Genomic DNA, 144,179 nt, shown 5'->3' on the forward strand with positions numbered 1-144,179 from the left:
ACGTCCATCAACAGGGGGTATAACTCCGATAGAAAATTTGAACCGAAATATTGTGACGTCATATGTTTGCCTAACTATATCCACCAATGAAAAACTCTGAAAATCTATGGAATAAACCTTAAAAGTTTTCATTGGTGTATAATAAGTAGGCTCCGAATGAGAATTTTACTGTCTATATATTGGCATATCTATGGTTTCTTAGGACAAATTTGTTTCATACAAAAAGCCTGAAGTTATCTATCTATAGAAGTTGATTTACGTCCATGATCTTGAGAAAAAATGACATGCCGAAAAATCGTAGACAATTTATTCCAAAGCCGTCAGAGAAGCTGGATACATCAAATAAAAAGCATTTTATAAAACGATTCTGAACTTATTGTTCATACAGTTTATTTGTAATAATAATAATACTTGGATGACTTGTATAGCGCCGTTTTTGTGCAAAAACACCTCAAGGGCGCTGTACATAAGGGTAAAAATAGATTTTTTAAATTTCATCGATATTTTAATGCGGTACACCGGTGTCCCACCTACAGTTGACAGGTTAAAGAGAATTTTGTTTTTGTAGTAGTGTACTTAGTGGATAAAAAAAAAAATGTTTTTGTAAGGAAGTTGAAGAATGAAACAAAAAAATATTGTAGAATAAAATGGTGAGTCTAAATTTAAACGGAATTGATAAACGTATCAGTATCTTTGTGAATTTGCGGGGTAAGAGGGGACAGCAGGTGGGTGTTCCAAATTCAAAAGTGTATTCTTAAAAATGATTCGCCTGCACTATTACAATGAATTATTTGAACATCGTATTTCTTGTGTTTCTCTTCGTAACATAGCTGAGTGATGCTAGTAACAGAGGGACTATAGCCTCAATGATTGGGATATGTTGTGAGGCTGAAGGGAGCGGAGAGATAAAGGAGAAAAGAGAAGGAGAGAGTGAAAAAGAGATTGAGAAATGTCGGAATATTTAGGTCTGGTATCAGGTCATCAAACACAGCTAAAGTCAAAGGCAACGCCAACGTTTTGATTCTGTCTTTCACCATGGCTATGCCGAGATTCGAAAAAGTGCCACATTACGTAATATTGATTGTATGTGATAGGTATCTATAAGACATTTCGAACCCGTGACCTCGGAGGTCTTCAAATGCTTTTTGAAATAGGTTTAAAAAAGAGTATTAAATTAATTTAATGAATTTATTAACTATACGGTATATTCTGTATGCTTTGGATATAAAAATGTGATAAAACGTATACTTTTCCGCATACAGGATACCTTTCCACAATGCCAGTTAAAATGCGAGTTAAATAGATTAAAAAATTATACAAATTGATTGTGAAGTATTCAAAGTGTGTATGAATGTAAACATGTAGTTTTTCTTCGTTTCTAAGAAAGTCGTCTATAGCAAAATGTATATATAAAGTCGTCTAAGGACATAAGAAATGAGGAGTACACCGAACCAACCTATGTTGCTAATGTAGATTCTAATTCTTAACATACAAGACACTACCTACGGCCAGTTTAAAGCTTTTATAATTATCTAACGAATGTGTGGTGAAATGTCGAGGTGTCAGACACTTTGGGGTGGTCTCCGGGTTGAATTTTTCCCAGAGAAACGGGCAAAAGAATGCCCGGGATCATTTTGGATCCATTCCACCTCAAGTGCTTGATTTGCAATAGGTGCAGTTGGGTAAACATCGAGGTGACATGATTGCTGTGAGCTGCTGACAAGGACACAAGGTCTCGGAAATCTGGTATGCCAGAGTTGTTGAAATCTAGCATTGTAGAGACCTGGTCTTTGCGATATTGCAAGATCTTGTCATTTTGACCTGATTTGGTGCAGAGATCACGGTGACCTAACAAAACGACCCTAAGATCTGTCAACACGTTGACAAGATCAATACGATCCGTCATCATGGCAAGTTCGTTAAGATCTCTCAACAGAGCGACTAGGTCAATACGATCAGTCAACATGGCGACCAGGTCTTTGCGACCTGTCAACATGGCAAGTTCGTTAAGATCTCGCAGCATGGTGACTAGGTCGTTGTGACCTGTCAACATGGCGAGGTCAATGAGACCCTTCAACATGGCGACCAGGTCTTTGCGACCTGTTAACACGGCGATAAAGTGAGCGTGAGAATGACAACCAACAACGGGAAGAAAAACATCTTTTAGAAAAATATGCGAACGAGTGAAATATTTCTGAACACCAAAAAACCCTTTATAAAACAGTAAGAAATCATCAGTCTTCGATCGAGCGCTAGTGGTAAAAGCTACATCTGCAGAATTGACTATAAGAGAACCTCTATTCATCATACTCCCATGATCATCTACTCTATCATCCCTACGGACACACATAACACTTAATATTATAACCTTATCATCTAAATCATGTTTCACAGCTAAATTGATATGTATGTTGTTGGACTTAGAGTAATTGCTTAGGACTATGGTGCAAGGGACAATACTCCCTATTAAAGTGAATCGAAAGCACATATTTTCAAAAGACAGTCTTGCTACAGGCATGACTTCATTGAGCTTTATAGCGTCTCCAGACAGCGTAATCATCAATCCAATAATCTCTTTTAAATCATCTGCCTGCGTAAACATGGCTTCACCAAGCTTCTTCGTGTTCACCCTATCAACCGTGACTTCTGTTTGCGCTGTCATGACTTCCCCAAGCTTTTTCATTTCTCCTGACTGCGTAGTAATGATTCTGCCAAGCTTTTTCGTGACTTTTGATTGCGTGTTCATGACTCCTTCAAGTTTTTTTGTGTCCGCTGACTGCGCAATTATCACTTCGGTAAGCTTTTCCGTGTCTTCTGATTGCGTAAACACTATTCCACCATTCTTCTCCGTAGTTTCTGATTGGGTAATCATAACAACCCTAAAAATCCCCTTGTTTTGAGACTTGGCAATCACGAGATTTTTCGAGTCGCTCGACTGCGTAGTCATAACTCTTTCAAGTTTTTCCTTGTCTTCTGACTGCGTGAAGCGGGAAACCATCGCCTTCACATTAAACCTAACAATACATAAACAGTGAGCAACATTGTCTAACATTAATTTGTAAGTGCGTCTCTTAAAAATATCTATAAATAGTCCGGCGGTGGCGCAGACAATTGTGCAGGTACTGGCTAGAATGAGCAGTGCTAGGTGCGCCACGGGGGCATATATAGCGACCCACAAGATGGCCGCCACGTACAAGAAGATGGCGGCCGGCCCGCGGGAAGCGGTGGAGGAGGGGGGCGGGTAGACCACGTCGACCTCGGCTATCTTAAAAATAGAGAGCAACAGATGCGAGGAAATGTCATAGTCCTGGGAGTTAATCTTGGACTTGATGGTCTCCAGCAAACCGATGCATTCAATCTGGAAAAAATAAAAAATACAATCATGTGGGTATAGCGCCATTAAGTTGCAAAGTAAAAGACTTATAGGGCCTTCAGACATATTGAATTTGCCCACCGTTTGAATACATGTGGGAGGAGATAAAAAGTGGCTTCAGCTAGCAGGAAAGTCTGTAGTCTGCTTTACAACAGATAATCGTTGGAATTATAGTATCATCAAATGGCATCCTTAATTGGGAAAGGGAATAAGTTTGTCACATTCAATATTCACATCCATTCCATTTTTTGTAGGATCACGAGTACCCCAAGGCTCCAAATTAGGCACAATCCACTTTTACATATTTATTTCTTTCTTTCTTTGGAACTCCAAAAGAACTTTTGTGTTTATTTCTTTGAATGTATGTGTGAAATATTTTCCTTTTAATTTTGTTAAGCTTGTCTAGTCTGTTTTAAAATATATGCACACTGTTCATTCAACTGCCTTTTATCTTTTAAAAAATAAGTTTATTTTATTTTATTAGTGTTGTCTTTCCCGAAATGAGTTTTTTTTAAACTCACTGGGAATAATATATTATTTTTTAAACTTCCGATTTAGTTGTCCAGGTTAAGTCTTCCCCAAAGGAAAAACTTAACCCTTCCACTCACTTTTCCACAAATGATCAGCTAGTCAATCAACACTATGTAAGTGCATTATATAAGTAAAATAAATACAAAACAATACAAGAACAACAACACGTCAAATCACCAGATATCAAATGGGAAAAAAAAATTCACCGTCTCCAGATATTTTCATATCAGAGGGTTCGGCTCGGTAGAACTTCTAACAGGGCCTATAAATCCTACTGATCCCTCAACATAAATATTTAAAAAATCTTTTGTTATCCTACATGTATTCAAAATGACCGACTTTTGCATCTTTATATATAATTTTTTTGATAGATCTAATACGCCTAAATTTTTAATTAGAGAGCTGGGTATAATGCCAGTAGCCGAAATAACGAATGGTAATATTTTTATAGTCTGAGAATGCCAAATTCTTTTTATTTCATTTCCTAAATCTGTGTATTTTCTTATTTTTTCACTAACAGATTTTTGAATATTACTTATTATTAATGTTATTATTTTGTAATGTAACGTATTGAAACGTATTATTTTGTAATTTAAAAAAATAATGCAAAGAAACTGAATTGAATTTAAGATAACAACACTGCGTGGATGGACATGATGAGTGCAGTCAAAGACCGGCGAGGATTTCTAAGAAGTGACAAGTGGGTTCTCCAAGGGTGTTGGGCGTGGTTTTATTTACCTTGTCATTATCAAGAAGCAGCAATGGAGTGGTGGCCCTCTCCTTCTGCGTGGAAGGAACGGCAGCTGTTATGATCATGTTCTCGTTGGTCACGTTGAAGAGGGTCAGCGTGCAGTTTGTCTGGAATCATCATCAAAATAACATTTATTTGTCACCTTAAACATCGTCTTTATCTGCAAGAAAGCGAGGTCCGTAGTCTACATAGAATTATCTCGGTAGCAAAGATGCATTATATGTATACAATCAACACTTCCAAAAATTTTTGAATCCCTTGTTCTCGATATAATTTATACATCAATACTCAAAGTAATTGATAAAAACCAACATTGATTCTTTACTGGAAGTTCAACTGCTACTAACCTGCTACTCTACCACAACTATATTACGGAATCTTTTTCCAACAAAAAACAAGTCGACAGTATCTATACAGACTTTTCAAAAGCTTTCGACAAAGTATCCCATAAATGATTGCTTAGTAAACTGTATGCATTGGGAGTGAGAAGCAAGTTGTTGGATTGGTTCTCGAGTTACTTGTCTAAAAGAATTTTATTTCTCAAAATTAAATATTCCAAACGTAAGTTATTTCATGCAACTAGTGGCCTACCGCAAGGGAGTCACCTTGGTCCAATTCTCTTTCTTATATTTATAAATTATATCATTAATTATTTTGACGATGTAGAAGTTCTGCTTTTTGCCGATGACATCAAATTATATAAAAGAATATCTAATATAAGCGATTGCCTAATCTTACAGTCAAACATCGGGAAATTACATAATTGGTGTATAGCTAACAACTTATTCCTCAATATTGATAAAAGAAAGACATTAACATTTTGTCGAACAAAGACCCCACTATTATTCACATACACAATAGCAAGCGAAATGTTAGAAAAAGTGAACGAAATTCGGGACCTTGGAGTTATGTTTGACACTCAATTAAATTTTGTAAATCACATACAACAAATATCTAACAAAGGTATGAAGACACTGGGATTTATAACCAGAACCATCAAAGACTTCGACTCGTTGGAGGTTATAAAAATCGTGTATCTGTCGCTAGTACGCAGCTTGTTAGAATACAATTCAATAGTGTGGTCCCCATACTACCAGATTAATATAAAAAAAATTCGAACGTTTGCAGCACAAATTTTTATGATTTATTAAATTTATTAATTGTGTACCTACTCGAGCAACTAGGAAACATATTATTCTGCAACAATAACTTTAGTACCAACTATCACATACATGCACCTATTTCTCGCTTTCACACACTTGGAAACAATTCACCTTAAATATCGACCGTTCCATGATAACTCAACACAGTGACGATTCAACACACTTTTAAAAAGTGATATAAAGTCATTAGAAACGTTGCAATTTTTTTTGACCTAACCTAACCTAACCTATTTAACCCAGTTAATAAAGTTTTTGTTTCATCACTTTCCATGACTTTATATAACTTTTTAAAGATGTGACGAATTATCATTGTGATGATTTATCCGGTTACCATCCTGATGGTATGAATGCGGTATTAACTGGAAAAGGAAGGATAAAAATAGACAAGCATTTATTTGATACCGTGGACATTGGACTGAAACAAGATGGTCATCATGAGGTGTGTAGCGAACTTAACAAAGAATTAAAATATAAAAATCAACAGAAAAACGTATGTTTATAAGTTGGGATGGCTGTAATTTCGATGTGTTGGTGATTTTTAGTCCGAATGTATATGGGTAAAGCAAAAATTAGTGATGTTAGGTTATACTTGCTAAGTTAGGTTATAATTTAGACAAGAAGAAAAAAACTGAGTAAGCCAAAGTCCCTACCCCTTCATCAGCCAGGGTAAGCATGTATTCCTGCAGGATCCTGACTGCATCCTCAAGACCCAGGCGCGTATGAGGCCTCAACAGGGCCTCGTCCTGGCTACTGAAGCCTAGCAGAAGATAGACACCTGGAGGGAGGCTGTATTCACCTGGTAACATAAAGAATGTCCTGTTAATGACTTATTTGATATATTTAATTTCAATGCTGAGAGCGCGTGCCAATTCAGTAAATATTCTCAGAGACATTATCATAGGTAAGTAAGTTCTGGATATAGTAAGAGATGGCTTACCAGGGTTGGGCCGCATGCAGATGAAGGACCCGCTGTAGCAGTAACAGCGGCCTCTGTAGGCTTGGTAGGCCGGCGCGGCGTGACTGTAGAATGCCAGCGCCGTGCGACACGGGGCGTGACGCACGCACACGGCGTGGCACGAGACGGACAGGTGGCCGTCACAATGACACAGCTCGGAGCAATCCAGCTCGGCATCACGATAGAGCTACGGCAGATGAAAACAGTTTGATCACACTTGTTCCAAAAGAAGACAATAGCTTTTCAATTGATCAGAACATCTGTATTTGAAGAGATAAACTGATAGAAGTGACTAATAGAGGTCTGGGGGTCAAAATGTCTAAAGTAACTGGCGATATCAGTGTTCTTTCAAATCAAATTCGTTTATATTTTGAGGGTAAATAAATGTTTAGTCTAGCTAACTAACTGTTGTCGTTTCTCCGTAGGGGTATGCAGAGAGAACGGTCTGCTAAAAACATCGGTCTTGCCTCATTTAAGTTTATACATCATCTCATACGATCCCTTATGTTATGTTTACACTTAACATGGCTCGAATCAAGTATTTGGTTCAATTGATCGTGTCCTGTCTTCCTCGGACATCCCGGACTTCTCCTAACATTATCCTAACGCTAGCGTTATCTATTATCTATTATCCAGATACTCAAACCATCTAAGCGTCCGTTTCTCAATGTAACTCATTACGCGTCTTGCATTCTTTGCTAATCCCCACTTTTTTCATACGATCGTACTCGGTATTACCACCAGCGTGACTTTTAAGTGTGATAGGGTGCTAAGTTTTACAAATTCGACATTATTGATGCTGTTTAGTCCAAAATGATTTTTTATTCTTTTTGGAAAATTGGATTTTTTATATGAAGATATTCAGGAAATATCAGCTTGGCCGTTTTAGTAATATTATTAGTACACCCAAAAGTCACGAGTCGCCTCTGATTACTACACAGTTATTTATTTATTTAAATGAAATGGACGATTCAACTACTTTTTCGATAATTAAAAAACCAATGTGCTAAAAATAAATGTTTAAATTATTTAATATTAAACAATTCAATGATAATTATTACCCTTCTAGTATGCCCTTTCTGCACAAATTGATCATCGAGTTCTGGTCTCTGCACCACGCAATATTTCACCGGCTCTGGCGTTGTTGACGTTGTTGTTGTCCTGGTCGTCGTCTCCCTCTCCGTTGTAGTTGTCACAACAACAGTCGTGGTCTCTTCCTCAGTTGTCGTTGTCAGAGTTGTGGTCTCCGCAATGATGACTTCCACTTCTTTAGTTCCCTGGTTGTTGACAATCTCCACTTCGATGTTTCGGCCATTCTTGATTTCCTGCTCCATCTTGGAGTGGGTGGATTTAGGGGTTAGGATGATTATAGGGGGTGGTATTGTCGGGTGGGTGACCATGATCGCAGTGGTGTGTCGAGGGGTTTCTATTTCGGGGATGGTTTCGTGGATGGTGCGAATGCCGTTGTCAATGATGGTGGTGGAAGTCGATCCGTAGGTCTTGATGTGGAAGTCGCTCTGAGATTCAACTGTAACAACAAAAATAACACGAAAAATCAATGTCATTGATTTCCTTCTGGATTTGCCAACATAATCAGTATCGGTGACAACAATGTGTGCATTGATTTTCCAAAAATACCTAAGCACTGACTACTGACATATATATATTTGTTCTGTTCTTTGAAAAGGATCTTATCGCCGCAAAAGCATGGGACCAAGTACTCCAACTTCTGACATTGCCTATACATTTTAATGGCAGTATGCTACATCGGAGGGGTCCCACACCTTCCCAACGACGGTATAAGGAAACTGATAGTTTACCTATTGTGTCGTACACGTCAAGACTCTAATATTTTTTATTAAAACATTGGTAGCATGGTACACTAGCGCCTCCTAGCGTTATGAGGCTTGGTTTACTTTCATATGTTTTAATAGATTTTGTGCATGATTATGCCATGCTACACTAGCGCCTCTAGTGGCTAGAGTTAAATATGATACTCCAGGGTGTTTAATGGAACCAATGCACTTAATTTTAATGTTTTTCGGCCCCATGAGGTATTTTAGAGGACTGTTAAAGTCTCCCATTGAATTCCTGTGACGAGATAAGAATAAACACATATATTCAAATAATTACCACTATTAAATAAATGTACAATTTTTCTTAATAAAAAAATAGAGAAGGGCTTTGAACAAGCAGGCATTCATCATCCTATAGGATTTAGGCCAAGTAATACTTTTTTATTGACTATCTTCCTTATGCTCCTACAAAGCTCATAACGGACTAAACTGAGATCAAGGCATCGATGGGTGTCGGTGTCCTATTGAATTTACAGTATTTGTGCGGACTCCGCTTATCATATATAATATATTTATTTTATTTTATTTTATTTATTTAAACGCCCATTGGGCTTTTACATACATTGTTATTAGTGTTATTACATTAACTATGTGACATTTAAAAGTTTACGTACATATATAAATAAAATAGTTATTATATCTGTAGTACATAAATGTTTTACAAATAATACAGAATACCATTATGGAGAACAGTTTTTTTTTTTTTTTTTTATATATTTGCATATATAATCTTTCATATTTTTACTACAATATTTAACCGTCTTCAATTATTGCGCGAGTGAAACACATCTTGGTCTTTAGTTATATGAGTATTTCTCAAAAAAAGTGTACATTTTGGAAAAATAAAGTGTGCCTACAAACAGTTCAAAAATTTCACATGTTTTTAATTAATCATACAAAAAAAATATGCACCATTTTGTAGAATAAATATTAGGCTTTAAAATATCGAAAAATAAACATTACAATCGTATTAATTCGCAAATATTTGAATTTTTTTTTAAATATCGATTTTTACCTTCCATACAAAATAAAATTGCCACCCTACCCACCTCATTTGTTTATACTTCATAAAATGCGATAATAACGTTATAATATGTGATTTTTTGTAAGTTTTAGGGTCTTAATTAAATGTAGTTTCTGTAAAAAGGTAATTTTCTATGGGGTTTCATAATAAATTAATAATTTATGCACAAAAAACTAAGTGAGACATCACCATTTACTTTTTAGTAACTACTCTTTAGTTACGTTTTATTAGTACTTCCACCGTAATTTTTTAACCCATTTGTAAAATTTAACATGGGCAACACTAGCCTCTTTCTGATTAATTGTTGGTCTGACTTCTCCGCCATAACATTAATTGTTAAAATCAGTAATAACGTGTTTCTTTAGTGGGACCACTATTTCGTAACAGAAAATATTTTAGCCTTTTTTCACAAAACGGTAAGTCTTTTTCTACTCATCTTTTTGTAACATGTGCGGTACGAACATTGCTAAGCTTACATATTAACACTTTTAAATTTTATCAAACCATTGACTTTTTATAACATAAATTCTTATTACAATTTCGTAACGTTTGTTATGAATTTCGTAACGTAACGAAAAAGTTCAATGTAAAGCTGAGTGTACACAGTTACAACGTGATTAAGAAAAGTAAGTGTGTCTAGCATTTTTATGAAAGTCTTATGTAAGTTTAGTAATAATGTAATATATTATGCACAATGCACAAATATACATATGTATTTAGATATAATAGGAAAAAAATAAAATTTATTATACCATAGAGCAGATCTGTTGATGGCGCTGGAAAGTAGGTAGGTTGTAATACATAGGATGCGCTGGAAATTCCTGATGGTCAATGGCAGAGCAGGTTTCGTCGGACTTGTATGTTTTATCATCGCGATTATATGGCATTATACATAATGACAAGTACTTGAAGATCAAGCTGAGCCGTCCAATACTGGTTTTATTTTAAATAAGCTTGAGGCACTCATACACACTATCCGTTCTACAGGCGCTCTATACAATATTTATAAGTGCCTTAAGTTTTTTATAAAAGCTTATTTAAATATAAATTTATTTTTATTTACTCTAATAAAACCATAACTACAGCATAATTTTTTTTAGGAATGCCCCCAAAAACCAATGCCAAAAGGCAAAACGCTTACAGAGAAAGACTGAAAAAGGAAAATACAAATAAATATGAGGAAATCCGAATTAAGCATTTAACAAAAGTTATAGAAAATATCAAAAATAAAAAAATAAATTCTTACAGAAGAAGAAAAAGAAGAGCTACGGGCAAAGTGGAGACAAGCCAATGATAAAAGAGCTAAAAGAAAGAAAAAGGCTAATCCTACGACACAAGACAATAACTAAGACTAATAATGATGCTATTCCCATCGAAACTGGATTATATAATAAATCGGAGATGTTATAATAGGAAATAATAATGCCATAGAAAATAACACTGATATTGAAAATATGAATAGTGAAAATGAAGATTCTAACAAAATCAAAGATAAACCATGTGGAGTGACTATCTTAAAAACGAAAAACTGGAAAATATACATAAAAAAAAGAAAGTGGTTTGTAAGGGCCTTATCTCTAAATCTCTATCACTAAATGACTATATTCATGCGCCAAAGCGGAGTGATAAACCAAAGACTGAAAAACTGACCAAATGTGTCTCGGAAAGATTTCAATTATTATAAAGATGAGGAAGAAATTTATAAAACGCTAATGGATGTGATTCAAACTAAATAATTGTATGTTATTAAATTTTTTATAGTTTAAACAGTGCCTGTTCTTTAATTTCTTAAGATTTGTTGAATATTGTGTTAGGTACTTCAATTTGGGAGCTGATAATTTGATTAAAAAACATTTATTTATACTCCCTTGTTTTTTTTTAAACCCCTTTGGTATAACAAAATACAAATATTTGGGTCGTGAGTTTATGTATGTTTGTAGTATGTACAATAAATAAAAAAGTAAAGGATAATTACTTACATTTAAAAAAGACGACAACTAATTAAATTGAATAAATAATAAAAAAAGTAAAATAAAATTTGCCATTGTGTAAACAAGCCTTATGTTTACTATTTAGTTACGTCTTATGACTATTTCGTAACACTATTTCGTAACTACATTTTCGTTACGTACATTTATTTTGAGAAATACTCATATAGCGCATTAAAAAAAGTCTTTTAATAAGATTTTTTTTACATTAGCTTCATACAGAGGCCCTAAGGAAAATAATTTCCATCAGGGCCTACGTCATCTTTGGGGATGCTGTATGGATTGTATTTTTGAGGAGTGGAAGGATTAAGTACGGGTCTTAAAGCGACATTATGTTGTAGTAGGGAGGAAACACAGAGGTCAGAAAATCGTTTCACAGCCGAGCAGTTGAACTCAAGAATGAGTCGTAGAACAGTCCCTGTTCATGGTACGAATATCAAACGTGTACAAAAGTTAGGCACGCTTTTGGCGTGCTTCTCGATTATGCACTGGTGACAAAGGGATCGATGGTGCTAGTTCCTTGGAGTATCTTCTATTGAAATACCGGTAGAACAATGACAGCTTTCCCACCTGATGCCTGTAATCTTAAGATTGCAATCCGTTTGTGATAGTGGATACATCAAACGGATTTCCTCCTTAACTTGACTATGTGCTCATTTCTGCACATAGCCATGTTTGAATCGTAAAAATTCCCAGATATCAACCTTCTTCCAGTAACAATCTTATTTATATTAATATGATGCACAAATTAAATATCAGAAGATATCGTAGTTACCTGTGCTGAACCAAGTTACTTCCGATGCCATCGACTAACTTCAGCATTACATTTTGAGCTCCATCATTTCTCCTCCACCATACGAAGGAGAAATCGAACTTACAAATTGAAGTGAATTATGATCTCTAGAATTTAATTGAACATACCAAATCGCAAAGGCCACGTGGAAAGAATATCAGATGACAGGATACAGAGGAATACTGACCAACGCAAGGGTTCAGCCAGAGCAGCCGTTGCCAACCTAGACAGTCGTACAGCTGCGTGAAGTCAGTCCCCTTGCATGCGCAGGCTGTGCGAAGGTCAGTCCCCAGCATGGATAGTACAGCTGACCGACATGCTTCGGGGGCGCCAGCACAGCGCTTCGTCACCGAGTCCACAGCGCAGGATTGCTCGTACAGTTCCAGGCGGCCCCTGGAATAAAACATGGTTTTTTTAATTACCATTCGCGGTAAAAATCACTAAACGGCTCTCGTACTCGGCTGGCATAATTGTGTTCCGAGTATATACAAAAAAATACAATAATGACAGCGGGAAGGCTCCAGGTAGTATGCAATAATCCAAATTCGTTCCAAGGCTTCCTTTCAGATACTCCCTCATGGATGTTAACTTTTAATAACTCTATGAGTAATAGAAGTAATAGTAACGATAATTATGCATATCTTCCAATCCAAGAATGCTATTTTGGTACAGCTTCCCGTCATCTTATATTCATCATCAAATGATCTTTCACTATCAGTTGAAGTTTATTAATCCCGCCAGAAGAGTCTTAAAAGTTTCGTTCGGTGTTCTAAGCTGTGAATATTCCTTAAACGGGTTAAAGTTATAAAAAACTACGACAATGAGCGAGTTTCGACAAATAAGCTTCTTTTACCGATCAAACGATGCCATATATGTCTGAATCAAGGAAACAACCCATCGATTTGCGTGATCGAAGAGGTTTGTCATAATAGATCAATTATCTTCCAATTAAATGATCGAAGCAAAGATATTATCAATAAATCTCAATGAAACGTGAAATAGGAAAACACAAATAAAATTAATAATAGTCGCAAATGGGAATTGAACCAAGATCCCTCTGTCTTACAAAACTCTCGCAAATTGAGCTATCGAGACCTTGTTATATTCGGTCATTTTTAAAGATTTAAAATTAAAATTGAAAAAAAAATCACTAGCAATATTTACAATTGACTTAGGAGAGTGTTTTTTGGTGAAAGAGAGGATCTGGATTCAATTCCCTGTAGTGACCGTTTTTCTGTGTCTTTTTCTGTTTTATATTCCGTTGAATAATAATAATAAAATCTTCCCTTTTCATTACAAGTGGAGATAATGGAATCTCTTTTCTCCCGTGCATTAAAATTGAGTTATTATGAAGTAATTATAAATATATTAGATGGTGTTTTTTAGTGCAACTGTGTTGTTTTCTGTTTCAGCCTGTATTTGGTATCGATATCTTTTCTATTTTTGATCTTCCTTTGTTTTGTATCCAGCTTTTTATTTAAGTTTTAAATGTTGTGAATTATGAATGAGGGTGGGATTTTGTCGTAGAGTTTAGCAACATAGTAAAAGAAGTTTTTATGACCAAATGTTGTATTTGTACTTGCTTGTTGGATATGTTTTTGATGTAGTGTGTCTAAGTATTTGTTGTTATTTTTTATGTTTTGTATTTATGAATGTAAAGGAGTATCGTTTTAGAATAGAGTTGTTTCATTGAAATGATGTGATTATTCTAATTAATAACTCGTAAAGAGAGTGACCTGCATTCAGGCTGTTCCCTGCAGGACTGGGCCAGGACATGGCAGGCGGGTAGCGGTGCTCCGGGCTCCCTCTGCGCGCACACCGGGTGAAGTTTCTCCTGCGCGTTCATGCAAGGGTCTTCCTTGTTTTCTGTCTTCCTGGAAGGCACAAAGCGAACATAGGATCACAAACTGTTAGTGGCAACCTCTAAAATGATCCCTTAATTGACAGGTGAATATAAAAAATTACACTATTATTTTTGTATTGCACTTACTTGCAAAGACAGAACGCAATCTCCAAGTTCCACTGCACGTTCGGGGTCCGGTAAAAGTTCCGCAGGGATCCCATGCAACCTTCTCTGTCACACCTGAAAGAAAATGTCAATCTAGTTATCTTCAAAACAAAAAAAAAATTGTACGACAAATAACCTAAGTACCAAATTCATCCAAATACAAGATTTCTTATTTTGAGATGTTTAAGGTTATGATTTAAGATTTTCACGGCCAAAAGTATTTTTCTTATTTGTTTTTGGGGTGTTATGCCGTGTTGCGCTACCTCCTTCTTTAGCCAACGTTTCGGACAGCATTGCAGTGTCCATCATCAGGGCAGATGTGTTATTTTACACGTTTCGGACAGCATTGCAGTGTCCATCATCAGTCACTTCTGCCCTGATGATGGACACTGCAATGCTGTCCGAAACGTTGGCTAAAGAAGGAGTTAGCGCAACATGGCATAACACCCCAAAAACAAATAACAAAAAAAAATGTTTAGGGTTACTTAAACAATAATCAAATGTATTCATTGCTTCAGAAATTTAATTCAATAGCACCATTCTTCTGGACATGCTTTTCTGTGCTAGAACATCTGTTCTGCCGTGTGGTATGTTAAGGAAGTCGTGAAGTTTTCAGGGATGTATAATTCATTCCTAGAGGAATGGAATATGAATCAGTTCCATGCATCCGCATATAGATATACCAGAGGATTTATTCTTGGATTTGTTCATGCATATACGTATTTATATATAAATAAATAAATAACTAACCATCATGTAGTTTCCCAGATAAGTCAGGCCGCCAAACACTTTGGTTTTGGCATACACTCCCTGCCTCTTTCACACTCATACACTTGAACCAATCGCTGTGGAATTCGGGGAAAAGAAATGACCATTCATACCGTCTTTATCAGTATTATCGATCAACTCTGTTTGAGACATCCTTGATAGTTGAGAAGTGAAGTATATAAGTATACGAGGCGGGTTTGGGTATCGCCGCCCCGGAAACCATTTATTAGATAACCAACATCTCTACCATGGATCACACCAGCTGGTTCGCCACGTTTGATGATTTGTCATGGGTGCCTGGGTTCATCAGGAGGGGTGTGTTCAGATAACACGCCTGTCCACCTGCTGCGTACCACGCCGGATCTAGAGAGGCTGGTTTCGGGAGACCCTTTGACTTCGTAAACTGGTCTCTCCTGACACATCTCCTTGCGCCGAAGCGGGAGGGATATATTCATTCGTCCGTCATTTCTATACATACTGAACACTAGATTCCTACTAACCCCTCATATCTATTTACTTTATAGAACTTCCTCTTCTTTCCCTTCCTTAAAAAGACCCGCCACACAACATCCCCAAAGATGACGGAGGGAGGACTGAACTTGAGATCTGCTTTAATCCAACATGACGTCTTTGGATTTGCCTACCAACACCGAGGCACCCAAATCCCAAAGTCACCAACAAATGGATAGCTGCCCAAATAATGAAACGGAGATGTCGAATCATTATTGTTTTTGTTGTTGTATCGTTATTATTAGTTTTACGATGTCGTTGTATTATTCTTATTTGTATTATGTTATAATCATAAGATAGACCTTTGCCTAGTTCGGGGTATTTTTATTAATAAAATAAACTACAATATCTCATTTGTTATTCTAATTCTTGACATGGCCTGACTCAGTTTCATTTGATCGGGCCATGTCTTCATGGGGCGTCTCCGACTTCTTCTATCATTCACATAGATTATCCTTAGACTCCTTTCTTTTTTCATTCGCTCTACATGCCACCTAAGCGTCTCTTACTCATAACGCTTACATCAGCCTCGCATTCTTCGCGAATCTCCACATTTCTCATCCGATCTGAGATATATGCTGTTCCTACACATCTTATTTCTACACCAATCAGTCTGTTACTGTCTCTAACTAACTAACTAATTAACTAACCATCACGCCGTTTCCCCGCAGGTGTAGGCAGAGAGGACGGACCGCCAAACAACTCGGTCACACCACACACTTCTTGCCTCATTCACATTCATACATCGTCACATACATACTCTTCTATTATTCTGACTCTTGACATGACTCGAGTATCTGATTCACTGGGTCGTGCCATGTCTTCATCGGGCGTCCCCGACTTCTGCTACCATTCGCATTTGCATCAGATATCCTCCTTACACTCCTTTCTTTGCTCATTCGCTCTACATGCCCAAACCATCTAAACGTCCCTTTCTTAATCTTACTGACTATGCTTACATCAGCCTTGCACAGTTTGCGGATCTCCACATTCCTCACACGATCAAACATGGTTTTACCACACATACGCCTCAGGGATCTCATTTCAACAGCATTCAATCTACTTTCATCCTTTCTTTGCCAGTTCCATGCCTCACTTCCATACATCAAGGTAGGTACCAGCACTCCGTTGTGGACTGCTAACTTCGCTTCTTTGGACAATTTTTTGTTAGCGCCAACGGCGTTCATTCCTCCATTAACGGAATTACCTGCATTTACCCTTCTTTCAATATCTCTATCAGCCTTCCCATCTCTCGTAAACATACTGTCTCAAGTTCTTTAATAACTATCTGATCAGCCTACCTGGAAGCATCGCAAGTCTGCAGAACCGGGGTGAGAGCCGTGGTGCAGGACTTGTCTCTGATGCAGCGGTCCAGCGCGAGATGACAGGTGCTGTGCAGCGAGACCCGAGGACTGCCACCCTCTGCACCGTCTGTTTCCCCGGCCCCGATGCGCTCTGACAAGACGACGGCGAACAATGCAAGTGGTATTAGTATTGCAGAATGCGTTGGTGCTGGTTCAATGAATTACAAGGTGAACAATAAATAATAATATTTTTTTTCGATTTATTAAAATTCTGTGTTTTACGCTCATACCGCGAAAAAAGTTTTTATCTTTACTCATTGTACTAACAGTACTTTTGCAATGTATTAGATAAAATAATTGTAATGTTGTAATTATTATATTCAAAAATAAAATAAAAATTATACACTTTAAAACCCCTAAATCACGATTCGGACACTAACATATTCACTTAGGGGGGTGGGTATTGGTTCCGCCGCCCCGGGGACCATTTATTGCAAGCCAACACCTCTGCTATAGGTCACATCGAGTGGTTCGTCACATTTGGTGATTTAGCAGGGGTGCGCGAGTCCGTGGGGTGAGGTTTTTCCAGATCTTGACGGCGGATTCATCTGCCCACCAGCTGCGTGGTGGGCTGGATTGGGAGAGATCAGTTGAAGGAGACCCTTTGACCTCTATCTGGTCTATCTCAACCCATCTATCTCGACATACTGACCTCTTGATTATACCCACCTCTCATACCTTTTCTCTTTCCTCAGGGCCTCCTGGGTGAGGTTAATGTAAAAAAAAACTTGGTGAACTTTTGTTCACGTTCAATATAAGAGAAAAATTAAGTGTCTATGTCTGATTTCGAAATATATTGATTAATCTCCTTGTGATGCCCAGCTTACCCCCGGAAGTTATTATTAAATAAAGCAATTTTTTTGTATCGCATCTTTTTATTTTGGCGTTTATGAAGAAATCCTTTTAAAAGTTTGAGAAGTTTCGCGGTATGAGCTTGAAACACGGCATAAATGAACATCGGGAAACATTTAAAAAAACAGAATTAAGAAATTGAACTTTTTTTAATCATTTAATTTAATCAAAGGTTCATTAGACAAAAAAGTGCATCAAACACAAATCCGTTTACACGTGGTTGTGCTCAAGTATGAAGAATACATCTTTGCACATTAACAGGAGCCGAACCCATTTGATCAAAATGTTTAAATTACTGATTACTTATTGTAAAATTAGATATCAGCATCAGAATACTGCCTTGTCAATAGATAATAATGCAAATGTAAAACTTTTTCATTAAACAATGCGGTAGTGCAAGAGTTCAAAAATTCAATCAAAAGAACTGAAAAGCAGTTAGAAGTGAATAAATAAAATATTGCAGGGTTAAAAAAATATTTCGATTTGGAAAAATTGATGTCCAAACTCCAGCCATAGAACCCTCTGGAACAGGAAGTATTAGATAAATATATTTACAAATTTTTTTCTGGATTAAACTGGGGTCCATATGAAATTAAACATATTCCTAAAAGAAAATCAAGACAAAATGATGAAGATAATACCATTCAAATCTATGGCTGTCACCCTAGAGAATAATGATTATTTGTATCTTCGAAATTATATATTTTGAGCTTTGAATCTCGATTATCTCAGACTGTCAAGGAGATGATCATGTTTGGACAATGAAGATGATGATGCTGATGAAATGATTATGAAGACGGGGCAATGGATTGATGCGGGGATCGCTTTCTAAATGCCGCTGGTTTAGAAGATGAGCTAAAGGCAAAATCCGGTGCTGTGCTTGCTACCCTGTGCTGTTCAAGGTCAAAACAGGCTTCTTTAGAAGTCAATCTGACCTCTTCGGCAACTCACCAGATGTCTCAGCGACCTTCCATGATGGATCTAGTTGACTGACATTTGTAGGCCCATGCTTTGGTTTTGGTCTCGTATCAAAGACTTACCTTTCTCTTGAACTGTTGAAAAGACAGCATTGTGACAACTCTTTTAAAGATTTCTTGGCTTTGAAAGACGTTTTTGCAATTTGGTCAAATGCCAGTAAAAAGAGAAAAGTAAGGCGACGTTGATCTGCAGTAAAAGTTGGATTTATTGCGCTCATAAAGTCCTTTTAAAAGCAACTAGCAAAAAATGTAACAGAACTGAAAAAAAAAAACTATAATATCAGCAAGTTGCTCTTACGAAGTCTCCCAAAAAAAAACAGTTCTAAAATAACTGTTATATTATTTGTAAGTTGTACTTGCAGAACCTTTTCAAGAGTAAGTTACAAAAGGAAACAGTTTTGTTTTAGTAGGTTCTGTTGGATTTGCAAGTTGCTCTCAAAGAGTTGTTGAAAGCAACCAGTTGATATAACATTGTTCCGTTTGAATTTTTCTCTCAAAAATGAGATTCTTTGACAGCAACTTGCAAATTAATGTAACAACCTTCTGTTAGTTATGTTACATTTCCAAGTTACCTACTTTAAAACTTACAAATGAAGCAGTTTCTTTGTTTCTGTTACATTTGCAAGATGCTTTATGAGACTCTTTGTTAGCAATTTGCGCAACTTTTGCGTTATTGTAGATCCAATAATTGCCTCACACCAAATACCAAAACCTCAAGATGGACCGAACAGAATCTGTGTTACTAATGCTATAATAATAGGGTAAAATGGCGTCAACTGTGGGAATGGGGTAACATGGTAGCACTGCCAAAAGCTGTTCCGGGTGATCCAGCATGCCAATAATTTTATAATTCAATTTTAAAATGTCGGAGAAAAACATGACAAGGGTAAAACGGACGGTACATCACTAGGGGAACTACAACGACCAGCTAAAAAAGCAATATATTGGCAACTTGTAAAGCGTTTAAAAATGGCGTCAAGTTATCAAACGTGCCATGGACTAAACCATTAGATTTTGGTGTCACTATTCTGGTTCGTTCTAAATACTACATTATATACAAAAGTTAAATATCATTATTGTAAGCTAATAATTTTTAACAATTATCATTACACAGTTTTAATTAATACAAACGTCCAGTAGTTTTAATTCCTTATTTACAAATTTTCAATTTTATAACAGTTTTATTTTAAATATCATACCAATACCATGGGCCATTGCCTTTTTAGCTGGTTGTTTTTATGATTTTTTTTATTTAACCAACAATCGGGAGATATAATAATATTTCAAAAATTTAAAAATTTAAAAGGGTAAATCTTACGATAACTACGGTTCACAAAGGCGGAATTTCAAAATCTTACCCCCCACAAATAACAAAATATAATATCATTATATAATCAGCATTCAAACAGTATGCACCAGTAGCAATAGTTCAAATATAAATAAAATTATTTCAAATTTGTTTCAAAATGCAAAAGCATGCAAAAATTTTAGTATCAAATTTTTAGTCAGTAATTTATTTGTAGTAATTTTTAACGAAATACATATAATTTTTCAAAAATATTTTTTGTTTGTTTTTTTTTTTTAGTTGTTCGTTTCAAATAGATGACAAATGTGTGTTCGAAGTTGCGTACATATTTGAAAAAAAATCAATGAAAGTAAAATACAGCGTTTATCAAATGTGTCAGAAGAAGGGAAAATGAAAATATACGATTATATTTATATAATTTAAGATTTTCACTTAATTATGATTGTTTTACTTTGGGATGTTGATAAAAATTACGCCTCTTTCTCATTCTTGTGTAATTTTTTTGGACAGTTTTACGGTGTCCATCATTAAAGACAGACGTGCAGAGTGCAAAAATGTTATTTTAAAATTTTCAAGTCACTCTTCATATTTGTCCTGACGATGGATACTGCAAGACTGTAAGAAATATGGCACAAACGAGGAGGAAGCTAAATTCGATACAAAATCCCAAAAGTTACCAACATACCTAAAAAAATTCCGCTGATAGCTTTGTTTTAGCCCATTACGTATGTATCAGAAATAATGGTCACAGTAAAGCTCTCAGCGGAATGACGATAAGTTTTTACGTTGGAGAAATGGAAAAGGCTAAATGAAATTAAAAGCGCAAGATAAATAAATATTATGAGGGTAAAAATTGTAAAAAAACAAATCATTTTTGCTGTAGAAGAAGTGAACAGAGCTCCACGAGATGTAATAACAGTAGATTTAGTAGTAGAGGAGGAACACACAACAACAAATTGTCCAAAAAGTTGGCACATACTCGTTCCATCATGGTTCTTGTGGTGCGTTCCTCCCTTTCGTCTTCCCGGTCTTCCAAACAGTCTCCTATGGCCCTCTTCCATCACGTGAGGACTGATGTGGTGCTCGTCAATTTCAAAGCCGTCTTCTGGACCAAGATCGGCTCCGGAAACCCATTCCGTTGAAGATGAAGAGGAGGTGGTTTTGTTGGAGGGAAGAGTCTTTCCGTCCGGGTTGGGGGAGTTCACTGTAAGGGATACACAGCTCAGTTGCTGTCCTTGTCCAACGGGTCTTCCTGCGGCCTTACACGAGAAGCCAACACATTCTCCGGTCAGACATCAACTCAAACAGACGACACATTCTTTACAAGCTATCTAACTAATCAGCATAACTTCAAACAAGTGACTTTGGATTGAAATTTTAACGATCAATGTTATTTGTGTAGAGACTTTCGGAGTATTACGCAAAATTATTGCTCGCCCTCCTCCCCTTTGAGCCAACTTTTAGTTGGTCTTCGAGTGTACATTATCAGGTAATTTGTCAGATTTCATAAGATGTTGTCAGAATTCATCAGATGTCATTATCAGATTTAATCTGGTGTCATCGTCAGATTTCCTTAGACTTCATTAGATTTTACCAGATTTGATTAGATTTCATCAGATTTTTTGATTTCCCCAAATTTCATAAGATTTTATCTTATTTCATCATATTCCATCATATTTCATTAGATCTCCACAGATTTCTTCAGAAGGCATTAGATGTACTTAGATTGCATAACCCCCTGTGGAAATTGTCCGAAACATTGGCTCGATAAAGAGGGAGAGCAACACGTCAATACCGCTTAAGTCAAACAAAATAACTTCTATATTTTTCCTGACTCCTTCGATTCTCTTATCTGAATTTGAACTCACATTAATTGATGAAAATCGAGTAAAACATTAACACGTGTAAACTCTAATCTTTATTATCATTAATAAATTAAGATATTAATTTATTCAATGAATTACACTTTATTTTTTAAAGTAGTAACTTATGATGTTAAAATCATAAAATGAAAAACAGAAGCTTTGCACACATCAATGAATTAATAAGAAAACACTAACAAGTTTCGACACAACCGTCTCTTTGTCAAGGCATGTCTGAAGATAAAGTAGTTTAATAATATCTGCTGTTACGAAGGCACAGTTGTGATGAAATCAGTATGATTTTCCTAGTTAATAAAATGATATGGTCAAAGATATTTCACGAAAAGTCCAAATTTTGCTAACCTGTTTTTAGAAATTCTAATTTTCAGTACATACACATTCTTTTAATCAATAATAAATACCAAATACTTGGACGAACTTATGAAATAAATTCTTCTTAATATTATTAAAATCGGTGTGAAAAACATTTATGTTAGTTGTTTCGATTCGAAAAATTTACCTTTGAAAAGAGGTGTAAATAAAAACATAAGCATCTCACGCCACAAGTAAAACAACTTTGTTTAAGACTAAATACCTTTCTTTGTTACTTTCTACAACTTGTTAAAGACTTATTCCTATAAATTATATTTTATTTCATAGTTAAGTAGCCGAGTTTTCTGCTTGTAAACGCGAATGATGAAAGAATTTGATCAATCGAAATCATAACTGTACCCATCAAAAGTGTAATTCAAAAATTACAAGGATTGCAGTCTTTTAAATACCGACGTCTGTTAACAGAATAATCTGTTAGTTTTGAAGGAATTTCAATGGAATGTTATTTATCCATTAGGCACAAATTTTTGCCATAAATTGCAATAAAATCGAAATTTAGCACTACTAGCCTAAAATGAATATGCTTCTACAACAATTCCTATGTTTCAAATAATAATTTGTATTCCCTAAGTCTCTTAAAATGAACATCTAAACATTTCCTGGCAAACTCGGTGGGCCGATTGAATTACGATGTTTTCTTATGGTAAATAGAGAACATTTGATATTGAAACGTGGCAATTTATAGGAGAATTTACACATTTTTGTAAGGGTAGTTTTATTTTCGATTTATAGCTTACGTCCTCCATTCAATCGTAGATTTTGTAATAAAAAAATTTAATTTAAAATCTTTAAAAAATAAAAAAGGTTTTTTTAATAGTAGGTCTGAATCCTTTACATTCAGTACTTTAATACTTTGTGAAGCTCAGCGTAATTTTCCCACTTCCTGTTGTAGGCAAGTTCAAAGAAAAGCCTTTGCAACAAATGTTTCTTGGGAAACTTTCTAGAGTTATTATTATACTTTGGCAGGAAGCTGAGGATACAGAAAACTTATGAAAATACTGATATATGATTTTTAAATTATCCCTGAAAACTAATTTTAATAGATTCTCTGCATCAAAGCCTATTTCAATTTCACTTATATTGAGCGAACGATTCACTATTCACAGCTTCGCTGTGTTTATTATCAGTTCAGAAGTCATCAGATATCATAAGATTTCATCAAAATTCATCAGATTTCATCAGATTTATTCAATTTTCATCAGATATCACCAGATTTAATCAAATTTCATCAGAAATCATCAGATATCACCAGATTTAATCAAATTTCATCAGAAATCATCAGATTTCTTCATGTTTCATCTGATTTTATCAGATGTTATAAGATTTCATCCGATTTCTTCTAATTTCATTACTTTTATTACATTTCATCAGACATGCACCCGGATCCATTACGGATTGCATGTGATTGTCAGAAACTTTGCTTCAAGAAAGAGGATGATATTTATTTATTGATTATTTTATCAAGATTCAACTCTCCGACAATCAATCAACATAAAACTTACTAACACTTTAATAAAAAAACACCTTCTGGGAAAATAGAATATTGACCACATCGGCACTGAAAAAATGACTCAATATGAATAATCGAAACGAAAACAATATCATTTAAATATAATATATTCAAAAAACTAACACTGTCGCCCAACGTGGGGCATATTTTAAACATTTTGTATTGAGTTTCCCTATTGACCAGTGTATTGTGTTTTTAACAGTTATTTCGTAAATTCTCTTAGAAATTCGCTAAGAGATACTTAGAGGAGGTAATAGACGCTGTCTAATGCCTTTTCGTCCTAAGGGGTTTTGGAGTGTCAATGTTACTTGACAAGTTTTATAAACTTTTGCTAACAATGAGAAGAACCGGAGAATATTTCGTGTTAAAATTATCATTACGTTAATCAAATATTTCACACTGAATTATCTGAACTCGTATTATTGTTGGATTGTCGGGAGTGGCACATTTGCAAGTAGTAAACTATTAGTATTAGTAAACTATTATAGTACATCTATTCAAACCTGATCCATAAACATAGTTAAGTTACATAGATCGTAAATTTATAAGAGAGTTTCTTTCAATCTCGCAAGAATCTCACTTAGCTAATAAATGTTTAATAAATTTAATTTTTAATTTTATTGTTCCTTCGCCGGATTTCGAACCTGCGATTTCTAAGTACTAGGCCGAAGTCTTCTTACCTATTTACATTTGTGAAATTCAAAACAAAGAACAAGATTATTATTTAGGGACAAACTTATTAAAAGATTTATAAAACTTAACGTAGGTAAAAATTTAATACAAGATTTTTAAAACTTCATGCAAGTAAACATTTTATACAAGATTTTTACAACTTTTCGCAGGTAAAAACTTAATATAAGATTTTTAAAAGTATCTGAAGTTGAATACAAGGTTTTTTCAATTTAATGCAGGTAAAAACTTAATACAAGATTTTAAAACATTATGTAGGTAGTAAATTAATACAAGAGTTTAAAACTTAATACAGGTAAAAACTTAATACAAGATTTTAAAATACTGTGCAGGTAATAAATTAATACAAGATTTTAAAGCATAATGTAGGTAAAAAATTACACAAGTTTTTAAAAACTTAATGCAAGTATGCTGAAAACTTAATTCACGAATAAAATACTTTATTTAATATCGTAGTAAAAATTGATAAGTATGTGTATGTACTGAAAATTTTCCTAGATCAATCTTACATCATCTATCAAACACACAACATCTTCTACATAATGCATAATTTTATTTATTTATTATTTAATATTAAAATATATTATATACTTATTTCTCACCAGAAGTTTCAAATTTAACATTTAGATAAAAGTTACAACAATTTCTTAATCATCCAACTATTGTTATAATATATATTTTAACGGTTATAAGATGAAAAATTAACACCAAAAGCACAATTAAAGCAATAAGCCAAACCATATTGTGCAGACACCAAAGAAAATAACAAAAAAATTTTAAATTCAACCAAAAAGTTAAATAAAAAAATAATCGATGCGAATTTTTAAACTGAAAAAAAAAGGTTTACGAAAAGCTTGTTTTGCAAAAATTTTAAAAGACTTTAGTTACAATCAAATGCAGCTAGAAAAGTTTTGATAGAATGCATGTGACAATGTATATTGACAATGGGTAATGATTTTTGATTCGGTACGTACATGAATTCGTGTTTAAAATTAAATATTCCCTAAAAAACATGTCGTCGGGAAAACTAACCTAAATTTAAAGGGTTTAATTAAAATACTTTCTAAAAATAATAATATTAAAACATTAGTACTGGTATTTCAATGAACCCTGCTCGCAGGAACAAAATATATACTAAATGTTGTAGATCATTAATTGTAACTTCTCGCTGTTTCTCATGAACGAAGCACGTAACATAAAGAGAAGTTACAAGAACAGGAATGTAGTATTGCTGGAAAAGAGTGGGTCTGTTAACAATTGTTGTCAGCGGCACGAGAACGGGACGTTTCTCCGACTAGTTCTCACGTTGAACCAGCTGACAGCACTCGCCTTGCTTATTTTATTTAATCTAAGTCATTACAAGATCTTTATTAAAACATCAATTCCTATAGCTTCTTCCTTAACCCACGTCTCGAAGACAAAAAATATTCCAAAATCTAAAATTTCAACAAAGCATGGAAAATTTATGAAGCTAATCAAAATATAATTTTATTAAATAAAAAATCTCAAGTTATTCCTAAGACATAAATTCAAGTGAATAATGGTTCTAAAACGAAAGCCTTTTATTGTTTTTTTTTATTCTGGTCAAGAGAAAAAATTCAAAATTGTTTATTAAATAATCATGTGTGTGTGTTTTAATAATTGATAAATGATACAATGTGTGTATAACACTATTTTATTTTATTTTTTTATTGTACATTTAAATATTTAATAAATCGTGTGCATCGTATGATAGTGTGGAATGAAAGAGATAAAATATTGTAAGAAAGAGAGAAGAATAAAAACAGACACCAATTATCCATAGAGATCGTAAGATTTAGAAAAAGGTAGAGATATTCATAATGCAAACAACAAGAAATATGGAGAACATGCAAAAACATGCAACATTTATATATAAGAACATACAATACATTTATAATTCGCTTTCAATTCGTAAACCAAGACAATAATGTTTACAACACAGTTTCAAAATCTAAAAAACACTTTTGAAAAATTCTAAATAATGTGCTAAACAAATTATAAATAGAACAAAAACTAAAATGTGTATATCACTTTTTCGAGATCAAAAAGAGATGTAGGTACACAAATTTATTGTATTCAGAAAATATTTCTACCCATTCTTCATAAAACTCTGGTTGAAATAACTTTTTTCAACTTATTTATTTTTCTAGATGGCAGTGGTAGGTTAAACTGGTTTGTGCAAAAATTAAACAGGTCGAACAAAGTAGTGAATTGGAAAATCATAATAATGTAGTTGCATTTAATTATTTTTATTTTTTATTCGTCCAATTTTATAAGATTTGTCTCGAATTATAAATCAAAAGCGAAAAACGTATACTGCATGCTTTGCAATGATATAAACAAAGTGCATTGGTCTTTTCGTACAAGATTTTACTAAAAATACAATTCTTTATTGATAGCTGTCTTAGTTTCACGGCAAATTCATTGTGATGCATTTTTGATACCAAAAGACAGCTTTAAAATTTATATCATTGCTTTTTAATATAAAATCGACACTTAACGTCATAACTTTATCAAGTCAAATATTGGCGTTTCATTTTATCGAAGTCATCATAATTTTTTGGATATTCTTAATTTAATTTATTTTTTCACGTTTTTCAATTATTTATCATATTAGGTATACCTCATAATTATTTCCAATCATCGGCAAATAGTTGCATTTTGTACTTATAAATACGTTTAACAATGTCTTTAATATAGTATAAACAATAGAGTTCTGAGTACTGATCCCTGCGGTACTCCTAAATTATTACACATTGGTTTTCAAAATTGCTTATTTACTTTCGTTACCGTTTGTTTTTGGTTATTCAAATATTATTAAAATTATTTAACTTTTTAAAAATAAAGACTAAACACTCCCTGGTTAAGAATAATATGAAAATCGTTGAAAAACTCATACTAATATTATTATTAATGGAAAATGTTGCTTGTGGAATGATGGGGGATTAGCTAGAAGAGGAATTGGACCTATGGCTGTCACGAGGCGAACACTGGAATGGAACGCAACGAATTTCTTCACTTAGCTTATAACCGGTCATTAAATGTATTAAAAACCGGTGTTTTAAATAATTAGAAGCGTAATTTTGAAAAATTCCTTGAAATCTGATACTTGACTGGAGAAAATAGATTACTTACCTAGTGCCAAGAATCACTAAGTAATAGTAATTAATGTTACAAAAAACTTTTAGAAAATAAAATTATTTATTAAATTTGAATTACTCTTTTATTGAAGCAGTATTAATTGCAGCATTTTTTGTTTTATATAATAATATGAATTAAATAATATGGCAAAGTTTTGCAATGGTTCACCTCAAGTGAAAGAAAGATTTCTATTAAAATGGTTCAGTGCCTGAAGGCTGACACCTTGAAGTAATTCATAACTTAAAGGTTTCTCAATGGAAATGCTATATTTTACTAAATTGAATTGACATTCCTTTCTGTTGGCAGCACTTAAAATTTCATATCTGTCGTCTGCCATTGTTGCTATAAGTATTCGTAGAACGTAGAATGTTACGTGGAGGAAGGACGAGTCATTGTTGTGAAAACTCTTTACAAATATTGAAACTCAAAGATGTACGAGACAATGGGAAAAGTTCTTGTTCACAGGATGCATCCAATAAATCCAGTTTGAAGAGTTTTTGAGAATTTCGTGAATACCAGTTCGATTATTTATCGGTTGGTGTCGGTCTTTCTATTGTATTTGAAAACTTTAAGAGTCAATAGATTCAGATTAAAGGTTAATTTAAGTCGTTAAACATCTCTAGCAAAAATATTGCCTACTTTTAAATGAGCGGAAACATATTTGATCTTAATGGTGGGTTGAAAAACCGAATCAAATTAAGAAATATATTACTTTTCTTTTCATTTTTTATGGTTGTTCAACGAACGATTGGTTACTTAAATAGGTATACAATAAGGATCATACATTTGTTTCATGGTATTTACAACTATTTATTCGGGTATTCCAGTTTAAAATATACGGAGAAAGCCATGCAATCAAAAACAAATGACATTTTGATAGAATCGCCAACAAACTTGATGACAAAATTATGACGCTGAGAAATGTCAAAACACAATTCAGAATAAACAATTGCCCTCACGTCTGTCGTGAGGACAATTGGAGACAAATAATAACACAGAAAGCAGCCTCGGAGGACCTGAAAGGCTGTTTGGAGGAGAAGATCAGAGGTTCAGGAGGTCTAGAGGAAACGGTAGATGAGAGGAAGAGGAAACATAAGGTCGGTGAGAAGAAAAAGCTGCAGTGTGACAGAGTAAGAAGTTCTAACATTTAGTGACAAAGAGTGTAGTGAACATTCAGACGCTATTCCTAGAGTTCTAAGGAAGTGTTGGCGGTAGACATAGTCAATCTTCAAGTTGTGTGAAAGTTGAAATTGTAGAAAGGGTTAAACATAAAGTTGGACTATAGAGAGTTAAGTCAGAGTAGATAGAATTGAACACGACTTTGTTTGGGGTTGTGGTTTTCCAAACACGAACTTGTTTGGACGTAAAAATAGTCAACTCAATGTAAATATAAGTTAACATGTAGTTCTTTAGGGTTTTGCTTTGTTTTGGGTCTGAAATATAACTAGTAAACGAAGTATTTTTAATAGAAAAATAATCATACTGGATAGTCAAACAAGAAGTTGTAGGCACGTAGATTTCAATAACGAGAGAATCGAAAATGATACTGAATTTAGGTTGTCAATTGTAAATAACTAAACATGAAGTCGTTTGGTCATAAAAAATGTTGATATTGTAAAATCAAAAAGTCCTTGGATGTTCAGTTGTACCTTACAGTTATAGCACAAATTTATTATGGTTGAAATTTGAAAACAATTTATTCTGAATTCATAAATTTAAAAAAAAAACAGTTGATAAAATTAATACGTAAAATTGAACGTTACTAGAATGAAAATCTACAATTACTATGGAAAAAAATAGGAAAGGTCACATGAATTTAGAGAACCCAGATTTAAGTTTTGTGTAGTTTGCACGCAGAGTCGAACATGTAGATAGCTAGTTAAGCTATCAATTGTCAATTTAAAATTAAATTAACTGGAATGGTCTTTGTGTTTAACGTTCGCGAATGTCAAAAGTGAATGGCATTCATTAATTTTCCACGTCGGATACTGAAATCAATAGCACTCGTTTCGATATATAGAGTTCGAACAGTAAAATTAGCTTCAATACATCAATAATAATTTGTAATAGACAAAAACAGAAACCACAATGGTCGAGGAATCAAAGCATAATTGATTAAGCAAAAACAGATTTGAATCCGTGTATTTTTACGAGGTTTATAAAATTATTGTGTCAATATCTGGTAACGAAGTAGGTTCGTAGTTGTTGTTGATAACATGTCGTCATATTTTGAACCAAATAAAAAAGATGGTCAGTTTTATGAATGAAAGTGTGTGTTCTGGAATCTGTTCACAGATGCAGCAATTTCACTCACCGGTTTCGCCTTGTTTTCCTCGTCCAGTTTGCTGTCATCCTTTAAATTACCGATTCACACCACCAAATCAGCATAAAATGTTCCAACAATCAGATCAATTGTTCTAAAAAAAATGGTTGCACCAGCGATCTTGCAGTGTTTGGAAAGATTGTCCTAAAAGAATGATTGGAGTGATTTGGTTGTTGTAAAAATCTTTGCAATGGTTGGATAGATTATCCTAAAGTAATTGGTTTTTCCTCTAGTCCTAGACCTTTGATGTTGAGACTTAACCACCAGGCAGACTTACAATATTGTTAAAAAACACCAAAGCACCAACAACATTCGAATGAATTAACGACACACGACGAGCTTTGAGATCCACCCACCCAGAGGAGGATTCAAGCGTAGTCACAGAAGGTTACAGATCTTGCAAGAGAGGAAAAAAAGGAATACATTGTTATTTAAAAGCGCATCTGGCGAGGCCTCACCCGACTGAACTCGGTTTCGCGAGACGTTGGGGTGGCGTCTGCTTGCAGAGGCTGCAGTCTGGGATCTAGACCTATGGCCCATAGCCTTTATGATCGCTCTGATCAAGTCCCCACCTCCTGCATCGGTTATGACCTGAGTCCCGTTATCGGTGACGAGGAGTATCGTCCCGTCCGGAGCGACGTATCTGGTCACGTTGGACTTGTACTCCAGCGAGATGGTTTTGTGATGCTGTTTTTGATGGGTGGAGGGGGCCTTGGAGTCTGGTAGCTTGCTCGGGTGGAGGTTGAAGCGGTCTGGGTGGCGATCTGTGGGTGTGGCTGGGGTGGGCTTCCGGGGCGAATGACGCAGGCGAAGTAACCTAAGCAGGAACAGATCTGGTCCTCCGCGTTCTCTCCTGCCCTCTATTCACCAATTCAAATGTTCCAATAACTCCTGTTAACTTATCCTCTCCTGGTATCATCTTTTTGTATATTTTGGCTTTCTTGTGTATAATTTTGGTCTTCTTGTGTAAAATTTTGGTCTTCTTGTGTAATATCGTATTTATCTAGTATATTTTGGCTTTCTTGTGTAAACTTTTGGTCTTCTTGTGTATTATATCATTTATCTAGTATGTTTGGGCTTTCTTTTCATTTAAAGGTAATATTTGGGATTTTTAAAGTGTGTTGATGTGACTTTTGATATTTTTACTTTATTAGTTATACTGATACTCATTGTTTGTTTGATTTGATTGGTTTGTCGTGTTAGGTTTCGTAGTCTGAGGGTTTATATAGAATTGTATTGTTTTATTTACTTGCAATGCGTCAACGTATACTAAAACTCACACACTATTTTGCGTACATCTAAATAAAGATTCAAAAACAAACAAAACTATTTTTAACAATTTTTAAATCATTCACAATCACTACAAAACTCTCATAAACACAAGTATGTACAACTTTATCACTTTTATTCATCAAATACGAGCAAACTTTTATAAGGAATGTTGGAAGGCTTAAATTGATGTGGCTGGACAATGTGGATATATATTGATTTGCAAAAGGAATTTGAAGGAGATAGCAGAAGATTTAGGTGCAAAGTTGATTCATAAAAACGATCCATTTCTCTAAAGGCTACAGCATCAATGATGAAGATTTTATCAGAGAGCCCAATTAGTAAAAATTCGCGATAAAACTTGCGAAAAACTAGCACTGGAATATTTATTATGTTTATAAGCTGGCGGATTCTCAAAAGACTCTGGATATGTATGGTATATTTAGAAGTTCTTCGTTGAATGATCAAAAATAGCAAAATTGTAAAAAGAAATCTTTAAAATCTTGGTCAACATGTTGAACGACAATTATAAGATTATACAATTAATATTCTAGGGTCAGAAGTAGTTAAGTAAGACCCCGAACGATATTCCAAGGACGATTGGTGAAAGACCAAATACGTCTTTATGGCTTATAAACTTAAGTGGCAGGTACATGTGTACAGTGTTGCTGATTTGTCTATTATTTGCAGAAAGCGGGGTAAATATTGACTTGATAAAAGACAACCTCCGATACGTGCAATGTTTGAATTTGAATTGAAAAATCTGCGGGCAACTAATAATTCAGAGGAGCATTGATAGAAGACGCAGAAAGGACAGACGCCGCACCTCGCGACTTGAAACTAAAGTTACTGGTACGAGAGCAGCTCTGTAGGAGTCAAACTGTGTTGAGACGTAGAGAAATAAAAACTGCTGAATAAAATCAACCGTTTGAAAAAATTACGCCTTGTTTAGAACAAATCCTACTATCGGTGACTTGTACTTCGTTAAACTCTAATATTGTATCATAGAATCTAGTCCAAGCTCCATCGCCCTCCGTTGAACTCTAATAATGTATCATATAATCTAGTACAAACTCCATTGCCCTTCGTTGAACTCTAATATTGTATCATAGAATCTAGTCCAAGCTCCATCGCCCTCCGTTGAACTCTAATAATGTATCATATAATCTAGTACAAACTCCTTTGCCCTTCGTTGAACTCTAATATTGTATCATAGAATCTAGTACAAACTCCATCGCCCTCCGTTGAACTCTAATAATGTATCATATAATCTAGTACAAACTCCATTGCCCGTCGTTGAACTCTAATATTGTATCATAGAATCTAGTCCAAACTCCATTGCCCTTCGTTGAACTCTAATATTGTATCATAGAATCTAGTACAAACTCCATCGCCCTCCGTTGAACTCTAATAATGTATCATATAATCTAGTACAAACTCCATCGCCCTCCGTTGAACTCTAATAATGTATCATATAATCTAGTACAAACTCCATTGCCCTTCGTTGAACTCTAATATTGTATCATAGAATCTAGTCCAAGCTCCATCGCCCTCCGTTGAACTCTAATAATGTATCATATAATCTAGTACAAACTCCTTTGCCCTTCGTTGAACTCTAATATTGTATCATAGAATCTAGTACAAACTCCATTGCCCTTCGTTGAACTCTAATATTGTATCATAGAATCTAGTACAAACTCCATCGCCCTCCGTTGAACTCTAATAATGTATCATATAATCTAGTACAAACTCCATTGCCCTTCGTTGAACTCTAATATTGTATCATAGAATCTAGTCCAAGCTCCATCGCCCTCCGTTGAACTCTAATAATGTATCATATAATCTAGTACAAACTCCTTTGCCCTTCGTTGAACTCTAATAATTTATCATAGAATCTAGTACAAACTCCATCGCCCTCCGTTGAACTCTAATAATGTATCATATAATCTAGTACAAACTCCATCGCCCTCTGTTGAACTCTAATATTGTTTCATATAATCTAATCCAACCTCCATCGCCCTCTGTTGAACTCATCATTTCGTCAGCGATTTTGAGAAATTCCTCCATCCAGTAGGCAGCTATAGATCGTCGCCCAGCGAATTCTATAAATCCGCGTAACGATTGACATTGCCTTCTATGTTAGACGAATTCGGTGTGTTCGTGAAGATTGCCCCGATGATAATCAATCTCTGATAAGAGGGGGCACCACAAGAAGAAGGGATAACATATTACAATACGATGAGTCTCACAGTACGTAAAATAATTACCTCCATTTATGAAAGTAATTGCCGTAACACCGCAATGCTCACCAATTTAGCACGAGTGTCGCAAATTTCAATATAAAATTGTTCAAAGTGAAACGTTTGATTGCGTTAGAAGAAAAAAATAACGAACCAAAATAGAACGTCAAACAGCTTTCTGATAATGATTTCAAAATATTTACTGAAGGCATGTTTTAAATTGTAAATATATTATCCCTGAATATATTTACCGAGGAATCATCGTCAAATAAATTTTTCGAGGTGGAAAACCGTTTTTAAATATTAAATAATATTCGAGTATTTCTGTTTGACAGGTGGAAGGACGGGGTTGAAATTGAATGTTATTTGAATAAATTTATTACAAAAAATTAAGTGAGTGGAATCGAATCGCAAATCAAATAAATAATACAAGGCGTTCGGAAGTAATGTGAAGTAACTTTTGGAGGCGATTTTCTACATGACAAAAGAAAGATAACTTTGTTAGAAATTCCAACGTTTTAAGGTACTTTACAGGTAAAAATGATAATAATAAATTTTTCAAAGATTAAAACTCTTGTTGTTTAATACAGTTTTTGTGTGTTTTTGTTCGACCTTTCACAACAGATTTTTTGTATGTAAAAGTTATTTATTGTTTTTACTTGTACCTTCTGAAGTAACTGGATTTCTCACGGCCACCTTGTATTTGTGATTATTAAACGTATGGAATACAGTAAGAGTTTTTGAGACAAAAAAAGTAAAATGTGAACAATGTAAAAATGACTTTTAAAAATATAATACTGTCTTTGAGAAAAGCACCGAGACGATGTTACCAGTACATAAATCAGTGTACCACTCCATTTAGATAACGAACGAGAGAATACGTTCCAGGGTACAAATTGCTGGAATTAAATTTTTGAGAGGGGTAGCTGGAGTCAGACAATGGGGTCCATTGCGAAGCCAGATTTTATAAAATGTGCTTTGCATCAATCCTTTCTCCTCTTCATCGATTAGTTGCAAATGAGGTGGCTCGGACATGCACTGACAATGCCAGAAGACAGACTTCTGCCTAAAATACTAGAAGCTTTTCCAAAGAGAAGACGTCATGTTGGACGTTCTAAAGCTGGCAAAAGCAACTCCGGAGTCTGTGCGAAGAGAGACTGGGTCAGTAATGGACTGAATTAGTTTCGGAAAGGAACGCCTGGAAGTGATGAGTCTCAAACTCCGATGCTTTTTGGGTTCTTTGTGTTTCGTCAACAGGTGGAGTTTTTTTAGGCTACTTGTATATTGAATACAAACACTTTTGTTGGCATCAGATCGTATGGTTTTATTCACTTTGTTCATAAATACCATATTCCTGATGGCTCTTGATTTTTGTTATACTGATACGAACTAAGTATTGTTCGAATTAAAATCTACCTCTTGTTCATGGTCAATAATGCAGTGCGTTGATTAACAGCTATGGTATAAATCTACATCTCAATTAAACTGTTATTCGTTTGAGACTTTGCCAATTATAGATCGTCAGCTAAGACGCTGTACCTAATATGATAATAACATAAATTTTAACCAGACTTCAAAGGGAAAAACGGAAGTTGTGAAGCTTTTAGGTTGTTGGTACAAATATGAGCAAGCCTTTCAACGCTTATTAAACTTTTTTACGAGTTTACACAGAGAAAGCGATGTCTGCAATTTGTAAACAAGATTTAGTTTGTTAGCGCATCGCTGAATGGGGCCAGCATGCCACAGCCCCAATTATATGGGTGCTAGCTAATATTTGCACTGTTCTATACCAGGAACCAACGGGATGAGAGTTAGACAGATTATGAATCTACCGCTTTTTGAGGAGAAGTTATCTTGAAGTTGAAATTATGAGAGATACGAGTACTTCGTACGCCATCGCGTGCGTTTTGTTTGTTGCAGTTTGAGTAGTTCAAAAATTATTTCTAGGTTTATGCGACTATTCTCAGCTTACAAAAGATGTAACTGCACGATTTATGGCGTTTTGAATTTTACTGTAAAAGACAACATTCCAAATTGCTTGTTCCACATTTCTGATAATGGCTTTGAATCTATGGCATAGCTGGGTAGACATACTGGTACATTATATAACTTCCATTCCAGTCCATTTTAAGCAACCAGCTTGAAATTTTTTTATACTTACAAAATATTAAATCCATTCAACGTTTAGTCCATTTTACGCACACTATACTTTCTAAACACATATTCATCAAATTGTATTCATAAGTTAAAAATGTTATAGATTCATAAAACGTTGACGCGTTGACTTGTAAAAATAAATTTTGATTAATTGTTTAAATTTGTCACGTATTTTATTCAAGGTGTGTCCAGTTTCCAGTGTATGAGGGAGACAAACAATATTTGAGTACACAATAGAAGTAGTTATTACATTCACTGCTTTACCTTTCGGGGAGAGCTCTTAGGAGTAGATTTGTCAATCATAAAAGCACTACACTGTTTAAACAGTGATTATCAAGAACATGAGCCACGAAATACTTCAAATTTTAAAGTGTGTTCTTTTTTTTAAATTTGACATTTAACCCATTCACTGCACAATAGTGTCATTGAAAAGGTTGAAAAATTTTAGAACTTTTTTGATTTGATAGAATGTGAATTTTCAAAGCATTTTGTGACCATATAATATTTCTACGTGTGATTTTGTGCTTTTGTGTGACTAGGTGGTCGAGTTTCTCTCAAAGAGACATACCATTTCAAAGTGCTGCACACAAAGTTATTTCTGCTAATTTGATTCTAAAAAAAGTGTTTTGCAATCTGATTGAAATGCTCCATCGAGTGAGATTTCTCAAAAATTATTAATTATTTTTTGTTCAAAATTTTCAAAAAAATCGTAATTTTTTCAAAAAATGTTTTTTTTTTCAAATTACAGCAATGACTTCATATACAGTTCATGTGAGCGCAATAAGCTGGTTGTGTTTGGGTGGAGAGTGTGCAGATGACTATTTGTGAATTCTTCGAATATCTGAACATGTAATCAACCAGTGACCAAAAATGGCCACAAACTTTACGTTTTCATGTTGATGAACTTTATTAAAGGTTTCAACATATTTGAAGAGATTTTTTATGGTAAGATTTTCGAAGATTTTTCATTAATAACGATCATGTTTTATAACTACTAGTGGCGTTTCGAAAAGCGCCGCTCAGAAGACAACAGGTTTTTTGAGTTTTTTCTTAAAAAATATGTTTTAAATGTTTTTGCAAAACAACAATGTTTTGTTTTTAATCAGTATCTCGAATACTTTTTACTTATATAAGAATTTATGTTTTTTAACACTTCTTACACAGTGAAAAAGTGCAGGGAACAACCTAGCATCGAAACCTGACGCGTTTGAAGAGCAAAGATTGAATGTGAGTACATATTTGCAAGATTACTTAAATCGTCTTTAGCGCCCCATTCCTTCATCAGGGCAGATTATAAGTACTATAAATATCAGAAAACGAACCGGTTCCTCAAAAAATTTCGAAATATTTTTACGCGTTTTAACTATTTTTAAAAATATTCCAAAAATAACCGGTTTCTCAAAGAAGGAGCCGGTTCCAAGTTACCAAGTCAAGAATATCGACTATATATAGTTGTTAGTGTAGACAAGAAGCCGGTTAATAAATTGAACCGATTTTACTCCAACTTTAAAACACAGGTAATAAATCGAAAAAAGTTTATCAAAGTTTTTATTTTTATTTTGATAAATTTGAAAGGTTTTAACTGTTAGCTACATTAAATTTGAAGCACTCAATAGAAAAAACATATTATTGAAGTGCCTCACGTCATTATCACTTGTTCTTTCCAAGGCTGTACTTTGAATGGCCTATTTCAAAACACGCGCACTCATTTAGAATATTATGGGTGTCTTTTGTCAAACTGAACACAGGCGTTAGTTGAAGTGGTGCTTGAAAAGAAAAGACGAAAACCCCAAACATATTAAAATCTACTTCGAAATGGTTCTATCCAGTTGTTAAAAGCTTTGAAACGATAGAAATTATTGAATAGACAACCAATGTGAAGTACCTACGTAATCAAATCGATTTTATTTTTCAATTGTTAAATTCATTTTGAGAACTTGATATGAATCAAAACTTTTGTTTCATGCCAAGTTACCAAGGAACGTGACTTTTGAGTGTGATAGAGTGCTAAGTTTGAAAAATGCGACATTATTGATGATTAGTCCAAATTAATTTTTTTTTCGGAAATTCGATTTTTTGTATTAAGACTCTCAGGAACGATTTCCTGAAAATCTTTATACAAAAAAACGAATTTTTGAATACTCAAATTCACGAGCCGCCACTGACCAAAAGTACATATTTTCAAACCAATATTTTGTGAAAACTTGCCACAATTTTTACCAAACCATTTAAGAGTTTGAAAAACTGTTTTGAGATAATTTTTTTAGATCTGTGTGTTTTAAATATATTTTTAAAACTGGTTTTACGAATGATACAAATGATAAAAATGTTATTTTTAATTGTCAAGTCTCTGACAGCCCTGAATTGTTGAAGCTACTTTGCCATACCCGCCGGCCATAGTGGCCAAGTGGAGATAAATTTGATTGTAACAATAAACTCACTACTATTTGCGCTATTATAATATTTTGCTAGATTATATCTGTTGGCAAGTCACCATTTCTGTATATTTTATCCTGTTTAAATGAAGTGCTTTCTATTATTGTAGCATTCTATGCCTTAAGAAAATTTCAGCTGTATCACATTCAATGTCGTTTTGCATACAATTTGTTGTGTTCTTAAATGTAATACTAATATTCGCCTATGTATCACTGTGTACTTATAATCTCATGTATCACATTATTGTAAAAGCCTTGTATGGCGTTTAATAAATAAATAAATAAATACCTTTATCCCCTTCTGAAGGTTTTAAATTTGTAGATACCAATAGGCAAAATGTATCATGAGAAAGTACAATTTTTTGAAACCTTCAAAAAATAATTATAAACCTTTTTTGTCTTCTGAGCGAAACCATCGACGTCTCGTTCTTACGCTATGGTGTCGGCGAAATTGCGACAGTGGCAGAGAGGGACAGAGATAGATAGAGACAATCGAGTGTTTGGACATGAGGGAAAGATAGAGAGAGATAGAGAGTGAGAGAGACAGGTAGTGCCTTTTTTATGTAGACGGAGCTGATCCAAGAATAACGGAAAATGCGTAAAAAAATGTATCGCGAAAATAATTTTCTTCTGTTAATATCGCACTAGAGTCCCAATTGCTTTCAACCGTCCCCAATTAAGGTATGTTGCGAGGCTGAAGGTAGCGTAGAGGGGAAGGAGATGGGGGAGAGAAAGGTGGGGGAGTACCTGTCTATTAAGATCTAGTCACCAAACACGTTTAAGTCATTTGGTGGTCTTCACCAGAGCGACACTGATAGTATCTTCCACTATGTATCATAAAAGTCAAATTACTGATGATAATTAACCTTCGATAAGAGTGAGGAGACATCATAATAAGAAGAAGATGAAATCACATAATTTATCAGAGAAAGATCTTTGAGATAATTAAAACAACCCCCGTTTATTAATTTGAAATCTCTGAAAAGCATTAACATAGAGTTGTTATTCAAAGCTTTTCATTAATTTGGGTTGAACGAGGTAAAGCAAACCAGGTACGAATATTACGAACAAGGTATGAACGAGGTGGAATGAGGTCACCCAGGCATACGATGGTATAAAACATGTATGGGACACCAAGACATCTGAAATTGAATGGAATACTATGAGAAACATGTAACTTCAGGTTTGCAGAGAAGAGTTCTTACAAAATAAAAGAAATAATGAATCTTCTAAAGCTAGAAAATGGGTCGCGTTAGAGATTTAAAAGGAATTAATGAGAGCATTTATTATTTGAGAGATGCGTTTACAAAATTGACGCTAGTTAGATGGATAATGAAAGTACACGTAGAAAAATCTTGTTAAACGAGTGATTGACCAATTTCCTGACAAAATATTTGTCATTGGGAATATATCGAGAACACGTGTTATTTTCCCAATAAATATCATGAGGAACTGCGATATTATCAGTGTGACAATTGATAATTTGTTAGAAACTCTGTCAATTTAATGAAGTCTCGTTTTTAACTGAAAAACGAACAATTTGACTTTGACAGTAAGTTTTCTTCGTGTGCTTAGAGCCAGTAGTGGCATTATTGTTTAGGTAGTGTGTTGTGAGGCTAGAGGATGTTGTATGGGGAGGGAGACGGTAAGAGGAGGGTTGGGATGTATCTGTCTATTCAGATCTGGTCCCTAAACATGGCGGTTTCAGGGAAAGTTTTGATACTGAATAGGGATATGTCACCAGGGTGATACTGACAGTATCTACCAGGTTGCTAAATAATTTCGGGTGATTTACGCTAGGTTTTACGTCAGCGAGGCCGACAAGTCAAACGAGTGCCGAACATTTTGTAAGAGTTGGACGTTATCCCGCATGAGAACGGGTCGTTTTTACTCGTGATCAACTGCTCAGCAATTTGTCGGTTATTGTGTTTACGCCAACCTACAGCACTTGTAGGAGATATATATAGTTTGAAGCCGTGACAACTATCTCTGATCGTACGTAGTCTGTGCCTTGATTGCCGACGAAGTCATTCCACTCGAACAGACTTTTGGCGTATGTAAGCATGCACCGTCGACGAGACTCAAGAATAAGAAAGTCGACCAATATGTGTACTTTCGAAAGTGATTGCGAGCGACCTTGGTTGGAGAATCGATACCCTAGGCTGCTATTGCAAAGTAGGTCTAATTAAACTTTATCTTGTCGCGAGTTGAATTATATTGTACGATGCTGTGAAAACGGTTTTCTGGTCGAGCGCAGTCCGTTAAAGGCTAGATGGGTGGTTATTCTCGGATCAGTCCCATCAGTGTGGGGTGTTCGGTTGGTTGGTGGGCGGGTGGGGGGAGGGTGGAGACGCGGCTTACCGACGCAGGGGTTGTGGTTGACGAGCGCGAAGATGCGGTCGCATCGTTTCTTCATGTGGTTGTTGGGGCAGATGCAGCCGAAGAGGGGCGACATGCGCAGTCCTGCCCAAGCCTCGCGGCACTGGTCCCTGGGAACAAATAACAACATTAATTAATTATACATATAGTCCAGTAACATTGTCGCTTTAAAGGGATATTGCGTCGGAGTTTTTTTATGATGTTGGCTCAATGAATAATCAAAGTTTCCGACCTCGAGCCTCGAACCCAACATTGTCAAAAATAAAAAAAACACAAAATTTTTCTTCAAAAACATCAAAATCTTCCTTCAATTTTTGGCGATTTTAAACCTGAAGGACTAGTTTTCGACCATAACCAACTAAGAAATTTTCAAATTAGACTAAATTTTCAACAATTTAAGCTGAGAAACATCTCTGTAGACTCAATAATTTCTAAAATATTGCTTTTCAAAATTTACCATTTTTTCTAAACTCATTCGGATTTTTGTTTTTGTTTAGAAATTTCGACCCTATAGGCCTATTTTCTTCGGGAAATGCACTTTGCCATATTCCAACGGACGCTGAAGTGGTTTGAGGGGACTTACAGATGAATAACTCTATCACCTAAATTTTTCATAATTCTCATTTGGTTGAGGTGGTGCTTGGGAACGGAAATATAGAAGATGAAGTACCTGTCTATTAAGATCTGGTCACCAAGCACGACTTAAGCCATTTCAAGCAAAGTTTCAATTCTGAGTGGTTGTATTACACCAAGGTGATACTGAGAGTATCTTCCACTATGGAATGTACCACAAATATACCTTACATTATTTTTATGATAAAATTGTGAAATAACACAAATTAATCAAAATAGCGACCTCCGGATTGCTAGTCGAAAGTCTTACCCCTCGACCCTTAATTCGTCTCTGTATCTCATTCCAGTGCCGAAATAATATTGCGCAATGATGAAATAGCTTTATTATTTATTTTTTTTATTTATTACACGCCCTAGTGGGCTTTTCTTTTTTTAAAAAAAAATACAAGCATTTTGTATCAGAGTAAACACTTAAAAATTAATACAATAAAGAAAAATGTAAACATAATGGCAAAAATGAATCCTCACGCATATAATTGAATTTTATTTTATTTTTTATTATTTATTGAGTTAGTTTATACATTTGAATATAAACTAATATAAACAAGATCATATTTCATTTTGTAATTTTACATATTTTTACAATAAATATAACATTTCTTTTTAAATACATTCTTCAGACTTTCAGGCATTTCATCATACATTTTTAGTCCTTTGTACATTAGGCAGTTCTGTGATTTTGTTTTTTTCATATGTGGCAATCTAATTCTATTTACATTTCTGGTTTCGTAATTATGAACATCTCTATTAAAAACAATTTCATCCTTAAAATATTTTGGCATTTGGTTGTTCATGATTTTATGTACAAAAATTAACACATTAAATAATAGTCTCTTTTTTATAGAAATCCAATTTAACTGTTCTCTCATTTGATCTATGCTTGCGTATTTTCCTTTTCCTAGTATACATCTCATAGCTCTATTCTGTATAACATCTAGCTTGTTCAAGTTTCTTTCATTGGCCAAATACAACATAGTAGAGCAATAATCTAAATGAGGAGCAACTATAGTTTTATAAATCAGCTCTGTAGTGTTTCCATTTAGTTTATTTCTTAATCTTCTAAGAAAATTGACTTTTTTAGATATCTTCTTTAGCACATATTCAAAATTTGCTGCGAAAGTTAGTTTTGAATTTAGTATCACACCCAGGTACTTAATTTCATTTACTTTTTAAATTTTTTCGTCATTAATTGTCAATTTTAACTCTGTGTTATGCGTTTTGTTGCCTATTTCCATATATCTTGTTTTGTTGACATTCAGTTTTAATTTGTTTAATTTCAGCCATTTCGCTATATTTTGTAGGTCTTCATTTAATTTATTGATTGCATCTATGTACTCTTCACATGAAATATAGATTAATGTAACGTCTGCAAATAATCTAATTTTGCAATGTTTTATGGTTTTAATTATATCATTAATGTAAATAATTAATAGAATTGGACCTAATACCGACCCTTGTGGAACACCGAGGTTGTTTTCTATCGGTTCTGATTCTGAGCTTTCCACTTTTGTTACCTGTTTTCTTTCATGGAGATATTCTTTGAAAAGATTTAGAGCTACTTCAGAAAGACCTATATCTTCTAATTTTTCCAAAAGTTTTTTCCTTTCTATCGTTTCAAATGCTCTTTTAAAATCTAAAAATGTTGCAATGGTGATTTTTTTATTATCTGTTTCTTTCTTCCATGTATCAATCACAATGTTTATTGCAGCTTCACAAGAGTTATTATTACGGAATCCTGATTGTTCGTCACATAATATATGATGTTTTTCCAAATAATCAACGAGTTGTTTCTTTATTACAATTTCTAGTACCTGTTCGTATTTTGGTAACAATGCCAGTGAGGTCTTATCACTGGCATTGCATCCCTTAAAACTGTAAAACTTATTCCATCTGGACTCATTTTTGATTTGGTGCTGTTTAGAATCTGTAAAAGATATGTTTCATCAATCTCTTTAAACACAAGTTTTTCTCGGTTTAGGGGAACATTTCTCACGCGGTTGTCTTCCTTCAGTATTGGTATACTCTGATGTAATTCCGTTATGCTGTTTACAAAATATTTGTTGAAGCAGTTCTGTATGCTACCCTGTATATGATGTGGAAATTCAATGTTATGTTTCATCCCTTTATCTTCAGTTTGCATTAATCCTTTTATGGTTTTCCACATATTTTTAGTGTCTCCTTTTTCACAGATAATTTTATTTTTGAAGTAATCGTTCTTACAAACTTTCAGTTGTTTTGAGTATTTATTTCTTGCATTTTTGAATGCTTTCCAGTCTTGTGAGTTTCTTGAGATTTTTGCAATTTTGTACAGTCTATCTCTTTCATACTGTATTGATTGTAGTTCTATGTTATAGCATTTATTTTTAATTAATTAATTAAATTAAAAGATTCAACAAAACAAAATAGTAGAAGCGGAGAAGTTTTATGGGTACATAGGTCTATTTGTGTCTAGAAGAATAAAAGTGATAGAATATACAACATTTATACTGATTAGTTTTCGAATAAAATATATATAACAGTATTAACCGGTCAGCAACGTAAGCAGATATACACGATAAAATAACGATAGCAGTCAAGTACAATAAGCGTGTTTACACGTCAACGCGTGTGCTTCCACAAAAATCGTCATAACTCCGTTATTCTTCTAGTGACATCCCTAAAACAAAAAGTAGAATATTCGTATTGAATGAAGCTTCACATCTCTATTCAAAGTTATCCATAGAAACCCGTGAAAAGACCTACTCAGTGGAAGCAAATTTTACCCGCCAAATCGTAAAACGACGCCAAGAAAGCCGTTTGACGTGCCGACCCGCCTCGCAAGTTTAATTATTTTTTTAAAAATATATTTTGTATGAAATGGTCAAAAAGTGAAGTGACAGAATTGTTTATTGTACATTTGTACGATGAAATAAGTGTTTTTTTTTTACATTATCCGTGATTTTAGTATCGTTTTTACATAAAACATTACAGGTGAGTCATTTTTACAATTTTTTCATGTTTCCATTCTAAATTTAAATATTTACAAATGTTAATATTTATTTATGATACAACAATTTGAAAGCCTATTTTGTAACCTTTCTAAAACAGTTTTTACTATTCGGCTCCGTTCAGTAATGTTTCATTTATAGAGCTTTGATTGTGAGGCGGTAATAACACAACGTTTTCGTGAAATTGACATTTAAATAAAGACATTTTAGCTTCAAGTTCGCGAAAAGTCGGAGGGGTTAAATCTGTGCTTATTCTTCTTTCTGAATTTTTCAATAGAGACATTTTTTTTTATTTTAGACATCGAGAATTATAATATATAAGATGATATCTGTGATTTGCCAGGTCAATTAGCAAATTCCTGACCCGCGGAGTGGGGGAGTGTACGCCTTAAGATAAATACTCCTGCAGATATGTAAACACACTGTAAACATAATCCCCAGTACGAGTAGTACAACGGATCAGTTTCACCAGAAGTAAGGAACATTTAGAAATACACCGGTGCCGAAAATATCAATATTTTGCAATTCTAAGAGCTATAGAAACACTAGTTCTTTGTAGCACCTTTCATTGAAATATCGGTAGAAAAAAGACAGCATTCTCACCTGACCAAGATAACAACCAGTTTGTTAACCCAGCAGGCTAATTCGTTCGCTTTTGTGAACAACTCATATGGTTTTACAGAAATTGTTTTGCTGTGGTGAGAAATTTGATCTCAACAGTGTTAGAAAGAGAAAACACCACGCTTTATATTTATATTTAGAAGTTAACCACATTAGAATTAAAAAAGTGCACCTTTATGAAATCAAAGGTACAGACTAAATTTGAAAAAAAAATCAAGGAGATTTCGTGAATTTTTATTAATTACTAGATGTACCCCGTCACGCGTTGCCGTGGTTCAGTCTGTCTGTGCATACAGATAAACAATTACGCGTGTTAATTTTACGTCCGGCAGATGATGCTGTTTTTCAAAAAAAGCATGCTTGTCCAACAGTTGGCACTGTTTAATAATAAAACATGTTTGTCGAACAGATGACATTGTTTCACAAAAAAGTATGTTTGTTCAAAAGATTGTTCTGTTTAAAAACAAGGATGTTTTTACCTGTCACATGAGACATTTATATATATACATATAATACTGTTATACAAAAACACACGCGTATTTTAATGCGACGTTGTGTCAAAATTTCAAACAATTGCTGAAGAACTTTCGGAGATTTAAGTTTTAGAACAAACATAGACTAAATTAGACTAGACACGGCATATTCATTTAAAAATAACCCCAATACAATTTTGGTTTGGTTCACATGCACATTTATGAAAAGGCCCACGCATTATGTCGCAATGCGAAATGAGCACTGTGCATTGCGTTTTACCTTTTGTTGGTCTATTTTGCTTTTCAGCTATGCTGGGCAAGTTCATTTTTTCAATCACAAAAATAACCGAGTTCCAAATATTTAAATTTGAATTATGACCATATTACAACACCTCTGACAACAAATTCTCTGTGGTTTCGCTTACGAGTTTGAACGCTTGTACAAGGAGTTTAAACAGAGTTGGGTTGTTAAGTTCATCTCCATATTTGTGACGTATGCTACGTGGCATTATTTTTAAAATGAATTTAACTAGACAGGGCTAATCTAGTAAAATACATCAATGAGAACAAACGAACATTTACATTTTTATTTATACAGATTTTTATATAAAACCACAAAAACTGAGGTAAAGATAACGTTTGTAATACGTCTAATAAAATATGTAAGTTTTTATATATTTTATCGTTGTCAGTAATTTTACTTACAAAAAACGTAAAGTGAGCCATTTAAATATACTTTTTATGTTTGCATTCAAAATTTAAATTTCATCACCTTTCTCAAACACTTTTTAGTTTTTGGATACGTTCAAAAATATTCCATTTATTTGGATTTTATTGCAAAGCGGAAATACTCAGACAGAAACGTCTGAGGAGTACGATAAAGGAAATTTATCAAACTGACCAAACTTTTCGGTGATTATATAATGCTATGTTTGTTTTGATGCGAGTTATAGAATTTAGATCACACTTCTAATTTAGATCACACTTCTAGAAGCTCTCTGTTCTGTGGCTAGAGAATTGCGCAGCGGTGTGTTGGTATAAATAGGTATAGTATAGGGTTTTCCAATAAGAGGTGTTATTTTGAATAGCCTGCTATTTCGTTAGATGTTACTTTTGAAGCTGTCATTTTTTGACATTTGACAAGTAAAAACTACGCCATTAATACAAATGGAACGATACACGCTTTAACGACGCATTGAAATTATTAAAATTCACTTGAGTGAATCAAATGCAAATCATCTTGAGTGATGAGGCCCATTTCCACCTCGGTGGCTTCGTCAACAAGCAAAATTGTCGCATCTGGGGCTCGGAAAACCCAAGAGTTATTATTGAAAAGCCTCTTTTTCCTCAACGTGTGACTGTTTGATGCGGTTTATGGTCCGGCGGAGTCATTGGACCTTACTTTTTCGAAAATGAGGCTGGAGCAACAGTTACGGTGAATGAATTAAGCTATCGAGAGATGATTAATGATTTTTTATGGTTTAAATCAGATGGTATTGATCCTGGACAACGTTTAATTTCAACAAGACGGCGCTACGTGCCACACAAGCAACGAAACCATTTATCTTTTACGATTGAATATAAAAATAACACCTCTTATTGGAAAACCCTGTAGTATTATATACAGGGTGTATTACAGGCAGAATTCTGTAGGACAGATGGCTTAGGCCATAACTAGGTCACACCGAATTTCTAATGTTTTGAACAATCTTTTCACCAACGATATTTTGCAGTTACCATACTTTAAAGGAAATGATTTGATTTATCGAAAGCTCTACGGCTTTGGGAGATATTTCTGTTGGCAATGAAGTGCCAGAACTCACGGAATTCATGTTATCTCATGTTGTATTACGGTAAGATAGATTTAACTAGTGTTAGAAACATAGACTAAATAAATACAAAGATAGGTCATACTAATCGAACAAAAATATGGCACTATAACAATAATAGCCAAAATGAAACAAAAATTCATTGAATATGTGTGTGCGGATGAAATAGCAATACAACGGCGCGCGCATGTCTCGGTGTTAGTATCAAGGGAGAAACGAAACGTATAAGAACAGGATAGCAAATTCAAAGCATCAGTGCGTTAGAATGAAATAGCTGTGTTATCAACAGCCCGCCCCCCGCAAGCCACAGCGAGCAGCGCAGTAGGACACGACTTTCTGTCAATAAGGTTGTCCTTCTTACACTTATGTATTTCTGCTTTTCCTATCTCGCTTTATTTTATTTGCAACACCGATTTCATGTAGGTATATTTATTTGAATTATAAGTGATATCGAGAGATTGCAACAATAACATTTGGCTGTCATCAGTTGTTTTGTTTTGCTCTATCTAAAATTAATTTTTTACAATTCTTTTTTGTTTTCTGGCAAAAAAAAGTGTAGTGTGTTGTGCCTTGAGGTTTCTTCTCCCTCCTGATCTTCCAGGAGTCACTTTTCGCTGCTGATTTCCAGATATTTATAAACTTTTTTACTTCTGTCATTTTTCATACTATTATTGTAGTTGTTTACTGTTGTGAATAATGGAGGAAGATTTCCCTCCTGGACCCCCTGCAAAGCCCCCAGATCCCTCTCCAGACCCCCCAGACGGGGAAAATGTAGAAATTTCTGACAGTGATTCTGTCATATTGACTTCTACCAAAAAAAGGAAATTTACTCCTTCTTCCCCAATAAAACTTGACTCGCCTTCGACTTCACTGTCCCCACCAGCACTTTCTCAACTTCCTCTAACAAACTTTTATTCTCCTCATTCCCGTGGCCCATTCATAGCATACGCCCAAAAAACTGAGCAAGGAAAAACCATCCACCCTCTTGAATTTGGCAAATTCCTCTCAAATAGCAAGAATCTTTCAATCAAACCTGGAGGTGTAAAAGCCGAGGGTCGCTTCCGAATCTCCGTCGAATTCCTCTCAGGGCCAGCTGCCAACAGTTTCATCAAAAATATCTTCATTTCATCTAATTCAAAGTTCAAGGCATATATCCCTACTTTCAATGTCACTCGCATGGGCCTGGTCAGAGGTATCTCGACCGATCTGTCCATCGAAGAAATTCTGTCTTCACTTTCAACCCCCCAACACATTGGCAATCCCATAAAAGCCAGGAGGCTAAATTACAAGGACTCCTCTGAGGGTATAATTACCTGGAAGCCCTCCCAATCTGTTGTTATCACCTTTGAAGGTCAATCTCTTCCCTCCCATATATATTTATTCTTCAACTCATTACCAGTTGAAATGTATACATATCCCACCACTCAATGTTTCAATTGCTGCCGTTTTGGTCATACCAAAGCTGCATGCAGATCTCAACCCAGATGTTTTAAATGTGGAGAAAACCACGCAGCTGACCAATGTCCTTCTTCCTCCTCACCTAAATGTTTTAACTGCTCAGGCTCACATACAGCTATCAACACATCTTGCCCAGAACAATCTCGCCAAAAAAATATTAAAATTTCAATGGCCTCTCAGAACTTGTCTTTTCTGCAGGCTTCTAAATTATTCCCGCCTGTCAAAAAATCATTTGCTGAGGCTTTATCCAGCAACTCCTCATCCAACCCTCTTCCCTCCACTACAACAACTTCTTCTCGTTCAACTAAATTCACATACAAAAACGCTATCTCTAAACCGGCTCCTGGATACGATCAGCAACAACACAACTCACTGCTCTTAAATCCCAATGGTTCACCTCTTTCAAATGCCACAAATGGGTGTGCAAATAATTATAATCCGTCCTCAATGAACTCTCTTAAACTTTCTGAAAAACTCTCCCAAGACAATTCTTCATTTATCCAAACTCTTATTATGCTTCTAATTGACCTTATTTCTTCTCAAACTAATCTACCGTCCAACGCTGCTACTATTATTTCCACATTAAAATCATTTATTCAAAATGGCTCTTCAGGATGTCAGAATACTTCAGTGGAATAGCCGAAGTGCTATTTCTAACAAATCTGATCTCCTTAAATTCCAACTTTATTTCTTTGGCTGCTATCTCGGAGACTTGGTTTACTCCATCCACCCACTTTAATGTGGGAGGGTATTCCTGTCTCCGCGACGATCGCCCGGAAGGTTCGGGCGGCGGTGCTGCCCTTTTTATTAAAAAATCCATATCATTTTCCCCAATAAATAATATCAAACCCCCCAATGCTGACTTCCAAATGGTTGCAGCTAAAATAAAGGACACATCCTTTATTTCAGTCTATCTTCCCCCAACAGCCCACTTCAATAAACAAACTTGGTTGCAAATTGTAAGTCAACTAAGCCCTCCTTTCTTTATATTAGGCGATTTTAATGCCCATTCCCCCGTCTGGGGTTCTGCTTTCTCCGACCGAGATGGTCGAAGTGTGATGGATTTCCTAGATCAATCCAACCTTTTCCTTTTGAATGACGGATCTCCTACTAGGATCTCACGCCCCAGCACAAACCCCAGTGCAGTGGATCTCTCGATATGTTCTACTAGTCTGGCTTCTCTCTCCTCGTGGGTGGTGTCCCCCGACCCTTGCTCCAGTGATCATTTCCCGATCATCATTACTTATCAAACTTCTTTCCAATCGGACAAGTCTCATATTTCGACAAAGATTAAAACGAAACACACCAAATGGGATGAATTTAACTCTCATATGGACAAGTTCCTACTAAATTCACCCGCCACCGATATATTTTCCGTCAAAGATGATTATAATAACTTCAAATCAATGCTCATAACTGCAATAAATAAATCAAATCCTCCCCCTAAAACTAAATCTCTCAAAAAACTCCCTCCAACTCCCTGGTGGGATGAGGAATGTTCCAAAGTAGTAAGAATTCGGAAAGCTAAATCTCTTTCCTATCGTTACAATATGACTATGGAGAACTATCTTATATACAAAAACGCCGAATCCAATGCCAAAAGGGTATTGAGGTCAAAAAAAAGATCCGGATGGTACAACTTTTGCAGTTCAGTATCTCCGAACACTCCAATTTCGGAAGTTTGGTCTATGATCCGAAGATTTCGATCCTCCTTCAGTTCACCATCTCCTCGAGCGTCCCATTCTAAATGGATAGATGAATTCTTGGACAAAATTGCCCCCCCTTCTGTTCCTAACTTAGATGAAATAACGCCCATCTATAATACTCCCATGTCTAATCATTGGCTAGACTCTCCATTCACCTTAATTGAGCTAAAAAATTGTTTATCAACAGTCAAGGACTCATCTCCAGGCAGAGATGGTATACCTTACAGCATAATCAAAAATAGTAATGATAATGTTCTAAACCACTTCTTAAGCATCTTAAATAAAATCTTCCAGACTGGTATAATGCCTGATGACTGGAGTTCTCAAATAATCATCCCTATTTTAAAAACAAACAAATCTCCAAATTTTGGATCCAACTACAGGCCAATCGCTCTTTCATCCACCCTCAGTAAACTTTATGAAAAATTAATTAAAAACCGATTAGAATTTTTTGTCGAGAGTAAACAGCTTCTCTCTCCATCTCAATTTGGATTTAGGAAAAAAAAATCCACTCAGGATAACCTTGCCATCATCAGCACTGATATTAATTTATCAATTTCTAAACAGGAAGTTTGTCTTGCCGTCTTTATAGATATAGAAGGCGCCTTTGACAATGTTTCCATCCCAATCCTGAAAAAAAAACTTCTAGGCCTTGGCCTTCCCCCCATGTTTGTCCAATCAATTATTAATCTATTTCTAGATAGAAAAATTTTCATTGAACTTCCAGATATTTCTCCTCAAAGTAGGTCTATTTGGAAGGGTTTACCACAAGGCGATGTATTGTCCCCCTTACTGTATAATATATACACATATGATATACATGTCACTATTCCCCCACAAATAAAAATTATCGAGTTCGCAGATGACATAGCTTTCTTCTTATCATCCAAAATCATCCCTCTTGCCGTCAAATATCTTAACGAAGCCATGAATGCCCTTTGCACATGGCTCACGTTACATGGTCTTGAACTTTCAATCCAAAAGAATCAGTGTGTCACCTTCTCAAACCGCCATAAAAACCCCCCCGTTCAAATTTTATTTAAAAATTCTCCAATCTCCGACGCTTCTGAAGTAAAATTTTTGGGAGTAACATTTGATAGGAAACTTAAATGGTCTTCCCATATTAATAATTTAGTTACTAAATGCGAAAAAAAATTAAATATCATCAGATCATTATCTGGCGTTTGGTGGGGAGCTCACCCTACTTGCATTAAGTTGCTTTACAATGCACTTATTCGAAGCCATCTCGACTATGCCTGCCCACTTTTTAGTACTGCCTCAAAAAATGTACTTAATAAATTAGACAAAATTCAATCTAAATCTTTGCGAATAATAACTGGAGCGATGCAATCGTCACCCATCAATTCCCTTCAAGTAGAATGTTCTGATCCTCCTCTTTATTTAAGGCGTCAACTATTTGCTGACAAATTTGTTCTTAAATGTTTAAATTCTAAATGTCATCAGGTTATCCCCAGCGTCTCGTTGTTCATTGACTCAAACCATTCATCTACAATCAGAGCTTCAACTAAACCTATTCCTGACATCTGTAAAAATTTTAAGTCTCTCTCAGAGCTCCACATCATCCAAAATGATCTACTTCCCTTATACAAACTAAAATATAGTCACGTCACCCTATCCCCAACAATATTAGAAGGGATCGGAATCTTTAAAAGTCATTCCAATCTCCCGGCCCGAACTGTCAATAATATGTTCAATGACATTATTTTATCTAAATGGCCCAACTTTTCTCTTTTATTTACTGATGGATCCAAATCTCCCGACTCTCCTAACTGTGGTATAGGTATTAACGTTTACCACAATAATTCTAATGATAGAATATTTCATTCAATTTCAAATCAATTTTCAATACTTTCAGCTGAGTGCATTGCAATAATAGAATCTCTCAAATATATAATCAAAAATAATTTTGAACATTCCCTCGTTCTCTCTGACTCTCTCAGTTCCCTCCAAAAACTTAAATCCAGTCCTCTTCTTCATCCTGATGATCATTTTGTATGCCTTATTCGAGAGATGATAGCATCCATTCAAAGCTCTGGTAAATCTGTAACTCTGATTTGGATTCCTGGACATGTTGGTATCATGGGTAATGATATTGCGGATGCCTTGGCAAAACAAGGAGCGTCCAACCCTGTTGTTACCCTCGTAAACCACATTCCCTTATCTGACATTTTTTCCATCATCAAAGAAAGATCCCGCAATGTTTGGTCAGAGTATTGGCACATTGTTAGTCAATCCAAGGGAGCCTGCTATGCCTCAATACAAAGGACTATACCATCAAAACCGTAGTTTCAGCAATTCCCTCATTTTTCCAAAAAAGAAATTTCTTCACTCATTCGAATGAGGATCGGTCATTGTTCCGTTCCTTCCCATCTTTTTAAAATTCACGTCCTTGACTCCCCAGATTGTACATTCTGTGGTCTAGAAGTGGCAACTTTAGATCACATATTTTTTGGTTGTCCCTCTCTAAACAAATATCCTCTCTTCTATCAAGCCTTAAATAAAATTGCCTCCCCTCCATTCAACATTTCATCTCTTTTAAGTCTGAACTCAACTCCAATTTTCATTATAATTTTGAAATTTGCCTATTTAAATAAAATTAATATTTAAATTCACCTTTCAATACACCTTTCTCAATAATTTTAAATGATGGCCAAGAACACCCTTGAAGGGTGAAAGCCAGAAATAATGGAAAAAAAAAAGTAATATCGAGCATTCCTCTGTTTTGGTTTTTGATCTAAAATGATTTTTGCACCTCGAAAAGCACAGGAAGGCATTTTTTTTCAACAAAAAAGAGCCCAGAGCGACGTGTTTGACTTGGTTAATCTCAAGTATGTCCATTGGACCTAGTTCGGTGCAACAAAACGCATTGTCTCAGTAACCTAATAATAAGAAGTGGAAAAGTATGAATTCCCGACAAATCAGTTCTAATTTTAAAAATGGCAATAAAATGTATTTCTTTTCAAAATATTATGGGTACTATGGGCAGTAACTTAGTATTTTCCCAACAAATAATTCCAATTTTGAAAAAAATTACATATTTCAATGAAAAAGTTATAGAGTTCATTAAACATGTATACGGTTGACATTTGTCAGAACAGGTGGCTTCTACGACTGTGGTAAGTTTCGCCGGCCTCTGTGTTTCCTCCCTCCTACAACATGAGTGTCTTCAAGATCCACGTTCACTTCTTCGTCTCCTCAAAATAGGCCCTGAGGTAAATTATTTTTCTGTGGAGTGTAATGTAAATAAAAAGCGGAGTTACACAGAGAGTTATATATCATCATATATTATAGTCACACAGTAGGTGGCCATGCAGCTAGGTGGCCACACAGCGGCAGGGCCGGCCCAGCAGTGGATCAAGCGGGATTTATGGCCCATCTGAATGCCAAATAAGGCCCGGCCAAGGAACGGGCCTGAACGACGACGGACAGAGCATATTATTATAACATCAAGCTGTGGGACGCGATATTTAAATTAAATATTTAAAAAAAATTGAAATTAAATATCAATTAATTGCGAACTCACAACTTTACTCTCTACTATATAATACACTATTCAGAGACATGGGTTCATAATTCAGACAAATCTCTCCACTACATTACATAATTCAGAGACACAGGTTCATAATTCAGACAAATATCTCCACTACATTACATAATTCATAGACACAGGTTCATAATTCAGACAAATCTCTCCACTACATTACATAATTCAGAGACACAGGTTCATAATTCAGACAAATATCTCCACTACATTACATAATTCATAGACACAGGTTCATAATTCAGACAAATCTCTCCACTACATTACATAATTCAGAGACACAGGTTCATAATTCAGACAAATATCTCAACTACATTACATAATTCATAGACACAGGTTCATAATTCAGACACATCTCTCCACTATATTACACAATTCAGAGACATGGGTCATAATTCAGACACATCTCTATACTACATTAAACAATTCAGAGATATGGGTTCATAATTCAGACACGTCTCTCAACTACATTACACAATTCAGAGACATGGGCCAAAATTCAGACACGTCTCTCTACTACATTACATAATTCAGAGAAATGGGCTCATAATTCAGACACGTCTCTCCACTACATTACATAATTCAGAGACACAGGTTCATAATTCAGATACATCTCTCCACTATATTACACAATTCAGAGACATGGGTCATAATTCAGACACGTCTCTCCACTACATTACACAATTCAGATACATGGGCTCATAATTTAGAGACATATCTCCATTACATTACACAACTCAGAGACATAGGTTCATAATTCAGACACATCTCTCCACTACATTATATATGTTTCCTACAATATGGATCTCTTCAAGACTTTTTTCTTTCTCTTCTCAATAAGACCCTCCACTTAGTATCCCCAAAGATGATATAGGCCCTGAGTGGAATTATTTTCCACAAAGTCTCCTGTGTGGAGAATAAAATAATTTCCACCTAGGACTCTTTTACAGAACTAGAAGGGAGATTTTTTTAAATGTGTCGGAGACAAGAAAATTCGCTGCAGTCATGGCTATCAAAAGAGACAATGTTGTAAATAAACAATTGTGGCTAAAAATTATAATATGAAGTAAAAGTTTGAAGAGCGCGGTTATATGTTGAAGTATGATAATGCGGCTATAAAGAAAGCTCTGGGGACATGTCAGAACATATTTTCCGCAGCAAACCGCCCCCACCCCCCAGTTACCCACCCAACCACCCACTCAGCAACCTCTGATGCAAGGATATCATATTAAAAAGGTGTAACTGGATTTATATTATACCCACTCGAGCGATTTTTGGCACATATTTTTGCAAAAACGTTTTGAGCAATCGCTTGGCATAGTGTGCCAAATTTTTAGATCCTAAAAATATGGGATAAATGAAAAAATCTATGTAGATTCATTGGCTTTATGTGTTATATCTATTTGGATTCATTGGATTTATGTATTATATCTAGGTGGATTTTTTGGATTTATGTGTTATATCTAGGTGGATTTATTGGCTTTAATTGTTATGTCTAAGTGGATTGATTGGTTTTATGTGTTATATCTAGGTAGATTCATTGGCTTTATGTGTTATATCTATTTGGATTCATTGGATTTATGTGTTATATCTAGGTGGATTCATTGGCTTTATGTGTTATATCTAGGTAGATTCATTGGCTTTATGTGTTATATCTATTTGGATTAATTAGATTTATGTGTTAAATCTAGGTGGATTCATAGGCTTTATGTGTTATATCTAGGTAGATTCATTGGCTTTATGTGTTATATGTAGGTAGATTCATTGGTTTTATGTGTTATATCTATTTGGATTTATTAGATTTATGTGTTATATCTAGGTGGATTGATTGGTTTTATGTGTTATATCTAGGTAGATTCATTGGCTTTATGTGTTATATCTATTTGGATTCATTGGATTTATGTGTTATATCTAGGTGGATTCATTGGCTTTATGTGTTTTATCTAGGTGGATACGATTCATTGGCTGTATGTGTTATATCTAGGTGGATTTGCTTCATTGGCTTTATGTGTTATATCTAGGTGGATTCATTGGTTTTATGTTTTACGATATTCATGTTTTGAGGAAAGTTATTCATTAAATAACATAGTAAATATACATATATACAACCAATTGCTCTACTGAGTGGGTCTAAATGGAAAACATATTTTTATTCATAACTAGAACAGATTTTGGAGGCACGAAACTGAGAGTCAATGTATCCAGGATTTATTTATTTATTTTGTAAATCATTCACGAATACAATAATAATTGCATAGTACATAACATAATAAACTGACTATGAACGATATAAGAAGGTACAACACAAGTTATCATAGAGAGTTCTGTTGTAAAAAAGAGTTAAATAATTGTATATTGTAAGACTAATAAATAAGTACTTCAGGTGCTATGAAAATAGTTAAAGAGCAATATGTAGTAATTTTGTTTTTATATCAAAAGATTGGGTGCTTTACTGAAAGCAAATAAATCAATACAGCGATAAAACGTACACATGAAAAGATATGAAAGATAGAGGTAGAAAATTGATGGACGGACGTATGAATGTATGAATTGAAAAATGTATGAATGGTGGGTGTCACTGTGTCCAGAAGTGACAGACGTATGAATCCATCGTTCCATTGAGAGATTCCGGCTGCATTCCTGTCTCTAGATCTGGCCCACCACGTAGTTGGTAAACAGACGCATTCTCCGTCAAGACATGGACAAACCTCACCCCAAGAACTCGTGCAAATCTGCTTTCCACTTGGGGTGACCTATGACAAAGGTGCTATCGCAGTTAATATCTCCCGTTGTGGCAGTTCCCACACCAGCCTCTTAAAAAGACATCGGTCTATTAGATACGAATGAACCTAATTTTGAAAACATAGTCAAAATTAGCGCCGTATTTTAAATTACCACCCATTCTTATTTTAAAATGGGTCCGAACCGGAAACAAAATGGCGCCGACGGGGTTTAAAAAGCCCGCCAAAATTATCAGGAGACTCAGCGCTTCCGGAAATAATCCCAACCGGAAGAAATATTTTAATTCAGTTGTTTATTTTTTGAAAATTCACGCCGAAGCAGCTTCATTGTGTCTTCATGAATAAACCAGCGAAACCAATGAAGAGAAAAATATATAGAAGCGTGTTTTGGGCGTGTACATGTGCGTGAAGTAAGCTCAATTTATCTTTAGTTCTGGTAAATTTAATCAAAAATTTCAATGTATCAAGATTACTGTGAACAGTATACATCGCGTCGACAAAAGTACGGTTCTAATTTCCTCTATTCCAGTGTTTCCCAGCCTTCTTTATGCCATGCTCCACCAGCATCTTTTTAAATTAAACAGCAGGTAAATTTTCAAATCATATTGTAATATGTTTGTGAACATACGAACCCCTAATGAAATTCAATAAAACCTTTTCTAATACATATATTATAACTGAAATTATTACAAACAAAATGTAATTAAGTTGAATGAAATAAAAATTCAATAAAACACAAGTGACAATTGAAATTTAGTACAAACACACACATATATCTTGACGCCTAATTCATTATTAAATTCAGTTACGCTTGCTACAAAGAAATTTTATGTCCGGACCTAACTTAGTTAATTTCAGTCTTAGATCTCCTCTATTAGATATATCTAATCGATTTCGTTTTTGAATGAGTAAATCGCTTATGGCGCTAAAACCACATTCCAACAAATAAGATGAGGAAAAGCGTAATAATAATTTTCTGGCATGCAAAGTAATATTAGGATATTTTGTTTTAGTTTCTTCGCAAATCCATGCCATTATTCCTTTTATATTAAATACATTTGTAATCGAATCATCTTTTTGTATTTCTGAAAGTTTCTCGTGATACAGTTATTCATTTGACATATCTACTAGCATTGGTTGTGTCAACCAAGCTGAAAAAATTATTGCCTTTAAATCAGCAAATCGTTCTTTAAAATCAGTTTATAAAGTTTGTAGATGGTCGAAAATAAAAAGTTTAGCATTATTAGTCACTTAAATTTTTTATGGTCAAGAATCACACGTCTTGGCATTATCTGTTCAGTTCGATTGTCATTCAAATGCGACGAGAAAAGACTCACTCGTTGTTTCGATCGTCTAGGGATTTTCTGTTCACTGTTGTTCATGAATAATCCATCGAATCCTCCCAGGTCGTGAAAAAAAATAATGAAAATGGACGATTATTGGGTAAAATGAGGAACTGTTGTTAATTTTTTTTGAACACATTTATTTACCGTCTAACATAATACATTATTTACTTTAACCCTACCACACTAGAGGGAGTAATACCAAATACCTTGTAATTGTAATTGGACTTTCCGGTATTTATTTTAATAATATATATTTATGTTCTTTAATGAACGACTTTAGGAAAAGAAAAGCAAATGTAATACTGGGCGGTACTACAGTACAAGGTTTTGATCAGAATTCATCTCCCTAAACGTGATTCGTTCCTCGGTATAAGACAGATTGCGAATAATGTAAATAATTTTAGATGAATGAACAAAGAACAACTAAGGAAAACCTAGAAAAACAATTCGGCAATCGATCTGCCTTTAAAAAAATATCCTGTTAGTATTTTGTAAGATATTAAAATAATATCCTTAAAATCTCTTCCCCACTTATATTTTTTTAAATTCTTGCCGTACACAAGCGACTTATTCTGTATTGGTACTTGGTTTTAGAACGCTTTACCGACCGGTTTCCACCCTCCAAGATACGGGTCTCCTCTAGACCCATTTTCACTCCTTTATTCCCTCGAAGATTCTCCACACAGCCTCCCCCAAAAGACCACAAGGTCTCTGAGTGATATTATTTCACACAAGGTAATATTATTATAATGAATTTCACCAGCAGATACATCAATATCAATTTTATGTACCCATATTTTATGTCAACTCTGAGGTATTTGGGTCTGATAGGATTTACATACATTTAGAAAAGTTGACAGTGGATTTTATATTGGAATTTAAAGTGATAGGTGCTCATAATGCGTACAGTAAACTCAAGTACTTATTTGTTGTAAAAAAGTAAAAAAAAAAAAAAAAAAAAAATTTAATTGTGAATATCGATCAAGAGTCCCTATCGCTTTTACTGTGCGAAGTGGGATTATGGCAGCCTCAATTGGAGATGGAGAATGGGAAGATGGGGAGTTAACTAACTATTCAGATCTGGTTACGAAGCACGGCTAAAGCTAATTCAAGAACCATACTGAAACTTACTGAAATGGTGCATCATGAGCTATGAAGTAACTACACCCCAAATTACTTGATGTCGATTTGTAGGCATGGTTACTGTGATCCCTTGCTGTGATGGTGAGAAATATGAACTAAACGGTGTTAGAAAAAAAAACCACGCTTTATATTCAAATTCAGAAGCTTACCAAGAAATAATTAATATGTATACCTCTACGATGGGGTTTTTATTCTAGAGGTTTAGAAGAAGTCGGAACAACTGAGGAATACTTATCGCAATATTTCTACACCTGAATGAGATGTATTGTACTTTTTTAACAGTAAATTTGTGGTATACAATGGTATCTAAAAAGTCAATTTTCTTAGAAGATTAAAAAATAAACTAAATGGAAACTACAGAGCTCATTTATAAAACTATAGTTGCTCCACATTTAGATTATTGCTTTACTATGTTATATTTGGCCAATGAAGTAAATTGGATTCCAATAAAAAAGAGACTGTTATTTAATGTGTTAATTTTTGTGCATAAAGTCATGAACAATCAAATGCCAAAATATTTTAAGGAAATTGTTTTTAATAGAGATTTTCATAATTACGAAACCAGAGCTGTAAATAGAATTAGATTGCCACATATGAAGAAATCAAAATCACAGAACTGCCTAATGTACAAAGGACTAAAGATGTATGGTGAAATTCCTGAAAGTCTTAAGAATGAATGTATTTAAAAAGAAATGTTATGTTTATTGTAAGAATATTTAAAGTTTCAAAATGAGATATTATCTTGTTTAAATCTTTTCTTACTTGTATCTGGAAAAAATCCAGATACAAGTAAGATGCTCGCCGTATACCTTAACGAGGCAAGAATAAATACATGTTCGAACGTAAAATACTTGGGGCACATTATTAATGAAGACCTATCGGACGATGGCGATATCGAACGACAAAAGAGAAGCCTAAGCATAGTGTCTAATATGATTGCCCGCAGATTTTGCAAATGCAGTAATACCGTAAAAAAATACTGTTCAACTCATTCTGCACTGGCCTGTATACGTGTGAGACATGGTGTCACTACCGAACTTACTCGATGGAACGACTCCGTATTAAATATAATGACGCCTGTAGAATCATATTTGGATACCGAAGATACAGCAGCGCATTGACAATGTTCACGGAATTAGGACTAAATGGATTTGCCGGCCTGATGAGACACCGGGTCACTGGAGCCAGGATGCGGTTAATGGCCTCCGCCAACACGTTGGTGACCGCAGCCTACCAGCACCAAGCGCCACTCCTGAGTGAGCGCTGGGCCTAAGCGCACTCAAGACCACACCCTGAATAGTTTTCCTTATTTGATAATTTATTATATCTATTATACAAAAAAATGTATATCTATATGGGACGTGTGGGATTGCACTAACCTCCCCACATCCTGGAATAAAAATTATTATATTCAAATGTTGTATAAACTAACTCAATAAATAATTTTACAAAAAATACACTAGTGAATGGCGGAAGAAGTCGGAGTCGCCCAAGAATGACATTAGCAATAGTGGAGCATCGTAGTGTCCATTAGTAATAAATAAAAAGAAGGAAAATTAAATACAAAAATAACATTTTTTCAGTCTTCCCTTCAAAGGTTGAAAATAACTTTGCCCCTCTCACGAAATCACTTGGAAATGTTGACAAAGAAATTCTTCGCAAAAAAAGTTGTTCATTTAATCAAGCTTTTATTTCATATAAAGTATGATTTTGCGATGTTGTTTTATTGCTTGGCGTATCAAAGGAGGGCCGCTTTCGCAGAAAATACTCTTGTATAAAATTATATAAATACAATTTGCACGTACAGGGTGTTTGATAAACGACTGGCAATATAAAAGAGCCAGCGCAGATGTATGAAAAATAGATTTGTGAAGCTGAAAGTACATCAAGAAAAATAACAGATCATAAATTAACGTTTTGAATGAACAAAGTAAGTAAACTTTAGAAATATATTGGCTACTGTATAAATAAAAATGCTAATGTTCGTTTGTTCAAAATCTTAAATCTCCGAAAGTTCTTCGCCGATTGCTTTGCAATTTTTACATAACGTTGCATTCAAATACTCGTGTTTTTTACATAACGTTGCATTCAAATACTCGTGTTTTTTACATAACGTTGCATTCAAATACTCGTGTTTTTTACATAACGTTGCATTCAAATACTCGTGTTTTTTACATAACGTTGCATTCAAATACTCGTGTTTTTTACATAACGTTGCATTCAAATACTCGTGTTTTTTACATAACGTTGCATTCAAATACTCGTGTTTTTTTATATTCATATATTATATAAATGTCACCTGTGACTTGCTTGAAAACAGGCTTGTAGAAAACATTTTTTTCACAGCGTCTGTTGGACGTAAAAGCAAAACGCGCTAGTGTTTCTCTATCTGCACAGCCTGACTGAGCTACAGCAACGCGTGGCGGGGTACAGCTAGTACCCAATAAATATAAATCGCGATCATACTTTTAGTCGCGAAAATCTTAAATCACAAATAAAAAAGAATTATGTGTGCAAAAAAATATAATAAGCAGTAATTGTTGATTGAAGTACTAGTAAATATTGAGGTACTACAAGGTCTTAAACATACGACAACTCGACCTAAAATTTTCGCTAATACATTTCCTGTTCAAATATAAAAACAAAACTCTCTTACAACACAACTACACCACCAGAACAATAACCAACGGTCACTACAAAGTACCTTCACTACATACCACGTCAGCTCAAAGACATTTTTTCTTCCTAGCTCCTAAAACCTTTAACCTTATCCCTGAAAACGTAAAAACCGTGAGTCGACCCCATTCCTTTAAAAAACAAATTACGAGATGGGTCCTTACACACGGAGTACATTACAACTACAATACCCATTCATTCTACACTCTATCAATTTAATCAGCTTTCAGACAAAACATAATACAGGGTTTTCCAATAAGAGGTGTTATTTTGATATTCAATCGTAAAAGATCAATGGTTTCGTTGCTTGTGTGGCACGTAGCGCCGTCTTTTTGAAAGTAAACGTTGTCCAGATCAATAAAAAATCATTAATCATCTCTCGATAGCGCAATCCACTCACCGTAACTGTTGCTCCAGCCTCATTTTCTAAAAAGTAAAGTCCAATGACTCCGCTGGACCATAAACCGCACCAAACAGTCACACGTTGAGGATAGAAAGGCTTTTTAACAATAAATCTTGGGTTTTTCGAGCCCCAGATGCGACAATTTTGCTTGTTGACGAAGCCACCGAGGTGGAAATGGGCCTCATCACTCAAGATGATTTGCATTTGATTCACTCAAGTGAATTTTAATAATTTCAATGCGTTGTTGAAGCGTGTATCGTTCAATTTTTATTAATGCCATAGTTTTTACTTGTCAAATGTCAAAAACTGTCAGCTTCAAAAGTAACATCTACCGAAATAGCGGGCTATTCAAAATAACACCTCTTATTGGAAAATTCTTTATATCCTTATTTCCTAACTTATCGGTATATTATGTACATAATTAATTAGTGTGATCTATTTACTAATAATTTCTCAAATTTTTCATCTTCTTATAATTCTCATATTTTTTCATCCTCTTCTTGCAACCCAAACTGGCTATAAATCATTTTTCTTGTTTATATTATAGTAATGTATAGATTCTATGTCCGCAAACTGTAAAATTCACCCGCAATAACACAGGGTCATCCCTAGCATGGAGGGTGATATATCACAAAAACCACATGTACTCTCTAAATCATGTATCAAAAAAAAAATATTTAATTATTTCGCGTGTTGGAAATAAGCTGACGTAGCTTAGTGGTCCAGAGCACCTGACCGGGCATCAGAAGGTGCGGGTTCAATTCCCATCGGCGGCATTTATTTTTACTCGGGACATATTTTCAATTTGTATTGATATTTCAGGTGTTTAATTATTGGTTATAATAATTTGTTATCCTTTATGCTAAGCATTTAACCTTGTCTTATAAACATTAGTTTATCATTAAAAAAATAAAAAGATGAGAGAATTATTTGACAAAATAAAAATTAAGTTATTAGTTTAGTAAGCTGCATTTTATATGTTTTCAAGTTACAGTTGAAAATGTCTACATCTCGTAAGGCATTGCGAGTTTTTCTTTGGTAATTTCCATTTATATATTTTTTACAGTTCATTATCTAAACACCCTCTACATACGACATAATAATCTACGCCTTCTACCCCCGGGGCGTTTTGGGTTCCATCCAGTCTTCAAAAGAATGACATTCAGGAACAGTTTTAACTTTCTACAACTCTATTACGTAGATCTGTATATATCTCGTTAAAGCGAACTTGGCCAAAACTTTTTGTTTTCAAAAAACTCTTAAGAACAAATTTATTTTTTTTAATTTTTTCATCTCAGGCCAAGAAATTATTATTCAACTCTGAAAATATTTTATTTTTTGTTTGTATTATTGGTTTAACTGTAATTTTTATTATATTTTATAACATATGAATACACAAGAGATACAAAAATCAAGGGATGGTTTGAATTCTCGACAAAACCTGTTTTGAAAATGACAATTCAAATAATTTTAAATATTATATTATAGGTAAGTACCTTTATTAATTAACAAATTATTATAAGCATTGACTACTCGCCTGAAATATCCATAAAAATTGTAAATTTATCTCGAGTAAAAATAAATAAAAAGTCAGATGTCCGGTCAGGTGTTCTGGACCACTGAGCTACGTCGGCTTAGATATTATCAATTTGTATGAATATTTCAGGCGAGTAGTTAATGCTTATAATAATTTGTTATCCTTTGTGCTGTGCATAAAAACCTTGTCTTATCAACATGAGTTTATCATTAAAAAATAACTTTATCAATTGTTTGAATACAATCCTTCATACAATCAAAAGTTCTAGAGTTCATTGAACTACAGTTACGCAGGACGCTAGCACAGGCAAAAATTTATATTTTTGATGTTAGGAAGCAAAGCTAGCAGTCCACAATGGAGTTCCGATACAAACCCTGACGTATGGAAGTGAGGCATGCAGCTGGCAGAGGTGATAGTAGACTAAATACTGCGGAAATGAGATCTCTGAGGCGTATGTGTGGTTAAACGATCTATGACTAATAAAAAGGGGCGCTTAGATGGTTTGGACGAAGAGTGAATGAACGAAGAAAAGAGTTAATATAAGGCGCGAAAGAGAGTTAAAAATGAAGTCGATGACGCCCGAGAAATACATGGCACGATCGAGTAAATCAAGAACCTACTTTAGTCGGGTTTTGTACAAAGCTTAATTTTGGATGTATTACATATTTATACAGCACCCTTGAGGTTATTTTGCACAAAAACGGCGCTATATAAATCATCCAAATATTATTATTATTATTATAATCAGGCCATTTACAACGGTATAATCTATACCACACACACATATACAGGCCATATAAAGAAAGCAGCCAAAGAAAATGAGAATTAGTTGAGCATAATATTGGTAATTCAAGGATTCAGATATGAGATCGACAAAAATGACGTTAAATAATCAGGTCTCAATGGCAGAGTGGTTAAAGGCGTTATCCCGGTAAGACAGATATCATAGGTTCAATTCCCGGTTGCGACCGTTACTTTTTTATTTTCTGTGTCTTGTTCTGTTTCATGTTTCGTTAAGATTTATTAATATAATCTTCTCCGACGATTAAAATATTTTAGGAACAACTTTTAAACTTATTTTGAAGGATTAATGTAATATATATCATTGAAGAAGAAGATAATACTACTAAATCTAAACCAAAGGTTCCCAAAGTGGTCTATATGGACCTTCAGGGGTCGATATCGGCTTGCTGGGGGTCTGTCAGCTAGAAAAAAATTTGGGGGTCCACGAGATTCAAATGGGGGTACATACGAGCGGACTCCTATTTACCTCAACTCAATATTTAGGAGTTCCGTAGATGACACAATACACCTAACACAGTTTACGTAATACTAATAATGGACTGAGAAATTACTTATTTGATATTTGTATGTTTATATATCCTAAAGTTGTTTATTAAGGTATATAAATAGCGTCTACGTTCCTTTTCTCGTCAGAATCAATATATTGAACCAAAACATTGCACATTGGAAGCCGCGAATTTTCCTAGCTCCCCAACTTGTTTTTGAAAAACGTCCAGGGTAATAATGACGTTCAATATTTAGATGTACTTCACACAGACTTCAAAAGTAAGTTTGAGGACATTTTGACTGTGGAAATGGAATGTTGAAGAATGGGATATCATATGACAAAAAGAACTGATTGGAATAAGCACTAACAAAGAACTTAAGGGGCAGTTCTGTAGGGCCAGCTACAAAAAGAAATTCCCGTTGCTTATCCTGCTCCATTTTCATTTGGTGTAATACCTCACAAGGGCGCCCGTCTGCACGATGTAAAGACAGAGGAACTATACCGCCACCCGGTTATAAGGCAGGCAAGGGAAGGGAATCTTTTTACGAAAAAAATAAATGATTTTCACATGGGACGTTAATAGTTTTAGGAAAATTCAATATTCGGCAGGTGTAATATTCTCCATCTTTTCTCCATTCTTTTATTTGTTTAAAACAATATAAAATTTTCTTCTCTTTTGGCTATGACCGATATTTAAATTTTTTTTTTCTCTAAGGCTTTGCATATGTGTTCGCAGGGATGGAAAATTCCTCCCTACAACACATAAGCCTCCATGAAAATTGGACCCTTAATTTCTTTGATATCTACAGAAAGCTACTTAAAGCTCTCTTGTACTATATATCTTTATAGACATATGTACTTAACTAATTAAAACGTTATTTATGAACTTGAACGCAAATATTTCCGTATTTATATTGTAATTAAATTCCATCAAACGTTGTGTAATTTTTTGATTTATGATAAAGGATTTTAATTATTTTCATTTTGTGGTAACCCTCTCGGTTCTGATCAAGGCGTTGCGTTTCAAAATTGTATTGGTCTTTCCATTGCAAACCTAGACTTAAATGATTTCTCTGAATGAGCTAGCTTCCCTATTGTAACTATTCTGATTCCCTGCACCCTAACAAAGTCGTAGTTAATCGCAGGTAAAAGATATTATACATGTTTATTTGAACAGGTGATTAAATATAACTCAAATGGTTAATTGTTAGTAAATTTGATTTTGGTAAACTCTTGTGTCTGTTTGGCGCCACTCCTTTATGATTCTGCTGCTATAAGGTACATGTAAAGATTGATTTAGTAGGTTAATGTAATTAGTTAATTGCATATTTGACGAACTCGGAATAGCCCATTTGCTGGCATAATTTGGCTCCTAACCTCCTACAAGTAAACGAGATGATCGTGAGTCAACGAGAAATTCGCACAATCTTTTGACACGGTTCATTGATTGGTGCCTAAGTCACCGCGTCCCAATGAACCTTCCACGTCATCATGCACTGCCTTCAAGTCTCTTCTCGAGTCCCGAAACCCCCAAATTCCGACCCCTCCTTGGACTACAATTTACTTAGGGCGAACCGGTTTCGTCCTATATACAATCATATACTCACGGTTGGTGTGGATTTACGGGTCGTGAATCCTCATTCCACGTTTAAGAGAAAATGCGAGAATAGTCCAGAAGACCTAAAATGCAAGCTGTATGCAGGTCCGCATTCTCCAGTAAACAGTACATACGAATAAATATATGTATACATACGTTTTGGGAAAGGTTTATAACTTGCAATACAAGACTATTTGTCTCGCATCCCAAGCTCGGATCTCGTGCCAAGAACTCTGCGAAGCTCTAGGTTTGGTAACCGAATATATACGTAAGAATAAGGTTATACGAATAAATACTAGTAGAATAAGATCTTATTGATAGTTTGTTTTGGAGAGCTATCGAACTCCAGGCTTTTGTTTGGTTTTGACGTTTTTATTTAAGAGAATCGTCATCTCTATTTTGTTTGGTTAATGGTCTTGTTATAGGAGCGACCACTGCCTCCTATTTGATGAACTGTATTTTTCTTTCCCCAGGATTCAACATTAGATTTAGTTCATCCTATCCCGTGATTTTTCAACTGTTTCATGTAATTGATTGCCACATAAGAGGGTAAACGACTCTCAACTGTCTCAGGCAACTGATGGGGGTCTGTATGAGCACCCAATCAATAATATTCAAATGTTTCGTATAATTATTCGATATAAATCTTACTAACCCGTGATTTTTCAATTGTCGATTGTGAATGATAGGTATTTGTAAGCACGCAGCTTCCAGCTGTTTCAGGTAACTAATAAAATCTATGCGACTATCTAATCAATGGTATTCAAATCAGTGGCGGTTCTTCCCTTAGGTCAATTGGTGTTTGACCCCCCAAAATTATAAGACAATAATAATAATCAATTATTTGCATCAAAACAACTGGCCTTATTCTTAATTTATTTAAAATGTAACACAAAACAGTGGCGGCGGCGAGTGACAGTAGTGACATCTGTTGTCTCTAATAGAATCTTTCATTCACAAGTCCACACGATTCGCTGGGTCAATTTAAAGAATGTCCACTTTGGCATCTTCTGTCCCTATGCGCGCCATAGAATAAACGAGATGGCACTATATTTTTCGTCGAAGTTAAAATTAGTTACCGAAGAAAGCTTAGGGACGCTTAGGTCATGACCGTGGGGGAGACAACACGATGAATATTATACGTTTTACAGAGATGGTGACATAACAAATGTCTGTTTTTCATTTTAAATGCTTGTAATGTGTGGAACAACGGTTTTTTTTCAATTGGATAGTTCGGGAAAGGTTTGGAATACTTATTTATGTTGAATGAAACAAAACAAAAAACGTAAAAGATCATTGAAAAATAGAATCAAACTCTTATTTTATTTACTTTAATGTTGTGCACAACTACATTAAAACTTAATATCTTAAAAATAATTTGCCGTAAGTACATGGATTGTGTATTTATTTCCAATTTCTTTATTAAGTATTTAGAGTCCGCGACTCTAAATACTATAACAAAGTGATATAGATAATAATATATAATATGTATTTTCACAATATCAAATAAAGATATGTCACACATATTTTTCACAATATCAAATAAAGATTTGTCACCCATATTTTTCACAATATCAAATAAAGATTTGTCACACATATTTTTCACAATATCAAATAAAGATTTGTCACACATATTTTTCAAATGACCTACCACGACTGGATCTCTAGAGCCGCCTCTGATTCAAATGCTTCATGTAATATTTCGATATAAATCTTGCTAAACCGTGACTTTTCAATTGTCGATTGTGAATGATAGGTATTTGTAAATACGCAAAAATCACTGCACATTGTACAGTGACATCCTGGTAATTTTCTTTATAACCCTGATAAATTATCTAGTTACGGCCAAGGTCGTTTTCAAACTATGCGGTTGACACAGTTCTCCAGTGACTTTATTTATAAACATATCGAATAATATAAACACCTTCTTTGACACACTAGCCCAGATGTGAGATTGTTTATTTAAGGAATATCTCTACTTCTCCTCGTAATTCAGTTGTGTTACCTTTTTTTGTGCATAGTTAATTAAAATATTTTTAATTCCTTTTTTGAAGTTAGACTATTATTTCATTTTCCGAATTTAGTAAATTTACTAGAGGTTAGATGGAGAATAAATATAAATATATATTTAAGTACACATATCTCGATTGTCAAAATATGTTAAATAAGAGTACATATATTAATAAATAAATATAAAATATATGATTCTACATAGTCTGGAATATTAATAAATACATATTTTCTTTTTCAATAATATAGATATGTCCTCGGGTAGGTATTAAAAATAGCTACCATTTCGATGCTTCGATTAATAAATAAAATACATATATATAATTACATTACTCATATATATATTCTTTATATACAATATATTATTTTATATTTATATATATATACAAATACACAATATACATATTTTAATGTGTAATTCTTTGTTTTGTTGTTTTAATAATTTAAATGATATACCATAATCAGCTGTGCCTCCTCACTCCTTGGGCCTGAAAATTATTTATAAAAGGAAAACTCACCCCCTTCAAGATTTTTCCGGTTGGGTGCCACACAACAAATCTTGCCAAAGAAAATCCTACCTAATTAACTGTATTTTCCAACTAATTTCAAAATAAATCTTTTCGACTATTTATTCCTATTTAATATTTTATTTCTTGCTTGATTCATATAAATTAGCTGATATTTAATATTTGTGGTATAGATGTGCCGGAAAACTATAAATTATTTAGTTCGAACTATTTTTGTTATTTTCACTCCTTTTTTAATTTTTTTTATATAAATTTATAAGAAAATTCATTCCGAATTGCGCAAACTTTTAATTAATTCGATTCTGAATAAATTAAATATCTGTTAAAACTTTCTTCTAAATTGCACTGGTTTCATCAATATTTTAACCTATCCACAATTAGTTTTTTTTTTTTTTGAACTGTTTCTTTTTGAACAAAAGGTTGGGCGTTTATTATTATTGAATCCTTTTTTTGTTTTTGTGTTTCTTTTAAACTAAGATGAGGGTATTTACTATTAATAATTTAAACAAAATTATAATCTATTTTTAAATATTAATTCGCGAACACGTTCACTCTTGATTAACGAAAAAAAACTCTCAATTAGATTTGAATGTTTTCACTTTGAATGAAATAATAATTTTTAAAATTTTAATTAATTCACAATTCACTTTTTAGCACTTCTCACTTTACACTTTTAAGCACTGAATTTAATATCTATCTTTTTTTTAACATTGTTTGATTAAATTAAACAGACTTATTAAAATTTCACTGATTCTAGTACTTGTACTATTCACAAATTCTCTAAGTCCAGGGACTTATTTAAAATTTAATACTTAGACTTGTTCAAAATTTAACACTTATAGATATTTCACTGTCAATTTTTACCAAGAAACGTAGTACTGCGGCGTATGCACCTCTTCAAAACCTCGACTGACTGTCCCAAAACTGGTGTGTACCTTTATTTTATACCCCTCTCAGGTTCCAAAAGACGTATCTGAATTTCCTTTGATAATCAATTCTATCTTTTAACAACTCGCAAATCCGAACATACCTTCCCCTAATTTCAATTGTCTCTACATACGATCTTCTGTTTTCCGGCTCTGGGCGGTGGTCAGTTTTTATCTCACGACTCTAAATCGATAGGGTCCAAATCGGGTAAGTCTGCGTTAATCGCCCAAGCTTCCTTTGTCCTCTGTTCATACAAAATGTAGTTAAAATCTCATGATTTTGCGTTCCTTTTTTTTTCTCAATTCGCGATAGGTCAATCCTCAATAACATATATATAGATCTCAATTTTATGCATCTCGCGTGAAAAATGATCAAATCCATGTTGAAATCTTTAGTATGCATTTTTGAATTTCGATTTGTCTAAAATCTACTTAATTTTATTGTCACCTATATGAGCTTTTCCATTTTCACCCGTACCTTTTCTCTTTATGTCGCAGATTTGAGTTTTCCTTATTTTTTTTGGATTTTCTTTTATTCGCGACGTTTTCCTGCACAATTTTCTTCTTTATTCTTTTGTTATTTCTCATAACTCTATAATTACTTATTTTCCAAGTCGTATTTATTAATTTCACGGATAACTTAGAATTGTATCGCTTTTCTCCACTTGGATCATTCTTTATCACCGTTCTTTACCCTTTCTTTTATCTTTTCTCCACTTTTTCCGATGTGTGTGGTCTCCAGGAAAATTTCATACTTCATTTATTATTAATTAATATATAGTTTTCCACACTTCCATGGGAGATATACCTAATTTGACTCTGGGATATCTGTCACTTTTATTGCCTTACTTGATCTCCGCCCCATCTCCTATCTCTTACATACAAGATTTCACATATATCATACGTCTGGACATCTGTTTACGTTCCAAATTTTGGTACTAGACTCGTAAATTTTATTTAATTTCAAACCTATTAATTTTAATTTCTTTTGCTTTATATAAATATCTCATAAGTCCAACGTTAAAGTTAATCGCTTTTCTAATGGTTTATTACCTTAACGTAAATAAAAATCATGTTCGAATTTCGATTGTTTATCCCCTGAAATACACATGAGACTGTCAACCTTTTATCTCATGTCACTTTTTCTGAAGTCTTGTGTAACTCTAATATCTATCTACCCTGATAATCATGTAAAATGCCTACGTTTCCTGAATTTAATCTATCGCTATATGTTTAGTTTTACCGTCTTCTTCTGATACTCAATTTTCAAGTCCCTAGGACCTTTGTAGCAGCTCAAAATCTCTGTATTATCCTTCCATTCGGTCGCCGCACTTTTCTAAAATGTCTATTTTTTTTGCGAGATTTTCATTCAAAATTGATTTACCAATACGTCCGCTTCATCTTAAATTGATAACGATTAGTTTCCATTGTTTCCAACACTCTCACCTCTCTTTAGTACGATTTTTTATCTAACTTGACACCCTATCTCTATCATAAATAATTGCACTACAGTTGAAAATTCTGCCAGTAATTTCCCTAAGTTTTTTCGCCCTCTCTTATACTATTTCGTTTATAATTTTTTTTTCATTGCATTTTTGTGTGTGTGCTTTACAACATGTAAAGGTCCCAAAGCCCTCGATTTCAATGGTTCGATACCTCATAAATGTCTCAGTTATTGTAAACATTCCCAGGATCCGTTCCCTTGAACGTCGATTGTTTACTCTATAGTGCGTTCGCCTCTAATTTCTGTGGGAATGGAAATGTAATCAACTATCTATTTTAATGTCGGTTCCAAAGTTCATTCCTTTGTCTTTCGTAGACACACGCCTTCCCGTTCACTGATTGGTTACTCAAAATTTTATAGCTTTTTGTTCAGATCTATTGGTTGACAAAATTCAATATTTATTTTCAGGCCTAGACAGGGGATTCCTTCCTCGTTTTAGACGATTTTACGACCTCTCTGCTTTCGTCCCAGAACCTCGATTTAATTCCAACTATTACAGGTGTCTACTGCAAACAAACTGAATCAATCTGAACTCAACAGATGTCGCTAGAATGACGGTTTTCATAAATAATTTGCATATTTTTTTGCAGCTATGGTTTATCTGTTTTTTCACTGTGATTTAAGCCTTTCATCACACAGGCTACAGAAAAAAAACATACTTGGCAAGTGGTCAACGGGGAAAGTAAGTTTGGGAACCTCGGATCTAAACGATACATCAAACAGAACAAAACACAGAAAAATAAAAAGATTACGGTCACCACTAGGAATTGAACTCACGATTTCTTGTTATCGCCTGTGTAATATTTTAGGTTAATTTTCATATATTCTATATTTTATGTTTTATAAATCGAGTAAAGCTAGTAAAGTAGATCAATCGCATCTCAGATTAGTCTCAATTGAACGTCAAAAAAAAAGTTACCCTTGAGGACTTTTCGGTGAATGGGAATGGGAAATTAAACTTTTTCAAATGACATCCTGCTAGCGTATACATAGTTTTATTTTCATCTTCTATCTTTGCCTCTCTTAACTTGACTTTCACTTTAATTCGAATCAAATAAAAAACGCCAGACCCAATCTCGTTTATTGGGAATCATCGTAAGATTGCTTAAATGTAAAAATTCAGACAACATTACTAGACCAGTCACTAGAGACAAAAATATATGTTTCTTTGAGTGAGAAGGTGGGCTAAAAGATATATTTTATTTATTTATTTAGAATTTACGGCACAAGTGCCATTTACACACAAAGTTTTTATTTTATTTTTTTACATATACATAGTGCAGTATTAAATGTTGATGAGAAAAATGAAAGATTTAATTAAGTTAAAACATAATAAATAAAATAACAGTAAAGAAAGAAGCAATGAAAATAACCTGTTATATAGTGACCTCACTAAAATAAGTGGCGATAAAATGTGTTATTAGTGCAGCTTTATACTTTACAAGGGGAATATTAAAAGCATCTGCGAATTTAGCATAAAAGTTCCCAAGTTTGAGCAATCTATTTATAACTGAATTATATCCTGAGACTGGTATAATTGTCACAATAATACATACAAGAGGACCTTGATCTAATGGTAGGTACATGAAATTGAATCAACATTAATATGTCAGGGCTATCCAACTGATAATTTATAATTTTGTATAAAAATATAAGATCATAAATTTTTCTTCTATCACTTAACTTAAGCAATTTTAATGAATGTAATAAGAAATCATAATCTACTGTTTCTAAAGGAATTCCAAGTCTAAAATTAATACACCTCACAAATTTGCGTAGGACTCTTCCAATGGTATTAATGTGATTATTAAAGACAGGTGACATATATTTAACTATCTGACGAGGACCCGGAGTTGCTGGGAGTTATCCTTAGGAGATAGACATATACTATCGGGACTTTTCTGTAGGCTTTTTAAAGTTATACAATTCCGTAATACATTATTTTGATGTATCTCATGAGGTTTAGCGAGCGTTAGCAATGTAAGCGCCCAAACATATTTTTTACGACTTGATTACAAAACATCGACTTTTCTCTACATTCTATAAATATAATATGCATGTATTATACATATAAACCTTCCGGGAGAAATTCCCTAAATGATAGTGAAAACTCTATCAAAACGAGCACAGACAGACAAACGCAGATAGCGACTTTATTTTATACTATTTAGAGATTGTATCTTGGTTGGAATATAAAGTATACCCAAGTTTTCGAAATTCGTCCGTGTATTCCTGCGACGGATAGATCGGCTCGGTCACGCAAATTCTATGACTTTCTAACGACATCTTTAAGGCGAAGCTTAGTGCTAAATCATTATTTTGATCAATCTTTATAACGAATTGGTGTACATTATGAATACCAAAAAATATGTTTTAGATAAATTGAAGGTTTTCCTATAGTTTTGTTTGATTAGAATACAAATAAAATAATAAATTAATCAATAAAAAATATAAATGTAAACTACTAAAAAATATTTTTTTTTCAATAGAAATGTAAGAACGCGTAAAGGAAACAACTTAAAAAAAACAGTATTATAGCTAAGATTATCTGTGACAGTTTCACTTGATTTACTTTTTTTCTTTCTCACAAAATTATTTACAAAATAAATAAAAACCGGTTTTGTGCTTGAAATCGAACGTTTCTAGACTCCGTTTGTCAGGCGATTTTAATGCTTATTACCTACAGTATAAGGTATACCAAGAATATACACATTTTTGGCTTGTAGCTTCCTCTCAAAAAATAAAACAGTTAATATGCCAGAGACCTGGAGGGTTAAATATACGCTTTACCTACCCTGTAATACATAATGAATATCTTTGCCGATTCAATAATATTTAGAGCACAGAAATAGATAGAAATTTAGAAAAGAGGATTTTTGCCTTTTAGACGATATATAGCCTTAATCTTAAATCGTCTAATGGATTTTGATGAATTTGGAAGTTATGTGAAAGGCCTTACGATTTTTTTGTTTTAACAATCAAGTAACAAAGACATTTAAATAACTTGAGAGGCGGGTAAGGGTATTGCCGTTCATGGAACCATTAATGGGATAACCAAAACCTCTGTCAGAGGTCACTCCTAGTGTTTGACTACGCTTGTGACTTGGCAGTGTCCAGGTCTTGGAAGCGGATGCGTCTCCCAACCAACTGCATGGATCGGGAGATGTCAATTGAGGAGATGCAGACCCATTGACCTCTCCAGCAAAACTTTCTCAACCATTGCCTTGCACTTGTCATTGCCTTGCACACCAGCGCTTTCTCTTCTTTTTTATGCGACACATCACAAAAGCGCCCCTACAGTACAGTGTAAAGATAGAGGAACTATAACTACATCCGATTGGGCAGCGCTGTGAGGCGGGTTAAGTTAGGGGCAGAAGGAAGGAATTTATTAATGTGGGTCTTGAAAAGGCCCAGATTATACGAGAGAGTTCAAAATAATAAAAAAATATCCTCAACACAGTGACCCTAAAGATGAATTAGGGCCTGAGATTAATTATTTTCCTCAGTGCCTCCTGTGTGAAGTTAATGTAAAAATATCATATTTTGAAAAAAAAACTTGACCATTAGAACCAAAGACATTCAATAGTTTAACGTTTCTAAATGCAACAGAAGCCTCTATGGCTATTTTACCCTAATGAAGGGAAGTAGATGAAATAATGGTATCAGTTTTTGATCCAGATTTTTTTCGGCTTTTCCAGATTTTAAGTATTCACAAAGCGTATGACATTATCTTGGAAGTTTTTTTCCAACGATTCGATGGTGGGATGTTTTGAAAGGAAATTGGATAAAATACACTTTAGGTCTTGGGTCAGTACTCCCATATAAGTAATAGGATTTCGGTCAGTACTCCCATATAAGCAATAGGTTTGAATTAATTCTAATTATAATATGTATAATTACTATAAATAAAAATAATACAATAAAATAGTTCGGCGTCTCTATTTTGTTTTCTCGCAATGTACGTAGAAGTTGAAAAAGTTACTAAGTTGGTCGCTAAATTGATTTATAATAAGAGAATCCCTTTCAATTATTGGTGATCCAGTTTAAAACAGGATTGCAGGCCGTTGTCCTGATAAACTTTTAGTAAAATACGAATATATTATCACGGAAAATAATATTGTATATTATCGGAACACGTGTCGGAGCATGTACTAAGTTTATCAGGAAACCTGTTAATTCATTCGGTTATGGCCTGAAATTCAGTTTTTATCAGATTACCAATTATTTGAAGAGATTCTTAATAAATTTGCAATACTCATTCTTCTCTGTGTGTATTTGTAAAAAAATAATTAATTTACGATGATGCCATTTCTCGAAGAGTTAGGCAGAGGCAACGGATCACCAAACAAATCACTCGGTCTTGGTACACACTTCTTTCGTCTCATACAAACTCTTCTGTTATTCCGCCTCTTGACATGGCCCTACTCAAGTATCTGGTTTACTTGATAGTGCCATGTTTTCCTTGGGCAATCCTACTTCTTTTACCATTCTTCATATATTCTCCTTTTCATAGTTCATTTGCTCTACATGCCCAAAAACATCAATGGGTCGCTTTCTCATAACGCTGACATCAGACTTGCATTATTTTCGAATCTTCATATTACTCATAATAAATGCTAAAAAAACTAAGAATCACGGTCTGAAGCGAAATCAATATTAAAATCTTCATAAAGAAGCATTGCTGGGAACATCATCATTCTTACGGGCACAAATGCAAGACTTGGGTTCGAACTTTGAGAGTAGTGTCATTGTATGAAGTTACTGTATGTAACTGCTGACAAACTGCAAAAGCAGTTTAGCAGGTTTAGATTGTAAAAAAAAATATATATATATATATATATATATATATATATATATATATATAAATATAAATTTAATAAATAAAAAAACTGGGGTTTTATTTAGTTTGGTTCTTTGGTGGGAGGGATTTGAGGGAGGGGGAGGGGGTTGAGAGGGAAACGGAGGCAGGAGTCAAAATAACGGGGAACATTGTCAATAGAGGTGATTTGCAAGGTGCTATTATTTTATTTACTATATTAATGCTTGAATTAATTTTTTTGTTGATTTCTAATGTTTCTAATGCGCACAAATTAAAATATTTATTAATGTTAGAATGTTTAAACTTAGTTTTATCCCGGTTGAAGCTATGGCCTGTCTCTATCAAATGATTAGCGAACTCGGAGAAATTATTATTTTTTAAACATAGTTCGTGTTCCCTAATTCTGGTTTTGAAATTTCTTGTAGTCATACCTACATACTGCGAGTTACAATCATTACACTCTAAAGTGTATATCCCATTTTTATCTAATTTATTTGAAACATCCTTGTTATTAATTAAGTTTTTTTATTTTAGAATTAATGTAAAAAGCTGTCGAAATATTAACTGGTAACATGCGTGATATTTTTAAGGATAAGTCGCCTGTATAAAGAAGTTTTTTTTATGTATTAGATTTTTACTAGATTGAGTGTTATTATCTCCACTATAAATGTACTTTTTAGAAAATATTTTGATTTTTTCTCGCAAGATCGCACATGGTTTTTGGTAGTTTCGTCCTTCTTCTACCAGTTCCATGCCTCACATAAAATACATCACTGTTGGTACTAACACTCTATAGTGGACTGTTGGCTTCGCTATTTGGATAATTTTGTGTCAAGATCAACCGCGTTAAGAATCCATTAATGAAGTAGTCTAATTCCATAATTAAAATATACCCAAATACATATATGTTTTAAACCACTTTAATTTAACTCATCTCAGTTTCAGAATTGCTCTTCATTCATCGTTATGTAAAATCATGTGTTTTTGGTTTGTAAATCAGATCGCTTGGAAAATTTTCGATGCTAAATTAGATAATTAAATATTAGCCTTTGAAAAAATCGAATATTTTTTTATGGCCAAGAAATAATAAAGCATAAAGTTATTTATGGACAGCTTTAAAGTTCAAAATCTCATAATTACGAACCCCTTTTCGGTTACGGTTTTGGTGCAAAATTTAGTTTTTTTAATGATCGTAAAACATTTAAATATTTGTGTTTGAACTTCGCAAAATAATATAAACCACGCATTTGGCGATGTTTTTCTTTGCCTAAATGTAAATTTTTAAATAATTTCAGGAAACCATACAGTCTGCACCAGTCGATAGATTCAAGTTGGATTATAGGAGCCATTTTAGTAGGAATAAAATGTTATCTTCTTAACATATACAAATTCAGCCTGCATTTCTTATAAGTAGTTGACCGACATCGCTAAAAATTTCAAAGTTTGTTCTTATTAGTGCCAGGAGTATTTGGAGTGTTGTTTCAATGGTAGAAGATATATCTCTGCAATGGAATGAGATACGGTGTCGAATTGAAGTCGATGTAAGGTAGTTTTTATAACAATAACATTGTGGTATATACAGGGTTTTCCAATAAGAGGTGTTATTTTGATATTCAAAGAAAAATGCCATTTTTTAATATAAATGATCAAATGTTTATTTCATTATAAAGAAGAAAATATGCCGTTAATAGTGAAAAATAACATCAGTCAAATGACCACCACGACCACGCCTACAGGACCATATCCTTTTCATGAAATTTTCCATAACCAAATCGCAAAGTGGCTGCCTTATGTCCTCGGTAGCCTCATGAATTCCATCTTTGAAGTCTTGAATCGACGTTGGGCTGTTGACGTAGACCTTCTCTTTCAAAGGAAGAAGTCGCAAGATGTTAAATCACAAGATCTCGGTGGCCAATTGTGATCACCTCTTCGAGAGATAACACGGTCCGGAAACTTTTCCCGTAAAAGATCAATGGTTTCGTTGCTTGTGTGGCATGCAGCGCCGTCTTGTTGAAATTAAACATTGTCCAGATCAATACCATCCAATTCCGGCCATAAAAAATCTTTTTATGGCCTAATTAAATACACATAACACCTCTTATTGGAAAACCCTATAGTAGTAAATGGTGTAAGTAGTCGGATAAGAAAAAATGTTATAATAATGGTTGCGATTAAACAAATTAAGCCTAAATGTTAAAAAAAACTTATTACCTTACTTCCGGGAAAAAAGATAAAATAGGTTTGAATATCATTCTTGAAAATGAAAAGCTACAACATGTTCAAGTAACGAAATATTTGTGGTTACTCATAGACCTCTCGTGGAACTCCCATGTTGAGAATGTAAAATCCAAAATTTCCCCGATAACCGGTGTACTCTATCGACTCCAAGGTGTGCTCCCCACATCTCTACAGCGTGTCACATATTATGCTATGATCCACTCCCACCTGAGTTATAAAGTTAGTATCTAAGGCACCATTACCAACAAAAAAAGTTCCGAAATACAAGTTATACAAAATAGAGCCGTACGGAATATATATATAATCTACCATGGACACATGTCAAAGATATATACGCACAGACACAAATACTTCCTTTTACAATTCTGCCAAAGTATAACATCACAACTGCCATTCTACAAATAATTCAACTCTCCTCACACACTAACACTAAACCAGTCTTTAATTCCGACATAAAAACAGAATCACAAAATGAAATACACTTATCGTCATCTACTTACACGACTAAATTTGGAATTAACTCCTTACAATACATTGCACACAAGCAATACAACGCATTACCTAGTAATCTAAAACTTCCGGCAACGAACAAAAAAACTTTGGCAAAAGCTCTTAAAAGCTATTTCCTCAGCAGTTTTATTAATGACTGACACATTATTTCTTTGGAACTCCAAAATAACTTCTGCGTTTATTTATTTTAAGGTATTTATGTTGTCTTGTCTTTAATCTAATGTTGTCTTTCCTGAAATGTATTTTGTAAACTCACTGGGAATAATACATTATAAATTTGTTATCATTTTGTAATGTATTATCTTGTAATAAATAAATAAAATAAATGCATGAAATTAATATTAAATTAGACACTTGTAAACATCGATGTACAAATGGCTAAAATAAATTTCACATATGAACAGACAAAGACACTAAAAACTTTTATTATTTTATTTCGAAAAAAACTCTCACAAACTCCCGCAAATCCATTAAAATCTACGAAACACGTTGATGCTGAATTCTGACCCGATTTTTTCACATAACGCGAAGCCAAAGACAAAGGTTTACCGCTGTTTTTTTGACAGCTGTCAGCTGTTCTAATCTCTATGGTCCTGCGGTCATACGTCTGCCACTGACTTGCTCAAAGCTCTTCCTGCAATGAGTTTTTGACCTCTGATCCTTTGATGTTACTTCGCAGTCCTCCTCACATGTAGAAAATTTAACGGTTATTTTTTAATTTTCATTCAAGCTGAGTGGATTAAATGGGTTTTTTGTGATGCTGGTAATGTTTGTTTTTTATTTGCAAAACCAATTAAAAATATTTAAACATTTATTTTTTTAATGTGAATACTGCACAAGAGTCCCAACAGCTCATAACCGTCTGGAGCAAACGAGACTATGGCATCCTTTAATTGGGATACGTTGTGATTCTGAAGGTTTCGAAGCTAGTGGGGACGGTAAGGAGACGAGGAAGAGGAAGGTGGGGGTCACCAAACACGGATAAAGCCATTTCAAACAATTCTTAACGGTGGTCTTACACCAGGGCGATTCTGAGAATATCTTCCACTCTGGAACGTGCCGCAAGTATACTACATATTATATTTAATGAATTGATTGTATCATAAACTATAATTGTATCACCAAATAAAATTTAATTGCGCACGCCGGGATTTGAACTCACGATCTTCGAATTGCTAGTCGAGAGCCTTACTCCGCGACCACAGAGGCCTTAAACTATGTCTATATAATAAATTCTTCTGGTGTCTTATTGGAGGTTGGCTATCATCAGGCCAATCTTCACTATTCAGCCTAGAACAACGGCACTCAATTGGAACCGCTTGTGTGAAGATTCACACGAGCGAGAAATATAATAATATTAAATACATAAAATTGTTTTTATTCTCTTTTTAAAATGTATATAGCAAATTTCTTAGGATTAATCTTGATAAGTAAAGTCAGATTTGGTGCTTTTCAATTAAATATTCTACAATTATAGTACTCCGTGATTTTTCACAGATCTGCGCTAGTCAGAGTCTAGCAATTTGAAGTGGAAACAACTAACCACTACAGCAAACAACAACCTAAACCAGCTCAAAACAATCTACTATGCACTTTGTCAATCTTTAATAGAGTATGGTAGCAAAGCACGGGGAGGAGCAAACGCTGCCGCTTTTGATCCAATCTTCAAAGCTCAGAAACTTATTATAAAGATCTGTGTTATAGACATCAGGCAACATTGTGCCAAGGTTGCCTAATGTAGGTATACTAGCATACCTCTTCAAGCACAAAACTGCTTTTGACAATGTCCAAACTGCTCGTGATACTAGAACCAAAGGACATAATCTCTTACTTCTTCAATTTTTTTGACATATAAAACAGACATCAAGTCTTTGATCATAAGCCAAGACAGATCTAAGATTAAAAAATGATAAAAAACACTTTCTAAGTATGTGCTCCAACTAGATGCTGATTGACCTCTGTCATTTAATTTAATGAAATATTGTTATACAGGGTGTATCGGCACGTACCCGACAAACTTTAACCAGCTATTCCTTAGCATATTTGGAGTAAAAAATCTTATGTGCACTTTGCTGTCCGGTAACGTTTTTTTTTTAATAAAAAATTTATAATTCATATTTTCACCACATGTCACCACTGTTTTATCCTTTGATAAAGTTTTAAAACCCATCTGGCAAATATTTTATTCGAATTCCGTTGAATAATGCACGTGTGTACCTATATTGGCGCACGTTTACAGTCACAACGAAATAGCACGGCACCATTCGTCTCATTTTTAACTATTATTATTTAGTGTGTGCGAAAGAGCGAAGACGCTTTTTGACACACTTGCTTATAACAGCTGTTTAACACGAAACGCAATGCCAATGACAGTGATGTAGTGTGGAAATTTTAAATTTTTTTGTTTTTAATTGAAAAAAAAATGCTACCGGACAGCAAAGTGCCCATAACATTTTTTACTCCAAATGTGCTAAGGAATAGCTGGTTAAAGTTTGTCGGGTTAGTGCCGATACACCCTGTATATGTTATCTTAGGTTATACTGCTTATACTAACTTCCATTTATTATTTCAGTAACTATTTTATCTTAACTTTTCAATTTACTTTTATAATATTGCTATCCCTGTAGGATAACCTACACTTTCTATTATATCTTCACGGTTTAAAATGTATACAACTTTATAAATTATATTTTAGTTATAGATATGCATGTATCAAATAATATGTAAGTACTCATCTATGTATCCAATACGTTTGTCTCGACACAGGTTTATCCTAGTGAGACAGATATCGAAAAACTGTAGATCCCACAATGTAAGACTTAAGTAAAAAAACTGAAAAAAACGCCCGCTTCATAAGTCAAATTCATTTATGCATGTTCAGAGATATAATATCCACTTGAGAGGGTGGATCACCAAACAACCAGCTTGCGTATAGTGTAACACAACCACAACTTCATGTTGGTAGCCTTCATATCATTAAGGTTTTTGATTTCCTCATCTTCGAGTTGGTAGTGTTTATCTTATTGTTTCTTGATTTCCTCGTCTGTGTTAGTAGACTTCATCTTAACGTGTGTTGATTTCCTCATATTTATGTTGGTCGACTGCTTGTTCTATTGATGTTACTTCACAATTTGTATTTGGTTTACACTACGCATTCTACATATTTTAATGCACGGAAAAAGTAGTTCAACCGTACGGAATAGTATATATAAAAATAACAGTGGTCCTACCTGTCGTCCATGCGGCAATCCCCGTCTCTGGCGCGGCAGGCCGACTTGAAGGTGTCAAACAAGGCGGCGCACGATTTCTCTCCGTGACACACGTTCAGGGCGTAGTTGCACGTGGGCAGGGCCTCCACTGGGTAGGGGTCTTTCTCTGAAACAATAAGGAATAATCCAAATCAACGAATAGTACCTACATCAGTACGGATGATTAAAAAACCAAAGTGCATCATGCCCAAAATTGAATGAAATACAAATGTTAAAGTACCTAAATTGAAAATCCCACGGTGAAAATATACGCAGCAAATTTAAAAAAACTAATCTATTTTTTCAAAACAATAAGAAACATTTTAGATCACTGTCGAAAGTACATACATTGGCCGACGTTCTTATTCTTGAGTCCCGTCGAAGGTACAAACTTATATACGTCAAACGTCAAAAGTCATTCCACTCGCTGTTCGAGTGGAATGACTTGGTCGAGAATCGAGGCTCAGGTAACTAAATACTAGTAATGGAAATGACTTTTATCTCTAAATAGTATAAAACAAAGTAACTATCCGCGTCTGTTTGTTTATGCAATTAGTTATTCTAAATTATGCAATGGAGTTTGATAGGGTTTTCAATATCATTTAGAAAATTTCTTCCGGAAGGTTTATATATATATTTTTTTATGTATTATATTTATTGAAAGCAGAGAAAAGTCGAACATTGCCGGGTGCACGTCAGTTAGTTAAAAATAAAAAAAATTCAATTCAAAGACCCTACATAAATTATAACCCTTTACAATGCCTCAATTAGAAGTTAACTGGAATATGGAAGCACTATTTGGATTTGACTTTCTTGGAAATATGAAAACATTGTAAAATCGGAAAAAATGCCAAGACCGTTATCTTTCAAAGTGATCTAAGTTGAATACTAAAGATTAATACGCTTAAAATTGACCGATCTAATATGTTTACACGAAATAATTCATGGCCATCTTGATACTGTATTATGTCTTAGCAATATTGAAATAAATGTTTCACAATTACCATTGTTTAGGACGCCATTGTGTGCTGCAGTAGACATTTTCGTCGATAATTTATACGGTAGGATAAAATGTTCAGCATCAATAATATATTTATGCTTTTTAAAGAGACCTGAAATGGCTTCACAATTGTCGCTTTGGAAGAATATACAGTTGATTAAAGAGAAGAAAATTTTAATTAATCAAAAAAGGTCAAAACGATATTCAATAAAATAAAAGAATGTAAATGATAATTATTACGGCTCAAATTTAATATTTTACAAATTAAAGAAATGTCACTGTCAAAGTTTTAATTATAAGAAGAAGAAAATATGGTAATTTAGTCGATTATGAAAAATTGCCATCCGGAAACAAACCGGATAATTTATGTAATTACATTATTATCACTTTTCCTTTCTACCTCTTTTCTGTAAGGTTCGTTATTCATTCTTGGCAATTTGGCATTAGAGGTATTTTATTTCAAATTGTGAACAATTTCTGTAACAAATTCTAAATTTTGACTTATTTTATAAATAATATCGTTATTCTACAAATAAAATCAAACAAAAAAAACACGATAAACTTAAGACTAAACTAAACATTAACGCAGTATATATGTATAGAAGCTTTAGAAATAAAGACATGTGTGTTCATTCTCAAAATGTCCGGGTGTGAAGATGCAAACAATTTAAAATTTATTTGAATTTTTTCAAACATTTAAAAATATTAGTAGACCCCTCAATGTGTCGCTATTGCTTATGTCTTCCTCGGGTATCCCCGACTTTTTCTACACTACACTTCTTGTAGTGGTGTCTCGCGACTTTTGGGTGTGATAGTACGGAGTTTGAAAATTCGATATTACAGTCGATGCTTAGTCCAAAACGATTATTTTTTTTTTTTGAAATTTGGATTTTTTGTATGAGGATTTTCAGGAAATTCCAGTTTAATCGTGCACCGCACGGATTTCCTGAAAATCTTCATAGAAAAAATCGAATTAAACAAAAAAAACACATTTTCAGCTACAACAACATCAATAATGCCATTTTTCGTCATATTAACAATTTAGTACACTGGAAACATGAAATCCACATTACTTTAACTACATTAAATCATCTTTAATTCAACTCCGTCTCTCGTTCCGGTGCAGAGATATTGGGTTGAAATCCTCAGGCCTCCCCGACTTCTACCATTAACACCACTCTCTAAACACTCTTGGCACTAATAAAAACAAAGTTTTATTAAGAAATTTTCAGCGATATTTATTTTTATTTATTTTTTTATTTTTATTATTATTTTTTTTTATTAGTAAAAAAAAGATACACGAATTACATAATATAACAATGACATAATATAATTACACAATATAAAACAGTTATTAATTACATAATATTAGTATTTGATGTACCCCCATAAATAAGCAGGGCTTGTGTGTATGGGGGTGTTGTTATATTGGTTTATATTTGATATAATTCAGTTTAACTGTTCGGAATACTTTTTAAGGTGGCTTTTGAATTCGTTTATATTTGCATTCATGTTTCTAATTTTTTACTGGTAATGAGTTAAAAAAATTAACTCCGAGATATTCATGGTTGAACTGTCCTATTGTTTTTTTACATTTAGGAGTAGGAAGTATTGACGTTTGTCTAAGATTTCTGTTATTTTTAAAGGGTGCAATTTTATTTTGAATATAGTTTTTATAAATTTGTAATGTTGCATGGTAGAAGTATAATGCACTTAATTTTCTGACCTTAAATTGTTTGAATAAAAGTTCGGACGAATATGAATAGGGTTTTTTTTAATATGGTTTTTATTATTAGTTTTTGTGATATGTAAATTGTTTGAGTTTGATTTTTATATGTACCGCCCCAGCCTATAATGCCGTATTGTATAATTGATTGACAGAAAGCGAAGTATGTGGTTCTAAGTAATTTTTTCAGGTTTTCATCGGTCAACTACTTTTCGAGTTTCGAGTTACTCACACATACGCAGCCTGAATTTTTATACCGTTGATCGTTCTACGGGTAGAAAGTAGCAGTAGTTTTAGATTAGACGGTAATGTTTTGTAGCAGATAATATCTATATTAATCACAGGTTGTCTCAACTTGTATTGAACATATCTAAGAAAACTCATTTGTACTTTCTCCAAGCGGTGTATGTTACATGTGAAAATAGGAGACCATACAGGAGATGCATACTCTAGCTGTCTTGGTAAAGGAGTTTCATTGATATAGAGGGATGTTCCAAATTAAAGACAGTTTCTAAGTAACGCTTTCATATTTACTTTCATCCTTTCTTTGCCAGTTCCATGCCTCACTGCTATACATCAGGGTAGGTACCAGCACTCCATTGTGGACTATTAACTTCGCTTCTTTGGAAAAATTTTGTTAGCGCCAACTGCGTTCAGTCCTCCATTAATGGAGTTACCTTTTGCATTTACCCTTCTTTCAATATCTCTGTCAGCCTTCCCATCTCTCTAGAACATACTTCCTAATTCTGTTTGTTCTTAAACAATGCGTTTACATTTTAAAATAATATCGCCTATTTTAGCCGTCTGACTTAAATGTGTCTACTATTTAATAAGATAGAGTGGGCTGAAGTAGACGTTTTCGTCGATAATTTATACGGAATTTGAGTAATTTTTTATAATTTATAATTTTAAATTATTTTGTTTTGAATCTTTATTTAGATGTATGCAAATTAATGTATCCTAGGTCTGAGTAGATTTTTTAATTGCGACAGGTAAAAATAGATTTTTTTATATACAGCGCCATCTTTTGGACTTTAAAGCAACACGCGCTATAGTTTATCTATCTGCTCATACTGATTGAGTCACAGCAAAACGTGCTGGGGTACAGGGTACAGATAGTAAGTAAATAAATTTTAAATATTTCTAATTTATTATTAAAATACATCAAATATCCAAAACCCACGCAAATTTCAAATAAGTTTACTATTTTTTGCAAGTCATTTGGATATCATTTTGAGACGGTGCGGTAGAGGAAAGATAAGTGTAGATTACTCCGACTGTGAGACGTAGATTCTGCGACAGGAATGGGATGTTTTAATTATATGCCGGAAGTGGCAGGTGACAGTCGCCGCGACCGTTGGCAGGAAACGGATATTGTTATTCCCGCCTGTCACATGATACAAGATGGCCGCTCGCTCCGTTTTTTGCGCAAAATTGTGACAGCTCGAAAAACAATTAATATTATTCATTAGACTCTGTTCATTTAGTTTGAAAAGTAACCTGAGCTGATTGGATTGATGAAACTTTAACCACTGGCACATATTTTAAATTTGTTTTCATGAAAATTCCAATGGCCTGATGATAAGTTTTATTGCAATTCCTGTAATGATACTGGTAATTTTTTTTTGCAATGCTATTTGAGTTCGACATATAAAATCAGGTTTTATGTGTAGAGCCATCTAAAGGAATGCCATAAAAATGTATGAGCCTTTAAATGTTGCACACAATCATCTAACAAAATGAAAGAGGCAAAAAATTAATAATAAAAAAAATTAAATGTTGCACAAAATTAATTAAACAAAATAATGTCAAAGAAAAGTTTTTTGTGTAAGTCACAGTTATTATAATAGTGAAAGTAAAATTAGTTCAGTAAGGCAGTTGTACGTAATACAGGCTCTCTGTAAATGATGTCAGTAAGGCAGTTGTACATAATACACGCTCTCTGTAAATTATGTCAGTAAGGCAGTTGTACATAACACAGGCTCTAAGTAAATTATGTCAGCAAGGCAGTTGTACATAATACAGGCTCTCTGTAAATGATGTCAGTAAGGCAGTTGTACATAATACAGGCTCTCTGCAAATGATGTCAGTGAGGCAGTTGTACAGAATACAGGCTCTCTGTAAATTATGTCAGTAAGGCAGTTGTACATAATACAGGCTCTCTGTAAATTATGTCAGTAAGGCAGTTGTACATAATACAGGCTCTCTGTAAATGATGTCAGTAAGGCAGTTGTACATAATAAAGGCTCTCTCTAAATGATGTCAGTAAGGCAGTTGTACATAATACAGGCTCTCTGTAAATGATGTCAGTAAGGCAGTTGTACATAATACAGGCTCTCTGTAAATGATGTCAGTAAGGCAGTTGTACATAATACAGGCTCTCTGTAAATGATGTCAGTAAGGCAGTTGTACATAATACAGGCTCTCTGTAAATGATGTCAGTGAGGCATTTGTACAGAATACAGGCTCTCTGTAAATGATGTCAGTAAGGCAGTTGTACATAATACACGCTCTCTGTAAATTATGTCAGTAAGGCAGTTGTACATAACACAGGCTCTAAGTAAATTATGTCAGCAAGGCAGTTGTACATAATACAGGCTCTCTGTAAATGATGTCAGTAAGGCAGTTGTACATAATACAGGCTCTCTGCAAATGATGTCAGTGAGGCAGTTGTACAGAATACAGGCTCTCTGTAAATTATGTCAGTAAGGCAGTTGTACATAATACAGGCTCTCTGTAAATTATGTCAGTAAGGCAGTTGTACATAATACAGGCTCTCTGTAAATGATGTCAGTAAGGCAGTTGTACATAATACAGGCTCTCTGTAAATTATATCAGTAAGGCAGTTGTACATAATACAGGCTCTCTCTAAATGATGCCAGTAAGGCAGTTGTACATAATACAGGCTCTATGTAAATTATGTCAGTAAGGCAGTTGTACATAATACAGGCTCTCTGTAAATTATGTCAGTAATGCAGTTGTACAGAATACAGGCTCTCTGTAAATTATGTCAGTAAGGCAGTTGTACATAATACAGGCTCTCTGTAAATTATGTCAGTAAGGCAGTTGTACATAATACAGGCTCTCTGTAAATGATGTCAGTAAGGCAGTTGTACATAATACAGGCTCTCTGTAAATGATGTCAGTAAGGCAGTTGTTTATAATACAGGCTCTCTGTAAATGATGTCAGTAAGGCAGTTGTACATAATACAGGCTCTCTGTAAATGATGTCAGTAAGGCAGTTGTACATAATACAGGCTCTCTGTAAATGATGTCAGTAAGGCAGTTGTTCATAATACAGGCTCTCTGTAAATGATGTCAGTAAGGCAGTTGTACATAATACAGGCTCTCTCTAAATTATGTCAGTAAGGCAGTTGAACATAATACAGGCTCTCTGTAAATTATGTCAGTAAGGCAGTTGTACATAATACAGGCTCTCTGTAAATGATGTCAGTAAGGCAGTTGTACATAATACAGGCTCTCTGTAAATGATGTCAGTAAGGCAGTTGTACATAATACAGGCTCTCTGTAAATTATGTCAGTAAGGCAGTTGTACATAATACAGGCTCTCTGTAAATGATGTCAGTAAGGCAGTTGTACATAATACAGGCTCTCTGTAAATGATGTCAGTAAGGCAGTTGTACATAATACAGGCTCTCTGTAAATTATGTCAGTAAGGCAGTTGTACAGAATACAGGCTCTCTGTAAATGATGTCAGTAAGGCAGTTGTACATAACACAGGCTCTCTGTAAATGATGTCAGTAAGGCAGTTGTACATAATACAGGCTCTCTGTACATTATGGCAATAAGGTAGTTGTACGTAAACGTACTATGTATTAAATTACGCGTCATAATAATTACACATCAGAAGTTGTTTATAAATGAACCGTTGTTTTGTAAATTGAATAATATTAATATTATTTAATTAATTAAATATATATCTGTGTTATTTGTATGTAATGTATTTACTACAATACGTAATACCTATTATATTATTTATTACTTATAAATAACTACAGTAATGTACTGTGCACTCCTCTTCCAAACACAAGTTAATGTTTCTATGGAAGAGTAGTATTCAAATCTCTTAATATGCTTTAACCTAATGTTAATACGATTCTTTCTGTAATTACTTTAATAATAATAAAAAAATGATACTTGTAAAATATCACAATAAGTGCGCAACACTAGATTGGGTTCTTCTTTAATGAAACAGCCGGTGAATACCAGAACATCCTTTGGACAAAGGATGTTTTCTTATAAAGCTCCGTTGCTTTATAAAATGCTCAGTTAAAATATTAAAATATATATTCGATAAATCTATTCAAGAAAATGGTCTATAATTCCATACTAGCTGAAGGTGGTGATTTTGGATTACCCGTATCGTAGCTTCTGTCATAAATCACCTTAGAAATCCCATATTCGATATAATCCATCTATGTATGTATTATGTACTTTACTTTTTTGATTAAATACATTTGTGAAGCTGCTCATCTCGATACAGGAATTCCCTAGTTAGTTGAGCATGGGAGGAAAATAAATGACATGCAAGTGCGTGTGATAAGTCAGATGTGCCTCAAGAACACGTGACATATTTATTTTTATTTATTTATTTATTAACGCCGATTATAGCGGCTTTTATAAAAGAATAACCATTGTTTTACATATGAATACAGAATATACATAGATAAAAAAATATATAAAATACATAAAAGAGAACAATAGAAATAGTAGTATCAACATAAAAAAAGTACAATGAGTAGGTAAGTAACAACATATTATAAATCCCGGATATTATGTAATGAGTGTTAAAAAATTAATACTTTAAAACTGTATTTGATTATAGTCAATCTGAGAAGCGCTGACAGACAGTTTTAATTAAGTAGTGTTTGTATGAGGTTAAACTAGCAATGTTTATAGGTTCATCCAAAACATATTTATTTCCAAGTACATGCAGGCGATTCATTATGGAATTGAGTTCAGCGTTAGATCCTGTATTGTTGTACATAATAAAGTATTTAGTTCTGGAGTAATTAAATCTGCACTACTTTTTCTATCTTTAATTTCTGGGTCAACGCCGATTGTTATTTACATAATGAAGACATTGAAATATTTATGAATTTATCAACTTTCAAACCATTATGCAGTATACAGCCATATATCCTTGTATATATTCTTACATAAATCATGTACGACTACTATAATAAGGGCATGAGACTAGTGTGGTAGTTGAGAAAATCAACAAAATTGTAATCTTTTAAAATTTATTAAAACTTTCAGATGGAAGACTTAATTTTTAAAATTGCATTATAGACAGCCCCGATTTACTGAGCCTAATCACCTTCAACACACCAACTAGAACTACTCGATCAAAAATTCTATTGTGCAACAAAAATATCAGGACTTAATTATCAAGATGATTAAGGTTGTCAATACTTTCGCAGAAATTGTAGATGTATTTATAAATTGTAGACGGCCGAGGAAGACATGGCACGATCAAGTGAATCATATTCTTGAGTCGGACCAAGAGTCAATAGAATAATAGAAGAGTACGAATGTGAATGAGAAAAGGGGTGTGGGTCAAATCAGAGTTGTTTGGCTTTCCGTCCTCTCTGCCTACTCCTGTGCGAAAAAGCGTGATGTTTAGTGTACTGAACAGCAGGTAGATGTACCTTAATCATTATTGAAATAATTAAGGAAATTAATATTTATCTGTTATTTCATATTTTACGAAGCCGAATCCTTTATTAGGCTTATCACCGTACACGTATCATGTGTCAAATGGGATTTAACCGTAGTTATTAAATTTCGGTTATTTTTATTCGTTTCTTAATGCTCTATTGCTTCCTGTTTAGAGATAACAATAATTGCTGCACATTTACACGTGTAGAAACTGTTGAATTTTAACCCATTACATATGCTAACCTGGCCTAATCAGTCAGTTGTTCGACGACATTCGTGAAGTTGTGTCTCATTGCAAATCCTTCCCCGAGGTACCCGCGAGAGGAAACCGGCATTTTACAGTCGATGTTACTGGCGTAGGTGTCCAGTACAGTTAGTTAGTTAGTTATTATAGCCTTCTTATGACTATTTGCTGTGATGGTAAAAAAGTCACAAATACATGAAATTTTAAAATTCAATAGCAAAATTTCATTGGTTCTCCCCTCTGTTTTACAATAAATCTGAAATTCAAGTCTCGTGTGAGCAACCCGGAATACAATACTAGAACTTAATGACAAGAATCAACCATTATCCACTGTTGAATAATAATGCGCTGTTGCACCGAAACATGTACAGTCGGCATTCGGTATACTGAGCTTTGTTCAGAACCATTAATGCTTGCAAACATCAAACAGTCCCGAAATAGAGGACGACTGAGAACTATTTGACAGACGAGGTGACAAGGACATGAAAAATGCATTTACACAACTGCGATTCTGCATCACTGCATTATACACTGAAACATTCAAAATACATTCATAAATACATTCATTCTTTTACATTTATAAATACAAAACACAAGAAGTAACAACTAACACATATATGTATTAGAAACACTAGATCTCAGGGTCAAAAATATATCCGACAAGCAATTACTAATACAACATCTGGGCAAAAAAGCTTCCTTTAAAAATCCCACTCTCATTCAAAACTCACAAAAATATAATAACATGTAAAGCTCAAATATCAAGCTAGATACAAAACATAGGGAGATCAGAAATAGATAATGTACTGACACCAATTACAGGCTGACAACGAAACCTCAACTAAACAAATACATTTTGTAATATATTTATAATTACTTTATATTATCCATACTAATACATTTTAACCATATGTAAATGAAATCCTCAGCACGGGATATCCCTGTAAGGATATAATTATATATATTTATTACAAAAAAATAATAAAACACTTATTATTATTGTTATAATTATACAGGGTTTTCCAATAAGAAGTGTTATTTTGAATAGCCCGCTATTTCGGTAGATGTAACTTTTGAAGCTGTCATTTTTTGACATTTGACAAGTAGAAACTACGCCATTAATAAAAATGGAACGATACACGCTTCAACAACGCATTGAAATTATTAAAATTCACTTGAGTGAATCAAATGCAAATCATCTTGAGTGATGAGGCCCATTTCCACCTCGGTGGCTTCGTCATCAAGCAAAATTGTCGCACCTGGGGCTCGGAAAACCCAAGATTTATTGTTGTAAAGCCTCTCTATCCTCAACGTGTGACTGTTTGGTGCGGTTTATGGTCCGGCGGAGTCATTGGACCTTACTTTTTCGAAAATGAGGCTGGAGCAACAGTTACGGTGAATGGATTGCGCTATCGAGAGATGATTAATGATTTTTTATGGCCGGAATTGGATGGTATTGATCTGAACAACGTTTACTTTCAACAAGACGGCGCTACGTGCCACACAAGCTACGAAAACATTGATCTTTTACGATTGAATATGAAAATAACACCTCTTATTGGAAAACCCTGTATTAGATGTGTTACCAGATGGGTAATTTGACTGTATTTTGTAACAATATTTGAACCATAACTAATAATTAATCATTATTCGCAAAAAGAAACAAAGTAGATAATAAAGACAGCTAGGGTGATATTCATTTTTTTAGCAATTGGGATTTAAAATATTATTAATGAAATAATTAAAAACACTTGTTTTTACCACGATAATCTAAAATTATTTGCAAAATTTGAAGAAGTAAAATTATTTAAGAAAGGACAAGGATGAAAAATATTAAGACAATCGTCTGTCAATACAAAAATCTTAATTAACTTTTTAAATTTAACTAAGGAATTGGTAGATTTAATATGATTTGGAAGAATATTAAACATAAGTGGTGCCTGATATAAATAGTTTCTTCGACCAAAAGAAGTTTTAGTGTGTCCTGCTACAAAGTTCAATGTAGAGCCAATTCTAGTTGCACGCGTTTGTTGTGTTCTTTCAGCAAATTTAATATTGATAGAAAATCGACAAAGTATTTGAGTGATATATAGCTGTTTTATACACATGACATTACATTCCTTATAAAGTAGGTTGGATGATTAACAGATTTTTTTTTTGTACATCACTTTAAGGATCAATTTTTGAGGAATATTTAGTGGTTCAACATTGGACTTGATATACATTTAAAAAGGTGAGATACTGATTGTTTTTTTTAACTTAAACATAACATTATGTTGTTATTTTTATTTTTTAATAAACTACTGTAAACTGTTATAAACTGCGTCTGAGACAGGCAAAGACATCACCAATGTAAATGTAATTAATAAAGATGAATGAAAAAAAAAACGAAAATTTTTCAAAAAATGTTTTACCCCGATATTATTATTAATGCTGATAAAATAGCTCCAAACATCACTTGTCTTACGTTTCACAGAAGTTTTTACTTCGCTAACAACTCTTACAACTTTAACTTCTTCGAAAACGATTAAATTTCGTCAAGAAATATATTCATCCGACCCGCAGGGCGTACAGTCAAAAAACACATACCTAGCACAAGTTAGTACAAGTTGGTAAAACATTTTTCACCACAAAGTAACTACTTTTGAAAATATTTTATTTTTGCTCATATCTGTGTACATAATAACGATATTTTTGTTTGTCTCCTTTTAAGCTACTCAGATTAGAAAAATTGTGTTTTGTCGATATTGGATCCTAAGGGCTAATAAATCATTGACTGAGCTTAGCGAAGTCTTGTTTTAACTCGACCATTTGAAATTGAAAATTTTGAAATTTAAAAAACCTACTTACAAATTTAATTTTTAAATAATTAGTTGATTCATGTCTTCCTCGGGTATTTCCGACTTTTTCTATCATCACTTACGTAGTTTCATTAAATCCACATTGTTTCTGTTGAAAAAACTACATCATGTTGACATTTATTTGACTCCGTATCTCATTCCAGGGCAGATATAATACGTCTAGTATTTCTTGAGCTCTCTCTTCTACCATTATAACCACTATCTAAATACTGCTGTGGTGAATACTGCTGAACACATTTTAAAATTTTCAGAGAAATCAGATGAGTGGGGTAGGAACGAGTACGGGACAAACAAAGAATCATTATTTTTTTTAAATATAGAAGACAATTAGAAACATAGTTAAATTATTGTAATTTTTTCTTAAAATACGATACATACTAAATATTAAATTATTAAGAACCATCTATTATTCACTAATTCAATCTGTATTACAATATGGAATTGTTGGTTGGGGTGGAGCATTCAAAACTTCTCTCTTACCTTTAGATTTATCATCCAAAGAATATTAATAAAAATAATTTTGAAAAAAACCGTACGATTACCCCACAATTAGATTATTTTAAGAATTTAAAGTCCCTTCACTTCATATTATTTATAAAAAAATAACTCTTTTTCAAATACATAAAGATTGTTTCAACAATGATAACTTAATAACTTTTTCGAACAGCAATAGACAAAGTATTCTTGGCTCTATAACTATCCCGCGCTGTAACACCACCACAGCCCAACAATTTTATAAATATTTTGGTGTCAAATGGTTTAACCAATTACCTCTTAACTTAAGATTGGAAACGAATTATAAAAAATCAAAAACTCAATAAAAACACTATGTCAATAGCATGTCAAAATCGTTTATACTTAAAAACACAATATAATCTCTCATTTTATTATTAGATTGAAATCCTTTTCTCTTATTTCTTATTCTTATCTCTTTCCTTCTTTTACATCCTTTTCTCTTTTCTATTTGATATAATTATATTATATATATGTTAAATTATTATTTACACGCGTTTTCTCCGCCTTTTCAACACGAGCATTTGCTCTAAAAAAATGTGTTTCAAGATGTACTAAAAAGAAAACTAACTCAATGTAATGTAATACCATGTAATTGTAAATTTAATGTTATATTTGAACTTCATCATAACTTGAAATTAACTTATATATAAAAATGTAATTTTTGTACTAAATAAAACAAGTAATACTTTTTGGATGCGAGATCACACACTGTTAACAGAACTACTAGTATATATTTTAATAATATGTTAACTCGGCCATAAAAAATAATTTTTGGATTCCGAATACAACTCAATACTGATAACTTATAAATAATGCCATCGTTAGGTTAACGTATCCACTATCCACAGCTCTGTGGGAGAAATCGTTTAGCATTACTATGATGGAGTGGATTGGCCACAAGAGTGAGGGGGTTTATGGTGGGCGATGTATTTATTGAGAAAACTGCTGCGAGAAAACCCCCGAGGGAGGATAAAGAGTCTACAGTAGACAAGGTGACGTCTCTTGTACCTGGTGGTTGCTAAATAATTCACCCTTATTCATTACTAATAATAAATCATTAGAAAAACTAAGTTGCGAAAATGAGTACGATAAATTACCTATCTTGCCGGGCAAGGTGTTGGCAGTCACAATGTTAATTCTGAAATTGAAATATTAGATCGACAATAATTAGGTCTCAATAAGGAAGTTGAGTGAAAAATATTTTGACTTATAAAAAATATGTTCACGTAGATCAAAAAATATCGATTCTAAATATATAAATATATTTCTATATTATTATTCTTAGAATTAGTTAAACGTTCTTGAAAAAGCATTCAATAGCATTAGACTGTATACGCTCCACGATTGGTCGAAAGAATTCTGACGTCACATGTGTCGTGACTTGTACGTACAACGGATCACCTATGGTGCATCTCTTTTTATTACATGAGAGATGGTCGGTTTAGATGAGAGAGGTGTATAGGCCAAACGTTTATTTGGGTATGTCAAATATACGTACGTATTTGTTGTTATTATAACATGAAATGGATTTCTAAAGATACATATTCGTATAGTGATTTATAATAATATGTTGTTTATTGAATAACTTAGAAGTTTTTATTATTATACATGCCACATAACATGTGATACACTTCAGGCCGCCGGCCGCCCAGAAAAGTCTCACAGTGAACTGGGCTGTAAACCGTTATTTTACTTTTGGTCTTTACTTTTCTGCGCGGTGGTCCTGAATTCGCGCGGGGCACCTCAACAAATATCGACGGGAATACCGTACAAGTACCGTACCGGGCGGGAAAAGCAAATATTCTAACTTAAAATATTAATTTAACTATGAAATCTTAATAAATTTTCTTATATTTTTAATAACATCAATTCTAATAGACGGTTAACATTGGTAAAAAAATTACTGGAATTCCTTGTTGAAGAATTAAATTTTTTTCCATACAAAATGCTTAAGCGACGTGGTTTTCACAGTTCGAATGACGTCACACCCACACCCGCCTCTTACCGCTCGGATTCCGCTCGTTTTGGCGGGCTTAATAAAATTTAAACTTTGAGAATTAATTTAATTATGAAAACAAACTTAAAAAAAAAAAAAACCATTATTTAAGTTTGAATGCGAAAATTGATAAAAAAAAATAAAAAAATGGACTCAACTTCCTTATTGCCGAGTGGTTAGATGCGTTGTCCCGGTAAGATATAGATCCTGGCTTCGATTCGAAGTTGAGACGGTTACCTTTTGATTTTTCTGTATCATGTTGTTCTGTACCGCTGCTTACACCTTCCAGGATACCGACCCGGAAATCATAGATCAGACTGCAAGTGTAGGAAGGCGAAAAAAAGCTGAATCAACAATCAGATTAAAATGTATTACGAAATACGAATTGAAATATCGACCGTTGATACCGCGATACGAAAACTGCAGACGAACGTGAAGGAATGCAGAATGATGCAAAACATTCATACAATGAACCGAGTCAGCGATCCTGCGGGTTCGATGTCCAGACGCTTTGCTCCAACCCGTGGAAGACGAGAACAAAAGGAATCATCACCTATATAAGCGGAGGAGGACCTAAGTACTTGCAGCATTCCACTCGCTTCAATAAGTCCAACTCGGCATAACGTTACTGTTGGGAAGAGCTTTACAGTTGCACTCATAGAGGGCAGTGTATAAAGCTTGCGTGGAAGTCCGTAAGATGGCAGCTAGTGGCCAGTAGTCGCCAGGGCCAGTGAGAATGCTCCCAGACAAACTTATTGTTCTCAGATCTCAATTAGCCAGTATTAATAGTATTAATAAATCCCTGATTTATCACAAAGAACCATTTGTTTATAATCTTCTTCCACGACGAGTTGGAGAACTGTTTGTGGAACACAAAATTTATTCTGCACGATCGAACACTCTGTGCTTAATGACTATCTAAGTTGTTATTTTCGTGTAATTAATTTGATTCAACAATAAATCTGTTAAATGTTCTGCTGAGTTTCCTGACTATTCTCTTTGGCGTAGAGAAGCATCCAACTTACTACAATTTTTTAGTATTATCTTCTTCTTCTTTTTTTTGCGGGTGTGTGGTAAACAGAGATGTACATATATGTAGATGTAGATATACACTCAGCACGGGAGATCCCAGTGAGGATATCATTATATCTATTTGTTACACAAAAAACAGATAATAAAACACTTATTATTATTATATTATATTACAGAGTGAGAAGGAAATAGATTTGAAGACAGGACAATACTTCAACAAGAATAGGCAACACGTAAAATGATGGTTGAGTATTTTTGTCACACCCTATAACATCCAATCACCTAATGGAACAGCTAAAATAATATGACGACTTAAATTCTAAACGCTGAATAAATATTGTTCTTCTTCTTATCATTTACCTGCGGGCCCAACACTTACAACCACCCCCTTCCTCGTCTCCTAATTCTTCCGCAGTATTTATTGTTGTTCTGACAACCCTTTCTAAGGCGCCCTCTAGCATTATAATTACATATCTTCCATCTTCTTAGTATTTTAACAAACTGGCTGGGTCCTTTTCATGATTATTTCTTGTATTTTCTTTTGCCTTCTCGTTAAGTCAGAGATTATAGAACAAACAATTTGAAAAATGACTACCCACTAGACTTCAGTAAAGGTGTATTGCCGCTGAAAAAATATTCCCTAGAAGTGTTCGGGTTAGCATAAAAAATCAATAAATAAATATAAACCGTCCAATAATGGTGAACAACTATGTATTTGTAAAAATAAAATAAAAACCGTCCAATAACGGTGAAAAACTATGTATTTGTTAAAATATAATAAAAACCGTCCAATTAAGGTGAACAACTATGTATATTTAAAAATAAAATATAAACCGTCCAATAACAGTGGAAAAACTATGAACATGTAAAAATAAAAGCATGAGTATGCAAAAAAGAGATGCTAAAAAAAAGTTAAAAAGGGAGATGTAAAGTTCTTTTGGCTATCACCAAATATAGTGGATGTTATTTAGTTGATACATTCGCACAAGAGGTTGGGAGAAGGTTGCGTTGGTTATTTGGAAAGGAATATGGAAAGTTTCCGTGTTTCTTAGTAGAAATAATGCGTCTTCTTTTCAAGCATAGAATTTTGCTAGTTGAAATAATCGACCAATTTCAACAGAAGTAAGAGAAAAATAAATATAAGATGGTAGTCCACAAAGGAAATTTGCTACCAATTCTGATGTATGGCACACTGGAGGTTATCCATCGCTTTCGACCAATTTCACCAGAAATAAGGGACAAGAGGTTGGGAGAAGGTTACCATGTTTTTTAGGAAAGGAATATGGAAAGTTTCGGGGTTTCTTAGTAGAAATAATTCATCTTTTTTTCAAGAATAGAATTTTTTTATTTGAAAATAATGGACCAATTTCACCAGAAGTAAGGGAAAAATAAATATAGGCTAGTGGTCCACGGAGGAATTTTCAACTCTGATGTGTGGCAGTAAAACGTCGAGATGCCTTAGGAAAACAATAGTATGATTGGAAAGTACATGGCTGTTCAGATCAGGAAGGCGGGTACGGGTACCGCTGCCCCAGGAACCATTCTTCGGATAAACATCACCTCTATCATAGGTTACACCCGAGTGGTAAGCAACGGCCGGTGACTTTGCAGGGGTGCCCGGTTTCATGGTGGCGGATGCATCTGCCCACAAGCTGCGTGGCAGGCCAGATCCGGAGACCCTTTTACCACTCCAGCCGGACTAACACTGCAGTGGGAGGGATTTGTTCATCCATCCCAATGATCATCAGATTCCTACTTACCCCTCATGCCTTTTTCATGTCCAGAACTTGCTCTCTTTACTTTTCTTAAAAGGCTCACTACACACCATCCTCAAAGGAGATGGTATCCTGTTTGGAATTTATTATTATGTAAATATAATTTATTTTGCTATAAATTTTACATTTTATATCTAGTGGATATATAAAACTACTAATAATATTCTATTATCCATCTACTAATATTTGGACTTCAAAAATCGAGACATAAACCACGAGAAAAACAGCAAGAATTTTATCTTCATTAACAGTTAAAGTTCATTGAACATTTTAAAACCTTTGTAATAAATATTGTTTTGTGTTGCCGATAGATTTATCTTAGGAAGTCTAAAATCCATGTAAATAATCCCAATGTAAAAAAAGGTCACAAACCACCGCTGTAGCCATTTCAAGTAACGTTTCGATCCTGAATATTGGTCTCTCACTTCCTACCGTTCTGTAAGCATTTACGATATAACACGTAACACATCTCTGGTAGTTACAAAATCATTTTCTTCATTTCATTTTTCATCCGTAATTTTCCCCCAAGCAGAAATGTCAAGAGTGTCTGCTTTGAAGATCATTAAACCTTAGTTAAAGGGTTGGTAAAGGGGTGCGCATACCTCGAATGAGATCTATTTCTCGGGGCAGACTAATTACCATGAATTATATTCATTCTGTGAGACGCGCGCAAACAAATGTCACAAAAATCTTCAAAGGTTAAGCTATGTTGATTTTTGAAATGGGTTATTTTGTATGCTCTCAAATTAGACGCGTTAGTTTTCTTTAACCAATGAACAACGGGACATCTTTTCGACTTGACATCGAATCTATAATCATCCAGGTGTGACGGTCGAATAATTCATCCCTCCCACAAGGGCGTAAGGCGATGGGTCAAGAGAGACCAGTTGGAGAGGTCAAAGGGTCTCCCCAAAACAGCCTCTCCTGATCTGGCAAGCCACGCAGTTGGTGGGCAGGGGCATCCTGAACACACCTCACCTGATGAACCCGGGCCCCCCTGCCTAGTCACCATCTCTTTTTAAATCTGTTTATATTATATTTGTGACCATAATATGAAAAGAAATAGCATGAGTTTTATAAGGCCGTGTCATTTGGTAAATCTGGTACATATTATATTCTGAATTTTTGGTTATTTGGCGAAAAATCACTACTTATACAACCAGCGTATTTCGATGATGTGTATAAATATTTTATGTTTTTTTACTCATGCCGTACAGAAGTAAAGAAACAAAATAGCGTACCATTCTAACAAAATAAACATTAGGTCATGATCATAGAATAGAGTATTCTAGTCAAATCGATGGGAACATTTACCACGTTGGATGAACTTAGGATTGGTTATAACTATAACGAAATACAAATTTTGTCTATCATATGATAAAATGTTAATTTGTACTCACCTTTCTTCAGGACGAACACGCAAGGATGGTCAAACAGAAAGTCCCTGAAGGAATTGCATTCCGGGTCCACGTTTGGCTCTCGACAGAGGCAGGTCGGCTTGAAGAACGGAAAGGCCTGCAAGGTGCGCAGCGCGGCTTGGCACTTCGTCACAGTTACCGTGGAGCAGGCCACTGCAACGTAGAGATCAGCATTATACATTAGGAATAGTGACAAGTTGGCTTGAAGAATGGAATGGAACGGTGACAGGTCGGCTTGAAGAACGGGAACGGGTCACAGTTACCGTGGAGCGGGCAACTACAAAGGGAAGTAACGAAATTATACATAGGCAACAGTGACAAGTTTGAAGGACGGAATGGAACAATGACAAGTTGGCTTGAAGAATGGAATGGAACGGTGACAGGTCGGCTTGAAGAACGGGAACGGGTCACAGTTATTGTGGAGCGGGCAACTGCAAGGGGAGGTAACGAAATTATACATAGGCAACAGTGACAAGTTTGAAGGACGGAATGGAACAATTACAAGTTGGCTTGAGGAATGGAATGGAACGGTGACAGGTCGGCTTGAAGAACGGGAACGGGTCACAGTTACCGTGGAGCGGGCAACTACAAAGGGAGGTAACGAAATTATACATAGGCAACAGTGACAAGTTTGAAGGACGGAATGGAACAATGACAAGTTGGCTTGAAGAATGGAATGGAACGGTGACAGGTCGGCTTGAAGAACGGGAACGGGTCACAGTTATTGTGGAGCGGGCAACTGCAAGGGGAGGTAACAGAATTATACACAGGCAACAGTGACAAGTTAGCTTGAAGGATGGAATAGAGCAATGACAGATTGGCTTGAAGGACGGAATGGAACAATGACAGGTTGGCTTGAAAGGCGGAATGAAACAGTGACAAGCTGGCTTGAAATAGATAATGAAGCAGTTAAATGTATGCTTGAAGAACAACTTAATTACTGGTAATTCAGAACAGCATAATAAATAGGTATCAGTAAAATATAAAAAAAAACATAAAACGACCGAATGTGGAAGAGGTATATGCCCTCTCTGCCTACCCTTGACTAAGACGAGCTCCGATGTTTCGTTGTTTCGGCGGCCGGGCACCTCTAGCATCGTGTCTACTGCCGGTAGTATGGAGCCGGAAGTAGACAACAAAATGGCGGAAGACAAAAACAACGATAGTAGGAGGCAGGAGTGCATACGTGGAATTGAAGAATATTTAAAACAAAATGCAGAAAAATACCACCATGAGACATCAAAGGAACCTAGCGCAAGGTACAGTACAAAAAAGGGTCAGGCGTATTCTTTATGGGCGTTTTACACGATACTTTTTTTATGTGCCGTTTTTTCATATGGATTCGGGATGGAAAAAACGACTTGTTTTGATACTAATATGATTTAAGATTTTCACGGCCAAAAGTATTTTTGTTATTTGTTTTTGGGGTATTATGCCGTGTTGCGCTAACTCCTTCTTTAGCCAACGTTTCGGACAGCATTGCAGTGTCCATCATCAGGGCAGATGTGTTATTTGAGGTTGTGTTAAAAATGTGAGCTTATGTATGAGGTTGTGATACCGTGTTGCCAGCTTCAACCCTCTGAGCTAAACATTAACGTATCATTTTTATTTAAAGTGGTTTTCTTCGCTTAGCCCTGGTGTATCCGTCAATTACCGGATACCAAGAACTATTAAGCTTAGCTCCATCGTCTCTATTAATGTTTACGGGATTTTTATGAATTTCAATGGCCTCCGTAATCAGCCGTGCTCTATAAGTTTTCGGTCTTCCCAGGATTTCTGGAACAAATCCAAAGTAATGCCCGGTGTCAATCAAATGCTCGGCAATTGCCGATTTGTCAGGGTGGCCGAGTTTACAAGCTCTGAAGTGTTCTGAAATCCTTTTGGAGATAGTCCGCTCTGTCTGGCCTACATAGACCTTGTCACATCCGGAACAGCTGAGTTTATACACTCCATCTGTTTCCAGAGGAAACTTAGTCTTTGCAGACCTCAGTAAGTCCTGTATCTTTGTTGTTGTTCCGAAGACAGTCTTGATATTTTCCTTTCTCAATAGCCTGGCAATTTTGTCTGTCACATTGTGCACATAAGGCAGGAAGGCGCAGCCTTTCAACTCTTGTTCAATTCTGTCTTCGTTTGGTGCAGATTTGGCTCTTATGATTTGCCTTGTCTGACTTGCTGGGTAGCCGTTACGCTCCAGTGCATCGGCCAGCTTCGTAAGTTCCGCTCCGATTTTATGTTCTTCACATATTCTGGTCGCTCGGGTCACCAATGTATGGATAAGTCCTCTCTTCTGCGCTGGGTGGTGGTGCGAATCAGCGTGTAAGTACCGATTCGTATGGGTTGGTTTCCTATATACAGTATGCCCTAGGCTACCATCGTGTTTCCGCATCACCTCCACATCTAGAAAGGGCAGGATTTTATCTTCGTTTTCCAGTTCCATTGTAAATTTAATTTTGCTATGGAGAGAATTAAGATGGTCCAGGAATTCGTTTAGTTTCTCCGTTCCATGAGGCCAAATGGCGAAGACATCGTCGACGTAGCGCCACCATACTTTAGGGACAGCCGAAGCTGTGTCGACTGCCACTTCTTCAAACTTCTCCATAAATAAGTTGGCTAGTACTGGCGACAACGGACTGCCCATCGCAACTCCCTCCAATTGCTCAAATAGTTCACCCTGAAACGCAAAGTATCCCGTTTTGAGGCAGTGTTCAAAAAGTTTACAAATGTCTTCCTCATATATCTCCCTGAGCATTGTCATGGAGTCTTCTAGAGGCACATTTGTGAAAAGTGACACGACGTGAAAGCTGACCAGAATATCTCCTTCCTCAGTCTTAACTTTCTTGAGCTTACTAATCAGATCTGTTGAATCCTTAATCCACGATTCGGTTTTTCCAGTTTGCATCTGCAGTAATCTCGAGAGGTATTGGGAAAGTTTGTATGTAGGAGCACCAATAGCGCTGACAATCGGTCTCATTGGGATTTCCTTTTTATGTATTTTTGGGAGACCGTACAGGGCAGGAGTTCTAGAGGCTTTTACAAAAAGCTTAGACCAATCCTCTTTCATGATGCTAGAAGCTTTTACTAGTTCCCTTGTCTTTATGTCAATCTTGTTGGTGGGGTTGTTTTTAATCTTCTTATAGGTGCCTGAATCGCACAAGAGGTCTTCCATCTTCTTTGTGTAGTCTGCCGTATTAATCACGACAGTGGCATTTCCTTTATCGGCTGGCAGAACCAAGATTTCCTCATTGGCGCGTAATTCTTTTAGGGCCGCAAACTCTCCTTTCGTGATATTGGGGCGGGGTATTTCAGCCCTTTTCAAAATATGGCAAGTCTCTTGCCGGATGTCCTCTGCTTGCACCTCTGACATTTTGTGTACTTTCATCATTGTATGTAGTGCAGTCTCTACACCACATACGATGGATTCCACAGGTATCTTTTTGGGGGCCACTGCAAAATTCATCCCCTTTGCCAGTACAGAAGTTGCGTCTGGGCTCAACGCAAGGGTCGAAATGTTGATGACAACTTTATTTTGATCGAGTTGTTTTCGATCACCTTTTTTGTCTCGGTTAAGCCTTACAAACTTTTGTTTCCGTCTCGCATCTGTTGACTGCTTAGATCTTACTGCTTGTTGGTAAGTCATGTTGTCAACTTTTCTCCAGTCTTCTTCGGTAAGGGTTGCACTTAGGTGCAGATGTAGAGCGAAAAGGTCCCGAGATACTCCATCCAGCTCGCCTCGCACATTGTGGATCCTCTCCCTTAATAGTGCAGCCTCCGCTCTTTGGAATACTCTATCTGCTTTCCGGGATGTGATGTGTCTTTTTATTTGGATGTGTACTGGTACAATCGATTCTTCTTTACATCTCTTGAGAAAAGCAAGGCTGCCCAATAAATGGTTCCTCCTCTTTCTCAGATTCTCCAATCGTCGAACCAGTGTGTGAACTTCCTCCCCATAGAGGTTCGTCAAATATGATTTAAGATTTTCACGGCCAAAAGTATTTTTGTTATTTGTTTTTGGGGTATTATGCCGTGTTGCGCTAACTCCTTCTTTAGCCAACGTTTCGGACAGCATTGCAGTGTCCATCATCAGGGCAGATGTGTTATTTGAGGTTGTGTTAAAAATGTGAGCTTATGTATGAGGTTGTGATACCGTGTTGCCAGCTTCAACCCTCTGAGCTAAACATTAACGTATCATTTTTATTTAAAGTGGTTTTCTTCGTTTAGCCCTGGTGTATCCGTCAATTACCGGATACCAAGAACTATTAAGCTTAGCTCCATCGTCTCTATTAATGTTTACGGGATTTTTATGAATTTCAATGGCCTCCGTAATCAGCCGTGCTCTATAAGTTTTCGGTCTTCCCAGGATTTCTGGAACAAATCCAAAGTAATGCCCGGTGTCAATCAAATGCTCGGCAATTGCCGATTTGTCAGGGTGGCCGAGTTTACAAGCTCTGAAGTGTTCTGAAATCCTTTTGGAGATAGTCCGCTCTGTCTGGCCTACATAGACCTTGTCACATCCGGAACAGCTGAGTTTATACACTCCATCTGTTTCCAGAGGAAACTTAGTCTTTGCAGACCTCAGTAAGTCCTGTATCTTTGTTGTTGTTCCGAAGACAGTCTTGATATTTTCCTTTCTCAATAGCCTGGCAATTTTGTCTGTCACATTGTGCACATAAGGCAGGAAGGCGCAGCCTTTCAACTCTTGTTCAATTCTGTCTTCGTTTGGTGCAGATTTGGCTCTTATGATTTGCCTTGTCTGACTTGCTGGGTAGCCGTTACGCTCCAGTGCATCGGCCAGCTTCGTAAGTTCCGCTCCGATTTTATGTTCTTCACATATTCTGGTCGCTCGGGTCACCAATGTATGGATAAGTCCTCTCTTCTGCGCTGGGTGGTGGTGCGAATCAGCGTGTAAGTACCGATTCGTATGGGTTGGTTTCCTATATACAGTATGCCCTAGGCTACCATCGTGTTTCCGCATCACCTCCACATCTAGAAAGGGCAGGATTTTATCTTCGTTTTCCAGTTCCATTGTAAATTTAATTTTGCTATGGAGAGAATTAAGATGGTCCAGGAATTCGTTTAGTTTCTCCGTTCCATGAGGCCAAATGGCGAAGACATCGTCGACGTAGCGCCACCATACTTTAGGGACAGCCGAAGCTGTGTCGACTGCCACTTCTTCAAACTTCTCCATAAATAAGTTGGCTAGTACTGGCGACAACGGACTGCCCATCGCAACTCCCTCCAATTGCTCAAATAGTTCACCCTGAAACGCAAAGTATCCCGTTTTGAGGCAGTGTTCAAAAAGTTTACAAATGTCTTCCTCATATATCTCCCTGAGCATTGTCATGGAGTCTTCTAGAGGCACATTTGTGAAAAGTGACACGACGTGAAAGTTGACCAGAATATCTCCTTCCTCAGTCTTAACTTTCTTGAGCTTACTAATCAGATCTGTTGAATCCTTAATCCACGATTGGGTTTTTCCAGTTTGCATCTGCAGTAATCTCGAGAGGTATTGGGAAAGTTTGTATGTAGGAGCACCAATAGCGCTGACAATCGGTCTCATTGGGATTTCCTTTTTATGTATTTTTGGGAGACCGTACAGGGCAGGAGTTCTAGAGGCTTTTACAAAAAGCTTAGACCAATCCTCTTTCATGATGCTAGAAGCTTTTACTAGTTCCCTTGTCTTTATGTCAATCTTGTTGGTGGGGTTGTTTTTAATCTTCTTATAGGTGCCTGAATCGCACAAGAGGTCTTCCATCTTCTTTGTGTAGTCTTCAAACGAAGACAGAATTGAACAAGAGTTGAAAGGCTGCGCCTTCCTGCCTTATGTGCACAATGTGACAGACAAAATTGCCAGGCTATTGAGAAAGGAAAATATCAAGACTGTCTTCGGAACAACAACAAAGATACAGGACTTACTGAGGTCTGCAAAGACTAAGTTTCCTCTGGAAACAGATGGAGTGTATAAACTCAGCTGTTCCGGATGTGACAAGGTCTATGTAGGCCAGACAGAGTGGACTATCTCCAAAAGGATTTCAGAACACTTCAGAGCTTGTAAACTCGGCCACCCTGACAAATCGGCAATTGCCGAGCATTTGATTGACACCGGGCATTACTTTGGATTTGTTCCAGAAATCCTGGGAATACCGAAAACTTATAGAGCACGGCTGATTACGGAGGCCATTGAAATTCATAAAAATCCCGTAAACATTAATAGAGACGATGGAGCTAAGCTTAATAGTTACCCAGCAAGTCAGACAAGGCAAATCATAAGAGCCAAATCTGCACCAAACGAAGACAGAATTGAACAAGAGTTGAAAGGCTGCGCCTTCCTGCCTTATGTGCACAATGTGACAGACAAAATTGCCAGGCTATTGAGAAAGGAAAATATCAAGACTGTCTTCGGAACAACAACAAAGATACAGGACTTACTGAGGTCTGCAAAGACTAAGTTTCCTCTGGAAACAGATGGAGTGTATAAACTCAGCTGTTCCGGATGTGACAAGGTCTATGTAGGCCAGACAGAGCGGACTATCTCCAAAAGGATTTCAGAACACTTCAGAGCTTGTAAACTCGGCCACCCTGACAAATCGGCAATTGCCGAGCATTTGATTGACACCGGGCATTACTTTGGATTTGTTCCAGAAATCCTGGGAAGACCGAAAACTTATAGAACACGGCTGATTACGGAGGCCATTGAAATTCATAAAAATCCCGTAAACATTAATAGAGACGATGGAGCTAAGCTTAATAGTTCTTGGTATCCGGTAATTGACGGATACACCAGGGCTAAACGAAGAAAACCACTTTAAATAAAAATGATACGTTAATGTTTAGCTCAGAGGGTTGGAGCTGGCAACACGGTATCACAACCTCATACATAAGCTCACATTTTTAACACAACCTCAAATAACACATCTGCCCTGATGATGGACACTGCAATGCTGTCCGAAACGTTGTTTTGATACTGATTTTAGTACAGTTTAAAATTTTACACATTATTTAACATCTGTCGTCTGTCATTGTTTTACGAAACTGCATATCTATAATATATGGAAATGTTGGATGTTAATTTCGTTTTATATTAAAAATACGATAAAATGTTTATTATAAGTAATTAGTTTATTATCATGTAGAAATAAATTTTTCTCATTATTAATTTTCACATCGGTAATATTTTGTACAAAAGTTTTATTTTTTATTATGTTTTTTGACTATCAAACAAGGCACGTGCCCGTATTATGGTAGTCGGAATTGATACATTTATCAATAGTGGATGTAGATTGGAGTATAAATATATGTTTTATTTTTATTTTTATACTAACTCCACACAGGTCATCTTTGGGGATGCTGTGTGGAGAGTCTTTTTGTGGAGAGGAAGGAGTGAACATGGGTCTTGAAGAGTCCCATGTTGTAGGAGGGAGGAAACACAGAGGCCGGCAGCTCGTTCCACAGCCGAGCTGTTGAACTTAAGAACGAATCGTAGAAGCGACCCGTTCTCATGTGACAAATGTCAACCGTGTACAAATGTTGGGCGCGCGTTTGGCGTGTATCCCAACTACGCACCGGTGCCGAAGGGATCATTGACGCTAGTTCCTCAGAGCATCTTCCATTGTAATACCGATAGAACAAGGACAGCATACCTACCTGACGCCTGTGCTCTAAAGATTGCAGTCCGTTTGTTAAGATTAGGGAATCTATCAAACGGACCGCCCGTTTCTGCACAGAGTCAAGGGTTTTTTCAGGTATTTTGGGGCTCCGGACCAGAGATGGCTGCCAAATTCGACAGTAGGGCGCACTACCATGTAGTAGTAGGTATGGAATATAAATATATATATATATATATATATACATAACTAATACTAGTAGGTATGAAATATAACGTGAAACCCTTGTTTTATATTTTAAATGCTGATAAAAAAAAAATCAACCAAACCGTAAAAAACAAAGTTTTTTTTAAAAATATTATACATCTAGCCTCAATTTTCAACCTAGTTGCGCCATTCAGTCAGATAGTGGTCAATTCTGATTGGGTAGGACCGTCATATATTTCGTATATAATTTCTGTAATGTCATCCTTAACTCATCATTTCTTAATTGTTGTAATGTCAACCAAGTTTCAGAGAAATGTTTATATATCTGCGTGTGTGTGAGTGATTTCCACCAAAAGTTGATAGAATGTATTGTCATCAACATTGAGTCTATCTGCAAAGTTTCAGCTCGAACGGATGTCGGGAAATGATGTTTTGATGATGACTTCTGAGATGAGCTTTCATTCATTCATTCACGATAGTAAGGTGAAATTCAAATAGATGTGATAAAAAGACTAACATGTGTTTATTACTTACTGTTAACGTGTATTATGAGTTACGTGTGTATTTTCAACGATTTTTTCATGGCAACTGATGGCAATTATCTATGTAATCGTAAGTATGAAAATGATGATCGTGTAAAGCCAATTTTTTCATAAGGGTCCAGATATATTTTCTAAATAGGGATCGGCATGTCTTCAAACAAGCTGAAGCTCAATCTATCTAAGACTGAGTTTCTCTGGGTAGCCACAAACAAACGTCAATATTTCATAGACAATTCACCTATTATTATTTCCGGCAGCGATATCATCCCAAAAACAACAGTCAAACTTCTCGGTATCAATTTAGATTCAGACTTTTCGTTTAAGAGTCAAATCAATAGGACTGTAAGCACCTTTTTTTTCACCTAAGACAACTCAAGTCTGTCCGAAGAAACTTTCCTACATAAGCAAAAAAACTACTTATCAACTCTTACGTAGTCTCACGTCTCGATTACTGCAACGGCATTTATGCCAGCCTTCCAAAATATCAAATTGACAAACTTCAATCAGTGTTTAATACAGCAGCACGGCTCATAACCGGGGTATCAAAATATTCACACATTTCAGAACACCTTCGTAACCTTCACTGGCTCAAGTGCCCTGAAAGAATCCAGTACAAACTGTGCTGGATGGTGTTTAAATCCATCAATGAAATGGCCCCACCCTACATCTCTGAACTATGCTTCCCGGAAAACACTGGTCTGAGGCAGTCAACGCTTAGATCAGCAACATCAGCAGCTGAAGGCAGACTGATAGAACCTATGCGCAAGCCAAATACTAAGTTTGGTGATCGCGCTTTCGGAGTATCTGGGCCGAAGGCTTGGAATAAACTCTCTCCGGAAAACTAAGATCCATAACAAGTCCAACAGAATTCAGGTCTAAACTAAAAACTTACCTTTTTAAGCTGTCGTACCCTTAAATTAAATATACCATTCCTAAGAGAAAGTCCAGATATATTCAATTTTTCAATTAAGTCCTAAATCCTGTATTAGGGAATTATTTAAATTTCGCCAATAAACAATTAGATAATGTTAATTAAGTGTTAATCTCAAGTTTAGTGACCTACCAGGTAAGTATTCTACTGTAAATTTTCTCCATAAATAGTTAAGTAATAACATAGATCACTGTAGAAATGTATTATAAGTTTGTACAGCGCCCTTGAGATGTTTTTGCACAAAAACGGCTCTATACAAGTTATCCAAGTGTTATAATTATTATTATTATTAAAAAAAGCATTGTGTAAAACGCTCATTAGTAGGTCAAGCTCTGCCAGGATTCTAGCAGCAAGCATTTCACCAATAATGAAAAAAAAACACAAATATAAATACAATGGGATTACAAATGAAATTTTTTTAATTTTTCTTCTCTAAAAGAGTCTAATTCGTCCGTTTCTCGGCTCAGCAGAGCACGTGCTAAGTATGTAGGTGGGTAGTATCTAAAAAGGTGAAGTCTCCTGTATATGGCAGCTCCCTAGTCTGTAGGCTCGCCGCACACGGGGTGAGTATGCCACTAGACATGATGCTTGACTAGTCAAGGGTCGGCGCGGTGAAAAACTATGTAGACTCATTCTACCACCACGCCATAAAGAGACGAGAATAGAATTTTTGAAAAAAATTACAATATAGGCATGGGAAAGCAATTGTTAAGAGTTGTTTGGGCTTGATGAAGTCTTCAAAAACAGACGAATGGTTTTTTTTTTACTGCACAAAACTGCATTTCACTTTATTTAATGTTACAAAGAGTTAAATTATTCCCGACCCGGACAAAACACTTTTACTTATGGTCTGTAGACCATAATGACTGCTTGTTACTATTTTATAGGTGAGAAGAAGAAGGAATCCAGTCGGCGAGGCCTTTTATAAACTAACCAAGTAAAACACATTGACAAGCTAATTGTAAACAAACACTGTCAAAGAAAGCCAATTGATAAAGCAAAACATCTGTTTTATCTGTTAGCCCTAGTTTTACCTCTGACCGCTAGGTGCTAGGCAGGAGCCTGTAAAGTAACTGGTGGTGAACTTTGCTAATGGTTCGTACATTTTTAATAGCAATAAATAATTCGTAGATCGTATCGCAACGAATTTCGATGCGAACAAATTACTCACAAAGATTTACGGGAGTGACCGACGTATGAATCTTGAACACTGTGGTGCAAGGCGAAGGATCAAGAGAGTCCAGATGGAGAGGTCAAAATGTCTTCCTCAACCTGTCCCTCCCGATTCAACCAGGTCTTGCCAAGACCATGAACCCAGGCACCCCCGCTAAGTCACAAAACGTAGCGGAACACTTGGGGTGACCTATGAGTGTTGGTTATCCAATAAAAAAATCCCGGGGCGACGGTACCCATACTCTAAGTATCGCCCTTGTGAAAGACCGTCATTTAGAATCGAAACGTTACTACTCGAAAGCCGTCTTCAGTGGCTAGATCTGAATAGTCCACATTCCCTTTGGCTTCAACGTACCCCGTTTGGGGATGACATAGTCCCACTGGCTCTGGGTAGTTAAGACTCTAATACTTTATTTACAAAAAAAAGAGTTTAATCCAATGATGAGAAACGCACCCAGAAGAGAAAATTCAATATTGAAATTTTATTTACTAAACTTGGATTTTTTTTTGTGTTTTGTAGGCCCTCCATTTTTGATGTTTTAGCATTTTAAATTTGGAATTCCGGTTACAAATAGAACCACTGGCAAAATCTGGCGGTCAGCGGGCGAACCAATAAAGGCGCCGGAAGCGGCTGATGTAATTTCACTTCCGCTTCCGCCCGCCGAATAATAAATTACTTCCAAATTCAAAATAACTTGAAGAGAGAAACAAAATGGTGGAATGCAGAATGGTTAAAAACCGGGATTAAATATAATTAAACCCGTAATCAGATGTCTCGTTGAAAAATTGTAATTAGGTATTGATACCTTGTTTAAAAATTGTTATTAGGTATTGATACCTTGTTTAAAAATTATAATCAGGTACTAACGCCTTGTTAAAAATCAAGATTTGTAATCAGGTATTGGAGCCTTGTTATAATTTTTTACTCAGGATTGATGCCCTGTTAAAAAAATGTAATGAGGTATTGATGCCTTGTTCAAAATTGTATTCAGGTATTGATGCCTAAAATCAGAAAATAATGTTAACGGTCCTCAACACTGTCAGATAAATTAAGCATTTTCATATCTTTTAAAATAATTAATTTAGTAAATTTTCTGAAATACCCATTATAAAACTTGTTTTGTTTTTTTTTAATTGCTTGTTCATGAATATTAATATAATAATAATGTTTTATATCACATACGCCTTAGGAATCTCATTTTTTTTGCTTTCACAATATATGTTTTATTTCACTTAATTAAATACAACTAGGTAGTCATTTGTCGGCGTTCGAATCGACAAAGAGTGATTTATTTACGTAATGAATTGATTTGATAGTACGTTTCGTGTGATTTATATCACAGTTTAATCAATGGTCTACCCAAATAAAAGTAATGTTGTTCATTTCTCCTTGGTTTTTAAGGTCACAGGTTGCGACTTGGAAAAATCGATTCTTTTGAAGGTCAGCTAATGGGTTTGAGTGATAAAGGTAGAATTGGAAACATACGCTTATTCAGATCTAGTTGATAAACAAAGCAAATACAGGGATATCATTTTTGATATTGATTTGTGGTCTTTCACCTATGTTATGTTGATGGTAGTTGAATGATAATTATTATAATATTATTGTGAATACGCTCATATTTGTTATGTATATTATATTAGGTAAATATAAAGCATAGGTATCCCTCTTTAAAATAACTTGAAAAATATGCAAAATGGTGGAATGTAGAATGGTTTAAAAAAAACAGGATTAAATAGAATAAAAACTGTAATCAGATATGGAAGTCTTATTTGAAAGCTATAATCAGATATTGAAGCCTTGTTCAAAAATTGTAATCAGGTATTGACGCCTAGTTCAAAAATTGTAATCAGGTATTGACGCCTAGTTCAAAAATTGTAATCAGGTATTAATTGATGTCTTTTTCGAAAATTAAATAATAGGTATTGAAGCCTTGTTCAAAAATTGTAATCATTTATTAATTGATGCCGTGTTCAAAAATTGTAATCATTTATTAATTGATGCCGTGTTCAAAAATTGTAATCAGGTATTGATGCCTTGTCTATATTAGGTATCAATATATCTATATTGACCGAATATATTAGGTATATACCGCTAAAACATGGGTACACGCCCAGTATAGTAGTCAAAAATTCAAAAATTAAAAAATAAAAAATTACCATGAATGAAGAAAAATTATTAAATAGGTATATACATTAATTCGAAAAAAATCCAGTTCTATAATACTTCTCTCATCCCTTTTTCCTTCCCAGAACTTCCCCTTCTTAAAAATACCTTCCACTTAGCATTCCCAAAGATGACATAGGCCCCGAGGGAACTTATTTTCCTCAGGGCCTCCTGTGTGAGGTTAGTGTAAATTTTATTTATTTATTTATATGCTTAATGCCTTATACATATGACACTTACGGCCGTTGTTCTCAATCCTACTGATCAACTGTTGAGCCGAAATTTTGGCTCGCTGACGACTGACGATTGAGCGATCAACCAATTCAAAGAAGCCAAACTACTGGATTAAGCTTGCCTCAGTAAATTTCTAGTTGTAAAAAGTATCCACAGAGTGAAAAATATTCGCGACGTCAAGACACAGTGGCATTGAAGTGCTAACACTTTATTTTTAACATATTACATACGTTCATTTAACAAAAATGTTACATATCGGTTTATGTATTACAGTGTTTAAAAAAAACTTATATGCATTAATAATAAATACAACAATTAATTCGTACAAATTAATTTAACATTGAAAGTTTTTACTTTGATGTCATTTTATTGTCTATGGAAGTGGGCGGGGCCACTTAAGATAATCAACGATAAATATGTTTGGAAACAGGCGAATCGAACGTTACTGAAGAAATCACTTGGCTTAACGGAACCTGAGATTGATCGTTCGAAATGTTGGGAACAGCGGTCGTTATACATAGTATAAGACATGAATTAACATGAAATTAGAATTGCGTAAGTAACAAAGAGCCCTTATGATCGTGTAAAACAGGAAAGTATGGTAAACAGAAGTTAAGAACTTGAGCAAATAATAAAGCAAGCTGTTGAGGATCGCTAAGGGCGTGCGGATATTGTCCTGATTACCGTATGCATGTACTACTCACCAAGCTCGGAGCCGCAGACCCTGGGTATGATCTCCAGGATGGCGGAGCACGAGGCATCCTCGAAGCAGAGTTGCCGCGCGAGCAGGCAGTTGAGGATTGCTATGGACGTGCGGACGTTGAGTCCTGAAAAAAATACGAAATAAAACATTTATTAGTATGATCATGAGTAATGAGTAACTTATTTAAAATTAACGGCACAAGTTAATTTTCGTACATGATAGTTATTGACAGTCATAGTAATAAGAAGAATATACATATGTACGAATTAAAATGTTTACTTGGTACAGCTTTATACTTCAATACAGGCATTTTAAAAACATCAGCTAACATATCATAAGAGTTACCAATGGTGTAATGCTATTTATAACAAAATTTTAGCCTGAAACCGTAGAATGGTTGTTACAATAATCTAAAAAAGAAAATGATTAATGAGTATTTATAAATAAATAAACGCCGATTTCCCTTTGATAGGCCGTGTGCTGACCAATAGTATGGTCAGATTTTGAACTGTACAGTTTGAAATCACACACGTCAACTATAATGGAGTGCCGTGAGCCGTACAATCGCATCAAAAAACGTTCGTCGTGTCAAAACCAATGTGTGTACTATCGCCGGTTATTTATCGGAATAATCCCTTAAACGTATTTTATCGCAATTATCGCAATCCAATTCTACATTACGAGTGCTACCATACAAAGATCACCGTTACAGTGCTGACAAACGATTCTCGAGATGCAGTTTTCGTTCGCCACCCGGTAAGCTGACTGTGAATTAACCTTACAAATTGTGTTATCGCATTCGCCTGTCATAAGCCATAAGTGTTATCCATGCTTTATCTGTGTGGTATAGCCCTTTAAAATACGGCTATCCCAACCCTTGTTCGTTCCTCGAACACAATAATCTATACAAGAAAATGAGTAATGAGTATTGATAAATAAATAATCTTTGATTATTATAATTTATCTAGTACCTACACAAAGTTATACACAATCTATGTGACTTCATATACAGGGAAATGTTTATATAATAATTGAAATTATCTAACAGTAAAATAAAAATTTAAATTTAAAACATTTATGAAAAAAAACATATATAAAAAGACAAAAAAATTTTTTTGAGTGTGAATCTATTTCAGAACAACCGTTTCTTCCTGGGATCAAAATATATATATGAACTCTTAATTAATTTGAATATCTTTTGAATGTTATTTTATAATTGAAGTAGATAAAAGTAATAAATCTAAACGAAACATGAAACAGAACAAGACACAGAAAATAAAAAAGAGGTAACAGTTGCGATTGGGTATCGAATACACAATCGTACAACGCTCTAACCACTAGTCACTTGATTTATAAACTTTATATTCTTCTTCATTCTACGTTATCTCTAAATAGTACAAAAATAAAGTCCCCTAAAGTCTCCAAAATAACGTCCTGTTTGTGCGCTTAGTTCTTCCAAACTACGCAACGGATTTTAATGGGGTTTTAATTATCATTTAGATATTTTCTTCCGGACGGTTTATATATATTATACATGCATGTTATATTTATAAAAAGTAGAGGAAAGTCGAGTAACGCCGGGTACACTATTTTATAAAAAAATATTTGTTTCTTTGTTTGTTCCGTACGCGTTCTTATACCATTTATCTGATTTCGCTGGGGTTTAAAAATGTTGGGATTTATAACTAGGCTAACCAGAAATTTTAACATTATAGAGTGAATTAAATTGTTATATTTTGCCTATGTAAGAAGTCAACTTAAGTACAATTCTCCTGTCTGGAACCCACATTATAATATACATGTACAAGCTGTTGAAAGAATACAAAACAAATTCTAACGTTTTATAAATTTTAAAAAGGGTATTCCAGCAATTATGTTGAACTACAACACTCAAAATTAAATTATATGAATATGCTCAAATTGTCAGACAGAAGAATTATCACTGACTTGGTATTTCTATATAAAATTCTAAATGATTTAGTTGATAGTCCGGTATTGTTAGAATTGATAAGCTTCCGGTTTCCACAACGTTTCAGTGCAGAAATTCTGTGATTAACTACCATTATGTTTTCCTCTTTGCCCACAATACTAATGGAGGGAAACAATTATACGAAGTCAGTGGACATCTTCAATTTATCTTTAAACAAATATAAAATATTGTTAATGAAGCAATTCTGTTATGTACAATACATAATGTATATTTTTTAATAGGTATGCATATATAAAAGCCCCGAAAAAGGGCGTTAATTAAAAAATAGATAAATAAGTGCCAGGAGTGTATAGAGAGTGTCAAATTAAAGTCGACATAGTGTAGTTTTTAAAAGTAATGTGGATTTAATGATACTACATGAAGTGAATGATAGAAAAACTCGGGATGCCCGAGGAAGACATGAATTAAATAAAAAAAATGTTGTAAAATAACACACAAGTAATGAGTGAAGAAAGAGGTTTGTATTACTTGGAAGTGAATGGTTCAAGAGGTCGAGGATCCAAGGAAGACATGGCACGATCAAGTGAAACAAATACTTATTACAGTACAATAATATTATTTCCATTTTAAACATGCACCCATTTGTCTAGAATTCATAGCATCAAAACATTACCCCAGACCATTAGTTTAATTTGGGAGGTGGGCATGGGTACTGCAGCCCCGGGAACCATTTATAGGATAACCAACCAACACCCCTGCCATAGGGCAAATCATGTAGTTCTCTACGTTTGGGGACTTAGCAGGGGTGTCCGGGAATATGGGGTGAAGTTTGTCTAGGTCTTCGCAGTGTATGGGTTTGCTCACCTACTGAGAAATGGGCTGAATCGGGAGAAACTGGTTGAGGGAGACTTCTAGATGTCTCCAGCGGGACTCCCTCGACCCATCGCCTTACAACAAAGTGAGGGGTAGATTCATGCGTCCGTCACTCTTGGACACATTGAAACCCAGATTCCTACCCACCCCTAATAGATTCATACCCATCACTAATAGATTCCTACCCACCCCTAATAGATTCCTACCCACCCCTAATAGATTCCTACCCACCCCTAATAGAATCCTACCCACTCCTAATAGATTCCTACTCACACCTTATAGATTCCTACCCACCCCTAATAGATTCCTACCCAACCATAAAAGATTCCTACCCACCCCTAATAGATTCCTACCACCCTAAAAGATTCATACCCACCCCTAATAGATTCCTACCCACCACTAATAGATTCCTACCCACTCCTAATAGATTCCTGCCAAACACTAATAGATTCCTACCCACCCCTTATAGATTCCTACCCACCCCTTATAGATTCCTACCCACCCCTAATAGATTCCTGCCCACCACTAATAGATTCCTACCCACCCCTAATAGATTCCTGCCCACCACTAATAGATTCCTACCCACCCCTTATAGATTCCTACCCACCCCTTATAGATTCCTGCCCACCACTAATAGATTCCTACCCACCCCTAATAGATTCCTGCCCACTACTAATAGATTCCTACCCACCCCTAATAGATTCCTGCCCACCACTAATAGATTCCTACCCACCCCTAATCGATTCCTGCCCACCACTTATAGATTCCTACCCACCCCTTATAGATTCCTACCCACCCCTTATAGATTCCTGCCCACCACTAATAGATTCCTACCCACCCCTAATAGATTCCTACCCACCCCTAATAGATTTTTCCTTCCCAGAACTTCATTTCCATAAAAAAGACCCTCCTCATCTCCAAAGCTGATGGGCCTCCTGTGTGGAGTTAATGTAAGAAAAATATATATATAGTAAGTCCCCGAGGAACACCGGGTACACTTCAGGTGTGTTCTATAAATAATAATATTGCATTTCGTTAGCGTTTGAATTGCAGTGAATTTTCTGTCATTGGAGTTAAACTGTCAATAAGGGTAAGTGTACCAAGAATTGGCTATAAATAACGGTCAGGGGGGTTGGTTGATATGGGTCACCTCGGGCTGTAGGGTATATTTAGGGAGGGGAGGGAGGTGGGCTGTGCTAACTGTAATCATAGTTTTCATCAGATTTGAATGCTGGGGAAGTGAAATGCTCCGGGCGAAATATCATCGATTTTGTTATTATAGGACCACGGTTTTATAATGAGTGCGGGAGATGAAAATAGATTGCCTATAACTTTACTTTTATAGGTTAATATTAAACCTTCCAGTCTCAGAAGGACATTACTTTTCCATTAGAGGCCCTGAAGGACAGATCTGACCGGGGCGTCCATACATTTTTAACCACAAACATCATATTCCATAAGAAGCCCTCTAGGACAGATTTGACCGAGACGTCCATAGTATTAATAATAACATGGAATTTATATAGAGCAGTTTAGTGACATTTCACTTCAAATGCGATTTACTATAACATACTTAAAAACGGTAATTTAGTATTAGTGGTCATGTTATTAAAATTATTCCTACAGTGTGCCTTACCCAACACAGATCTAATAATATAACACTAAATATACTGTTTTCCCAACTGATGACAAAACGTAGAATAACAATAACAGCAGGACAGGAGTAACAAAAATATTAACATAAAAACATAATATAAAACAGGAGGCAGTTTGTGCTCAAATGAGAATCTTCTGAACAGACATTTTAAAAGGTACAAGGAGGCAACTGAAATTATTACTAAACAGAAACATCATAGTCTATGAAGGACAGATCTGACCGGGGAGTCTATAAATTATTACTAACCACAAACATCATATTCTATTGGAGTTTCTGAAGGACATATCTGACCGGGGCGTCTATTAACCACAAACATCATATTCTATTGGAGTTTCTGAAGGACATATCTGACCGGGGCGTCTATTAACCACAAACATCATATTCTATTGGAGTTTCTGAAGGACATATCTGACCGAGGCGTCTATTAACCACAAACATCATATTCTATTGGAGTTTCTGAAGGACATATCTGACCGGGGCATCTATTAACCACAAACATCATATTCTATTGGAGTTTCTGAAAGACATATCTGACCGAGGCGTTTATTAACCACAAACATCATATTATATTGGAGTTTCTGAAGGACATATCTGACCGGGCGTCTATTAACCACAAACATCATATTCTATTGGAGTTTCTGAAGGACATATCTGACCGAGGCGTCTATTAACCACAAACATCATATTCTATTGGAGTTTCTGAAGGACATATCTGACCGGGGCATCTATTAACCACAAACATCATATTCTATTGGAGTTTCTGAAAGACATATCTGACCGGGCGTCTATTAACCACAAAAATCATATTCTATTGGAGTTTCTGAAGGACATATCTGACCGGGGCGTCTATTAACCACAAACATCATATTCTATTGGAGTTTCTGAAGGACATATCTGACCGGGGCGTCTATTAACCACAAACATCATATTCTATTGGAGTTTCTGAAGGACATATCTGACCGGGGCGTCTATTAACCACAAACATCATATTCTATTGGAGTTTCTGAAGGACATATCTGACCGGGGCATCTATTAACCACAAACATCATATTCTATTGGAGTTTCTGAAGGACATATCTGACCGAGGCGTCTATTAACCACAAACATCATATTCTATTGGAGTTCCTGAAGGACATATCTGACCGGGCGTCTATTAACCACAAACATCATATTCTATTGGAGTCTCTGAAAGACAAATCTGATCGGGACAATAAAAAAGTATTTTTAACATTTTTTTAAATAATGCTTTGATATATGCGATTTGTTCCAAGTTTCTCTCAAATACAATCTCTTCTCTCAAATTCTCTCAAATACAATCAAATACAAAAATGTAATCAAATGATTACATGGATTAAATCCAAAAAAAAGTAAAATGATATGATTACAAATTAACGTGATTTATTCATTGACAATTAAAAGTTGAAAATAACGTATATTTTTTATTGTACGAACGGCATTAAAAGTGAAGTGACAGTTTTCTTATTAAAAAGTATGTGTTTACAAAATATATGAAATGAATGTGTTTTCGAGTCAAAATGTCCCGGTAAGTTTTTTTTGTTGAGAAAATTGATGTTTTTTAGAAACGTCAATGTTTATTTCATATACAAACATTTCAAATATAATTTTATCTTGTTTCTAAAATGGTATTTCTTTTTACGACAACTTCAAAAATAAGAAATATTTAACACATTTTAGATACCTCTAGAGCAGGGGTGCTCAAACGGTCGATCGCGAGTGCTTTTTGAGTCGATCTCGAGAAAAATTTCCCATTTTTCATGTCTTCTTTTTTTATTATTTATTTGTAGTTTGTAGAATTTAAAATATTGCAATCGACTAACTGACGAACATATGTCATCGTGCTTGCGATTAGCACTCGGTAATTACGTACCATCGTATGAAAAGTATGCTGAGGACATGCAGTGCCACGCTTCAACATCCAAAGTCCAATTATTTAGTTAATTTTAGAAACTAGAACTCGTTTGTCTTTTGTAAGAACCAATAAACTTGCGATTTTGAATAAATATAAGTTTTTTCATGGACTTTTTAGTGCAGACCTCCACCTACCTTGACTAAAAAAAATGCATATTGCGAACTAATTTCTGTCGTTCCTCCAAATTCTATGTGGATTCGTTGCAACGTCCCTATATATACATATATACACTTATACCTGCGCCATGATACACCCTACCTTCATTGACGACAATTCTGCATCACACATACTTGCAGCCTCTTAGAGTCGATCGATCGGAATCTAATAATATTGAGGTAGATCGCCAGCAGTTCAAGTTTGAGCACCCCTGCTCTAGAGCATTCTGAAATGTCATGAAATTTCACCGTTTCGTTGCATAACCTGTACTTGTTTCGTATATCTCGTATTATGGCTAAATACCCCATTGTAAATAAAAACCTCACTAATTAATTATCTCATTTTTAATTCCAAAAAGTAAATACGGACCGCCAATGCATTATAGGTTAGTACAGAGTTTTCCAATAAGAGGTGTTATTTTGATATTCAATCGTAAAAGATCAATAGTTTTGTTGCTTGTGTGGCACGTAGCGCCGTTTTGTTGAAAATAAACGTTGTCCAGATCAATACCATCCAATTCCGGCCATGAAAAATCATTAATCATCTCTCGATAGCGCAATCCATTCACCGTAACTGTTGATCCAGCCTCATTTTCAAAAAAGTAAGGTACAATGACTCCGCCGGACCATAAACCGCACCAAACAGTCACACGTTGAGAAACAAAAGGCTTTTCAACAATAACTCTTGGGTTTTCCGAGCCCCAGATGCGACAATTTTGCTTTTTGACGAAGCCACCGAGGTGGAAATGGGCCTCATCACTCAAGATGATTTGCATTTGATTCGCTCAAGTGAATTTTAATAAGTTGAAGCGTGTACCGTTCCATTTTTATTAATGGCGTAGTTTCTACTTGTCAAATGTTAAAAAATGACAGCTTCAAAAGTCACATCTACCGAAATAGCGGGCTATTCAAAATAACACCTCTTATTGGAAAATCCTGTATTTCAATTCATCTTTCCCATTTTATTAATATTTTTACGTAAGTATATGACGTCTGATGATTCGAAATGTCAAATTACTCTAGTGTTGCTGGTAGATATCAATAAATTTACAATTTTAAAAATAATTCTTAGGCTACCTATAATTACAGACTCGAACCTAATCTTCAATGTTATGAATGTTTTTGATGTTCGGCAGCTACATGCAAAAACTATCCTTACCCATCCCACAAATATACATAATTACTACGAAAAAAGCTCAAATATACGATGTACTCGAAGCAACAATAAAAACTTATTACAAATACCGATAACGCATACTTATTTTGGTCAACGATACTATAAATACTTTGTGACAAGACTCTACAACTTTATTCCAGACAATATAAAAGAATGTTTATAAATTTTAAATTAAATATCCCTGTCGAAGACTTAAAATACAATTTCTTATTAAATACTCTAAAAATACATACATTAGAAGATAGACGTAAAATAAACTATTTAACGTTCTTATTCAAAATACTTAACTCTAAATTCGACTGTTGTGAACTCCTGCAACTTATAAACATACATACACCCACAGTAACAACACGACAAAATACAATATTCTACAGCAGCACACATAAGCGTAACTACATTGCCCACTCTCCGATACAACGACTTCACACCATGGGAAATCATTACTTGGGTGATGTTGACATATTCAATACCAACTTGGCAAGTTTTGTGGATCATTTAAAACATTTATTTCAACAATACTCCTAAACACATCATGTAAACCTACAAATAGCTGTAATTTTCTGTTTTTGTTTCTTGTGTTTGTATGACTTGTTGCACAGCTTTTATCAAATGTAATTTTATTCTTATTTTTTATGTTTCAAAGTATCTGTCAAATAAAAATTATACTACCAGCCATGTAAAAGCCCTATGGGCGTTAAATAAATACATAAAAAAATGTGATTCAGAAAAAAATGTTAAAGACAATTTAAAAACTTGGATCAAAAATAAGAATAAGGCCTCTACCGGTGCATTCACCCAAATTCGCAGTTATTGAAATAACTACAGTATTGAGCGAATACATCTTAATACAAGTGTAGGTATGTTCAAAGGTATTAGGAAGTTACTTGAAAAATTCTGCCTCAATACAGGCTAGCCTAGTGAGGCGGTATTTGAGAAACCTCAACTAATGTACCTACTTTTAATTTCTTTTTTACCTTCATCATATTATTGTTGTATTTTTCTGTTAATTTTATAACGTTAAAAAAAAGTTATAGTTATAAATCAATGTACAATTTACATCATAATATGTATTTTTAGTTGTAACGTGCAAACTTTCTTAAATAAAGCTATATATTATTATTATAACATCGGATCGATAAGCGGAACTACTAAAGTATTTGTTGTGATTTAGCTAGCATGGTCAAAATATTGGTACGTCAACTGATATCGTGTTGCAAAATTGATATACGCTGACCACACTGGCAGCTAGCAAATTAATTAACGGCAGACGGTTACATAAAAGTGGAAAAATACTAATAAATTGACAGTGTCAAATTAAAATAATAACTTTACTATTCATTAAAAGTCCGCATGTACTTTTTAACAATAAAAAAAGGAGTTATTTAGTTAGTGAGATCTTTAGTTGTGAGTTGTGACTAACAACTTTCGTTCCTCCAAGTTGGAGCAGAATCAATTGATCTTGTTTCGATCGTCCATTAACCGTGCATACTATTTCTTTTAGCTTAACAGGAAGCTGCAAGCCAAAAATGTGTATATTCTTGGTATACCTTATATTGTAGGTAATAGGCATTAAAATCGGTTGACACATTGTGTCTAGAAACGTTTGATTTCAAGCACAAAACTGGTTTTTATTTATATTGTAAATAATTTTATAAGAAATCAAAAAAGTTAATCAAGGGAAACTGTCACAGATAATTTTAGCTATAATTCTGTATTTTTTAAAGTTGTTTCCTTTACGCGTTCATACATTTCTATTGAAAATATTTTTTTTTTGTACTTTACATTTATATTTTTTATTAAGTAATTTATATTTTTATTTGTACTCTATTGAAGCGAAACGATAGGAAAACCTTCAATTTATTTAAATCATATTTTTTGGTATTCATAATGTACACCAATTCGTTATAAAGATTAATCAAAGCAGTGATTTAGCATTAAACTTCGGATTAAGGGCTTAGTTAGTTCCCCTCAATTCATTATTTAGCCAGTTATTTTGCATAATCATAATACATTATCCAAAAAGTCGTGCATATTGATAGCGTATCCGACACCTTTGAGGCATCGCTAAAAGTGTAACAGGTTTTATTAGATAATAATAAAAATAACGCCTGCGTCATACAAAACCCCACATGTACAATCACAGCCAGCAGATGTAACATGTATGGTAAAAAAACAACATCGGGATTGCTACGATTATGAAATAAAACAAAAAAGAATTTCAATATTACATTTATTTCAATATCGCATAGAGCAACAGATCTCTACTTACAACAAAATTAGATTAAACTCAGGGGTGAGCGAATTGTCGCTATTAACGTATTAACGAAGTATTTGAATGCACGGATGGAATTTATATTGGAAGCAAAAGTTTGAGTGTGACATTGTGTAAGGACATTAAATGTTTAACCTGTTAAACGAGAGTAGGGCGCCAAACAACACTAAGGAAAGGGTTGTAAAATTTTGAAGAGGTACAACCCGATGACCAGCGAATTAATTTATCTAGCTGATTGCGTCACCCGGAAGTCTATCAACTGGAGCGCTCGCTCGTATCTTCTCTGAAGTCGCGTCGACCCCGGCTGGCTGCCCGATTGGTACTCACGGTCCACGCTTCTCGAAATTATGACCCGAGCTCCCTTCTAGAACGGCCCATAGAGCACACGTCACATAGATAACTCAGAGGTCTTGTCAGATGTTTGATAATTAGTGGCAGGGCAAAAGTGAACTGCTACAAAAGCATCGGCTTTTGTCTACCGCCTGTCGGAATCATGTTTTAACCGTGCTCGCGGACATCGCAAACTGACCATAGATGATGGGTTTTGTTTATCGTATTGTCATAGGGCTTAATGAATCGGCATAAAATCATCGATAGTAACGCCTAGCGATCCGATATTTTAAAGTTACCGATTTCACTGTGCTAGACCCCCTGACTTATTTAACATAAAACATCTGTCAAGATGAATAATATAGTAACCCTTTTTATTATAACAATTTCCGAAGTTTATTCATTTATTGATTTTCGGGAAATCGACAGATAAAATTTATATCAGTTTTTTACATAAGTATTATATAGCCAAAATAAAATCAATTATGGATTTCCTCCTTGTGACTTTACCTATACTGAGACAGCATAATAAGGAATAAGTAAATTAAATTAGTAAGAAAGGAATATGAATTCAAAACTTTATGCAAAACAAAAGATTATATAAAACGAAAAATTTACACAACAAAACATTTATCAATACATTTAAAGCCATGAAGAAAGGTTGTAAATATTAATCAAATTATAAACAAAAGAGACATAACATTATTCACAAACCATCAGAGAAATATTCTTTAATGGACCTCTTGAATTTGGTAAGTTCGCAACTGAAAATATCAACCTTGGATAATACGCTATTGGAATTATTGCATGGTCTTTTCAGGCAAGAATTCGGCTTAGAGTTCGTTTTGCATTGTGTAATGGACCTGTTTGGGGTAAAATAACGTAAAGAATTTTTTTTTTTTCATAAATTAAAATACGTTCAGAGAATAGGGAGGAACGAACAGACTATGGACATCTTTGGGACATACTAGAAGCTTTATTATAGAAACCTACGTCGGTAATAGGTGTTAACCACGTAATAATTGAAAAGAGGCGTGATGGAGCTCAACGAATCAGATCATTCCCAAAATCAATTAAATAATTTTTCGCCAATCACGGAGACTAAGGGCGGTCTAAAGACACGAAACACTCTAGGTTGATTTACTGTTGAGCTAACCTTGGGATCCGGTCCCACGATGCGTGTAAGGGCACTTGGAGAACGACGATAAATTTGCATTCTAAGGTAGAAACGAAGCGATACCCAACCATCGATAACGAAACAGGGGGGGTGACGGTTTGGCGAAAGAAGATGGTTTTTTAGAATGTTTTGGTCCAGAAGACATATTACGAGGTGATCCTCATAGCGAGAATTGTTTACGATCGCTGAAGTTCTGAGTGCTATTTCAAGTGTTGACAATGGACACGAATTTTAACTTAAGATGGGATGTTTGGCCGAAATTGCCTAATTATATTAACACGGGGGAGATGCAAGTGGGGTAATTAAGAAAAGACATAAAAGTTAATGGGTCACGAAGTCTTTGATTAACGATCAAAATTTTACGACCTTTTTTGCGCGTAAACAAAGTTACGAGGATAATATATTGAAATTCCTGGATGAAGCGAGAAAAGAGTATATGGATTGGGCTAAAACTAGACGCAAAAAAACTGTAAAAACAGGGATGTACTGGGCGTAGATCACCGAAAAGAAAGGACCAGGAATCGAAAAGAAACCCGAAAGGTAGTTTAGCTCATGATGGAAGAGGTGTCACCGACTCGGGTAGTGGACAGCGATGGATTACGAAAAATTACCAGAAGATATGCGGCGGATATCACGAAAAGAGTCAAAACAGGTAGGCGAAATTACAAAAAACGTGTCGAATCAAATTTTGGAACGAATGCCTACGTATGTCATCACCGAGAGGAAGGTATATGTGTCCTGGGATCACCCACGGATCGTGTAGACACCAATCAAATGCTAGAAGGCAGCACACAAGGAAGGATACTGGATTGCGCAAGCGCTGGACATAATAGGTGAAAAGCTTCCGTTAGTTGGGATAATTTATCGATTATATTATCGATATCAATAGCGAATTTCTCGGAAAGATTTCGAAAACAACGATATAGAAATGAGCTACACCTAGTCTATAGGCCGGAGATCAACCAATATTACGGACACAACACGCGTACGAGAAAAAATAATCAAATAATTTTGCGCAATAATCTACATCGCCGAAAATCATTTACGGGAGGGCGCCCGGAAGTCAGGTCACCGAGTACACGCCTGTACCCGTCTCGGCAGGGGGGTAGGTGTCTACCTCAACTCGGCAGGCGGGGGCCAAAAATCCTGAAACGGGGTTATGCAATTCTAAACTTAACGGGAAGTGAAACCTTGAATTCATAAAGGCGAAAGTCGCACAAATTTTAAGTCGATTTATTCGAAAAAACATTATTAAATAGCGTTGTTTGGAGGGAATCAGGGCTTTTTCGTTTTAACTTGGTAGGAGTCGGTCTTCGAGAACTTAACGTCGCGACAGTTTGGTGTGCTATCTTTAAACTAAACTGATAGAGTTTTAAATATAGTGAAGTTGTGGTTTTAATATTAATTGAGATAATTGAAGTGTTTTAAAATTTAATTAGATTCAACCAAAAAAAAAAGGGTAAACTCATAATTAGACGATACTAAATCCACGGGTTGGAGTCTCTTGGTTCAGACTAATATAGAACGATGAAACTCAACTGCAGTAATGTTTAATAATAACGCGTGTGCCATTAGAGGAGAAAAAAAATAGAGAACCATAATAATTATCAAATGACCTGACGAAAACGGCTAAGACAAAGTTCTAAAAATTTTGTGAAATTGAAGAGACAGCGTACATTGATCAAAAAGAAATAATAATAAAAATCGTGTAGAAACGCGGCGAATGAGTTTACTCGGAGAGTAGAATTTAATAAGAGCTAAATACATCATTCGTAAATCACATGTGGACCTTCTGGTCAAAATTAATAATAATTCATTTCCAATATATAAAACGTAGAGTAAATTGCTCATTTGAATTGGGGGTATAGACAGTGTTTTCCTTGCGAACACGGGAAGGATTTTAACGGTCTACACGATATAAGAATTGAGTGAAAAAAATCGAAGTGAACGTGGCAGATAATATATGAAAGGTTCTAGGGAGGGGAAGGGGGTTCTGGGTAGATCTCGGCAAATACTTACTTAGATACTCTAAAATAGTCGATAGGGAGAGATATCTAGACTAGGTACAGTGGAGGCCAACAAATACCTATGCATGTCAACTATCAACTTACGGTTAGGGAGGAAGAGATATTCTATTGAAAGAAATGATCTGCTTAAACATTCCGAAATCTAGTATTCGGTAATTTATGTGCTATCTACGGGGCGGCGTATGAAAGTAGAAATTTTAGCTAGAAAATTAGATCCAATATGGTTATAGTTCCTACTGGCGAGTAGACGGGTGACATAGATAATCGATTTCGAATTTAATACGAACCCTTAACGGCTTAGGGGCTTCTACATCCTACCTACAGCCCCTGGACGTGGATTAATGTACATGTCGTCGATATCCCGACTGGACTGGTAATATAACGATTTTGGGTGAGTGATCCTGCATGAATATATATTTCCAGAACGTTAAAATTGCGACGAAGATGGGGCTGCAACTGATAAAATAGTATCACATTTAGAACTGTTTGCTTGCTTCTAACAGCTGTGTTTAGCACGAGGCCAATGACCTACTTATTTGTAAGCAGTTAGTGGCGACACACGACCCAAAAGGAAGGAAAGGGACCCCATAAATCACTCGACGTCCGTGCCTGACGACAAAAGTCGTACATTCTACCGAGTTGGCAGCCGCGCAGAGGCACCTCAAATCAACATGGAAGCGACTAGCTGCAACCAACTCATGCTCAAAACAAATAAAAAAATCAAATTAATAATATTTGTATAACCTTATATGTTCACTAACAAATTCCCGAATACCTTTGGCCTCGGCTTAGAACTCACCGTTGGAGTATGTTGTTCGTAAGCTGTCTTGAGAAAGCACACAACTTCCTCAGCTCAGAAGTTTTTCTACTTTCCTCATCACGCGATTTCGGGGCGTCAACGTTGTATGGAGAATCACGAAGAGTTCGGGAGGTCATCCCTTTTCGCGGAGCCGGGTCGGATGAGAGGACACGAGAAGGCAGTATGAAAATTAATGTCAAGTTGGAATGTTTGGGCCTTGGTTCGCTGCGAAGGCGTTTAATTGAACGGGCTCCAAGTCTTTCAAAATCGCGTGGAGGGGACGTCGGCGTGATGAACGAGGGTTCAAAATCGGAGGACGAACACATACTAAAGCGGGGTTTACCCGGAGGTTGATGCAACTCGACTGGAAAACCCTCGAGATCCTTTGCAGCAACCTTCGTGAGGTGGATAGTAGGCCTGGCGGCTAGTGGACGTTGAAAGCCTCACCAGAACAAACCTATTTGAAACATGCACGCGTTTAGCATCATGACAAGGGACGCAATGAAAAATTCCCCTTTTACAGTCAGTAAAGTAGTCCGTTGGAGGAAGCGGGGCGGGGTGATTTGGGATATTCCAACAGGTGCATTACCTCTCCCTCTGACGTGAGCGGTCCGGAGGTGTCAAGGCGACTATAAGAAGAAGTTAGACCAGACCTCGGGGAAAGCCAGACACGTATTGGTTCTTGGGGTTTTGCATTTGGAAGGATAGCGACCATTTCATTTGGGGCAGTGAGGTGCCGACCCAGTTTGCAAAGAAAAACCTTTTTTTCTCGTCATTTAATCCGTTCCCATCTCCTTTTCTCTCGTTTCCACTTCCATCCGCAACACCCAAAGTTTACTAACCACAGCTAAATCCATTTATCTAGTTTCAGTACATCGTTACAGAGGTCGACGAGAGAGTCCCAGTACTTATGCGGAAACAACACACTATTCAACGAAGGGTTTAATAGCCCGTACACAAGAGGGGGGGGGGTACGGTTCTATGTCACAATCTAGAATTTATAAACACGGGGACATTAGGTAAGGGCGGGGATACAAGGAAATTGTAAAGATATGATATAAGCTGTTAGGTCGATTAGTAATAGGGTCCAGTATTCGAAAGTTAGGTGAGACACGTACTCGTTCCTTGTAGAACTCGCTGAGGGTCGATGGACGTTTTCCCCACGCTTTGGCTAAAAAGAACCGGGAGTTACCACAGAAAGGAGACATTAAATACCTACCACCCCATAGCGGGGGGGCTTCGAATTAACAAATCACACAACGTGAAGTTAAGGGATTTATTGTAGATCAACCCCAAAGCGTAGGCCTTATTTTACTGTGTGCGATACCACAGGGGCGGGGAATATTCAGAGTTAGCTAGGCCCAGCACGATATCGTTTTGCAAAAGCGAAACTGAACGCTGGAGAGAAGGAGGTATAAAAACCTCATTCAAGCGAGTTAGGACAATTAGGAGGTCGAGTCAACACAATTGATCCACCTTGAACAGGACAGAAGAGCGTGTTATACCCATCAATAAAATTTAAACGAAACATGAAACAGAACAAGACACAGAAAAATAAACAAAGATAACGGTCTCAACTGGGAACGTCGCTATGTTTTTTTATGTAACTCATTTTTTGAGTTTCATTTGCACAGAGCAAGAGAATTGTGGCAGAAAACTACATGCGTAACTTTTTTTCCGAAGCCTTCCTCCCTAATGAACAACCCTGTCAGTATATGAATCAATCATCCAACACTATCCAATTAGAATACCGTAAAATGGGGCGAATATGAATTGGGGGGGCGAGTTTGATAATCGCTGATATCTGCACAATTCTCGCTACCATTCAGAAATAACTCGTTTCTTTTTAATGATTTTTTAAAACATTGATTGAATGACAATAGTCCCAACTGCTCCCAACTGTCTGGAACCAGTGAGACTGCGGCATCCCCAATTGGAGTATGTTGTGAGGCTGAAGGTACTGTGGTGGGGAGGAGATGGGGAAGAGAAAGGTGGTGAAGTATCTGGCTATTCAGATCTGGTCACCAAACACGGCCAAAGCTATTTCAAACAAAGTTTCAATTCTGAATAACGGTCTTACACCAGGGCGATACTGAGAGTATATTCCACCCTGGAACGTGCCACAAATATACTATATATATAATTTTAAATGAGTAAATTGTGAGACAATACAAATTAATCCAATAAAATTAAACTTGGGAATGGCGGGATTTGAACCCGCGACCTCCAGCTTGCTAGTCGAGAGCTTTACCGCTCGACCACGGAGGGCGTCATTTTTTTAATTTTACTGGACTGGGTTGTAGATGACAATGCATTCTACCAACTTTTGGTGGCATTCACGCAAACACATTCATTTTTCTGAAACTGTATGACATTATAAAAAAATTACGGCAGTTAATATACGGAATAAATCTCAGTACAATTCAATAAGGATTTGACTTAAGTGATTTAGTCAAAACTTGGGGAGGAAGGTTGAATCCTCAGTCAAACCATTTTTTGAAACACACTATTAATATTAAACATCTTTTATTAAATTATTACATGTGATGACTGTTAACACTGTCAGCGAAATTTAGTCATGATTTGGTATATTTTTTAAAACATTTAATATAGGCATATAATATACAAGTGCCATGTCTTTGGCTAGAAAGGTTTGAATTTTTTAGTTTCATAGTTTAAAATTGATTAAAGTCTCCCCGATTCTCAATTTGCGATTCCATCATTTTTTTCAAAAATGGCTCCCTTTAATGAACAACCATGTCTTTGTACAAACTGCCCGTCTCAAATTTCAATGCATTTTAAAATAAATGCCCAATCAATCCTATCCACTAATTCCATCCGAAACGAACGAGTGAGATAGTTATTAATTCATTTGGAGTGATCACAACGCAGTGTGTCCAGTAGGCTGTGGTCCTACCCTGAGGGCATGGCCGCTGTGTGCAGTGTGCAGTGTGTAGTGTGCACCGTATACCCAGGGGGACAGCTCGCTGTGGGTAGTTTAGCGGAATAATGGCCTGAATCAACGTTCGATACTGGAATTAACTATTCGATAAAGCAAACGTGAGAAGGAATTCGAAACCTGCTGCAATCAACTTAAATTGCTGATTAATTTATTTTTGAGAATTTATGCCGTTTTGCGCTTCCGGCTTCTTTTGTCCACGTTTCTGACAGCATTACAGTGTTCATCGTCAGGGCGGTTTGTTTAATTTTACATTATTTGAATGCCAGAAAGCATTATATATCGTCTTTGTCTCTGGCGAGCTGTGTGGATTTCATTTTTACGCAAATCTAAAATTTTATTCGGTGATTGATGAAATTTTGCATACTCAACCTTCAAAACTAGACCACCCCCATCCTCTTTTCCCACCACCAATTATTGGATCACCTAAATCACTGCGGTAGATGGTCACCACAAGTGGTATTCTATGTTTGGTGATTTAGCAGGGGTGGCTTGGTTCATGGGGTGAAGTTTGTCTAGGTCTTGGCAGTGAATACATTTGCCCGCCTGATGGAAACCTTTCGACCTCTCCAGCTGTACTCTATTGGCCCATTGCCATACACCTCAGTGGAAGGGATGGATTCTTACGTTCGTCACTCTTGGACACATTGAACCCTTGATTACTGCCAACCCCTTATACATTTCTCCTTCCCAGAACTTCCTTTCTTTCCTTTCCCTAAAAAGAGCCCCCACACAGCATCCCCAAAGACCTTTAGGGATTTTTTCCTCAGGGCCTTCTGTTTGGAGCTAATGGAAAAAATGGGGAGAAAAATGAAATACTTGTAAATTTGTAACCAGGAAAAAACAAAAAAAAATATGCAAACGCCGAAATATAAGCTCTTTTCTACAAATCACTAAAAATCTCATTTCCTTGTTGACTATCCCTGACCGACAAATATAAAGCCTTGCCAAACAGAGTGACAATAGAAGTCATTCCGACCTGAAACCGAGTATCGGCCCCAAATAATTCACAACGTAGATTTAAAGCCCCTGCATATTTTAAATGATAGCAATCAACGTGGAACGGGTTCCCAAAATAAATCCATCCATGTCGAATTCAATTGAAAGCTTTTTAAATTTATTTTTGACGTTGATTATCTGGGAACGTTGCTTGTCGGAAACAGAAACGAATTAAAAAAATGTTGCAATTGATTAGGCGATGTTAGGGTAGTTTTTTTGCGTCTCTTGTTTGATTCGCTGTGCTTGTTATAGGTCGCAAAATTGTAAATTAAAAACTAGAGTTAAGAACTTTCTTTCATTTAATGTGTTTAAAAAAACACATTTAATTTTTACGTTGATATTTTATCTCGAAGTTTTTTTAAAGTAACCCACACGGGAGGCCATAAGTAAAATAATGACCTTCTGGATCTAAGTCGTCTTTGGTGATAGTTATGTAGAGGCTCTTTTCAAGAGGAAGCTAAAAGTAAAATGTGTATATTCTTGGTATACCTTATATCGTAGGTAATAGGCATTAAAATCGCTTGATAAACGTCGTCGAATCTAGAAACGTTCGTTTTCAAGCAAAAAATAGGTTTGTAGCAGAAGAATCCAGATTAATTCATTAATAATAAGCAGCTCGACGCTACTTAGGTCCGTACTCGCAGTCGAAATCAAAACAGAGCAACCCACGAACTACAAGCACCTACTTGTCTATCGACGACAATAATATCGCAAGTCCGTCTTTCACATTACGAGAACTCGCCAAAAGGTTCGAGTCTACCGCCTAGGCATAATTGCCGCGCCGCCGAAACTTCGGGAAAGGGCCAGACCGAGCGAGTGGCCTCGATTTAGTTGCCATTTAACTACTTGCTGTTGCCACCGGCCGAACAGTATAAATAAGCCCGACGCAGCCAGTCAGTCCGTCAGTCATCATTCTGCCGCCAACGATTTAGTAATATCACGAGTGCGCTCCCCCGCGAAGGACAAGATACCCGGCTTCACCCGTACCATCATGAACTCTATCGGGACATCATCTTAGCGCTTTGTCCAGATCGCCGTCCTTTGCAAGCGCTACTCGGATTACAAGCGCCCTGGTTCCAGTGTCTCTGACCAGCGCTTCTTCCACGCCATCATGACCACCACGAGGACACGCAGCATCCTCACTGGTCTACGCCGCTTCCGCTCAACTGCCTACAAGGTCCGCCACACCTTTGGCCTTCCGTCAGCACTGGAGTATTGATTCCCCAGATCGCCAGTGCCTGACAGTCATCGAGTCCGGTCTCAGCGCGCCGTCGCTAACTACCGCCTGGACCACAACACCGCAGCAACCGGAGTATTCAACATCTGTCCTACGTCATCTCCTTGTCACGGCAACTGACTCAATAAACACAGTGACCTTCACGGCACGCCTTTTATTTCGTGCCTTCACCACCTGATCCCCAAAGGTTTTTACTTCTTTTGTAACAAATTTTAAAAGAAAGCATATAAGTTAATCAAGTGAAACTGTCACAGATAATCTTAGCTATAAAACTGTATTTTATAAAAGTTGTTTCCTTTACGCGTTAATACATTTCTGTAGAAAAAATATTTTTTGTAGTAGTTTGCATTTATATTTTTTATTGAGTAATTTATTTTTTTATTTGTATTCTACTCAAGCGAAGCGATAGGAAAACCTCCAATTTAAGTAAAGCATAATTTTTGATTTTCATAATGTACACCAATTCGTTATAAAGATTAATCAAAATAGTGATTTGGCATTAAGCTTCGCCTTAAGAACAGGGAGGAGAGGGAGTTCTGGGAGAGTAAAAGGTATAAGTGGTGGGTAGGAATCTTGGAGATCTAAGAGAGATCAGTTGGAGAGGTCAAAAGGTCTCCCCAAAGTAGCCTCTCCTGATCTGGCACGCCACGGAGCTAGTGGGCAGGCGCATTTTAAACAAACCTTACTCGAAGAACCCGGGCACTCCTGCTAAATCACCAAACGTCACCAAAAGTAGCATACCACTTGGGGTGACCTATGGGAGAGGTGTTGGTTACACAATAAATGGTTCCTGGGCCTGCCTCCCCAAATAACATTAATTTTTTACCAAATTAATGATGATTTTTATTTATTATTTTTAAAATCTAATAGTAATCTGAATAATACTGTTCCGTCACGCCGATTTGCTTTTGACATACCGTGTGCTGACCAATAGTATGGTCAGATTTTGAACTGTACAGTTTGAATTCACACACGCCAACTATAATCACGGAGTGCCGTGAGCCGTACAATCGCATCGAAACGTTCGTCTTGTCGAAACAAATGTGTGTACTATCGCCGGTTATTTATCGGAATAATCCCTTAAACGTATTTTATCGCAACTATCGCAATCCAATTCAACATAACGAGTGCTACCGTACAACGATCACCGTTCCAGTGCTGACAGATGATTCTCGAGATGGAGATTTCGTTCGCCACCCGGTAAGCTGACTGTGAATTAACCTTACTAGTTGTGTTATCGCATTCGCCTGTCATAAGCCATAGGCTTTATCCATGCTTTATCTGTGTGGAATAGCCCTTTAAAATAGGGCTATTCCAACCCTTGTTCGTTCCTCGAACAAGTACATTTGACTATTAATAATTTTTTTATGTTATCAGTAATTTAAGTTCAGTGTTTAAACAAAATAGCGTAAGGTGAGCCATTTTAAAACATTTCATCACCTTTCAAAAACAGTTTTTAGTTTTCAGATACGTTCAGACATTTCCCATTTATCTGGATTATATTGCGAAACGAAAAATACGCACTAATTCCCAGACTAACTGAGAACATCTTTAAGAAATAATCGATATGTTTGTATGCATTTCTAATGTACCAAATCGCAATCATAATTAATTTTTAACGATTCGAAAATGCAACGAAAACAAACAAATCTGCCATAATTTGAGTGAACCAAGTCTGAAAATTAACCGAATATACAAATTTCAATTCGATTGGGCAATTTCAACAATTCGATCGCTCGCAATTACAGTTCAATTATGATTTTTGATTGTGTGCCATTTGATTCGATCATACGCAATATGCTTTGCCTGTTTGTTTTAAGGCAGGAACTAATTGAATCCGGGCATTGTTGGTAATGCAACGAATCAATCAACTCCGCCAACATATGCTTCATTAACTTTATTTATGCATCAGAAATCTCTAATAATAATAACACTTAGTAATTCACAGTAAATCGATAAAACTGTACATCAATACGAAATTGACGAAATCCGTCATGTATTGATTTATTTATTTATTTATTCAAACGCCATAAAATGGCTTTTACAACACAGTGATCGAATTACAAGCGTACAGTGGAAAACAGGATAATAATAGCAATAAATTAAAGGATATTTAATGTAATTACTGAAAACGACAATAAATTTTATTATTAATATCATTATTATTTTTTTTTATTTAATAAAAGATTATACATTTATAAACATTATTTAAGAAATGTTTTGACTGCCCAACTAGAAGGATTCCCGTTTTAGGACAGTCAAATTAGGATGAGTATTAACATTTTGATAAGTTGTTTGATAAGTATTGTATTAAAATAATAGGTATATGTACTATTAACTGGTGCCTTAGCCTACTAACATACCTATTTTGTATAAATATGAATAAAAAAGAGAAGAAATAGAATAAACTAAAATATCCAATTAAACATAAGATTAACTCCTGCTTGGGTAGCATTCTAATTTAAAAGTACTAGGTAGGTACATATATACACATGGTGATAAAGATTAGAACATAAAGGTATCTTTTACATGGCTTATTTTTTGTTGGAGTTTTTGTTGTTGTTTTTGGTTTGTGTTTGATTTCATTTTTTGTGCAGTAAAAGTTCACTCTCCTTTCTACCTAATTGATAAAACCAATTAGTGGTCAATTTATGAAGAATAGCTGTGTTTTCCGTTTTTCCAAGCATCAGGCATGAAGTTGTATAGTTTTGGATCTAAGATTGAGAAGTGTCTTTGAGCGAGAGATGTTTTAGTTGTGAGTGGTACAATTGGATTTCTCCGTGAGTGGCAGGTGTCGTGAGAGTGGTTAATAGATGGGTAGAGGTGGCGCTGTTGATGGGTGTTTAAAATAATTGTCTAACATCCAGAAGTCGGAACTCTTCAAATAGTGCACCGCTATGATATCTAAATGGTTTTTTGAGGATTACCCTTAGTAGTGATTTTCGAGCTTTTGCTAATTTGTCCAAAACAGTTTTTGCACACCCACCCCAACCTAAGGATGCATATTAGACAAATGTTTACTGTAACATCTTTTTTGTCGTTCCATATAAAAAAACAATAAATACAAATCATTATTAATTTGGTAAATAATTACTTTTATTTGGGAAGGTGGACCCAGAAAGCATTTATTGTCTAACCAACACCTATGCCACAGGTCACCCCATGTGGTTCAATGCTTTTGGTGATGTTTGGTGATTTAGGGGTGTGTTTAAGATGCGCCTGCCCACCATGGCGTGCCAGATCAGGAGAGGCTGCTTTAAGAGACCTTTTGACCTCTCCATCTGGTCTCTTTTGACCAAACACGAGGGATAGACCATTCGTCCGTCACTCCAGGATACGCTGATCCCAAGATATAAAACACTATTGCAAGTGATGCAGTTATTATAAGTGCAGTAAGTCAGAATGATACTTATGGATAAGAAATAATAGTTTTTGATAAAATATGTTATTTTTATATATAGTAAAATATGAAATAGGAGTCAGGTCGGTTGTCTGCCGCCGCTTATAATAAAATTAAAAATGTTGGGTAAGCTGTCAATATCCACATTTTTTTGGATAATATCGTTCGTTATGCAACATAACTGACTGATTAATGAATGGAGGGGAACTAACGAAGCTCTTAGAATTGAAAGAAATCGTATTCACGATCCATATACGCGAATTGATTCCGTTCCAGTTTGGAGAAACAAAAGTTGTCGGCTATGAGAGTTATGACAGATGACCTCAAACGCTAAATATTAACTCCATTTTTAGTGGCAAAATTTACAGGGTTTTCCAATAAGAGGTGTTATTTTATTATTATTTTTTTTTTTTGGTAAACTAATGTTTAACACAAGATTTTTTATGCATAGCACAAAGGGTAACAATTTTTTTTATAAGCAATAATTATTAGCCTGAAACACTCACCCATATTGAAAAATCTCCTGATAAAAGATACATGACGCCAAAGGGACTTGAACCCGTGTCCTTTTGATTTGTCCCGTTGGCGTCATGTAACTTTTATCAGGAGATTTTTCAATGTGGATGAGTGTTTCAGGCTAATAATTATTGCTTATAAAAATAAAAATAGGTGGTATTTCGATATTCAATCGTAAAAAATCAATGGTTTCATTGCTTGTGTGGCACGTAGCGTCGTCTTGTTGAAAGTAAACGTTGTCCAGATCAATACCATCCAATTCCGGCCATGAAAAATCATTAATCATCTCTCGATAGCGCAATCCATTCACCGTAACTGTTGCTCCAGCCTCATTTTCAAAAAAGTAAGGTCCAATGACTCCGCCGGACCATAAACCGCACCAAACAGTCACACGTTGAGAAAAAAAGGCTTTTCAACAATAACTCTTGGATTTTCCGAGCCCCAGATGCGACAATTTTGCTTGTTGACGAAGCCACCGAGGTGGAAATGGGCCTCATCACTCAAGATGATTTGCATTCGATTCACTCAAGTGAATTTTAATAATTTCAATGCGTTGTTGAAGCGTGTATCGTTCCATTTTTATTAATGGCGTAGTTTCTACTTGTCAAATGTCAAACAATGACAGCTTCAAAAGTAACATCTAACGAAATAGCGTGCTATTCAAAATAACACCTCTTATTGGAAAACCCTGTACATGAGGATTACCGATGTATATTTAAGTCAATATTTGATTTCGGCATTTTAAATTAAATAGATTTTTACTTTTACGTAGCCGTTTGAAGTTTTGAAATGTCAATTTATAGACAGATGGGACAGTGTTGCCGTCGTACAACGATTTCCTGTTATATTTTGTGTCAATATCGGTTCGGGTATCGACGGCGAATCCGTGCTCGGGATATTGATTTAAATTCGTCAGATGTTCTCTGTGCGATATTGTTATCAAGTCAAGTTGACATGAATTTGTCCAAAGAAATGTCAACATCTTTTCCAATTATACATATTCCAATTACACATATTTCAATTACACATATTCCAATTACACATATTCCAAATACACATATTCCAATTACACATATTCCAAGTACACATATTCCAATTACACATATTCCAATTACACATATTCCAAAAACACATATTCCAATTACACATATTCCAATTACACATATTCCAATTACACAATTTCCAATTACACATATTCCAGTTACACATATTCAAATTACACATATTCTAATTACACACGTTCCTACTATTTTCGCTGTGTGCGAACTGCATCTAAATGTCTCTATAAACCATAAACAGTGTTAAGGCGATGTCATACGTAGTAATGAAAAATCATGTGTTTTTGGTTTGAAAATTTGGTCGCCTAGAAATTTTTCAGATGCTTTAATTAAATACTGCGAGTGGAATACATCTTGGCCTTTGAAATAATCGAGTATTCTTTAGATAAGTCTTTTTATAAGCCCAGAAAAAAATAATGTATAAGGCCTATGAAAACTGCTTTAAAGTACAAAATCTCCTACTTACAAACCCATTTTCGGTTATGATTTTATTGTATAATGTGGCAAATTAAGTTATTTATAAAATGATCGGAAAAAAATTTAATATTTATGCCTTAACATCCACAAAATAAAATAAAAGGCACTTTTTGGCCATGTTTTTTTCTTGCATAAATCAAAACAGACGGATGGTGTTAAGCGGGAATTTAACGTAAGGGTTGTTATTGATAGCGGCTTAATTTAAAATATTACACAACGTAGTGCATCTCCTTAATATAAAGTGACTTCCCAGGAGGTCTGTACATAATCTGCCTGTAAAAAATATAAATAAATAATAATATATGTACATTCTAATGCAGCATCACGTTCATTGGTCAAATGCATTGACCAATGACGTACCGGTGGATGCAATCTGTTAGCCATCAGTTGATAATAGTTTGTCTAGTCTACAGTAAGTAATAAGATTTATGGAAGATCTCTAAAGTTACACCACTGTATAAAGATGGGGATAAATATTTGGTCTCTAACTACAGACCAGTAGCGATCCTCTCCTCTCCGGCAAAATTGTTCGAACTAATAATTCATAAATATATCTATGCCCAAGTAGAACCTTATTTAATAGACGAACAACATGGTTTTAGATCTGGCAGATCGACTGTGTCAAATCTGATGGTCTTTACGGAATATGTATCTCAAGCTCTTGACGGTAACAACCAAGTTGACGTCTCATACAACGACTTCGCAAAGGCTTTTGATACCGTAGACCCGCTGATACTCTTAAATAAATTAGACCGTTTTGGATTCTCGGTAAAAATTTTAAATTTATTTGTAAGCTATTTATCAAGTAGACAGCAATACGTAACGTATGGTATTTCTAACTCGTCGTACTTTCCCACAAACTCTGGGGTTCCTCAAGGGTCTAATCTTGGTCCTTTACTTTTTTCCCTTTTTATTAATGACATTCATCATGCTATAAAGTTTGCGAAATTTTTGTTATTTGCAGATGACTTGAAGCTATTTTTAAGAATCCGGACCTTAGAAAACTGCGCACAGCTCCAGAGAGACATAAATGCTATCGTGGTATGGAGTGAAATTAACAAATTAGGTTTTAATTTTAAGAAATGCGCCATAATGTACTATACTAGAGCAAACACTGTGATTTATTACAACTATAGGATGTCCCAATGTTCTCTTAAACATATTTCTGAACCGAAAGATTTGGGAATAACCTTTGACCCACACTTAACATTTCACGTTCATATTGAAACGATATGCAGCGGGGCTTTGAGAATGCTTGGATTTGTGCTATGTAACTCCAGGCATTTCTGCAGCTCTGCCGTGGTTCGCTTGCTATATTTTAGCCTAGTACGTAGTATTTTGGAAAGTGGCTCAATAATATGGGGACCAGGGGATGCGACGTACACTTCTATGGTAGAGAAAGTACAAAAGAAGTTTCTACGTTATCTTTATCTTAGAGACTTCGGGTACTATCCCTATTTATACCCATCAGCCTTCCTTTCCAGAATGCTAGGTATCGATAGTCTTGTTAACAGGCGGAAAGCTGCGTTGCTGATGATGGCCTATAACTTGTTGAACGGTCACATCAACAATCCAGAAATTTTGAATAAAATTTTATTTTACGTCCCTGATAACTTCGCAAGAGCGCGTAGACACAAACCATTCATTCTTCCGAGATGTAGGACTAACTTACCATCAGCAATGCCTCTCGGAAGAATGATAGGCCTTCTTAACTCACTAGCCTCTGACATCGACATTTTCCACCTGCGCATCACTAAATTTAAATTGCTAATTAGGCAATTATGATTGTATAATGTATCTTTGTTAATGGATATTTTTATTCTGTAAATATACATGTAAAATATAAATAAATAAATAAATAAAGATAAATCATTGTTTTTATTTTATAAATTTTAAAAGATTACAATTTTGGTGATTTTCTCAACTACCATACTAGGCTCATGTCCGTATTATAGTAGTCGTACTCGTACATAATTTATGTAAGAATAACAAAATAATATTTTGTAGAACAAATAATAAAACATAAGGAAAAGGACATGTCATTCTAAAAAAAATGTATTATTGTAGAAACCATATTAGAAATAAAAATAGAGATTAAAAGGAATATTAAAATACATTAACAAATTTATACCATATTTTAACTTTAACACAGGTTAATCACAGTCCATACTTATCTAGAAATGTACCTATTTACGGTCACATTATCACATATAATATACAGTAGAAATATATTATATTTGTACTTTTCGATCGAAACATTAATATTATTTTAAACTATTTTTTCAAACTTTCTTAACCTCTTAAAGACCACGCCCGAGTATACTCGGGCGGCTATTATGTGAAAAAAAAAAAAATATTTTTTCACACTATGCACCACAACATCAATATTCAGTCCCATTTTGGGCCCAAAATGGCTTTTATATGAGAATATATATATTGAGTAAATAAAATTCATTGATAAAAAAAGGTGTTTTTTTTTCCATTTTTAATTTTGAAATGATTACTGAAGGGGTTTTAAGGCCGGTTGGTACTAAAATATTAATAGTTCCGATTTGACAGGAACCACGATCATGCGAACTCTGGCGGGAAAAAACATAATATCCAACGAGGCCCCCATCTTGAACCGGAATCAACAAAAAAACATAACAATATAACAAAAAAAATGACAGATAAAATGCCAAATGATTGAATTAAAACAGGACTTCATACGCTTAGTCAATTATTTTTTATTTATTTTATATATATACAATGAAATCTCAATTTTATAAAAAGTGTAAAAGATTGAAATATGTGTAAAAAGGCTAAATCGAGTGGGGAGGGGAAGAAGATCAGATTGGGAAATGCATACATGGATTTTAAAATCTGGTCACTAAATATGACTTAAGTCATTTCAAGCACAGTTTTGGATACTTTCAGTACCGCCCTGCTGAAAAAACACCATTCAGAATCGAAATATTGCTGGAAATGACTTTAGCCATGTTTGGTGACCACATATGAATATCCAGATACTTCCCAACCCTTCTCCGCCCTTTTTCACTTCTTCAACAACACAACACATTCCAATAATTGGAGAATGCCAAAGTTCACTGGCTCCGGGTAATTCGTACACTTGTACAATATTTACGCAAAAATTTAAATTACAACACTTGACGAACCAAATAACAAGGCTCTATAGCTGTCGCAGGAGTTATTTATGAATAAATTACAAGTCATTAAGGTGACTTATGCCTTCATTACTCTGAGCTTTTCATGTCACAAGCCAGACCACTCAAATAGCTACTATTACCTGCGTCATAAAAAAATAAAATTCTCGCTAACAATTTTGAGCTTTATTCCCCTGGTCATAAGAATCATATTAATATTTTAGTGTCAATCAAATTTGATCTGATGAAAAAAAAAATCTTAGGGTTCATTTTGCCTTGCAGGCGACGTATTGATTTTCTTTGAATTGTAAGCGCAGGTTGACACGAAAGTTACAACGATTCTAGACCCTACGGCGGTATTCAAATTACTGTAGATATAATCTGATAATCAAAAAGTGTTATGGCGGCGTAGATATTTTTATGATTTTTAACACGTAAGGTTTAAGTCCTTTAAGGTTATGTTAATTTCTATTCATGTACAACAATGTGTTTCAAAAGAAGAAGAAAACATGGGTCAAACATTTTCAACCGTCCTCCACCTTATCTCGTTCCTTTTCACTTAATTTTGCCTCACAACATTGTGGATGACATAGTTTCTCTGACTCTGAAAATAACGCAGTAATTAAACACTCATCAAGTACTCTTCCTACCAGAGGCGGCTCCAGATATATTTTTTAAAAATAAACTTAAACCTAACCTAAGCCTAAGTAAGAATCTAGTATTTAAAGTGAAAATTTAGGTTCTTAGTTTGGTACTGGTGTAGTAAATTTTAAATATATCATCAGGTCAAATCGAGCCGTTTACTATGATCGTTCTTTTAGTGTAACAGGCCCGCTCATGTGGAATAGACTTCCCTCAGCTCTTACTAATCTCCAGAATTTGGCTGAATTTAAACGGGCTTCGTTTAAAAAATCTTAACTTCTTTTCAATAATTTATAAAAATCCATATTCTAAAACTTCCGGTAATTGTTTGGTTTCGGTTGCCTCCTTATTGTACCTTTTAAAATGTCTGCTTAGAAGATTCTCATTTCTGAGCACAAACTGCCTCCTGTTTTATATTATGTTTTAGTTTTAATATTCTTGTTTTGTCCTGTCCTGCTGTTATTGTTATTCTAAGTTTTGTCATTACTTTGTATAAACAGTGTATTTAATGTTATAATATTAGATCTGTATTGGGTAAGGCACACTGTAGGAATAATTTTAAGAACCACTAATACTAAATTACCATTTTTAAGTTTGTTATAGTTAAGCGCACTTGAAGTGAAATGACACTAAACTACGCTATATAAATGCCATGTTATTATTATTAGGCACAAGTTCTTAGAAAATATTGATATATTCTTAGAAAAGATTGGTGCATAATAACACAATATATTGTTCAACACTGCGACGTCCAATTTAGACTTGAATGCTGCTGCTTTCTAACACTGAATGCTACGGACAGTTATGCGCTGAATTTACACACGGATTTGCCTGGCGGACATATCCGTCAAGTATGCGGCTTATACATACGTGGACATCTGGACTTTCGGACATCAAGCCTTACAAGCCTTGACGCATTAACCTCTTCACGCGGCTAGCATCTCATAATGAGCTATCACGCTCATCAACTGCGAATGAAGTCAAGCCGAGACGGGTCGGCTCGCGATGAGACAGACAGACAGCGGACCGATGGATCGAGCCGATATGTCCGTCGCAGGAATATGCTCGGCGGACAGATCCGTGTGTGAATTCTGCTCATTAGTAGTAATTGGGGCTCTTGTGCGATATTCGCACAATAGAAGCGCGGTGCATATCTACCTGAAACGTATATTATTTATCAACTAGGTCA

General features: G+C 35.2%; 1 protein-coding gene across 1 annotated transcript; it reads right to left on the reverse strand.

The window, feature by feature from the left end:
* Positions 1-402: 402 nt before the first annotated feature.
* Gfrl (Glial cell line-derived neurotrophic family receptor-like) lies at positions 403-116,893 on the reverse strand. The gene is made up of 15 exons (XM_089649110.1): positions 116,836-116,893; positions 114,234-114,356; positions 100,657-100,827; positions 82,407-82,551; positions 40,622-40,749; positions 21,085-21,423; positions 17,022-17,232; positions 14,425-14,517; positions 14,171-14,308; positions 12,622-12,827; positions 7,835-8,301; positions 6,756-6,960; positions 6,469-6,614; positions 4,643-4,762; positions 403-3,358 (listed from the first exon to the last, which is right to left on the reverse strand). The coding sequence occupies exons 1-15, from the start codon at positions 116,891-116,893 to the stop codon at positions 1,529-1,531; spliced, it is 4,380 nt and encodes a 1,459-aa protein (XP_089505236.1). The 3' UTR covers positions 403-1,528.
* Between the last annotated feature and the right edge of the window lie 27,286 nt (positions 116,894-144,179).

This window comes from Hesperophylax consimilis, chromosome 29 (genome assembly GCF_061612785.1).
Source record: "Hesperophylax consimilis isolate HC1 chromosome 29, BYU_Hcon_1.0, whole genome shotgun sequence".
NCBI classification, from domain to species: domain Eukaryota; kingdom Metazoa; phylum Arthropoda; class Insecta; order Trichoptera; family Limnephilidae; genus Hesperophylax; species Hesperophylax consimilis.

Coding starts and splice junctions, on each gene's coding strand:
- Gfrl (XM_089649110.1), bottom strand. CDS start 116,893: ATGGTTCCCGGGGCTGCAGTACCCATGCCCACCTCCCAAATTAAACTA. Junction 14,518..17,021: donor CAGACTTGCGATGCTTCCAG/GTAGGCTGATCA, acceptor ATTTTCTTTCAG/GTGTGACAGAGAAGGTTGCA. Junction 4,763..6,468: donor TTACCCTGGCTGATGAAGGG/GTAGGGACTTTG, acceptor TGATGATTCCAG/ACAAACTGCACGCTGACCCT.